The following is a 112,256-nucleotide window of genomic DNA, read 5'->3' as shown; positions in this document are numbered from 1 at the left end:
GAATATCAAAGTTTCATGATTTTCATGATTAAAGATGTATTTAGAATGCCTAGATTCTAAGTCTGAATATGAAACACGCGCGCGCATGTTTATTCAAATACTCGACTTGTTCTCTATTTAAATCATTATCCAGTTTCAGATCACAATATCAAAATTTTTCTGCTCGCGCTTTGTGCTCGCATTATTGATGTAGGAAGATTTCCTATATTACTCATCCTTTTCATGATTTACAAAACATTGATTTTGATTGATTTATATTATTTAAACACGGTAAAAAGCCCTCGATCAGCCTATGGCTGTTAAAACATGAACAGAGTGGCCCATTTTTAGGTCTAAATCTCGATTATTTTTTTTCTGCTCGCACATCGCGCTCGCATCAATTGTTGAATTATATAGCTATCCTGTTCACGATTACAAAAACTGATTAAAAATTTTTTATTCTTTCTTTAGAAATTTTCAAAATTTTTCAGCTCGCGCTTCGCGCTCGCATTTTTTAATTGTTGAAATATGTAACGCCTGGCATGGCTAAGTGCAAGCAGTCCTTAACAGGTACCTTTTCAACAGGTACCAGTTCAAAACGTGTATAAAAATTTTCTGCTCGCGCTTTGCGCTCGCATTATTAATACTCATCCTTTTCATGATTTACAAAACATGACTAGAGTGTCTCGTTCAGTAAATGTTATAGGACTAAATCTCGAAATTTTCCGCTCGCATCAATTGTCTACTTCTATACCTATTCTGCTTGAGTTACAAAAAGTGCTTAGAATTTCCATTCTTTGGTTAAAATGTCAAAAAAAAATCAGCTCGCGCTTTGCGCTCGCATTATTTGATTGTTAAATGCTAATTAACCGAACGCAGTCTTTAACATGCATCTTTTCCATCAGTTCATTTCTGCTCGCGCTTTGCGTTCGTAGTAATTATTAAGTTGCATATACATTTTTTCAGGATAACAAACATTGCCCAAAATGTTCAAATTTTAGGAAAAAATACATAAAATTTCCAAAAAATTAGCTCACGCTTCGCATCATATAAATAAGAATTATGATATGATATATGAATTTATAAGAATAAAGCTAATAAGTGACTAATGAGGACTACCCCTTCAAATAAACAAACACAAATCATCTTCGAGCTGCCGATCGGGGAAAATATGGCTAAAACGAATTTCCGCCCCCCCCCCTTACCCCCCCCCCCCTATTGGCGAAGGCTGGGTCCGCTCCTGTGTCCCCCCTACCTTTTGAGAGAGATTTCCGCCCCTGCTTTTAGTTATTCTAGTAGAGGCCAGTGGCGTAATGAGCCAAATATATTGAGGGGCCAAGGCCAATCCCCCGGCAATCCCCAAATCATGGTGAATGAAACAAAACAAAAATAATAAAAAGTTTATTTCTAAGTGTGTCAAAATCTTTTGACAAACTTTCAAACGAAAGATTAGCTTTGTGGCGTTGGCAGTGGCGTACCTAGGATTTTCCAAAGGGGGGGGGGGCAAATTCGTCCGCCAAAAAATTTGACAAGCAAAAAAAAAAGGTCTTCAACCACAAATAAAGGATTTCGTACCAGAAAAAAAAGCACGTCAGGGATCAGTTGTGACTCGTCAGGGGGGCAGGGATACGTCCCTTGCATGGGTTGTGACTCGTCAGGGGGGCAGTCTGCCCCCTCTGCCCCCCCCCCCCCCGTGGGTACGCTATGTGTGGAAATATTTCCTTTTTTTTATAAATAATGTAATATTTCATCCCCTCTTTACTTTCTGTCTTTATTTTTTTATATTTCTTGGTGGTGGAACTTTCCGGGGACATATACCCCCCCCCCCATACATGTACGCCAGACGCAAATACAAACTCGATGTTATTTCATAATTTCATCGGGCTGCATAAGACGTCGTGTAATAAAGTATTTATTTTCAAGGAAAATCGTTCATTAACCGGGCCGGTGAAGCAGCCCCCCCCCCCCATTAGCGGTGAAAAAAATAAAAATAAAGGAAGAGAAAGAGATGAAAAGGGAAGATTAAAAATAAGGAGAAAAAAAAGAAGGATCGAGGGCTGAACGTCGACCAACTTAAGCTCGCGCTCGCTTCGCGCTCTTATATTCAGGCGCGGTTCTATATATAGGGGGAGCTTTGGGGACTGAAGCCTCCCTCCCCCCCCCAAAAAAAAAAAAAAAATCTAGCACAAAAAAAAAAAAAAATACAATGTAGGCCCTCTGTCTTGAGTAATTCAGTATCCTTTTCATGTCGCCAAGTGCTCTAGAATTAAAGCTTTTGCTATTCAAATTCGAAACCTTTTTCGCTCGGTCGCTCGATCTATGCTCCCTCGCAAAATAACATCTAAATACAGAATAACATTTATCTGCGGCGAGTATAATGATTCCCGGCCTGCAATGCAAATTGACCTCCCTACTTCATACTAATGCCGTAAAATTTAAGTTTTAACTCTAGATTTTGTTTGTTTTTGTCAAAAGCGGTCTGGGGTGGTTTTTTCTGTTTCAGTTTATGGTAACTTCCGAACTCGGCCGGACAGCGTTTTGCTGGTAAACGCCAAGCTGGCATATTATATAACCTATAAAGTTAATGAAACATAATCAGTCATATTGGCTGATATTATATAGACGACAGATATCACTCTCAGGCCTTAAAGTGCATGGAGACAATGGCAGAGTTGGGATTCGAACTCACAACCTTGCGATTATGAGTCCAATGCTCTAAACACTGAACCACATTCAATCTTTACGATAAATATTTTTTTTTAACCTTTTAAATAAAATGGTTCGGTTGGCGCCATAGTACAGCGCGTCCCAAAAAAAATGTGGTAGTATTCTCAAATGATATTCCATTGATTTACAATGCTATGTATGTTTTAATTGTCACTTCCCACTCTATATTTTGGTGTTAATTGTTTCTGATGTTAGATATTTTGTATTTTGTATTTTTGATGTTGTTTGTTGTTGTTGTTCATAGTTATCTTGACATGTATTTTAAACTGCAGGGCGCCTTTGTAAAGCAGTTTTAAGAACTGAACAGGCCTACCCTGCAGTATAAAATAAATAAAACAAAATAAATAAATAAATAAATAAATGTTCATGAGTAGAAAGCTCATTTCATGATCTAACTTCTATGAAAATTTCATTGGTCGCGCTTCAACGGTTTTGAATACACACTCTTTTACGTAACAATGGTGCATTTTTGCCCAATCCAAGTTTGCAGCATTGATGCATTTCTGCATTGTCTATGGCATATTAACCCCCATTTTTACATCCAGGATCTGAGCAGGGACATTTCCCTAATCATATCCAGGCTCATCAAATCATAAACTTGGGCATGTGCAGAAGGACAAGAAACATAAAAATTAAGTTTGTTTGATGATTGATAATCAGTGCACCAACCACCAACTTGGAAAGAAAATGTGAATGATGGATGAGTAAAATAAGCTGAAAAACAAAGGGGAATCCACAAATTAATCACCCTTTGCGAAAAGGAACTTTACCAGAGCAAAATTTGACTTTTTTTTCTTTTAAAAAGTTACATTCAATTAACTTGACCACAGTAGCTTATTAGCTAAACAAAAGAAAAGTAATGCAAACAAAAATGCAGTATTAGGCATGAAACAGACATGAACTGTCAAATATTGTTTTTGCCCTTCTAAACATGCTCAAGGTTGTGATTTGATGAGCCTGGTTAGATCATGGAGATTTCCCTGGTCAGATCAGGGAATTCCTTGGTCAGAATGTCCAAAGGGGGTTGATATGCTAGAAAGTGCAGAACACACAGCAGTGCTGCATGCATGCAAACTTGGAATGGGCTGAAAAGCACCACTGTTACATAATAGACCGTGTATTCAAAACCACTGAAGCGAGACCGATGAATTTTTTTATAGAAGTTAGAACATGATATGAGCTTCCTATTTCCATACATTTCATCACGAATAATTGTTATTTTTTGAAGTAATTTAGCCGCATATCAGAGGGACATTTTTTTGGGACGCGCTGTATATTCTCCCTGACCGATGCTAAAGTTAAAAGAGAATATAGATTCAGGGGTGTCGCTCCATGTTTCGGATTAAGTTCTCAAAATTATTGGGGCCGGGCAAGTCGATGTTCCCCCCCCCAAAAAAAAAAAAAAATCATGGGCACGATCGCGCCTCCCTCCCCAGGAATATACAGGGCAACGATCAAGGGTCCTAATCTTTTCCATGTTGAGTATCACATTCAGGAGTTAAAACTAATTTGGAAATTCATAATAAGCGCGCCAAATGCTAAATTTAACTTCGAAGATTTTTATCCCCGGCCACCCCATTAAAGGGGGTTGGTACCTCTCATCAAAAATTCCATTCCCTGTCATATTCTATTATATTACGTTCTCTAATATTTAAAGGTATTGCTCTTGATTACAGTGGCGTAACAGGCGGGGGGCAGGGGGGCAAGCTGCCCCCCCCGGCCGATTTCACCGGGAAAATAAAAAAACGGAAAAAGGGAAAAGGGAAAGAAAGAAAGAAAGAAAAAGATTAAAGGGGAAAAAAGGTAGAGCGAAAGGAAAAAATTAAAAGAAAGGGAAACAAAGAACATATTCAATAGGGATAATAGAAGGAAAGAAGAACATGTGAGGAAGTACAAAATATCCTGAAATACTAATAAACATTAGCATGATTAGCAAGCAAGGGATAAAAGATATGACTCAATGGCACGTGCAAGAATGGCGGGAAAATGGGAGAAACAGGCAAATAGAAACGGGAAATGAAGGTAGAGCCAAAAGCTAAATTGAAAAATCAGAATATGAAGAAAATGGACAGGAAAAAAAAGAGAAGAACTTAATAACACGACCGGGCTGCCGAGGATTGAAAAATATAAAGAACGGGAAGAAAGGTGGATGGCGTTTATAAGCTTAATATAATAAAAAAAAAGCTTGCTATATTTTATGCAATAATGGTCGCAATCAGGACAAAAATAAAATCCTAGCTCAGCCAAAGGCTTGTCATATTCCCCTAGTATAAGTAAAACTTCACGCTGGCCCCCGTAAACATGGTAAAAGCCTCTTAAAGTTTAGTTTAGCTAAATTTCCAAAGCTACTATCACATAAGTAGAATTTAATTTAAAAATCATTTTGAAGGGATACATTTTTCTGGCTCGCTTCGCTCGTTGGCGACTTTTACAGATTTTTCCACATTTGCTATGCTGTGCTGCATCAGAACATTTCGTTTATTACCTGCAATTGCGTTGACGTTATATTTGTTGTGTATGTACCCGCAATTTGATAAAACAGTGGCCATCTGAAATGTTTAAAAATATCACAAGGTTGTGGGCGCTCAGCCACAGACCATGCAGTGGCGGCGTCAAGGGAGGAGGCACGGGGGGGGGGGGATTTGCCCCAAGTGAGTTGGCCCCACCCCCGTAAGTTTGAAGAAAAAAATTATATAGTAAATGTTGTCATAAGCATCCTACTAAAGCTCCAAAACAGCTTTTTCGTTCTTTAACTTTTGAAAATTTTCTCATCCATTCACTGTTAGCTCCCAATAATTTTTGTCACTATAACATACATCTTTTAGGTCATTACATAAAATTCAAAATTTCGTTCGCGCTACGCGCTCGCAGTAACTTTTGACTGAGATATCATAAGTAAATTATCTGTTCACATGGGGCTTAAAAATCCAATGTTCAAGTCAACATGCTTCTCGCGATGAGAGTTTTCATTATTCGTTTTAGCGAGATACACATCCTTCGTATTCATAATTTCCATTGAAATTTCAGCTCGCGCTACGCGCTTGCATCAATAGATAGCCATCCAGTTCATGCTAACAAAATGTGCTTAGAACGTCCAGTTATCATTTCAGGATATAATTTTCAGGTCGGGCTACGCGCTCGCATTATTTCTTTGGTGAAATGTCATCTTCATGACCCAATACAAACAACTAGACTTTAACAGGTCCCTTTTCAAGTCAGTAGGGTCTACATTAAAAAAAAAAACTCGCGCTTCTTGCTCGATTTTGAGAAATATGCAAAATATTTGTGTGTTGCCCCCCCCCCCCAAAAAAAATGTTATTTTGACTCCTCCGAGGTTAAAAATCCTGGTGCCGCCATTGCCCCGGACCCGATCTGCATATAGCACCGGTCCCAAAAAGTTCTACAACCGAGAACAAAAAAGAAAAAGATGAAGAAAAAAAGAAGATGTATAAGATATGATGTTATTTATTGAATACCATGTCAAAATCAATTTCAAAGTTAGATTCTCATGAAAAGGTGATTTTTTTTCTGCGCGCGCCATGCTGTGCCCCCTCTTTTTTTGTACTTGCATTGAGCTTCGCCCTAATACTCGGGGCATAATCATAAAAAATCCTGTTCATACCATGATATTATGACCGGGATATTTATGGTTCTTGCCCCCCCCCCCCCCCCCCCCCCGGCCACCGACCCCTGTTACGCCCCTGCTCTTGATAGTAGGAATTTTCGCTTGTTCACTTGGCTCAATCCAATATAATACACGCTTGGAAATAGTGGCACCGGGTAATGACAACGCAAGCTCCCTTCTAAATTCTTGCCCCCCCCCCCTTATTGTGAAGTAAAATCAAATGCCCTCATTTAACTGTACAACATCAATCGAGCCTGATGGATGTTATAAATATAGATGAATTTGTTATAAAAAACATTCGCAAGCATTTTGAAAATATGATTTTTTTTTGCTCGGCCGCTACGCTCCCTCGCATAATGTTAAAATAATTTTAAGGGCCAGGGAAGGGCCCATCTGCTTGGTCAGATCAGTATAGTCTCACACTTATGTTGCCTACGATAGGCCAATTTCATTGTATTGAATAAAACAACGTTGAAAATTCCTCAAGCCCCTTCAAAATTTTACTCTAGAATCACGTTTGCTCTTATTATAATTATATTTTAGTTAAATAGCCCTATACGCATCCTTTTCATGATTACACAAGTGCTTAGAATTTATCCGGGTTTTTTCCTTCTAAATCTCAAAAAGTTGCGCTTCGCGCTGGGATCTATTTAGGCTATTTAGTAAGATGTATATGATGTCTGTCCATGTCAAAGTCAAACAGTGATTAAAACGTTCCATTTGGGGGCCAGCCTTAATACTGTTTTGGTTACATAAGCATCTTCCTGTGAATGGAAACTCCCCCTCCCCCACCGCCTCATATTTGCAAAAGTTTAATCCACCCTCATGATTAATACCCGTATAACAGATCTTGGAACTCGGTCATCAACAAGACAAGAGACACTCAATTCTCAAGAACGAAAAGTAACTTTTAAGTTTTCCAATAATATTAATTTTGTAGGCCTATTTTTTTTTATATTGAATAATTTTTTTCCATGCAGGGTAAACGTATTATTTTTGTGGAACTTTCATAATGCACACACACACAATTTTTTTAACAAGTGCACACATAGTACTAATAATGCATATAGCATTTCCATTTATTTGAAAGCAGGATAAAAGAGCATTGCAGGTTAAATGCCTTGCTTACGGGCATAGGTGCCGCGGTGGGGGATCGAACCCCGGACTTTCCATGTATAGCCATGCAGGCGCCTTAGACCACGGCACCTCCACTATAATAATTATTCACTTCTTTGTGATAGAAAATTGATGACAATTTATTTCGCGATCGACCCTGGTCCTCCGCCACTATATCTACCCCCCCTTATAATTGTCCCTCCCTCCTTGACCCCCCCTCTCTCTCTCTCTCCATCCTCTCTTCTATTTCTCTATCAAGTCCATTATCTTTCTTTCTCTCACCTATATCTCTCACTCACTGACACACACATTTTTTTTTTTTTTTCAATCTGATCTCATTCTCTTTCTCCCTTTCTTCAATTTTCTCTAGTGCAGTCTATACCTCTATCATGTCTATCCCAACACCCGCCATGTTTCCTTCTCTTCTCATCTCTCTCTATATTCGATTCATACGATGTTTAAACAAAACTAAACAATACACTAAACACTAACATTAATAAATTATTAATCATTTCATTTTATTTAGCTGATTTTTCATGGCTTGGTCCGGGGTAGGGGCGGGCTTTGCTTTACTCGTGATGTCCAGACCTGATTTGATTTAATTTCAGTAATGGGTAGATTCTTTTACCTTTTATTCTATTTCAAATTGGCAGATACATGTAGTTTGGAGTTTTATGGAAATAATGGAAATGTTGTCTTCTCCCCTATTATACATGTATAATGTCCCGCGGGCCATCGATACTTCAGTCTGATACTATAGGTATTTTGATGGGTTTTTTTTTCTCGAATTGATAGCACGATCGATTTAATGATGGGCTGATAAATCGAAGTTTCTTATCGTTTTTCGTTGCCAATCAATAAACCTCCATTCTCTGCAAAAAAAGGAAAACAAAAGAACGAGTTAGTTACATCTGAGAATAATACTATCAACTAACATGATTGTAAACAAAGTAGATTAATATTGTTTTGGGAGTTTTAGGATCACATATTAAATTGGGCTCATACAAACATAAAAGTAATTGGCTAATATCACTTAATATTTTGAAGAGGAGTGAGAAAGTATATACGCGCATTGTGCAAAACAAATATCACTCAAAATGTTCAGATGCTGAAAATAACGTAATCAGGGGCCGCGGAACGGTTTTCAAAGTGGGGGCTGGGCCAAAAGTGGGGGGGGGGCTGACCATGCAAAAAATCACAATCCTATGGTCATTTTAAGTTTTTGTACTCGGTTTTGGAAAAAAGTGGGGGCTGAAGCCCCGCCAGCCCCCCCCCCCCCCGCTTCCACGGCCCCTGATAATGACTTAACGGTGATGTTCATCAATGTTATTATGCTATAATATTTTTTCCAACTTGTGATAAACAGTGATAAAAAAGACATTTCAAGATTTTTACCCCACGCATTGGCTGAATTTGATTTGATTTTCAATGCTGATTTGATGTACATTTTCCATGATATAAAATTCAGAGAAAAAAACATTAAACAAAAGCATTATACGTGACCAAAATGACCAACAATATTATGCTCTCTTTCAAAATTTACATTAATCTGACAATAATCTAGGGATGTTTGTATTACCATAAATGTTCATAACAGAGCGAGATACTCACAAAGTTTGAATGCTTATAGGGCATCGTCATAATATGTTAATTTCTTATGATGCCGATATCACCTAAATCATGAATGTCCAACTTTGGGCCTGCTTCGCTATAATATCCGTGTCATCGTCCTGCCCAATGCATGCCCTCCTCCTCGGTTTCATTCCCTCCCATCTGTATGTTGTTTATCCTCGATGAACTATTTCTCCTCCCATGCAGTTCCCGGTCTTCACCATTCCACCACCTTCGAGTTGTTCTTCTTCTCCTCCTCCTCCTCCCTCCTCTTCGACAACCTCCTGTTCATTGTCTTCGTCCCTTCCCTCCATCATGTATTCCCTCTTATAGTGCCAATAAGTTGAGATGCGATAAACCCGATGTTGCTGACGGCACATCGGTGATCTTGAGGCTCATTTTGTGATTACGATCGAAAGCCTCTCGATCGTGGGATAAAGTTGACGATAGTCACATCGACGTCCTCATCATTATTAATTTCCCTGTGGGCTATAATACGATAGAGTAGATGATGACTGCATGGATGCCTATCTGGAAGCCATCGTATGGAGACGTGCAATGAAGTTCTCCCCAATACTGCGTCCTCGCGAGTTGGTCTCTTCTTCCTCCTCCTCCTCCTCCTCTTCATAATCCTCCTCATCCAGTCGCCCTCCTCCTCTACCCACTTTTTGCGTTCTCGTTATCAGTGAGAGACGCTCGATGTAAGGCTTTTGATCACTGTTGACGACGCAACCAAAGTTGAATCTGTGTGGATATATTAAAAAAGGAAAGAATATTTCATTTCCTATAACCTAATTATTTGAGGGTAACTTTGCAATTTTTGTATTGACATGATGATGTTACGCTCAATTACAGAATCTTATATTCATCTACCAACCTGATATGACTACCAACCTGATATGAAATACTATATCCTCATCGTCAACCACGGTTTTGCCCTCATCGACGTCCAGTTTAGCTTTATCCTCATCATTCTATTCTTATACTCCTTTTTATGACTACGTCATGGGCGATCTTGATGATGATCTGGTGTACGCCACAGAGAACTGATAGAGAACTAGGACACCATTACTGGCTGAATGAAGACCCAGATATCACATGGATCACATACTACTACATCTTTTGACGAATGTCCATTTCAACATGTTAAACAATCGGTGATAAAGTGCCAATGGTGACGTCACTCCCTCGTCAGAGCAGCATGATTGAGGATGTGAGCAATGGCGCTTCTGTATTATGAAAAGAGTTGGTTCGAATATATTTTTTTCTAAATGAAAAAATAACTTTGAATTCTGCCGAACATTTTATTAACAGCATTATCTTTTTGAAGATTATATATAGTTTAACGAGCTAACATTGAAATTTTTCATATTAACGAAATTGAAATAATGTAATAATTATAACGATATCAGATAGGCCTATATAGCCTATGACGTAAAGTCAAATAAATTAGTGATTAGAATATTATCACTAATACTGCTTAAGATCTTTCCGTTCATAATTTTGCTTTTTGGATGATTCTTCTTTTCATTTTATGACGGCCTTTGAGAGTACGATTGTCTATTTAGCTGTTTCTCAAAAGTTACTTACCCTCGACGGTCGTCGGTGACCATAATTTTATCAACTATTCCTTCGGTTCGACATCTCCTTCTCAACCTTCTCCTCCTCCTCCTTCTTCTTCACAGCACCCAACAGCTATCCTCCTTATCCTCCTCCTTCTTATATGCCTCCTTCTCCTTCTCCATCTTCTTTCTCTCTCCAACATTCCGTCATTTTCTCTCCCATGTTCATCCCCGTTGTCGCTTTCCTCTTCTTCAGTGTCGTCATCGTCCTCCTCATCTTCACTGCCCTCCTCGTCATCTTTCTCTGTTTCCTCCGCCTCCACCTCCTGCTCCTCTTCCTCCTCCCTCTCCACCTCCCCATCCTCCCTAAACATGATATCCTGGACGAACCGGAGTCCGGTCTGGTAGACGCCATGGACTGCGTTGCGGACGTAAGCCAAGATGGAGCCAGGATATCGGTTTTGATGGCCTAATTTTTAAATGATGGGATTGTGAAAAACATTTTAATAGACTTGGAAAAAAATGGTTAGTTTTCTTTAAAAAAATAGTTTTAGTGTTATAAGATATTTCTGATCTTCCCCTTCATATGTGTATAATTTCATCTACTTCTCTCTCTCTCTCTCTCTCTCTCTCTCTCTCTCTCTCTCTCTCTCTCTCTCTTTCTTTCTTTCTTTCTTTCTTTTTCTTCTTCTTCTTCTCCTTCATCTTCTTCTTCTTCTCCTTCTCTCTCCTGCTTCTTCTCCGAGAACCCCCTCTTATTTCTTCTCATCCATTCTTGTTTAACGTCCTGCTATTTTTCTGCTTTTGAAAATGCACATCTTAAACAAACCTTGGGGAGTGCGATCTTCTGTTTCCCCATGCACGACCACGGCCGTTTCCTCTTCGACCGTCACGAGGTCGTGGATGAACTGGACACCGCGCTGGTAGATGACAGAGAACGATGAACGGATGAAGGCCCAGATTAGGAAGGTCACAAACACAGCCAGGATCTTCCCAATGAAGACATCAACCTCAAAAATTTGTGACGTCATACCATTGTCACTGGTGACGTCAAAATCCCCCTCTGAGCCAGATGGAGAGTAGATGCTATAGGTGTTCTCATCTTTTAAGAGGATGATTTTGATGCATAAAACTAAATCAATGTATATAAAACTAAACGAATCCTCTTTAAAAAAATTATGTTATCAATGTGATAATATTTATATTGGAGACAGTGCATTACAACTTGGTAATTTATTTTAACTTATTTTTTCTGAATCCCCGACCGAAGAATAGAAAACGTGAAAAAGAAGGGGGAAGTATTGAACAGTATCTTAAGAGAGTCATGGACATATCCAAAAATACTATACTGAATGGTGATCTTAGTTTAAAAAAAAATTTGGGGTTATTGAGACACCAAAAAATCTCAATTACTACATGACGCAATGTTCGAATGAATGCATAGGCCTATCATAATTTATTCTACTGTATATTCTTTAAAATATAATTAATGTAACTTTTATCTTAACTCACCCTCTTCATCCGTGATCGTTTCATCGATGACGTCAACATGATGATACTCCATGGCCATCAATGGTGTCCGGTCTGTCAGTGAGATGGTCTCATCATCACTCGACTCTGCGACGTCATCCTCGTTGTCGATCTCGGCTTCATTGTCAACAATGTACAAGTCGCCTGTTTCTCGTTAAAGAGAAATTGAGAAAAAAGTTAGAATAACTATCATAATTTTTTATTGAATGATAACATTTTCAGGGTTAAAATACCTTTTCTGAATATATATATCACATTCATGTGAGCTATATTTTTACATCTATATATTCCTATATTATTTTGTTTAGTTCCTGCAAATGCCGAACAGTTCTTCAACATTGATACTTATAGCTAAATCTATGCGGGAATTAATAGACGAATAGGAATTAGAAAAATATAGTTCTACTTCTCTGAGCTTATTCTCTCATATTTTGTTTTTCTTAAAGAGCCGTTTTCACGGGGAAGCGTAACGTATCGCGAAAGATGCAAAGTTGTAAATTTCAGAAATCCCCAATGGCTTTCATTAACTTTAATACTACGTGTTTATATTCTTTAACTAGAAATCAAACTATACATTTACATTTACGTTTAATTGTCAATTTTAATCCAACTGATGCGCTTTTTTTCCTTTGCCACTCATTTTTTATATCCGTTATTTTTTATATATTTTTTGTTGGTTGTATGTACGATTTTCAACAATTACTTGTAACTGTTATGATTTGTCTGATTACAAACATACTTTTAAAAGAATTATTAAAAATTTGTTTCGAATACTTGGGGTTAGAAAGCGTTATCGGTTACCATATGCCCTCAATACAAACATAAAAAAAAATAATAAAACCTGCCGATTTGAAAACGAACAATTGTCGACGATTCCGACCACGTATCCTGGAAAATTATGGAGCATACAATGCTAAAGTTGAATTCTCCATTATTTTAATTGATGACCCGTGAAAACCAAAACAGATTTTGTCGATCCTATTTTCTCTAAATCATTCGAATACACTTACATTCACTATCGTAATACACAAGACTAATGAGCGAGTCCGTGTTGACATCATCGTTGGATTCGATGTCGGCATCACCATCATCGTCGTTCCCTTGCTCGATGTCAGATACAACTGATTCGACATCGCTCTCCTTATCGTTGATTTATCGATCTATCGTGATAAAATAATTAAGAATGATTAAAATGATAAATGCATATTTAAATTATACAAACTTCTGCGTCATTTCCTACAACTAAATAAATATTGGCCCGTATTCTGAAGTCAAGTTTAACTTAGACCATGGTCTAACTCCAAAAGCCAATTAATTCTGCTTCTTACATTTACTATTTTGTTTCCCTTTGCTTTCATAATGAAGAAAATATTTCAGTTATCATTCTGAAACAGTTATACGTGATTTGAGTCTTATATGAGTTAATAAATAATAAGAGATCCCCCAATTGGCTTTCCATATTTAAACTACAACTTTAGACCAGGTGTCAGGGTCTAATCTAAACCCCGGAGTTCAGAATACGGGCCATCGAGTCTAGATTTATAACCCAGGCCTCTTTGACACTCTCCTCTCTTCTTTTTTTACTTTCCTCTCTTTCCTTCTCACCCCCCCCCCCCCTTCATTTGAACAAAATCTTTTTCACTACTTTAAAAAAAAATCCTATGGGGCGATGTCCCTCTGTAGCCCCCCCCCCCCCCTGACTTGAATACATCATTAGTGGTTGTATTTTCCACTTTATATCATTCTTTTCTATTCTTTTGTGCATTCATTTTCCAATAGATAATTTCATTTTTTTTCCTTCAAATATTTCTTAACACGAGAGCCTATCATGATACCTTTATCTTAGGCTAGTTTAATTAAGCATAACTATATTCTACGTATTATCCAAGAAAATTTTTGAAGAATTTTTTTTTCTTTTCTTAACAAAATATACAATTCTGCCTCTTCCAGTCACTGTCCCAAAAGAATACAAAAAGCAAGAGTACATTTTTAAGGATCGATATAAAGAATAAGGATAGATTAAAAGAAAAAGGTATTATATCCTCGAAGCAACATTTTTGTTCAACAACTTTGCAAAACGTGAACTTATTTTGAGGCAACTATGTGCACGCAACTCACGGTAGGCCAGGAAGCTTTTGGCTGACACCCTTACGTCACTAGGATTTTAGGACGTAGATGGTAGCTGGTCTTCAACCTCGCTGCTCACTGCTGGTGGCATCAAGAACTGGTGACAATCCTGACCAAGTACAGCAGGTGCAGACCAAGAATCATGAAGTGATCTTGGCTCAAGACTGGCGGCTGATCTGACCAAAGTGACCAATGACTGATGGCAGGAGTAGTTGCTGATCAGAGTGGCGTCATCGATGCCGTCACCACTGCTGATGCCATATGCCATTTGAGGCTGTGTCATCGGTTTTTGCTGCGTCAAAGTAAATCGACGGGTGAAATCTAAATTCGGGCCTACATTATACTAATTCACCCCAATCTACCTTCCATGCTTTGTTACAATCTTACAGAAACTACCTAATGTGTATTGCTCCCACATCGGCCGGATTAAGAGGTATCATAATTCTAATCTCACATCCAGAAACATGTGACACTTGCATTGTTTTAAGACCAAGAACGTCCTACCTGCTCCGAATCACAAGTTTACATATCACATTAAATCACCATCTTCATTTCCATTATCCCCCTCATAATCATCATCATCGTCATCTTCATCATCATCACATATTTTCGTCGAAGGTCATTACAATAATCATTCCATTCACCACCAACATAACCTCATCGGTGTCACGACATTTTCTCCTGCGATAATTGCTCCGGTCTTAACATCTCAGAAGGCATAGGATTAGAGTTAGGATTGAGTTTTTTGGTTCAGAATATTGTAAAGATTACGATTAGGGTTCATTTAGTTTTGGAGGTTGGGTTTTATGTTTCGCTGAATGTGTAGATATTCCATCCGAGCAATTGTCGCCGGAGCAAATGTCATGGAACCAATTCATCATCACCTCTGTCATAAATTCTTCTTTCTCTTCATCATCATCATCATCATCATCACCATCACCACCACCAACACCATCACCATGATCATAAATCACAACACCACCACAATCATCATCGTTATCATCATGAACATCACCATCACCATCAACATCATCATCACCATTAGTATCATCATAATCATCGTAGTGAAAACTATCAATACCACATCTATTATTACCATCACCTCTACACTGTAAAAAATATTGGGTAAAATTTATTACCACCACGAGGGTAATTATGTGTCCAAACTATTTGGGGTAGTATTTTGGGCAGCGGGAAGCATATTATTGTCCAGTAAGGTTAAAAAAATAAGCAACATTTACTTCATAATGGGCAGAAATTTCATCACACTGGATAAATAAAAATGCCCAAAAGAAATGCCCAATGTTGGTTGGACACACAATTACCATGAAACTTTTATCCAATATTTTTTTAGAGTGTACCATTATCACCGCAAATAGCGATAGCATTAATATCGTCCTCATCAACACAACCGCTATGATGATTATCGATCATTATCATCTGGTATGCAAAAATACTTCCCTCAATCCCTGCAAAGAATATCATACTAATTATGCAATGATGTTAGAATTCCTGATTTCATTTGCCAATCAAGAATTAAAGTATCGGGGATTTCTGGTGGGTTAATATTAATCTAACGTTATGACTAAAGAAACCGCCTTCGGCATTACTTTCGTCCATTTTGAAATATGAATAGATTTAAATTCCTTTTTACAATCAGACCATTCGTGAATTTGGTATTTTTCCTCCCCGTGTACTACCTCTTAAGTCGTTAGAAATTAATTGTTAACTCCCTTTGTTAATTAGGATTTGTATTTTTTTCACAGATCATAAAGCCAGAACAACTAAAGAAATTATGGATATCTTTACCCTCTTGCCCTTGCTGAAGGATTTCCTGATTCCTGCAAAGCAGCAGGTCTTTCTTGTCTCAGAAGAATGATCGAAATCATCTTCGTCAACTGCGGTTCGGGTTCTGGATTTAGCAGAGCCCATACTGATAATATTGCCAAAAGAATTCCGAAAGAGAAATTGCGAGAATCGCTCGAAAGCTCCCGAAATTGCAGATGCGCAAAAGATAATGAAGCATAGATTGCTAATCCATAGCATATATATCTAGTGTTAATGGTAACCAGAGCAGCGCGCATGCGCACTACTTATACTTTGCGTCTACGTCAACAATAAGAGTGCGCACGCAACCAAAACTTTATGAAATGAACAGGTGCCAGCAAGTAGCGCGTAGCGCGATAGATCTAGCATATATATATTCTCTATTTTGAAAATAAAAATCAAATAAAAAAGGGTGAAAGTGAAACTTTGTTAAGTTCTAAAAATTCAAAGAGAATGAAGCATTGTGCATCGTACTTTTTTTTTATGATAAGCAAGATAATATATAAATGATGTTCTTCTGGATGACGAAAAATGGATGTGAGCAAAACCACGTTTTGGCAGTTTAAATATACCATATCAGGGCGGTTCACGGCGGTTGGGATGTGGCAACCACCCGTAAGATTCTTGAATAAGTAGGGAAGGGGAATGCATAACGGGTAGAGGTCTTAATTATTCAACTGATAGAAAATAGTGTCACCTTTAGGTCGTTTTTACCCCTCCCCCATTAAAAACAAAATATAAATTTCATTCCGACATACATCCACTTGAAATGACTGTATACAAAGCTTGTTAATTTGACACCACCAATCACAAAGATTTTCGACATATTTGAAGGACAAAAAATAATTGTTCCATAGAAAATTCACTTTATTGGATTCAAACCAACGAATAAATCAAAGGTATGAAGTTTCCTTTATTCATTTATATTTATTAAAACAATAAAAATCCTTATTGGCACTGTTACGCATATATATTAAATTTTTCAATCAACTTTCATTTTATCATAATTACATGCAATATTATAATTTCACGAACATTATGTAAAAAAAATCCTGTTTTTGACCGTCTTTTGCGAAAGTTTTCCAAAAGATATGTTACTTTTCTTTTTTTGTCAATAGAGGTTTCCTTATCATCACTTGATATATATATTTGTATACATCATATAACTAGATAAATCTATGTCTTCACATTATTTTACCCCCAAAGTACCCTAAAATTAAAGTCCACCTTGCGATCCTGGTCTCCGTAGCACAAAGGTTTGCAGTCAATCGCTAAACACCAACGGCCAATCAAGATCATCGTTGTATGCGCACTCTGTTTAAAATATTGATAGGGAACCAATCAGTGCGGTTCTTTCATAATTGGAATTCATCGCAAACCTTTTGTTACGGAGCCCTGAATGCCATGTTATGTTTATGACTTCATATATTAATTCTGTTATCTGACTTGCTGGAAGTTTATATCCACACGAGACCCGGCTTGGTCATATCCACTTGTTAAAGTTCAATGCCAAAGGGAATCTTATGCGACGTCTTGTCTTTGACTGGTCTGCGACTCAATAACTTAATAAGTCACATGTAGTGCATTACCTCCTCCCCTTCCTCAATAGTCGTCGTTCAATCGCCGATTAGTCGCCGATTAGTCGCTCACCCGCCGCGCCGTATGTTAATGTATGAAGCAAGCTCACATGCTTATTCGGTATTATATAATTATTCATGGATGTAACTCTTAAATGGTTGGTCAAAATCTAAGGTTGGTTATGATAATCATAATCAACTGTTGGCTGTCAATATCTAACTTCGTTTATATGAAACCTGTTAAACCAACGATCGGTAATATATTTTTCCAGAGTGCACGCTTGAGTCATTAGGATTGATTTATGATATCTAAGACACTTTTGAGTTATCCAGTGAAAACAATTAAAGCTTTCGACAGATTTCAAAATGATCAAAAATGTGACAATTGATTTTCTGAAAATGTAGGACTAAAATACAAAACCACATGCCTGTATAACTGTTACGGAAAGTTAAATAAATAGATGTTATATAAATGGATGCTTGCAACAATACATCAATGAAGCTTTACAAGAAATTGAAATCTTTTCTTCCGAAGTGACAGCCTCTTCGTATAAGGTGTTTGCAACATTTTTTTTTTCTTCTTCTTTCATAGAAAGATTTTATTCAAAATCAAACACGAAATCAATTCAATTTACAGAAAAATCATGAAGCGAACATGAAGGTGTTTGCAACATACAAGAATGCATTTTTTTCTTAGAATCATAGCACTAACAGCTACATTCGTAGAAAGAGAGTTAAGCTTACTATCCATACCAGTGAGGCTAAACCAAGAAGACCGCCGAAAATTACCATGATAACACATAGGCCTATAATATTACACTTAATAATAATGAAGTTGTTAATTTTTGGCCAAAACACCAAGTTCTCTCGATTCACTTGTACCGTATATTTATTGGAAGCATCGTACGCGCTCGCCTCCCGTAGAAGCTTGATTCTGATGTCTCTTTATTATTCGATCGTGATACAGATTGCTTCAATATCATGAATATAGTGCCGAGAGAAAAGCATCCGTCTGCTTCGTGTTGCGACACATACTGCAGTCAAATAAATTGATATGAAAAACTTGAGTTGATCTAAAAAGGTTTCCGACGGCTATCATCGGTCCACTCACGTCCTTATTTATCCATGTTCCTTCAATCAGGATTTAGGTCGAACCATAGATCGAATATCCAGTTAGTTTCCCATGAGTTACCTCAGATCCATTTTAATACACTATTCCCTACACTTACATTCCACTTTGTCTTCTATAGTCTCAAAAGGGACTCAAATCGCATTTCGACTATTCCCCAGACTGTTCCATATTCTTCAGTATAATGCGTCCTCACCTAGTTCACATGAGAAACACTGCGATCGATAAGGCTATCACCTATTCATCATACAAATCCAATATTGCTTCATAGAAATATAACAAAGCGCAGATCAAATATGTGTTTTTGCGACTTAAAGAACGCGTCCGTATTTTGTTCACATCAGAAGCATTTTCGATGGACAATCCCGGCACCACTTTCATTGTATTCTTCTTTCGTAATCCACATATTGCAAAAAGTACTTAAAGAGGACAAGACCGAACCACCCATCCAGACAGAGTTCTTTCGATCCTCAGTCTCAATGATATTAACAGGGACATCAGTAGGTGCTAGTCGCTGCATCTCCTTCCCCAGTCGCGTTCCCATGCCTTCAAACATGGTGTTGCCGCCAGAGAGGACGATATTTCCGTATAATAATCTTCTGATATCGATATCACAAGCGGCGACGCTACCGTAGAGGTAGTGCTGGACGCCAACGTTCTCCATGCCGACAAGGGTAGGTCGGAATAAAGCCTCCGGACATCGGAATCTCTCGTTGCCGATGGTGACGATCTCACCGTCAGGGAGTTCATAGTGCGCCTCCTGGGATGCGTCACGCTGTGCTCGCTCCATCTCGCTGTCGAAGTCGCCGGCGACGTAGCACAGGTGCTCCTTCACCTCACGGACGATCTCCAGTTCGGCTAAGAGGGAGAGAAGGGAGAGAGAGGCAGAGAGGGAGAAATGAATTTTTCATCTACACTTACTGATAGACTGTCATGAATCGGTGAAACCCTGCGGATTTTCAAATGTGATCCACAGTCATTGAAACAAAACAGTGTACTTTCAATCAAAACAAGTACTTATAAAACGGCACATATCAGGAAAATCGGCTACAATTTGGAATTAGCTAAGTAGGTATACAAATGATGACAATAATTTATATGGGTGTAACTTGCATTTCTATGAGTAAGACTAATATTTATACCACATAAAAAGTAAACGTTAGTTGTTAATTTTCTTTAAGGTACTTATATAGCGAAATTTCCACTCATGTTGTCGGTTTCAGCCTCTTTACCTGAAGTGTTTAAAAAGTAGCCCCTCTCTGTGAGTATCGTGGCGAGGTACTTGGACAGATCCCTTCCGGCCAGTTCGAACCTCCCTACAGCATGCGGCATACAGTAACCTTCGTATACAGGTACGGTGTGGGTGACACCATCCCCCGAGTCAAAGACAACACCAGTGGTCCTTCCTGACGCGTAGAGGGACAGGACAGCTTGGATGCTGACGTAGAAAGCCGGAACATTGAACTTCTCGAACAACGTCTGAAGGGTGACGAAATGGTGACGAAATAAAGAATATAATTACAGAGAGATTTAAAGGATTGAATTCGAAACACTTAATATATATCTATTCTACGTTTTCGTAAAAAAAACACAACACCGGTGGGATGACGTTGCTTCATGAGATCAATAGGGAGGCGAAAGTGGGGAGCATGAAATTGTATATCAGGGAAAAATAATCCTTTATGCTCCACGAATAATTGTTCTCTGTCATCCCTGAGACAGAGGCAAGATGGTATGGGACACAAGTACAAGCACTAAAAGGGGTGGGAACATTGGATTTGTGAAAAACGCAAGAAGGTGACGAAACACACAAAATAACTAAAACGGATCTAGTGATTTTTTTTTCAATTGGATTCGATAAACTTTTCGAAATTTTGCCAAAACATGGTCCAAACCGATTTTCTGTATAGGGGTAAATCCTAGAGAGGAGCGAAGGAAGGAAGTGGGAAGACGGTGAAATTAAAAAATTTGATACTTGATAAGACTACTTAGTACACAACAGCACGTTCAGTCAGTCATCGTCACCCCTGATGCACAAAGAATTAGGAAAGCTTGGATACCGTCACAGAAGGTGAAAACATTTAACTTCACCTCTCGGATATGATATAGGTCGTACATGTAGGGACTAAATAATTGGGGTGACGAAAAGGGAGAAAATTCTATTCAAATTGTAAGAACCATTGATGTCGGACTATTTTCCTAACCAAGGAAGGGCCTTCTAACCCTTTTTTAAGTCTAAACTGTTAAGCTGCACTTATGGCAAGGAGAGGAACGAATCTCATTGCTTCTGGCAAATCTCGGAATCCCAATAGAAATGGTTACTAAGAACTCGTCTTCATCAAATTACTATTCGCGTTCGGAATGACCTCTGACCTAGCTCACCTGCAACATGATCTCCCTGTTGGTTTTGGGGTTAAGCGGTGCCTCTGTCATCAGGACCGGGTGATCCTCAGGTACTGCCCTGAGGTCACTGTAAAACATGTGGGACCAGATCTTCTCCATATCGTCCCAGTGGATGATGACACCGTGTTCGATCGGGTAGCGGAGCGTGAGGATGCCGCGCATGTTCTGGGCGGCGCTGCCGATGTACGACGACTTCAGCTGCGTCCCTGTCATAACATTCTGTATGGAGGAAAGGGTAATATAATTTGAATGGGCAAATCTGAAAGAAGGGTAAATTCCAACCCCCTGTCGAGTCCCATAAAAAATATATATATATATGAAGAGCCTGATGCTATTCTCATTAAAAATCATTAAATATCATTTTGTCCTCATATTGAATACACTGGCGACATCCCATATCCATGCAGAAATACACATTCATATTCATACATGACTTTGCCACTATTTGCCTTTATCACAGGCCCTCACAGGGAACATTCGAAAGGGCAGCAACGTGCAGAATATTGCCATTAAATTATGATATGTGTGCCCATGATCAGTGGAAATCTGAAGTTCGTTGAGAGCTCCTCATATTACGACAGTACATGTTTTATCTTTGCAAATTTATTTCCATTTATTTTGTTAGTCTGTAATTCAGGGCCCTGTCTTACAAGAGTGAAGAGTTACGATTGATCCAATCAATCGTAACTCTATGGAAATCTATCGGTGTCATAATTTTTTTCTACATAAGTTTTTCAAAATGTCCTTTGTAAACAAAGGTGAACACACCAAATTCTCAAGAAAACTATGAATTTATTTAATGTACGTCATATCTAGAAAATATTTTGAACAATTATGTGTTTTAGATTTTGACGTTGCTAGCCGTCTATAGTTGTGATTGATCGGATCAATCGCAACTCTTTGTAAGATGGGCCCCTGGTCTCCTTTTTCGCATCACTTCTCAGTCACAATGACGAAAGGGGAATGGGAAGACCCGGTGGGAAGACCCTTATGCCTTCTCCAAAATGCTCCCCGCGTCCAAAGTATAAATTGATCAAAATGATAGTAAGAAAATAAGGCCTAACGACCTCGGTGAGATTTATTATTTGTTTGAAATAGTAGAAAATTGAATATTTACGTTATGTCGTGGTCTTCCTACAATGGATGGGAAGGTTGATCGTGGTTCATTATCCCCGGCGAACCCTGCCTTACATATCCCAGAACCGTTGTCGATGACGATTGCTTCTACCTCTCCGAGATCCATGACTACGTCCTTGGAGTGGCTGATGTGGACTTTGATCTATTCTGCATCAGTTGGTGATGGTGAGAACAGTGGGGCTCTGGAACAAAAGGAGGAATGAAACATAATCGAACGTTACTCCCTTTTTTAAATTATATCTTATACATGTTATATATCATTCCAATGTGGCTTTACCGGTTTTAAACCTTTATCAAGACCGGCTTTAACGTACTATTTGTTCGGTGTGTTTAAGGATATTATCATGACTATGTAAATAGACAGGGTTATAGTGATACTATCATCGGATCATATCGTTACACACACAGAATACACGTTCGTCCTTATCTAGTTCAACTGGCAATATTGACACACACACAAAAAAAGAAACCAGAGGAATGTATCGACTTACCTTTAACAAGCAAATTCTCACATGTATCACACAAGAACAATATTGCGAGTTGAAGTCGACTGTGTTGGATAAGAGATTAGAAAAGTCGATTTTGTTCTGACATAAATACACACTTTACTTCATTGGCAGGTAACGTTCACATATTATGATACATTGCAGCTTAATTACATGGTCCTTCACATCTTGACTGGAGTACTACATATGTTTGCATCCAAAAATCTGTCAAACTTTTCAGCCAGTACGTTTTAGTCTAGACTCAGAACGGTATAGAAGAGACCTTGGATTGTATGATCAACAATATCACAACTGTAAAAACTCACTCAACTATATCCATGAGTTGAGGTGTGCCAATTGTCACTTTACGAGCTCTTCACGCCAAAAGCATTATTATGACTCTTCTTTTGTCGTAGTACAGCATTCGACTGAAAGGTCCCTCTCTGAAGAAAATCGAACAATATCGACACACCCCGCTATCCCCAAGCATGTGCTTGAAGCGCACCCCGCTCGCTCAAGTAATGCTTTTAAATAAAGTGTTTAGAGATTGTTAGATACGTTTGACGGGTTCTAATGTAAATATCCAGTGTTCAGAGTACAAAAATGGTTCCAGACTTTATAGAAATGCATGATTACATTTCAAAACATACCCAAAACACGCAAACCTCTATCTCCAACTTCTAAATAATGGATCACATAAAGCTTATAAGTATTGTCCTTTTCAGACGAGGGTCAATTTTTTTCTTCCTCTGGACATGCTGGCGGAATCATGAAACAAAATAATGTAGGCTATATTTATAAAATGATTGATGAACAAATTAAGGTATGTGAATTGGGATTGTACAACACTTGACATTTGGATAGGTAGGCCTATATTGCCAGAGGGAATAGCCAAATGTAGTTTCAAAGATTATGGCAACGCCCTCATTTTGTAGCACTTGAGTATAAGATGTTCGTAACCATATACGGGCTAACAAGGATAAGGTCATCACCTATACCAAAGTTTTCCCGAATAAAGAATTGGGCCTATAACACCGAGCGGGCCTTCTCCTCAGACTGAAAAAAATTATATAGCATGAAAGAAGTTGATCGTTTTTTTTTTTAATATGACGAATAAGCACCAAAGAAAAAGTTTAATTTTCTTTTGTTCTCTTGGCACCTTTTGGGTGACGATGTCTCTCTGAAATCTATTTCCAAGTTTATTAAAATGACAATATGCAGCCAGCAAACTTGATTCTAAATAATTATATGTCACTATAAAATTCAAAAGGATCAATGAGAGGCCACATTTTCAAGTTCTCGATCTCAACTTTCCTCATGGTAAAGAATCAACCTAAATCACGCTAAATCCAACCACTGCATGGTCATTATCTTGTTAAAATATAGAGTGTTCAAAGTGTTAATAAAGATTGTTTTTAGAGTGTGTTCAGTACTGAATAGAAAAAGATATATCTTTTAACTAATATTTGGCATCTTTTTAGGATTTGTTATGACTTTATATCACATACACCGTGGTATTGTGAATATTTAAAAAGATACTCAAATGAAGAACAAATTAAGTAGATAAAAGTCGGACAAATTATGTATTCTCATTTTCCCTTATTTTTTGTTTCTTCTCTTATATTTTAATCCTGCCCTACTTAAAAATATATATTTCTCACCCCCTATCATTCTACTATAGACAGGCACACCCTACAGATAATCGACTCTTCGTTGTAAATCCGAACTATTTATGGACTTTTCATGGAGGCATTGATTTCAAAAGCAATGATCTTTCGGCGTTAGTTTACTTTTAAGATTTGTTTCGGCGTGTTTAATTTTTACACAACACACTTAAGATAATCATCATACTATTCAGAGTTATTGATATACAACTTGCACAAGCTGATGCCTCACATCTACTAGCTGAAATTATGCAGTCCCTGGGAAATTTGAGTACAATTGATGCGACCCCACCTCCCCTATATAACTTTCAAGAATTGTCTGGAAATGATAACTGCAGTATTTTTCTTCGCCTTTAGAGCAAGAGAAAACGGCAGAGTGAACATTAAAAAAGCCAAGGCGGTATAATAAAACGAGTTTTGAAAGATTTGACGTAACATGATCTTTGCACAGACTATAAACAATCAGAAACTTAACGAAACTATTCACTGTATTATTTGATTTCGTTATATTCACAATCAATTATCCCAAGATCTACTTCTTCTCATTTACATTACCGTTACCAAACGACATTTTCATTTTCACCTTGCGTATACGTGTAGATGGACATACATTTTCTTTAAACTCAATATTTCTGCCATGAATTTGAAATTGAATTGGGCCTCCCCTAAATTTCCGTTGAAATTTACCCGCCAAACGTTTACAGTAAAGTGGAACAGTGATAATTGGTATTTGCATTGATAAGAAATGTTTACTAATGAAGATAACGCTTTGTGCTACCGTCGTCATGCAATATAAATGTGTTTACTTTTTGGGATGGACTTTGCCCAAATGACACATATTTCAGTTATTTGAAATAACTCTAATTGCTGTATACTTTCCAACAACTATGCTTTTGTATATGAACATTACCATTGACCTTTTTTAAAGTAAGCCCCCTTGGCCCATGGTTCATTTGAAGAAAAAATAATAACAAAACCCTTGGTCGTTACATGTATGTCGATCAAGCACATATACCTAATACTTTGAGGAAGGAATCTGTGTAAAAACATCCAATGACATGAAGCCTCTCCATAATAAAACAAAAACAAAAGAACTTACCGCCCAAAACTGTCACGGCTATCCTTCATAAACCCACTCTAGATGCATGCAGCTGGCATTTGGGTAAATAAGATACTTAATACAACAATTCTCAATATCAATGTTTACTCTAACGAAATACGGTGGTTTAAGAAAAAAATGTAGATAATATGGATTAGAATTTAAGTCGGTTTTATCATGGTTAACTTCACTCTAAAAAAATATTGGGTAAAAATGCTCCATGAGGGTAATTATGTGTCCAATCAACACTGGGCATTTCTTTTGGGCATTTTAATTGATCCAGTGTGATGAAAATTTTGCCCATTCTAAAGTAATTGCTGCTTATTTTTTAACCTTACTGGACAATATGCTTCTCGCATTGGGTAAAATACTGTCCCAAGTTGGTTGGACACGTATTTACCCTCGTGGCTCGTGCTGGTTAAAATGTTACCCAAAATATTTTTGCCCACAAATCACATTACATTATCACACATCCCTGCCCTTATATTGTAGCACACCACGGATCCATTGACAGCTGATTCCTCGTCTTGGGGGATGCAACCCCCCCCCCTCCTCAGCCCATATTCCCGCTTTCTCTCTTTTCCTCTTTAAATACAATTTTGCCCTCGTCGTTCAAAGTGAATGAAATATCTATACTGAATCGTTATAGTGTTTTATTGTAAATTACTGCGATGTGGTCAACATGGTCAAAGGGATGTCAACTGCAACAAACAAGAAGGTGCAAACCCATGGCCCTGGGAAGCAGGGGTGCTGGGGTGAAGCACCCCAAAAATTTCCTTGGGGGTGTTGTGTGTATTATTATCCATAGGCATCACCCCCAGGTATTCTGGAAGATGTGTAAAAATTGAAAATGTAACCAAAATGACCTCTATGTTTTAGTGAAAACCCCTTTTTCTTTTCAAATTTACATCAGTACCCAAGTTAAACAAAATTGTTCAAACTCCGCACTAAATGCCATTATTCGGCATGGCACCCTCCCCGTTCACTCAGATAGACATAATTATAATTTATGTGTGGTAAATGTGTGGTAAATTTGGGTTAAATTAACTTAAAATGCCAGAGCAACATTTTTTCAGCCATCTTAAGTCGACATCCAGATATGGAGCGTATATTTAAAGAATACACATTTTTGCAAAAGGCCCATTATTCTTCTGCTTAATTGGCCTTCAATTAAAAAAAAATGGATTTGGGTCTCAACAGATCATAAGTGAGTAAGCTTTGAAGCATCTATTATCCACCCACTTATTAACAAAATGAAAGTGGCTTATACAATATTTACAGCAAAGGTGCACATTATATTTGCCTACATGATCATGCTCAAACAGTCGTGAGACAGTTGTGGGTGTGGCTAAATAAAAACTCTGATTGGCTTCATACTGATCGTCTACAGTGCGCGGGCGAATCTAGACTCTCTTTCATATTTTCACTCCTATTATTCATAATCTTCTTTCTTCTCCGATCATTTTTTTAACAATATCAAATTGAAAAGGCATTATTTCTGTATTGCATTATGTCTGTCTAAATCCCAGTCTTGGTGCAGTTCAGATCTTCATAATTTTCAATCAGTTCAGATTTTCATTTTTTGTTACTATTCGTCAATATTGAGGCAAAGACATAGTAAGAAATGAACAAAACTTTTTCTAACTTAAGCCCCTTTCACAATTGACGTACGACCATTTGCGACCTTTTGGTCGTGCGACAGGCTGCAACAGGCATCAATCGCTAGTCATCTCATACGATCGCACAGAGGCTTTCACAGTTGCAACAGCTGTCGTACAACAAAAACAACCAGTAAACCCCGTTGCACGAGTAAGTCGCATATGCTCTTATTGTGCTCGTGCGATCACATGCGAGTGTTGCACGAGGGATTGCGAGTGGAACGGTCGCATACATGCGAATGAAACGGTAGTGCAATGTTGTAAGCCGTTGCGATCGGTCTTGCAACAGTCTTATGGCCCATATTATTATCGCAACCAGTCGCAAGACAGGTCTCTGTACATGTAGGTCGCTTGCACATGTGCAAGTGTTGTACGACCTCCAGTCAAGTAAATGCGACTACTTAGTTGTGCCACCTCTCGCACCAAGTCGTACAACGTTGAACAACACTCGCACGATGATCGCCCGAGCGATGGTACGACCCCGGGACGGCCTGATGCGAGTGAATCGATCGTATTTGATCGCGTTCGGATTTTGAACATGTTCAAAGTTCAGATATGACCAGTCACGACCACCTCGAGTTCGTGCGACCGTCTACAACGACTGCGAGTGCTCGCAAGACACCAAGAGATCGATCGTGCAACAACAAGAAAAAACTGTTGCAGGCGGTCGTAAACTGGTCGGACGTCAATTGTGAAAGGGGCTGAACGGTCGCATACAAGCAAATGCAACGGTAGTGGAATGTTGTAAGCCGCAATTTCGATCGATCTTGCAACAGTCTTATATTATCGCACCCAGTCGCAAGACTGGTATCTGTAGGTCTCCAGCACATGTGCAAGTGTTGTACGACCTCCAGTCGACTAAATGCGACTATACTTAGTTGTGCCATCTCTCGTACCAAGTCGTACAACGTTGAACAACACTAACACGATGGTCGCCCGACCGATGGTACGACCTGTTGCGAGTGAATCAATCGTATTTGATCGCGTTTGGATTTTGAACATGTTCAAAGTTCAGATGCGACCAGTCACGATCACCTCCGACCACCTCGAGTTTGTGCGATCGTCTACAACGACTGCGAGTGCTCGCAAGACACCAAGGGATCGATCGTGCAACAACAAGAAAAAATTGTTGCAGGTGGTCGTAAACAGGTCGTACGTCAATTGTGAAAGGGGCTTTACGAATACAGTGCACAATTATCTCCTAATCATGAAATAGGCCATCAATAGAACGATATGTGTCGGATGACATAAAGTACTTGAGTGCTTGATGTTTGCATGTGATACTACGTATTGAGCACCCTGTAATCACTCCTGTAAATATTAACAGCATGACCTGTGAGTTTTCTTGAGGGGGGGGGGGGGTGGAAAGAGAACATGAGATTTTCTGGAGTCTAAATATTTTATCTGAGTTTGTAGAAGATGAGCCCCTATTTCTTTTTTTTTCGAGGGAGGGTGGTGAAAAACCCTCCTTTATTCCTTGCTTGAAAAAATAAATAAAGAAATATTCGATAAGAGGGGTCAGTTTAATAAAGAGTGGAGAGGTATACATCTTTTAAAGCAAAACCCTCGATGAATAATATAATATTCTATCCCAAATCATTGATAACTATATGTGTCAAGGTGTGGTAGGTTTGCAAATGAAATGAAACGAGTTTCATGGCTATAGGCCTCAAACTGAATGATAATCGTTTAGTTTGGTATGATTGTCTTCTCATTCACATGTCATTTCGAATTTAACTTGAAGCAGCTGCACACATATAAAGTTTTATTTTGTTTGAAGTTGTTATATTGATCAACTTTATTCACCATCTGAAAACGAATATTACTCACCTATGATCTAGCTTGCACAAAATTAAACCTTCACAGGTTTGGTTTCACAGGTCGGACCCCAACATCAAAGTTTCGATGCAAAGTACATGCATCGTCTTGATGGTACTATCAACTTAGAATTCACGAAAACGAAATAAAAATGTTGATTTTTTTTTCTTCGAGGCAGGCCCTTTGTAGAATTCAGATTAACCGAAAGAATGAATAAATCTAGGAGAATAGACCACCTTTAGCACCGGCTTCAGCCTTCCTTGGTCTGAGGGTTTTTCTCAGTTCATAAAAGGAGTGGTTTATTCCCGGGTTTATTCTGAAGAGATAAATCAACAAGCAAACATCGATTGTGTATCCCCATTTCAAAGGCAGGATTTGATTCAGTTTCGTACATTGATTCAAACTTGTCATCTGTTCAGGATTTTAAGGGGCGGTGAACGGAGACACTACAATTCGCTGTAAATCGGTCATTCCAGCACAAAATGAAACCGGGCTTCCTTTCTTCCCATTCTTTTTTTTGCAAGGATTTCAAAAATCATTAGATTCTAATCTGGATAAGTCGTAGATGGGTGTGAATATATGGTAAGAACTTTCCGAAAGTGAAATCTATAACCCCCCCTTTTCTCCATCAAGTCTTCCCCCTACTCTTGCTGCATACCCTCATTTGCCCCGTTCTCCCATTCACACTATTTATGATATTACACAATTTATGACAGAATTAAGGATTCGTTTAAATGGGACAACACATTTCAACGCAATTTCTCGCGCATTTAGTCAATGAAGCTTTAATAAAAACCCCATGTACATGTACACGTAGAAGATTGGGTAATTAGTTATTAAAGGACAAGTCCACCCCAACAGAAAGTTGATTTGAATAAAAAGTGAAAAATCAAACAAGCATAACACTGAAAATGTCATCAAAATCGGATGTAAAATAAGAAAGTCATGACATTTTGGTGTATTTTGCTAGTTTGATTTTTCTCTATTTATTCAAATCAACATTTTTGTGGGGTGGACTTGACCTTTAAGAAATTGGGAGTAAAATCAACAAAATCCCTGATAAAGAGTCTCAAAGCCCAATTTTAATGAACAATAGTAACTGTTTAGCCTTTACGATTGCTTTAAAATATTGTAGCATCCAAAAGGGGAAAAAAATACTTGAGGAAGCAAAGCCGAGATCCAGAACATTGTACTATTTTAAACCATAAAAGAGGCAAATTTCTGGTGCATTTGTATTATTGATATTCTGATTTTTTTAAATTCCCATCTTTTCGTTTTATTTGTGCTTGTTAGAGTTCTTAAAATTATACCTTTTTGTATGCATGATCGGGATCCAGAGTTTGTAGCATTATTAAAAGTTACACATTAATTTGAAAGATATGTATACCCCTAGGGCAGTAACTTAATGGAACATAGAAAACGCAAGAGAAAAAGAAAAGGGGGAAAATTGATAAACATCATGAAATCTTTTTGGTGGGGCTTGACAGAATTATCACTATCCATTGGTCAATCCTGGAAATGTCTAAGTTCATTTCACTCTCTCCCACCCCCATCTCTTTCCCTTTCCTACTCCGTCTCTCCACATCTCTCTTCTGTAGACTTGACAGCGAATACCTTGTTCTCTTTCAAACCCTAACAAAATAGGGTTTTGCTTATCCACCTACTTACATATTCACTAAATTAATAAGAGCACTTGATACAGGTGGTCATAGTTTGCCAGCAAAATAGTTTTATTTCCGTCAGTAAGTTTCTCACTCCTTTCATGGAAAGGGATAAACGAATCCATTTACATTGTTGCCACTAAACTTAATCAGAATGAGACAAGAGAAATACAATTTTGACAGTATAACAAAATACACATACAATTTCGATGGACAGTAAAAAAAGAAAAAAGAAAAAGAGACACATCAAGGAAGAGAGGGAATATATTTTTTCTACTGAAAAGAATGATGCTTAGAATCTAGATAGACAGTGCTTTTGTGAATAAGAAATTCATCACCCTTAACAAATGGGAAAAGGTATAACTTTTCAGATTTCTTAAACTTTGCAATGATATTGGCATATTGCCAATGAGAAAGTGAGATTAACAGAATTGCAGTGTACAATCAATGTGTAAACAAATTCTTTAAACAATTAATTTCTTAAAGTGATGACATTTCTATATTGTGCACATACAAGTATGTTTGTTTATTGAATTCATGATAATAAAATAAGTGAATGCTGAGTAGCAGACATTACAATATTTATAAGGGAATATTCACTTCTTTTAAAATCATGAATCAATATATTCATCAAATTTCCAGTTGTAACTATGGAGAACTCTTTGAGATAAATGAGTAAAACAATAAGTTTTTTGAAGGCAGAGAAAATATTTGGACACATTGACACACAAGAAAAAATATGTTTGTTAAGTACCTGATAGTGTAGTATATTCCAATTGTGTTGCACAATTGCATGTATGATGTAATACAAAACCTATGATGCCACTTATTTGTTAATGACTATATAACCAATCATGCTTTTTGGGGCACACTATTAAGTTCTACAAAGGTAATACTCATCAGAACTTCAAAAGGCAAATGTAACATGATCGTAACATATAATACCATTGCAACTTTGAAGTCCCAGATCTGGGAAGCGATGAAAGTAGCCATGGACATAGCATGTTGAGATACTGGTGATGACATATCACACAATCTCATCAAAACTTCATTGTAATGTGCAAAATAGGCTCAATACCTGTTCTGTGAACACTCACATTATAATGAATATATTAACTGTTGCATAAAAGTGATTACCGTGGTTACTTAATTTGAATCCTGGCATTTGATTGGCGATTAGAGCACTTTTACCATTGTTGTGACATTAGATGCTCAACACGGTCCAAGGGCCAACTGCAGGAAATTTACCATCAAGGTTTCCATGAGAGTCATCAATAGAAAGTAACCCCCCTCCTATAGCTTAGTAATTAATAGAGATAAAAAACTGCAATCCGATGTCGCCCCCCCCCCTGTAAGTGTACAGACTTGCATTTGGCTACTTAAATTGCTTTCACTGATTTCATTCAAAAGCTGCGATCGCATCAAACGTTCGAAAATACACATGCAACCAAAATACGAAGTTGGAACACAGTCAGTGAAACTTGAGGTTTGTGGTAATCATCATGAGGCACCATAGGGTATGCAGTAGTAGTAAGGATAAAAGATGTTCTCTAAAAGTCTGTACAAGATCAGTTTATACAAAAGAAAGAGTACTTTTTAGGAGAAACAGATTGCACAGATTCAACATTTCATATCCCCAAGATTCATTCATCCGATCCAGTGATTTTTACCTTGCATAGAATATATGTTAATAAAAAAATAAGTGAATAGATTCTTAGGTAATGAATGAATGGTTTTACAAACCAGTTGGTAAAATAGCAACTGAGTCAAAGGGGGGCATGATAAGAAACTTGCAATCAATTACATGTCAATTTAGTCTCAGAATTAATTACAGGTCTTGCTGTTGATTGCAAATTTGCTATAGGTTACGGATCTGCTGGTAGACAATATACACACTAACCACTCAAAAAGTGCCTTTAGGACAAGTCCACCCCAACGAAGTGATCTGAGTAAATAGAGAAAAATCCAACAAGCATAACACTGAAACTGTCATAAAAAATGGATGAAATTAAGCAAATTTTGACATCTAAAATTTGACTTAATTTCACAAAACAGCTACGTTGTAAATGCACATCCTGGTATGTATGCAAATGAGGGGACTGATGAAGTCACCCACTCACTGCTCTTTTGTATTTTATTACATGAAATATTCTACTTTCCCCCTCATTGCCATGTGAAAGAAAGGTTTACCCCCCCCTGAACATGTGGAATTACCATTATTATAACATATTATGGTTGGTCCTTATTGTCAAATTTGTAAAAAATTAAATATTGTACAATTCAAACAATAAAAGAAATACATGCATTGAGTGACTCACATCATCGACTTTCTCATTTCCATATCACTGAGTTGTGCACATAACTGTTTTGTGAAAACCAAACAAAACTTTAAAATATCATACTTTTTTCATATTTTACATCAAATTTTGATGAAATTTTCAGCATTATGTTTATATGATTTTTCACTTTTTATTCAAATCAACATTTTTCTAGGGTGGACTCGACCTTTAAAGTACTTTAAAGTACGCCAGTCAGAATTTTCTATTGAATGAAGGTTTGACCACAGCAGTGTTAACACTGATTTGCTCATGCTGAAAGTATATAACCGGAACAAAGAAAATTTATGATGATTTGAATTAGTTTTGTAATGATACATGTATTCAGATGGTAGAAAATGTAGCAGGTGAAATGTTAGTGAATTGTAATATCGTATCTGCATCGGTATCCAAAATAAATAGCACAGACGCCCTCCAAGAAAAAAGGTCAAATTAAATCAAATATAAAATTATATACCATACAATTACATTTAAAAACAATCATTATTATGACAAATTATTTTATCCTTAGTAAATATAAATACAAGCTAAACTGAAGACACGTTTTTCTTCAATTGTAAAATCTCACATTTGGCATGATTCGGTTGATTGAATACATGTACATGTACCTTGTACATTTGAACAAATTGTAATTTCAGAATCACATCTCCCTATTGATAAATAATAACACTGATATTCAAAACATTAAATTAAGTATTCAATGCAGAGAAATAACATCGATTTGACTTATTTTAGATAATTTCAACTATGTATCCTGTATATCATTCAGTCATTTTTAGGAAATAAATTTATCTCTTATTTACTTGTACATGAAGGCCTGTGGTTTACAAATTCCTTTCATTTGTCAGCTTGCAAAAACGTGTTTGGCCAGGATTCAAGTACATAGGAGTACATAATTGATGTCAAAGCAAAGTGACACGATTTGTAGTCATCCATATGATTTGCAATGGTATATTTCTATTTCAAGGGGGTGGGGGAGGGGCAGGGGAGGATTGGGGAAGGGGAGGGGGATGTAGAGGGGTCTCAAGATGTCGATTCTGTTTTCAAACTTTAAACATTAAAAAAAAAGCTAACCTCTGGCAAGTACTAAACTCAAATACTGTTCAATCTATACATGCAAGTTTCTATTTCTGCTTTCTCTTCAAATATCACAAGTCTGAAGATAAAGTACAGAGAAAAAACAAGCGTAAACAAAGATGCACCCTAACTTCCCAAATCAAGTCACCTGGTTTAGTACTGTATAATGTTGAAAACATGGAAGCAAGAGTACAATCCATTCCATCTCTAATATTGGATAACTCCAAACTCTAAATGGTATGCAGACCTGTATGTACCTCAGAATATCAAACATCATCAGCCTTTCTTTAGAATTTGGTATACTATGAACAAAAGCCTAGAACACGGATAATTACGAAGATGGAACAATAAGGAAAAGAAAGGATGTTGATAGTCAACATCACAAAGTGGAAGAAGAAAATAGTTAAAATGCAAAATCTTACTTGTTACAATAGTCGAGTGTTGATTGCACATTGTTTGTTGATTGGCAATTTTCATCTTAATAGAAGAAAACCTTACAACAGATTTCCATTACAACTAATTATGAATAAGTGAATGTATAGAAACAAATTCAGATTTTGAAACTCACATTTCAGGGTGCAAGGTGAATTCTCACTGCACAAGCATATTCTTCAATGCATTTATCAGACTAAAGAAAAGTGCTTGCGCATGGCGCATAATGACAAATTATTTGCCCTCTTTGGTACCCTGCCAATGATGTATCTTTATCAACTGCATTGTTATATTATTTATTGTGTTACGGACAGGTGATCAGAGTGATGTGTTGAACAATTTACTTGCATCCTCTGAACATTATCTGACCAATGTGGTAATTTGTTGTACATACCACAAACAAACAGGAATTTGTGAATAAATTTGACCCTTTGTAAAACTGCCACAAACCGAGGCTTGAGTTCACAAATGCTATATAACTAGTCCCTGTGTTACAAAGGGTGTGACTGATCCAAATCAATCTCAACTATGGAAAGCCACTGACATCATAATCCCTCACCTAGACGTGTCACGTATCAGCAATGTTAAAGACAACAAACACTCATGGACATATTATCTAATTGACCATGCCTTGATTCAATACTCAGACAGTGCACATTATTTGGTACTGATAATGGCACTAATGGCATTCCATAGATGATCTTGGAGTCACATGCAACTTCAAGACAGGGACATTGTCTCTTCATTCAGCATGGAGACATGCACAGTTTCTTGTTTGTACTAAACTTATAAACATATTGGCCTGTATTCTCAAAAGAGGTTTCAATTGTACCATGGTACAAAACCATGGACTATGCAGATTTTTTTATCATAATTACGTTTATTTTGTCGCGTACACAAAGTTAAATCCAATTAAATGCGCGCTTTCGGCAAAGTGCGCTTAAAATGAAGCGCGTTAATGAAATTAATCTGCATAGTTCATGGTTTTATACCATGGTACAATTTAAACCTCTTATGAGAAAACGGGCCTTTAGAAAGTAGCAATCAGAACTTTACTCCATATCATTTTCTGTATCATAACAAAAAAAGAATTGTTAGATGTATTAATGCATGTATATGGGAAGCATAACTAGCACTTTAAAAGGAATGGGTTAAAATCAAGAATGTTCTGCAGAAAATGAAGAGTAAATACCACCATGATATAATATGTAAATGAATTAGCATATTGAGGTCTCTACAGTCCCACTTGTTGTATTTCAGAGGATGTAAGCTGAATGTAAGATTGCATTGTTTTGACACAAGAGAAAAATAAGTATTCTGGCAGAATTATGCCGGAAAAATCATGTTGTCAAAATCAAAATATCAAAGGACGTATGTTCAGTTATGTCAACATTAAGAATGGAGAGCTCTATTTTATTTTAATCCCACCAATACCATGTTCGTGTTCAATTCCGTACTCTTCTTTCAACTTGGTAATCGCAAGGGCAAGAAATTTTGACTCGTAGCCATTTAAGATAACAGATAATGCTACATTTCACATATTAAATCTGTTTGATCTTAAGTAACTACTTAAGCATGTCTCATTTATATTTTGATATTGTAATAAAAGGAAAAATGAATAATACATACTGTGACTTTGGTTTTAAAATATGAATCGAGAATAAGATTCTCATTCTTGTAGAACATTTGCAGGAGATTCCTACTGGATGAAATCACTATGTAATGTGTACGACACATGCATACATAACATAAATTTCGATCAGTAAACAACAGACACGCACAAAAATATTGTTCCCTCATAAAAGATTGAAACTGATAAAAGTCATAGAGAGGAAGATGTAATAGAGATATGAATAAGAAAGGAGTGGGCAACTTACATGAAACGGAGAGCACGACGTATACTGCTTGGCTAAAATTTTTAGAAAAAAAGTTCGTCTTTTTTTATCATTTTTTTTTGTTGTTGTCATCATCTTCATATCCTTGTAAAATTATGCCAAGATAGATAAAACACATCTGGAATTGGTACTCCAAGACATACTGTTTCTTGCTTTTGTTTTTGTCTTCATTCACAAACTGTACACATGACATAGAATAACACAATCACAAGATGGTCGGGCAGGAGACTAGCCCGACTCCCGGAGAAAAAAGAATTTCAAGCGTCAGCTTCTTGTCAGAAATTGAGAGTCAGTCACTGATCACGCGTTTCGCTGATCCCCAGCAGTGGCTTGAATAGACTGGATGGGGTATCATCACACGGGGGGTGGGTGCAGCAAATCTCAGAGCTCTCGATCTTCCAGATATCTATACTCGAACGTGAATCCTTCCTTTTTCCGCTGTCCCCATTTCTCATAGTCAAAGTAGATGTATGTTCCCTGGTAAAATGAAATAAAAAGAGAGCAAGGATTTAACTCATGTCCAAGTATCTTCTTCAAACTTTGAGTGAATCACCCCATTCCACACATATAGTCTTTATATATACAGTGCGTATCAAAGAAAGTTTACACTTTGAAAAAGCCCTGGGAATTAAAAAATATACAACATGTGGGTAATTTTTTCACATATAATCTTGGGTTTGGGTCTCATCTATCAAATGAAAGTAAAAGTTTTGACAGAATGTTACACTTGAGTGAGCACTGTCCATTTTTGTAAAGCTCACAGAAATCTGTTTGCGCAGAAATGCTCGTTTTCACATTGTGTCAAGGGGAACGGGCGAAATCAAACTTACCCTGCGAAACATTTTTCATACATCTCCTTTGCACTTTTAGTCAATTTAGATAAAACGGATTCATTCAAGCATTTTGTAACAGTTTTGCCACCCAAATTGAAATTTAAACACTTAGTAAGCACAACTTTTACCCTTTTTGTGCCTGCTGGATCTGAGGACATAACTGCATCTGAACAAAAGTTTACATCAGACATCTCCAGCAACTAAGTTTTAATCATTTAAAGTGGGTTTACATTTCATTTTTCATATAATACTTGTTTCTCCACACTGTTCCCAAGCTTGACAATGATTAACAAGATGAAAATCAAGCCTAAGCCATTTCATGTAAATCACAGCTCAGTGTAAAGCAAATATCGTCTTGATGGCCTCGGTTTGTGGGGGAGTGGGGTGGGGCGCAATGCACTCTTCGAAGTGTTTTGGGCAAGGAAACAAGTTAAAAAAGGAAAAGATATCTTCAAATCAATTGTACTAGCTAAATTCCAAATCATTTTTCACTAACTTTTCAAAAGTAAGTGGTGCTCACTCAAGCGGAAATATTTTTCGATAGTTATATCTTCATATGCTTAAATGGATCTGTACCAATGTTAAAATGTGGAAAAATCTTCAGGATATTACAAATGTATAATTTTACAGGATTTTTTCAAAGTGTAAACTTTTTTTTGATACGCACTGTATATATATATTATATATATTTTAGTTATCTATTATGAATTGTATACACAAAATATCTTATGATAATTTCTATACATGTTAATTATCATTTACATCATTGAATATAATCATAAATGTATGAAATTAATTTGTATTATACTTCATGTTCTGTTGGAATTAAAATTGAATTTTAATTTGAAATGCACATATGAAATTATCGTCTAGAATAAGCTAATAATTCATAACACAATGTTTATATTCATAGTCATGTAAAAAAAAAAAACATAACTAATGGAGAAACAGACCACAATATGATGGGTAAAATCCTTGAAAATATTTATAAGAGGATAAATGAAACCAAGAACACATGTGATAGGTTAACTAGACTCACTTGCTCGTATTCTTCAGTGATTGTCTTTGGCTCTTCATGTCGTTGAAACCACATCATGTACTTGGTATGGAATCTCCATGATTGCCTCTTCAAGGCCTTTGCAGCCAAATACTGGGCCTTTGTTCCCTGCGAAAATAAAAGAAATTCAATAGATTACAATATTCAATTTAATAAACATATTAATAATAACAAGTTCATTCAAATTCAATTGAAAGGTAGACCAACATCCTTGTTGTTCTCCACTTTTATAAGTTTATATTTAGTTGGTCCACAAGTAAATGGTTTTCTTCTCATAGGCCTGTATTCTGAAGTCAGGTTTAACTTGGACCACAGTCTAACTTTGTGCAAAAATTATGGGGAGCCAAAAATTCTGTTTATATTGTATATTTCTTATGTTTACTATTTCGTTTCCTTTTGCTTTCATAATGAAGAAAAATAATTCAGTTTTCATTCCCAGACAATTATTTGGGTGTCATTATGAGTTAATAAATTGAATGTGTACTGTTAAGGATTTGTGCCCCACTTGGCTCTCCATAGTTATACCATAACTTTAAACAAGGGTTTGATTTAAACCCGAGTTCAGAATACGGGCCATGGAGTCTAATATAACATGGGCTAAACCCGCGTGATCTACTATCAATTTGGTCTACATCACCCATTCCGTCCAATTTCTACTTTGACTTTTGTATATGTTTTCCTTTGCCAACTGAATATTTGGTTAACAAACACAAACCATGTGGATTAAAACAGTGCTAGACCAAGTGGATATTATACTAAATGGGTGCATTTATCGGAAAATTTAGACTCAATGGTAAATGGGGATAAATGACAATCAGACAAAATGATAATTAGACAGACTGATTGTAAAGGAAGTAGGATTAAACCCTGTGGGATGGGATAAAATAGAAATTCGACAAAGCATGTGTAGAACAATCGGCAATTCAGTTTTCCAATATGACAATAAATAATTTAACATTACAATTGCCTGGTTCCAAATAATTTGTTCAGTAAATACATATGGGAATTATTTGCAATTGACTGATAATCTACTTACTCATATTTTTTCATTCATCATACACATATCAATTGTTGCTACTCTTTTTTTATAATGGCATCTATGAAGTGATTTTTGGTTTTGCTTTCATATTGAGTAGCAACTATGTAAAACTTGGTTAATATGTTCAGCGGGCAAACCTGAAAAATTTGTAAGACCACAATCTTACAAATTCCCTTCAAATTGCAGAGATGCCAACCTGATCAAGAACACCAGTATTTTAAAGGCTGAAAATCAGTATTTTGGAAAAAAAAACATCCCTCGGAGAGAACCTTAAGCCGTCAGTCCTCTGGTTGCTTGCTTACAAGCATTCATGCTTTCTTAGCTATCAGGTAAAAAAAATCAGCACCACCAATATTTTCACAGAAATACCGTAGGACAACACATAAACTTTAGAAATCAGTAATTTGCATGAAACCACCATTATACTTTCTCATTTTTCAGTAATAACTACTGAAAACCAGTTCTATTTGGCAGCTCTGAAAACATATGTCACTTTCTTCCCCACCACTCATTTTTTTAATTATTATTATTAGTTGTCCAATCACATCAGTTCACAATACTGACAAATAAATTGGTGACTTACTTCTTGATAATAGAAGATGAAGAATAACGTCTCTGTTGATAATCTCATAAAGAACTCTAGTGTCCCCATTCTATGAGGCATCACCTGACAATGATACGTAGGGGTGGGGCATGGGTTCCTTGGAAGGTAGTTTCTGAAAGTATGGAAAGCCAAAATAAATTCACATTCATATAAAGTAAACAAAGGGGCAATTCCACAGTGGGATCAACTGACAATGATAACAAGGGGTGGATCATGTGATAATTGGAAGGTAGTTTAGGAAAGTATGGAAAGCTAAAATTCATTCACATTCAGATGAAGTAAACTAAGGGGCAACTCCATAGAATAGTCAGTCGTTTTGCATGTCAGACCCCAATTTCTCTTGATCTTACTTCACTTTATAAAATAACACAAACCATGATAATTTAAGTGCATGACATAAAATAGAGATAAACTATTTCACAAAGGTTCAATCTATTGAATATACACACTTTATGGAATGGCCCCAAGGACAGTGATAACACTAAGTGTAATACAGGAGTGGATGACTTAATGCTTTGAATATCATTCACTCTGTCAGCTGGAATTACAATGACTATATACACAGGTGTTGTATCACAAATTGCAAGTGATGTTAATTCAGCAAAGTGGTATAAGATAGGACTGAATCTCATTTCATGTGATAACGTCCTCTGAAAACTCATTCACACAAAGTAATCATTGATCATTTACAAAACTAGATACTCAACATTCAAAGTTTCCTTGATTGAAATATCCATTAGTTAACATAAATATAGACCACTTCACAAAACAAATAGTCAAGGATTTTTCAGACTACTAGTATTTATTATAAGTTACTGAAAGTCTTACATCCAATTTGCTCAAAGCAAAATTGGCAGTGGAAATCACTGACTACTTCTTTCATAGAACGCCCCTCTGCAAGGACAATTCCTACAAAAAAGAACTCAGTCTATACATTTGAATAATAATTTGTTTGAGCAGACACGCTACACCTACCTTAACCTCTCTGAGTCTGAGGGAAGCGGCAAGTGGTGAAAGCAGCTCTCCATGACACTCTGTTGTAGTCTCTGCTCCTTGGATAACGTGACGGGTCCGAGGGGCGCCACACCCAGTAACGGAGGGATGGTGGTCTCTTGATACTGCGGTGTGCTGTTGGCAGGCGTTGTTGACTGACCCTGGCTCTCGCTCCTGGAAGTACTGTTATAGACTGCTGACAGGATGCAAGATGAATCGGTAAACACGTTTATGGATTAACTTTTACAGGAAGAACTATCACAATCTCTTTGAACACAATGTAAGTTAACTAAAACCAGTTTGAAAAATTCTATACATATGAAATATAAGGAAAATAGTACCCCTTGCAGAAAAGTAATAATCAAACCCAACTTGAACAATCAGAAGCAGGCATCGGTGATATGGATATGATTTTCTGTTTTGCAATTCACGCAACTATCTCTGAAACAGGATCCTAGGGGCCATTGCAAGAGAATATTTTTCGATCAATTGCAAATTTACAAGTGATAGATCAATTTGAACTAAAGCAAATCCATTTATACTTGTTGATGCAAGAAAGAGACCATCAATCAAATGCATGACTTTCAATTGATTTGTGGACTTAAAATGATTTGCGCTCAAGATACGGATATCTTGCAGTGCCCCACTAGCCTAATTGTTGAACACGTATCTACAAAACAAGTGCTACAATTACTTTCTACATAAATCTTTCAAGCTAAGGTATTTCATTTGATCATAACAATACTGACTACTGACAGATTTCTTGTTTACTGTTGCCCATCCAAGAATTGGACCCTGTCTGACGAAAGAATGTGGAAATCTTTACTTTGGATAAAAATCTGTATTTTTTCACTCTGAGAGTAAGATCAGTAAATTTTCAGAGAATCGTGGAGCGTTGTGGCTCAGTGGATTAATCTTCTGACTTAGAAACAGAGGAGTGTAGGTTCAAATCCCAGCCATGGCGTAATTCCCTTCAGCAAGAAACTCATCCACATTGTGCTGCACTCAATCCAGGTGAAATGAATGGGTACCCGGTAGGAAGAAATTCCTTGAATGCTTGAGCGCCTAGGTAGCTCAGCTAAAGCCGGGGTAATAATAATAGCAGGGCCCGCTGGGAGAACAGTTTTCAGAACTGAAGTGGCTACCCTGGGTAAATATACCTATATTATTATTATTATTTATCTCCCTGACAATCACAGAGACTTTGCAGCCCTGTATTACAGTGCTTTGAGACCCCCCTCCTTGACTGACCCGTTTGCTTACCCATGTTTTCTGTTATGAGATCGGACTGGAAGTTCTCTAACCCCGAACTCATCACAACTTTCTGTGCCATTGTCTTCAGCGTTGACATTGAGCTGCTGTCATCCTGCAGTGAAGAACAGTGAATGTAACACTGGAGGATTAGGTGTAGCATGGACAACTTCAAATTTATCCAATTAACCGGATGGAGACTGAGCCTGCATGTACAGTCGAGGCCAAAAGTTTACATACAACCATGGAATGCAGTGAAATTTCTCTTGCCAAACATCGTAAAATTTACTATATCTTTAGAAATATAAATACTACCATGACGAATTTGGTATCAAATGAAAGAGCGTTTTAAGCTCTCGCATAATCGGGATGCCATTGGGAATAAAGTACATTTCAGGTGGAATTTTCTTTGAAGAAAAAAAAGTAATCTTCGTGCCAAAAGTATTATATTGTTTGTTATTACATTTTCAAACATCGTTTCATTATATGTCAAATCTATGATTTATATTACATTTTCAATCATATGTCACCACTGAACAAAAAAGTGTAATCTGAAATGTCTGTGTTGAGAAATAACTAGCACAAATATGAAATGTTTTTGTCAAGTTTTTATTTCTAATTTGTCTAAAATATGAAGATTTGGGGGGGAAAATGACATCTAAATAATTTTCAGCTCCTGATCACAAAGCAATGTGATGAAGGGGCATGACATACTCATTTGTTTGATATCAAATTCATCATGATAGCACAAATATTTTATACGATACAGTAAATTTTAAGATGTCTGGCAAGTGTCAACCTTTCTTTGAAGATCCTGGATATATGTAAACTTCTGGCCTCAACTGTATGTGGGCTTGAGTCTATGGAAAACGTGTGTTATAGCATACTTATTCAGTCTACAAGGGGTAAAGAGACCATTAACTAAGATATCTGTTATGAACTAAAAAAAAAAAAATCTTAAATAATTTTCAATATCTTCTTAAGATATGAAAATAAAGACAACTTCCTTGCTTTCTCAAATCTTTTTCTTATGGAAAAAAAGAATCGTTTAAATTAATCTTTTCAGAAATTCTGTGACCCATGTGAATCCTGTATCAACCACTCCCATCAGGGTTTGCATCAACTTTCTATTCTATCAGTATCCAAGACAACAAACTCACCTCCTTATTCTCCGGGCTTAGCGGGCCGTTGACCATAGCATCTGAACTTTTGGTCAGCATGGCTGCACTCGTGGAAAGGGCAGTGACTACTGCGTTGGTCTCCACCGTTGAGGAGGTGGGCATTACCATCGATGACGCCATGAAGGGCATTGATGACGAGGACGTGGCAGAGGATGATGATGGCACTGTGCTATGAGCCATGTGAGGGATGTGCGACGATGACGATGAGAGCGTGCTGTTGGTCGACAGGTTTGCTACGCTGCTTGTGAGGAGCTCTATGCTGTAACCTGATGTATCAAAATATGAAAATGGAGCAGAATTCTGGCTATAATACAATGCAGAGTGTTGTGGCCCAGTGGATTAGTCTTTTGAATTTGAAACAGGGGGTCGTGGGTTCGAATCCCAGCCATGGTTAATATCAATTTAAGCAATAATTTGATCCACATTCTGCTGCACTCAATCCAGGTAAGGTAAATGGGTACCTAGCAGGAATTTATTCCTTGAAATGTTTCCGCGCTGTAAAAGGCTGCAGGGCTAATGCCAGGATAATATTCAAGTCCTCTGGAAGCCTATAAGGACGGTATATGTGATATGCGCTATACAAGAAGTGTGTTATCATTATTCTCATTATGATAGATGGAGTTACCCTGACTACAACATCACTTTAAAAACATGATTCTGCATATAGCCCCCAAAACAGTTGGTACAACTCCCTCCAACCACTCGAGATATCCTGTAGTGCCCGTATCCTAAACCAATCAAGAAGGGCTTATAACTCATAACTGCTATCTCCTGCACACTCCCAACAATTGCCAAATCCACTTGGCCACTACCAAACTACCCATAGGAAACAACTGGCAATTAAAAACTATTATAATATAGTAATAAACACTTAAAAGTATCTAACAGAAATGTAGCCCAACCCCTGCTTTTTAATAAAATCATGAGTGACCAAGTGGTTTGAGTGGTAACACGACATTTGCTCTGGAGACAATTGCACCGGGTTTAATTTCGTCTAAGATATAGGGTTAGTGGTTGCAATAGGGTTTTATGTTAGGTTTAGGATAGGGTAGTGTTAAATCAAGGGTTGAAGTGGGTCATTTCATAAGTGTGTGGAATTTACAGCGCAGCAATTTTTTGCCGGATCAAATGTCATGAAACCGTTTTAGCCACAGTGGTGATGGAAAATCTGAGATATAAACCAGCTGGTCTGGGTCCTCTTTCATAAAGGCTTGTTAAAATAGCAATTTCCTATCAGCCAATCAGATTGAAGGATTTCAGTAGCTTTTAAGTGTTATTGTTAATCTGTTTTTTAAACAAGTTATATGAAACGAACCCCAGGAAATAATACAGTTCACCTTGAATCTTGCATACCTTGATGAGGGCCATTCATATCTTGTCTCGGAGTGTTGTTATGTTGAGGGTTTGATGAGGACTGCACCATGGTTGAGCTGCTTAATGACATGCTATTGGACATCATATGGGATGACACTGCTGTCGGTTGTTGCGATGTAACCCGATTTGCAGCATTTGACCCTGTAACAAATACAGAGGTATGAAATATTCGCCTTGTATAAAATTTATGTTCCCTTTATCAATCACTATCACGGTTTTGAGAGCACTTTCATACTATAACTCACGTCAACCATAAAAGGGGGCTTTAACATTCAATATATGATATATGATTAAAGATGTGTGTTGCTACATCAGTCCTGGGGGCCATTTCATAAAGCTGTTCGTAAGTTCAGGGCGGCTTTAAGAACGACTGGTGAACCTTTCTTACACGCTTAACCATTGCCAAAGAATAAACCATTTACCACAAGAAAGGATCACCAGTCGTTCTTAAAATACTCTTAAATTACAAACAGTGTTATGAAACACCCATCAGATACCGCGAAAATATGATACCTAGGGCTCTGTAACATTACGTGGTGATCAATCGCAAATTTGCGATGCCCAATAGAGAAAATTCTGTCCGTTGCTTTTCATTGAAAAGACTAACAACATATCAAATTTGCAGCTGATTGCATTTCTCTGGGATATGTTGCCCACCCAAGTCGATCTTGAGCAAGTTCCATCCATCTCCATCACCACCAAAATTTATACACCTCTGAAAAACATCATTTTACAGGCTGAAACATACCTTGTGAATTATGTGTCTGACCCCCTGCTGCTACAGCATACGCAGGCCCTGGGGGAGGTTGTGCTATTGCATGTGGTGTCGTTGCTGACGGTACACTGTAAAATATTAAGAAAGCACAACACTTGGATTAAAACAGAAATATGACAGGAGTTGACTCTCATTCAATCTAAGTCACACAAAAACTCTGATAGACGGTGTTGAAAATTTATAACATGTGTAGAAGAGTAACACAACAGAATCTGGAACAAAGGGAAAAACTGTAGCATGTGGAAAAAATTAGTCAAATAGTATTTCCATTTTCACAATCTCAAGTCACTATGCAATTAACAGGACTCCATATCAGAGAGTATGAAATAACTTAACACTTTCTGACAGTAACTGAAATCTTGTTTTTCAATCATAGAAACTCCAAATTTGGATGGTGAGGTTGCGGTAACACCATGTAAGCTAATCCTGAAAAGGACTGTTGGTTTATTATTTTTTTTAATAGCTCATACAATACATAAAATAATTCAATGATTCCTTTTGAACATGATCACACATCCGTATCATGCAGTTATACAAACACAACAGTAAAAATAATAACTCCTCATAATCCTGGTAGTGGATGTGAACTTGCGTAACCACTCACCTATTTGCTTTGCTAAGGCTGTTTTTGATGGGCGCTTGCAAGCCACTGAACGACGACGCCGAAGAGTTGGTTGTTGACGTACCCGGTGATGAAGAAACTCTGGTTATCGTTGGTCTACTCTGCTGAGTGGATGATGTAGTTGTTATGGGAATGGAATTCAACGAAGATAAGCTACTCGTACTCTTTGCTGAACCTTTCCTCGGTGATGATGATGACGATAACGACTGGAATGTGCACATATATGAGATTAGAATCAGGGTGGGAATCAAGGCATTTTTATAAAAACAAAATTCATAGGTGAGTACTGTGACTTATGTCTCATGCAAATGACTTGATGACTCATTGTGTGAACTGTTTAACTGCAAATCGATTTCCTTTCAATCAAGGAAATGTGCTAAGCTAAAACCTAAAATTAAACAGGAAACACAAATCAGAGAAACGGATTTGGTAAACGTTTGAATGTTTGAGTCATTATCTAATTGACTGAATAGTCAATAGGGTAATGATGTGGGTTACAAAGGACAACTTCCACATTGCAACTGCACACAGAGGACAACACATGATTACATCTACTATTTTCCAGAACTGACCTTCTACAGGGCTCTACACTAGCGCCGGTCAGACGGTCCCAGACCGGTAAAAATCGCTGTTGGGCCAGTAGATTTTTAGAAATAGCAAGATTTACTGGTCGGACATGACCAGTAAAAAAATGTCATTGTCGGGCCAGTAATTTTTCCAAAAATAGCAAGATTTATGGGTCCGACATGACCAGTAATAAAAACCATTGTTGGGCCAGTAACTTTTCTAGAAATGGTCAAATTCACTGGTCCAACATAAACATAAAAAATATTCCATGACTCTAATTGCAAACCATTTTCCTCCCGTTAATTTATGTCATTCACACACAGAATACACACACAATGAATCGCATGCAATGTTTACTAGGGTAACATACAGTGTACATGTAGCCAGCCACACAGCCCACATGGTATAATTTTTACTGGCTGCAAGAACGAAGCTTGGCTAACCTCTGGCAGAAATCTCTCACAGAACTGACAAAATTCACATTTCACACTCATGATCTTATAATGTCCTTATTTCCTAATAATTGGGGTAACTTTGTCATTTGTAAGCAGTAAAAGGAGAAATTTTCTGTTTTAGTTCAAACAGATCAGGTTTTGAGTGATATCGTCTGAATACATGTTATCCCCACATATGCATTTGTGTGTGTTGATACACTTGGTTTCTTTCGTAGCTAAATTTTAATTGAGCCAAAAAGAAACTGATAATTCATTTATGATAGTTTTATCTTTCTTTCCTTCTTTCTTTTCAATCTTTCTTTGTTTCTTTTCAATCTTTCTTTGTTTCTTCCCTCTCTTCTTTCATTTTTTTGTTAGTCTTTCTTTTTCAATTTTCCTTTTCTCTATTTCTTTTTCTTTCTTTAATTCTTGAGTCCATCCATCCTATATTTATCTCTTCTTTCTTTCTCTCCTTCCTTCTTTTTACCCTTTCTTTCCTTCATTCTTTGTTACTTTCTTTTTTTTCTTCCTTCCATCCATCCTTTCTTTACCCTTTCTTGTTTTTTATTTCTTCCTTTCTTCTTTCTGTCTTTTGTTCTTTTTTCCCTTTGTTCCATCTATTCTTTTACCTTTTCTTTCTTTTTTATATTGCTTGCTTGCTTCCTTCTTTTCCTTCATTCTTTTTTCCTTCTATCTATCATTTTACCTTCCTTAATTCCTTTCTTCCTTCTTTCAATCCTTCCTTTCTTTCTTTTTTCCTTCTTTCCATGTCTCATTTTACCCTTTTTTTTTTAAATTGCTTCTTTCCTTCTTTCTTTCCTTCATTACTTTTTGTCTTTTGTTCTTTCTTTCTTTATTGCTTGCTTCATTTCTTTCCTTCTTTCTTTCTTTCCTTTTTTCTTTCTTTAGTTCTTTTTTTTTTCTTCCTTCCTATCTTTCTTCCTGTCTTGCTTTCTTTCTTGATTTCCTTCAAACTCCTATTACCTAGTTTCTTCTGACCTTTATTTGAAACAAATTGTTTAATATGACCAAGAATTATCTATATATCCGATTTTTCTAATTTTCAACCTTCACCAAAATTGGCTTGACATTTCACTAGCCTATTAACATTTATGATACATTTCCTGAATTATACTAGTACTCCTAAGACAATCACAAGATGCGATATCAGAAGATAAAAGTAGCTTCCACAGAAACAAGCCACTGACATTCTATAATATAGCTTCTACTCACTGTATCATCCACCGACTTCGTTCTTGATTTCTTATCATCTTCTACCTTATCTTTGGAATGGTTTGATGAGGAGGGCAAACTACTGCTAACGATGGGTGAACTACTCAGTGGCGTGTCACTGTTCAGATGGTTTTCTTCTTCCGGTGAAGTCGCTAATAGACCAGCTGGTAAGTAGGAAAGACGGTGTACATGTATGGCATTAGGTATGATATTTCAGATAGTTAACATGTGCAGAAGGAAATAAGGTGAAAAGGTACTTCTTTTAATGATATGATAAAGAGGGATTGTTAAAATTACCAAAAAAGTAAGTTTATAATAAAACTAGAATAAAAAAAAGAATGAAATAGAAAGAAAGCATAACAAGTGGAATGCCTCTGGCTGTCGCACCTGCATCACGCGATTCAATATAGCAGCAGTGCTGACTTTGCAAACTACTGTAAAATAATTATTCACAAAAAACACCATTCATATAATGATACAATACTACGTTCATTAACATTTGACCTTGATCATGTGACCTAAAACTTGTCAGTGATACTTGATTACCCCTATATCCACATTTTATACAATTTATCTATAAACTTTGAAAGTTATGACAGCAATCTAATAATTATCTCTAAAATGGCCAAAGTTCAATGACCTTAAATGACCTTTGACTTTGGTCATGTGATCTGAAACTCGCATGAGATGTTCAGTGATACTTGATGACTCTTATATCCAAGTTTTATGAACAAGACCAATATACAGAGTTATGATGGTAATTCAACAAATACCCCCAACATGGCCAAAGTCCATGTTATTTGTACCCTCCCAACGTCCTTAATGAGATCAGTATCACAATTTCCCAAGAATAATACCAGTATTTAAGATGTATCTATCTTATCTATGTGTGTGTGCTTAAAATCGTTCATACCTTCATCATCAAGTTCTAGTTCATCATACATGAACTCATTCTCCTCAAAGTCAGGATCCTGTGAGTAGTCAATGTAGTACTCCAAATCGTCCTGTACTTTCTTGATCTATAATACAACCAAATCAGACAAACAAATTAATTTATTCTAAGAGGCTACTGCCTAAATCTGAAAACATTGGATAAGCTTGAACAATGCAGTGAATGGGAATTATTTTCCAGGCTCTTTTGAGCATGGGGGGGGGGGGGGGGGGGCAAAATCGCAGAGATGCCAACCTAAAGGGATGGTTGTCAGGAATATTTACCATATTTGTCAGGAACAAATGGGAGTTTCTCAGGAACATCCCGCGAAGTAGCATCGTTTATACGCTCAACCACCCAATCGCCATTGACATTGTGCATGCATGAACCGCGGCTTGCACTCCGCACTTCGCTGTGTATTCAGCAGCAGCGCGCGGAGGCGCTTGCAATAGAAATCTCAGTAGAGAAACTCCCGTTGGTTTACCGTTGGCCACACACACGCTGCATGCACGATACATGTATACACAATACACGCATATACATGCACAATACACAATACACGCATATATACACATGCACAGCAAAGCAATACACAATACACATGTATTGTAGTTGTTTTTTTTTTTATTGTTGCCGTAACACCGTAATTGGAGGAATAAAATCGGAACAAATACGGCGAATCCGTCATGGTTGGCATCTCTGAAATCGCCCTGAGCCCCCCCCCCATAATGTTTCCCTCAATCAACTAATTAATGATTGTTGCATCAAGGTTGCGACAAAGCCATACAAGCTATGATATTCGCAGTAAAGACAAACAACACAAAGCCTTTTTTCTTGAAGGACCAGAATACATATAAATTGATGCCTCTATATATGAGTCATTTCATCACTTTGGGACACAGTAGTGTTGACATGGATGGCACGTATAATCATAACTATGAACTTATTTTATTTAATTACCATATGTGTCATTCATATCAATGTAATGAATTATTTTGACAATATGAATTTACATGATTGAAGTTCCCCTCATGTCTGCATAAGACGACTTTCAGCAAGAAACATGGTTGACTGAAACAAAACAATTTTGATCAGACCAGGGCTTGGTAACACAGATAAGCGATCGATCCCTAAATGAACTGACCAATCAAGATCAATGTTACATGCGCACTTAGTTCAAAATACTGACCAGGAACCAATCAGAAGCGTTCTTTCATATTTGCTATTCATCGCTAAGCTTCGTGTTACAGGGCCCTGGGCTCCGTATCACAAAGGCTAGCGATTAATCGCTAAATGAAATTGGCCTATCAAGATCGACGTTGCATGCATATCTTGCTCAGTAGACTGACTAGGAACGTATAAGCATTGTTCTTTCATAATAGCGATTAATCGCTATTATGAAAGAACAATTAATTAATCGCTAACCTCTGTGTTACAGGGCCCAAACTGTGCAAAGCATGTATATTCTACCTCTTTTAGTTCTGGTAACGATCTCAAATTGATTTCGAACAGAATGTGATGAAATTACCACCAAAGTGTTTGGATGTATAAATAAAAAAAAATATGTGCCAAATAGCTCTGGAAGAAAATGCGTAATTGCTGAGAAATGAGCAAAATAATCACGGAATTCCATCAAATGTTAGTCTAACATATTTCTGTGGTTCCATGTGTTTCTTTTTTTAACAGACACACTCACCTGCAATTCTTTAATTGCCAGGTAAAAGCACAAGTTACAACATACATTACATTTTCATATTGATAAAAGCATGCATCAATTATCAACTGATCGATTCAATGGTAAAACAACCACTTAAAAATAGGAGTCAAAAAGCTAGATTACACCCAGCTAGCAACACTGACCTGATCGACCTCTATCGTGCTGTTGTCCAACATTCTCATAAGCGTCTCTAATTGCCTGATGTGGTACCGGTGATTCTCTAACCACTTTGCTAGCTCATCTAATCTTTCTTGCCTCTGTAAAAAAAACAAATGAAAAACAGACGAGGTAAAGAAATTAGAAAAGGCACATGGAAGGCAATGCAGCAAAGGAAAATGCAGGTGAAATTATTCAAACAAGTTTACTTGATTGATTATGATTCATTGCAGGTTCTTTGTTACAACAAACTGCCACCGGACAATCAAACTAATGCGAGACCGGAGTGTATAGGTGGTTGCTACTTTGCAGCCACTGTGGCTAGTCTTCAGGATCAGACGTATTGCCGACGTTTAATATAACACTATCAGACTCCTAAAAGGCAAAGGCAAAAGCTCAGCCTCGGCCTAGATATTAAGCTAGGGAAATTTCAGATGCTCTCCAGCCCTCCTCAATTAAATATTGTCAATGCTGTCAACATAGTTAAAAAGAAAATAGATTTTGCCACAAAAATCTGTTATCGGTATATACACAAGAGAGAATTCAATATCAGTCTAGTGAGCATGTATCAAGATACATAGTAAATATTCCTTGAATGCACTATGGATATATCTAACATCAGATCACTGTAACTTATGGTGGCCATAAGGGGGGGGGGGGCATTCAAAGAAAAATGAAAGCACTTTCAATAATTTATGCAATTAAAAAGATGTTTTGTTAAGTTAGTACACAAGTTATCTTTTGTTAAACATACTTAAAGGCCCCTTCCCATGTTGGAAAGAAATATACATGTAATAACACTATAAAAATCAAATTGGTCTCTTAAGATCTCTGTGAACTTTTATCGAATTACAATCTTGCCTTTAATATGTGTTTGCTCATGCTTGAGTTGACAGACCAATTTTATTTCTAAAAACAAGTTAATCAATAAGTGTAGGAATATTTCTCAAAAGTTAAAGCCTCACTAACTGTCAAGACATTGTGACTGAGGGAGTTTCCATTTTGTGTTGCTTATAGATATACCCAGAGATAAGTAGTCTACTTATAAAAATTACTCACATCCGTTGGGATTTTCCTCTTTTTTGAAGACGATGTGATGTTTTCAACCTCCATTTCAAATGAATCTATCTGCACTGTAAGCTTGTCTATGCAGCCCCTCATCCACATTGAAACATCGTCTTTCTCCTTTTGCACAGGGTCAACTTTTGCTGCTAACCCTAATCCTTCTTTCGAGTATGCTTTCGTTTTCGTTTCCCTCTCTACCACTTTAAATCTTTCCATTTGCTGAACAGAAAAAAAAACAAAGAAAAATATATTATATATTATTATTCTATTTTATATGTTACACAAAGATTTATATGTTTTAATTTTAATGAAAGAGTCCGAGGATATCACTGGATAGCTCATGTGCCACTTTTATACAAACATTTTCAACACCTTCAAGGTAGAAAAATAAACTTCTACAATTTCTAATGTTAATACACATAAAAATACACCATCTGAAAATAATGGGAGCTCATACAATGGACAACAAAAATACTTCAACAAAGATGGTGGCAAACATCTTAATGACGATAACAAATGATACAAGGTCATCTAAAAACATCTTGAATGAAAAATTTCACTGACTTTACAGCCACGCAGAACATGAATAATTATTACTAGATAATTTCCTTATATAGAGCAACAATAACAAGAATATGACAAGCCAACTGATATGCTCACCGTTTCAATCAATCTCCTGTTTTCTAATAGTGTCCTCTTGTCCTTGATCTCATTAGAAGCCGCCCATGATTTTATTTGATCTCTTAACCTCTGCAGGAAAGAAACACAAGATGGAAAAATTGATGAAATGTTTTCTAGCTAACTGGAAAATTGCCCACTAGTCCAGTATTTGACCAAGCATTAACTTTTTGAAAAAAAAGAAGAGAGTTTTATTGTACTATTAAAGGCCCTGTTACAAAAATATACAATCAATTTTGAATATCAAGTAAATATTGATTCTTCTTAAAGCTCTCCTCGAAGCATATTCACTTTTTAATGGGAATTAAAGAAATTAGGAATATCTTTCTCAATTACATGATAATCAAATGGAAATGAACAATGAACATCAAGAAAATTATGTGATTCAATTCACGCACCCGTTAGTGAAATGCGAGTCATAATCACAACACCATAAAACTTTAATACATACCAGTAATCAATACCTTACATGTATAAGGTTTTCAGAAATACCTACCTGGAGCTTCTTGATTTCCTTTTTCAAGTCTGCTTCATATTTCTCCTTCTGATTGCTATTTGTTGCATTGTGAACCTATAAAACAAGATGACCATACTACAGATCACACAGTAGCATTGTAAAAGTACCTTGACACATTGCCTCCAAGGCCTGGTTCATTTTGAACCAATAACTTCACAGTGGCTTTGAGGTCTTGGACCCTTAAAAATCCTCAAAACATTTTCTAAAGTTAAACATTTCTTTAATGACAGATGGAAATATGATTCTTACATGTATTTCAAAATGTAAATTGTGATAAAATACAAATATATAAAATGTATAACATCCTCTAAAATGAAAACTTAGTACATGTAACTGTGTAAATAAACAAAAAATCAAGCAGAAAGTATTAACAAGTGGAATGCCTCTGGCGGTCTCACCTGCATCACGCGATTCAATATAGCAGCAGTGCTGACTTTGAAAAACACCATTTAAATAATTATTCACAAAAAACACCATTCATATGATACAATACTACGTTCATTGACATTGGACCTTAATCATGTGACCTAAAACTTGTCAGTGATACTTGATTTCCCCTATATCCACATTTAATACACTATATCTAAAAACTTTGAAAGTTATGACAGCAATCTAATAATTACCTCTAAAGTTGCCAAAGTTCAATGACCTTAAATGACCTTTGACTTTGGTCATGTGACCTGAAACTCGCATGAGATGTTCAGTGATACTTGACGACTCTTATGTCCAAGTTTTATGAACTAGACCAATATACTTACAGAGTTATCATGGTAATTCAACAAATACCCCCAACATGGCCAATATCCATTGACCTTGGTCATGTGACCTGAAACTCGCACAGAATGTTCAGTGATACTTGATTACTCTTATGTCCAAGTTTCATGAGTCAGATCCATAAACTTTCAAAGTTAAGATAGTAATTCAACAGATACCCCCATTACGGCCAAAGTTCATTGACCTTTGACCTTGGTCATGTGACCTGAAATGCATACAGGATGTTCAGTGATACTTGATTACTCTTATGGCCAAGTTTTATGAACTACATGTAGACCAATATACTTTCAAAGTTATGATGGTAATTCAACAAATACCCCAAATTTAGCCAAAGTTCATTGACCCTAAATGACCGTTGACCTTAATCATGTGACCTGAAACTTGCACAGGATGTTCAGTGATACTTGATTACTATTATGTCCAAGTTTCATGAATCAGATCCATAAACTTTCAAAGTTATGATGGTAATTCAACAGATACCCCCAATTTGGCTAAAGTTCATTGACCCTAAATGACCTTTGACCTTGGTCATGTGACGTGAAACTCATGCAGGATGTTCAGTAATACTTGATTAACCTTATGTCCAAGTTTCATGAACTAGGTCCATATATTTTCAAAGTTATGATGACATTTCAAAAACTTAACCTTAGGTTAAGATTTTGATGTTGATTCCCCCAACATGGTCTAAGTTCATTGACCCTAAATGACCTTTGACCTTGGTCATGAAACTCGGGCAGGATGTTCAGTAATACTTGATTAACCTTATGGCCGAGTTTCATGAACTAGGTCCATATACTTTCTAAGTTATGCTGTCATTTCAAAAACTTAACCTTAGGTTAAGATTTGGTGTTGACGCCGCTGCCGCCGTCGGAAAAGCGGCACCTATAGTCTCACTCTGCTATGCAGGTGAGACAAAAACATGGATTATGTGCATATTCACCTACATGTACATGTATGTTTATTTGAAATAATCTATTAAACTTTGATTTATAAAGTTCTCTGAATTGCGAACGAAGTTTCATGTCAAATCAAATAATACAGGTTCTCTCCTAATCCATGTACATGTAGAACTGGTATTCGTCTTTAACTCTTTGAAAAGTCTGGTGCCAAATTAACAATCCTCATTTTTTACAATAAACAGTAACACTAGAAGCTCTTGTTGCAACATTTTATGACATTAATCTTGCCCACCTTTGAAATCAAATTTGCAACATATTAGGATATACATTTCAAAATTATGGTGTTTTTTTATACATGTAATGAAGAAAAATTCCTCCATAACTTTCATGTACTGTACAGATTTTATGCAAATCTCAAACTAATTTTCAAGCCAAAATCTTAAAATGTATGATTAATTTTGTTATTAATAAAAACCGATTTATTTCAGGCTCTGAGCTGTTTTGATGTCGCTTACAATTTTCTTTTATTAGAAATTACAATACAATGAAAGGAATGAAAAACAAGGGAACACAAAATAAATCAAAAACCAATTTTGAAGCATGTTTTAAAGTTACTAAAGAAGTATTTACAGACAAAAAATTTGCACTGTTCAATATTTATTGTGTTCTTGCGAGTCCCCCAAACCCCAACCATTTTCATGCGTAAATGAGCATAGTGGGCACAATTGAGAAAATGTCATTTCTCTGAAATAAATGATGATTTCGTCTGGGAGATTACGTCACAGGCAAAGTACTTGTGATATTCATTGCGATTGTGTGGTCAACAGGGAGTGCTGATTTGGTCTTTTTGGGCATCAAAATAACCTATCCTTCTTAGGGCTCAGAATATGTAGGCCGATCTTATAAAAAAAAGAAATGCTAGTCTCTGAGAAATTCATACCTTCTGCCAGATGTCCTCAAATGTTTCCACTCCTTCACTAACTTTCTTGAGACATCTTTCTATTTCACCTGAATGAAAAAAAAAAAATATGAAAGTCAGTAGAAAGATGTTTATTATATATGTAGCATATAGCTGCAGAAATCTTATCATATGAAGGAGAAATTGAAGTTTTGTGTGTGTGTGAATCCTGATGTCTCAATTCAATTTATTTTATTTACATTCTCAATAAAAAAACATGGAAAACATACATAAGATACATTAGTAAAACATACGATGGCCTAACAAAAAAGAGCAGATAGCCTTTAATATTGAACATCTTATCCTGTTTCTTTTTTTCAAAGGTGTTGGTCTTGATACTTATCATGATCATGGTGTTTCTATAAAATTCTCAGAATAATTGTTTTGTCCGAGGTCAGCTTAACTCATTCTGGACAATGAACAATTCAAAGCCTTGTTCGATTAGCTTATCCCTTCATCAAATTGGTAACAATGGTTATATTTTGATTGTTTTTCAACTACATATGTATGGTATACTAAACTGTTTCGTTTTACTGAAAAATGTTAATTTGTTTTTTTATAATTTTACTATTGTGTGTGTTGTAATCAAGTGATATGTAGGGGAGATTGGGGTTAGTTGGAACGCAGGGTAAGTATTGTAATCATTGTAATTTTCTTTAACGCCTTTAAATAAGTCTATGCAATACTGCCCTCAATTTATTGCTATTATCAACAGCCATCCACCATATTACAGACAACACATGTGCAACAAGCCTGGTGAAGTTGGAAAGGAATTTTTGTTTTTTCACCATCTGAGTAATTTTTTCTCTTTCAGAAATTTTATATTATCTCAGAGAAGAGATCAAGTTGGCCTGTTTGGGGGTATAATGGACACTTGTACCAAGCTACAAAATAAGGTTATTAATATGCCATGGTGAAGTCCCTTTTTTGTGCTATTAGCTTATAAATGTCAAATGGGCCTCTGGGGTTAGTTGGAACAAAATTGACGGGGCTAGCTGGAACATGTTCCAACTTACCCCAAACATAATTATGAATAAAAACGTTGGATATGAGAAAAATATGTATACAGTATTTCACACTCTTCTGAACATGTATTGTATACCATGCTTGTTTTGTTTCTCAGTTAGGTCTGAGTGTGCATTTAAGGCCTATTGAAGGCCCCTAATGCAATATTAACCCTTATCAAACTGGGGAGGGTCAATTTGAGCCCCCCAATTTCGTCACTACGCCGTCACGCAAATTTTTTTTACCCCGCCGCTCGCTGTCTTTTTACTTTCAAGTCTTGCGCATCTTTTGAGACCAAATTTGCAATGCAAAGTCAACCAAAAATCATAAATGTATCATTATTTTTACCTTAGTTTGTTCAAATGGATTTATTTTATGCTATTTATGGTCGCAAAAGAGTCCCCGACAAAGTTCATCGGAAAAAAACAATAAAAAAACAAAGGTTCGAAAAAACAAAGAAATACAAATTTAAAAAACAAAAAATATATAAGAAATTATATTTTTTGCAAGTGGAATGCCTCTGGCGATCTCACCTGCATCACGTGATTCAATATAGCAGCATTGCTGACTTTGAAAACTACTATAAAATAATTATTCACAAAAAACACCATTCATATAATGATACAATACTACGTTCATTGACATTTGACCTTGATCGTGTGACCTAAAACTTGTCAGTGATACTTGATTACCCCTATATCCACATTTTATACACTGTATCTATAAACTTTGAAAGGTCATGGAACCTGAAACTCGCACGAGATGTTCAGTGATACTCGGTTACTCTTATGTCCAATACCCTTTTTACACAGGATTTTCTTAGCCCCGGACTATCGCTAACCCCGTACTAGCCTTAACCCGTACTATTTCTTTTCCTTTTCACACATGCCAAATTGTTATTGCTAACCCCGGATAAGGAATGCTTGCTTTTCACACTCGAAACTCGCTAACCCAGGACTAGTGGTAGCTCATGAATATTCACGAGCACACTGAGGGGTCATTCGGGTCATATCCAAAATCGTGCGCGCTTTAAATACATTTGTCGATCATTCGTAGTACAAGTACTTCACTCGAAATTGTTTACTGGCTATACGATAGACCTAATTACGTTATTTGCTTGATTCTCATCACCGTGTTCGCTGTTCATGAATATTCATTATGCTTACCTCTGATTGGACAACAGGGTTGGCTCTGTTGCGGGGCATGAATGGGAGCGCTTAGCCCACTTTCGTTTTACACTAGGCGACTAGCGATCTTAACCCCGTACTATTGCTCTTAGCACCGCAATTGCTGGGATAACCCTGCTTTTTTGCAGGGCCAAATAATCCCGTACTAAAGGTGGGGTTAGCCCACTTTGCAAAAATGCTGTGTAAAAAGAAAGTGGGCTAAGCTTAACCCCATTCTATAGGTGGGGCTAAATGGCAATTTAGCCCCACCTGTAGTACGGGTTAAGGAAATTTTAGCATGTGTAAAAAGGGTACAAGTTTCATGAACTAGACCAATAAACTTTCAAAGTTATGGTGGTAATTCAACAGATTCCCCCACATGGCCAAAGTTCATTGACCTTTGACGTTGGTCATGTGACCTGAAATTCCCACAGGATGTTCAGTGATACTTGATTACTTTTATGTCCAAGTTTTATGAACTAAACCAATAAACTTTCAAAGTTATGATGGTAATTCAACAAATACCCCCCAACTTGGCCAAAGTTCATTGACCTTACATGACCTTTGACCTTGATCATGTGACCTGAAACTTGCACAGGATGTTCAGTGATACTTGATTACTCTTATGTCCAGGTTTCATGAATCAGATCCATAAACTTTCAAAGTTATGATGGTAATTCAACAGATACCCCCGATTTGGCCAAAGTTCATTGACCATAACTGACATTTGACCTTGTTCATGTGATGTGAAACTCAAGCAGGATGTTCAGTAATACTTGATTGACCTTACATGTATGTCCAAGTTTAATGAACTAGGTCCATATATTTTCTAAGTTATGATGACATTTCAAAAACTTAACAGGTTAACATTTTGATGTTGATTCCCCCAACATGGTCTAAGTTCATTGACCCTAAATGACCTTTGACCTTGGTCATGTGACGTAAAACTCAGGCAGGATGTTCAGTAATACTTGATTAACCTTATGGCCAAGTTTCATGAACTAGGTCCATATACTTTTTAAGTTATGCTGTCATTTTAAAAACTTAACCTTTGGTTACGATTTGGTGTTGATGCCGCCGCCGCCGTCAGAAAAGCGGCGCCTATAGTCTCACTCTGCTATGCAGGTGAGACAAAAATTGATGCTCTCACCAAGTATATGCATTATACTAGCTTAATAAGTACAGTTAAAGGCAAAAACATACAAAAGAACCCTCAAAATTTAAGGCAAATTTCATGTTTATTTGCATAATAAAAAAAATACAAACAATTACTTTTTGTCATGTAAATTTGATGCAGAAGTACATGAAATTGCTGATACACATAGTATTGCATGTAAAGTCAAATGCACAGAAATAAGTGTGGATACCATGCGCGACCCAAAAAACATGTAAAAAGGATGTCTTTTTCAAGATAGGACATGTTACGTACGTAACGTAATAAGGGTGTCAAAAACACTAAAATAATGAGTTAATGATAGGAAAGCTATGTTTAGGGTCAAATTTGCGAGGGTATAAAAATCAAGACTGGAATGTCTTATAAAGGATGTACTTTTTGCCCCAAGAGTCAACGATTTGCGCGAGTGGGGCTGTATACTAAACCCTATGATGAAGGTAAAACCGACGACCTCTCTCTCTCTCTTGTATCCTTCCTCCATTAAGGTCGGAGATCGCTAGTATCCGTAGAAATGAATGCAGGCACTTCCTAAGGGTTGTTAGAGCTAGAACAGTTGCTGAGGAGGTTTTGGCGGGTTGTGTGAAGATTGCGAATAAAGTATAAAATAAGTGTGTGGAGCTGGGTTTTACTGGCATTGTTGAGGTGCACAGGGGGAAGGAAGAGAATACACTCTAGAAAATGCTGTGGGTCTGTCTCAAAGAAACCTACAAATTGCCTGGTATTGTCGTTATCCTATATGCGGTTGATGAGGTCACGGCGCACAGATGCGGTCACGGACCGAAGTCCGTGACATAACAATTGAAATATCGCTGTACTTGTTTAGGGGTTCAATTCAGGAAATATTTGCCAATTATGCCAATAGTATCCTTTTTTCAATACTTGTTAAGGGTAGGGTTTCACACGCCAATAAGTGTTAAAGGGTGCATTTTCAGAGCATGGAAAATATGTGTTTAGGGTGCTTTTTGAGACCTCATGGTCGCGCATGGTATCCACTCGTCAATGAAAGGTGCCCCCCCCCCCCCCCCCGGGCAACACTTCCATCTATATCTACCTGCCATACCTTACACGGATTACATGAAATTTTTAATTTATTTAGCATATTTAGTCTCACTTGGTCTTGGACGCAACACATGAAAACTGGAAATCAAATTTTTTTAATTTTAATCTGGTCACATTTGTTTTCAGAATGCAAATTTCAAGTCAGTCTAAACATATATTTATATTTCAATCAAGTGTCACAGGTGAAATACACAAGTTTACCATTCACTTGTCTTTGGTTTGTGCTGGAAATAGACCAGACATTAATCAGTCACTCACACACAATTTTGTCTTACCAACTCAACTGCATAAACCATGTAGGCCTACCGGTATTGTAAGTTGTAACTTAAATTTTAATGTTAAGTGGCCTAGATCTATTTTAACAAAAAAGAGCTCGTGCTGCTCGCATGCAAGATAATTAAAATTAAGGTGACTAAATTCATCATATTTATCAGTGCCACTTTTCATTCTCTCTTTATGATGCCTTCAATGCTTCCCCAGAACCGTTTAGGGCAATGTAATGCAATCATGGCAATTGAACACACAATTAATTCACCACCCGACTGCATTCGCATTGCCCTCTCTGCGATTGTGAACGTCAATACAAATAGTGCCACTTGAGTTGAACAGTGATGAAAAATGGACAAGAAAAATGAAAACAAGGCTTTACATCTGCAGCTAGAAGCTCGCCCTCACCTTGTAGTTTTCGCTTGTCGCCCATTTTTAAAACTCTAAGATATATGCAAGAGTTGAGAGAGGCATAGAGGAAGAGCGGATATCCCAGGGTAGAGGAACACGGTTTTTCCAATTCTAAGTTTGCGCTCACTGGATCCCAACACAAAAAAATATAGACTTCTTCTCAATATGGCTGCTCCATTGCACTCACAACTCTTTTGTAAATGGGCTAATGCGCGATAAAATAGTTCGTAATATATTTACAATTGTTAGATATATTTCGAATATAATCTTTATAAAACCTATTAATTTTTTCGATTGTACATTTATAAGATACTTCGATGGTTAATTTACATACACAACTCAATATTTCAAAAAATATTCAAAATTTGGACAGCTTGCAGCGGATTGATACGTTTAAGTCCACAATCAACTTTCAAGAATTAAAAATTATTGCCCGATAGCGTTCCATACACAACGCATATTTGCAGATTTGTTAAAACGGGAAGAAAACATCACTTAATCAAGGCTTGTAAGCATAGTTTTAGTCATATGCGTTTGAAATGATCTATCCGTACTAAAAGAATTTATTTTCATTGAATATGATTGAGATTTCTTTTACACAGATTTGGAAGGTCATCTCGCTTGTTCGCTGTCTGTCGGTCGCGCTCTGTCTTGCTCCGACCATTGTCTGGCTCCAGCTGCCCCGCCACGGGCCGGTCGACCCCCAACCTGTACCCGCTGCGCTTCCGCTGTTCTTCCGAGATGATTTCGTTTCGACCGAAACTAGTAACTAGTAATAGTATAAACTTCACTCCTTAATAAAGTTCAGTCTCACTCAGCTCAGTTTCATCGTTTCGGCTGGACCAGTCTTTGCTTGCTTCAACACACAGACTACAAATGCATCTCACTTTGAGTTTGATTTGTTTTTGACATGTTTTCTTCATTTGTTGTTAATTTTGTTTAATTAAATAAATTAATCTAACGTTAGAAACTTATATGTGTATGGTATATCTAACCTAACTTTGTTTTTAGTTTTATGCAAAATAAATGCTTTCTCAAAGTATTAATGGCCTATATCTTACACTTTGCTGCATTTCACATTATAAATGACTGTTTCTTTTGACATTTAATAATAATATTTGTAATTTTGTACTGATTTTTAAATGAATTAAATAATGTTTTTATTTTAATTCACTCAAAGTCAAACTAAATAATTTGTAATATTAAATCTAATTCAGTCTATGCAACCAGGGCAATTTAAAAAAAAATTGAATTGGTATATTCAATCACATTATTGACCTTTACTTTATCAAACCATTCATTGTTTTCTTATATTATTTATTTTAGAGCTGTATCATATTTGTTCAATTTAGCTGTACGTGTAGATCTACATGTATGTTTGTTTCTATATTTTTATATTAAAACCGTTGAATTTTTCATTACATTTTGCCCCCATTTTGCTTAATTTCGCATAACAGTTATATGCACATACCGGTCGGTATGCAAATGAGAGAACTAATGACATCACTCACTATTTATTTTGTATTTTATTGTATGAAATATGAATTATTGTTATTTTCTTCTCAAGTTCTCATTGTCCTTTGAAACAAAGTTTTATTTCCCCAAGAACATGTGGATCTACCATTGTTTACCATTTTATGATTCAGTCAAGTTGGTCCTTATTTTCAAATTCGTAAAAATTGAAATATTGCATAATTAGTAATTACAGTAATTCAAATAATAAAACAAAAGAAATAGTGAGTGAAGGACATAATTGATTCTCTCATTTGCATACGGCTAAATTGTGCTGCATAAAACTATGTTGTGAAAACTGAAAAATAAGCGAAACTTCAATCTGTCATAACTTTCTAATTTTACATCCTATTTTGTTGAAATGTTCATGTACATGTATAATTTTATTGGGTTTATGGTCAAGAAATTACTTCAAAATCAACCAGAGTTTATGCAATTTTTTTCCCCAAAAAAATAAAGTAATGCATATTTTGTGTGTGCTATTTTTGCCTGCCTTACCATTACATGGTGGGTATAGCCTATCTGTTGTATTAATCTCATTTAAGGTTTAAAACAATTTAAAAGAAATTTTAATGAAATATTAAACCAAATAAATTAAGGTTCTTCACATATTGTAAGTCTGAATGTCTCTGACTTTATGTCATTTGACCTTTAAGATCTGTAACAAAACCAAATTTCACTTTCATCCTACAAAATAGTAGAAATCACATTTTCTGTTTTTATAAAGAAAATCTACATTGAAATTAAGAATAACTGAAGAAAATATTTGTCAATATGGAAGAATTATTGTGAAAAATGAACAATTTCGAAAATTTTTCTATTTCTTTTTCAATATTTTTACCTTGTTTTTTGTATTTACATGACAATGACATTGACAAACTTATTTTTAGATAAAAGATCAGTCATGTTTTAGCTTTAATTTGATACCAAATTTGTAGTTGGAAGTCATGTTTTCACAAAAATATTAACGTTTCCAATATAGCACAAAATATTGAAAATCCCCATTGACTTTGTACAGGTGGCACCACCCCTGGTACTCCATCTTTAAAGATGTGTTCTATTTATCCTAGAGCAATGAAACTTTCTACATTATTAGCCAATGAAGTCAGTTTTAAAATGAAACCAAACTTGTTGGCATAGCTACTTTGGTTTTGAAAATATGTAGGAATAACTCAACAAATTAACCAACATATGTAACAGCACCACCCTTTTTGATGGGCGAACTCATGACAAATGGCCTTATTAGAGTAAAATTTACCAAGCAAAATGCCGAAAATTTCATCAAATAACACAGTTATTGAATTTTAAAGCTTAGCAATATTTTGTGAAAATAGTGCACGTCATCATGAATATTCATTTGGTGGGCTGATGATGTCACATCCTCACTTTCCCTTTTCTTATGCTATTGCATGAAATCATAATTGTTTCAGTTTTCATACATGCATGAATAATGTGTCTCCTTTATTATGAAATAAGTTGCAGCAATGAACATCTAATGCAGTAAATCAGTTGTCAATCCATTTTTTTCAGTTCTTGGTAGAACAAATTTGAATAAACCTAATTTCATATAAAATACAAAAGAACAAGTGGGGATATGACATCAAGATGCTCATTGAATATTCATGAAGACATGCGTAGAACTGTTTCACCGGAATAATGCAGTAAAGAGAATCGACGTTTCGGGCAGTTTGACCGTCCGTCTTCAGAAGACTCTCTACTGCTTCTGCTCATCATCTCTACTCGCCGACTCAAGCCAGCATCTCCTCATCCATCCTACTACTCAAGCTGTTTCAACTCATCAATCTCTTTTGGTTTACAGTCCTTTTCAGGACTACATTCAAGAAAGATTACTCTACTCTCAAATTTTCACTTTCTCGCCTATCCATTTATTTTCTTCTTCTATCCACTGTTTCTATAATACTCCACATGGTGTACCGTAAACCACATCAGCGATTAAGATAATCTAGTTCTACTACAGAATTCTTTATTCCCTACTGTACGCCAATCTGAGCGAATGCATGATTGTTCATATTCTCAGGATCGCCAGTTTTACTCTGCTTGATGTATCAGTAATATACAGTAATAACTAGACTATTCTCTTCTAGCCTATTGCCAAGACCTCTTGCTGTATTGGTCTGAAGTGGAATAGGTCTTATAATGATACAACAGTACTCAAATGATCTAAGATAATAACTGATCATATGTCATTTAGATCTATTATCTTTCTCATAGTCATAATGTAATTTATATTCTCTCAGCTGTTATGGTTTATTGCCTGGTAATGGTGATAAAAATTGATTTATTTGGTTAGCCTTCTCAAAAGGCTTATCTGTTCTCCATACTTGAATATGTACTTGAATATGTAGGCCTATACTTGGTTTTGTAGATATGACCATGTAAAGTTAGAACTGTACCAAGTGAATTTAATCTTTGAAATGATTTCATTGCCATTTTTTTTCTTGAAAAATACCTGTATCTCAAAACATAGGGGGAAAATTCAGATAAGGTGTAAATATTCTTATGTTTGAATGAAATCTGTTAAACAACAACAACAACAACCCCATGTAATATGACTGGATTTTGAATTTGTGCTAGTGCTTGGATTTTATTTGGCTTTTGTTTTTAGCTTTGTGAGTTTAGTACTCTTTATTACATTGGTTATTTGTATGATCTTGTTTCATTTCTTATCCCAGCATGCACATGTAGTTTATCCAGTCATAATATTGTAATTCGCAGCTGAACACTTGGGTTTGGGTTGCCGAAGTGATAATGCGATGTGCCTTCATGCATATATATTATATGCCCCACCCCCTTCCAATTATGTTTTTTATCAGACTGTTGCATCTTCATTACACCTCATGCTTCCATATTGAGATCAGGGCCCCATCTTACAAAGAGTTACGATTGATCCGGTCACCCTCAATTATATATATATTTTTTTTAATGTCATATTTTGTATTGACAGGAAATTTGCAACATGTCCTTTGTAAACAAAGAGAAGCACACTGAATTTTTAAGGAAACAATGGATTATGAAAATATGTCATACTTAGAAACTTGGAATATAATTTGAACAAAAAAATATGCATTTATATGTTGGCCTTGCTGGCTTTCCATAGTTGCGATTGATCTGATCCTACTCTTTGTAAGACAGGGTCTGGATATTGACTGTATTCACTCTCTTTCTCAGATGTATTGTTAAACCAGGATGTCTCAAAACTTGAGCCTGAGCCTGAGCGGCTCCCAGATCTCATCCATGAAACGGTCTGGATCCGGTGGTGCCATGTCAGGAAAGTCCAGCAGTGCCAGATCCAACTCTGGTAGGCCAGGCTCTGCTGGTGGAAATAGACCAAGCTCTGGAAGGTCCAGTGCCAGATCTACAACCAGCACCACCAGAGGGAAATCACCTGGTAGAGGGGAAATGGGAGCTAATTTTGGTGGAAAGGTGGCAAATGGAAGGGTACGTTCTGGAAATGAATGCATCTCAGATGCAGAAGCTGTACAAAATCAATATATTTCATTCATTTTTTTAGAATAGGTTGATGTGATATTATATTTAAGTACCAAATGAGAAGATGCAAAGTTTTAAAAATTTCGTAGACTGATATTTAGATTCAAATAAACTCATTGAACTAATAGATTTCATGAAATTTTTATTCAGAAATATCAGCTTTTTCATTGTAAGTTAACTTTTTAATTATTTTTTAAAATCATCATATGCATCGTAATTTATTGGTCTTCAGTCCTTTGGCTTTTGAGGTGTAATTGATTTAGTCATTGTTACAACAAGAATCTGTTTACCTCTACTTGAAATCATTCAGAAAGTATGATTTATAACATTTAAGAGAGATATTTTTTCATTAATCTGAAAGTCATGATTAATTAAAAGAGTTTTAACATTTATCTTTATCTGTATCCATCATAAAAAAACTGTGGTCAGTGGTCACATCATTGGTAAATTCGATTTCAACTTCCTAGTTATGGAATGGCTTGAAGGTTTTATTTTATTGGTAAAAGTTTATTTTTGAATGACATACCCTTTATTGTGACAAAGCATAATGAAAAAAAATCACAATTGGAAAAGGCCACAGGATTTACAATTGTTGAATAAAGAAATTCAGGAAATATGGAAACTTTGAAAGACTAGGAATTTATGTACTGAAATCATTTTTAAATTAATATCTTTGACTTGTTTAGGGAAGTGGATTGACAAGGAGTTCTAGTAGCTCTGGAATGGGAAGCTCAGAATCAAGGCAAAAGAGATGTAAGTTAAAGATTTATTAAGACTGATTTTTCAGCTTGATTGTAATATCACCATATTGTCTCTTTTCATATTAAAAGAATTTATAGGGGAGATTGGGGTTAGTTGGAACATTTTTGACAAAAATGGCTGTAAAATCCAAATAGATTTTATTCGAGAAACAGTATATCAGCTTGAAGCATATATCTAAGGGCTTCAAATGTACCCCATAAAATTGTTAACTCTATTAATATGGTTACTGAAAAAATCCACCTTGAACAAGACCATCGCAAACGTTCCAACTTACCCCAATACAGGGTAAGTTGGAACATGGTATGGGGTAAGTTGGAACACTGCATGGTCAATTAAGAATTATACTAAAACTACTAATAAAACTGTAATATATTATATTACATGGTTTTAGCCTATTTGCTTTATTTTTTCAAGTTCAAAATATTTAAAGTGTGGATTTGTTGAACTTTTTGTTTTCTATTATACAGCCACTCGCGCAAGCAGACTGTGTAGTAGAATTATGCATATTTGGGTGCGTTTGATTTTACATGCAATTAAGTGTACTATCAGCAATTTCATGTACTTCTGCATCAAATTTACAAGACAAAAATTAATTGTTTATACTTTTTTCATTAATTATGCAAATAAGCATATGAAATTTGCCCTAAATTTTTTTTTGGTATGCTTTTGCCTTTTACTCTATTTATTAAGCTAGTAGAATGCTAATTTTTGGTGAGAGTATCAATTTTCACATTTATAACAAATATCCACCAAAAATTGCAAAAAATATAATTTCTTATGTATTTTTTTTATTTGTATTTCTTTGTTTTTTCGAACCTCTGTTTTTTCCGATGAACTTTGTCGGGACTCTTTTGCGATCATAAATAGCATAAAATAAATCTATTTGAACCAACAAAAGTAAAAACTAATCATACATTTATGACTTTTGGTTGAAAAACACAATTTGCATTGACCTTGTAAATGGAATCACGTTTATGAGCAATTTTGGGTCCGACATGCACATACAAAATGTTGCGCAATTTCGAAACCACGCACACAAGCATCACAAATTTGGTCTCAAATGATGCGCAAGACTTGAAAGTAAAAAGTCAGCGAGCAGTGTAGTAAAAAACATTCACGCGACGACGTAGTGACAAAATTTCTCGAGGGGGAGGGCTCAAATTGACCCCCCCCCCCCCCATTTGATAAAGGTTAATATTGCATTAGGGGCCTACAATAGGCCTTAAATGCACACTCAGACCTAACTGATTAACAAAACAAGCATGGTATACAATACATGTTCAGAAAAATGTGAAATACTTTATATATTTTTTCTCATATCCAATGTTCTTATAATTATGTTTGGGGTAAGTTGGAACATAGTTGGAACATGTTCCAACTTGCCCCTTCAATTTTGTTCCAACTAACCCCGGAGGCCCATTTGACGTTTATAAGCTTACAGCACAAAAAAGGGACTTCACCATGGCATATTAATAACCTCATTTTGTAGCTTGGTACAAGTGTCTATTATACCCCCAAACTGGCCAACTTGATCTATACACAACAAAAAAAGTAAGTCCCCCGTTAAACAAACATCAATAATTTCCGAACCAATGCGAGTTTTTAATATATTTTTACATGAGCGTGTAGGTAATTTTATAAGCTACCCTCTGAGTAAACGTTATGGACGTATTTCACGTCATGCTTCAGTGAGCACCGTCAGAAGGCAAAAATGTCACTTTTCAAAAGTCACAAGCCAAATATCATGACTTTGATTCCATTTTATTGGAACTAATTCCACATTCTCATCATAAAAAATAGTCAGAAGGCTTGTAAAAGGTACTCTCTAAAAGACGATACAACTTTTTGGCTAAAATTCACGGTTGAATAAACCTAAGTCCAAATTTGCTTTAATTGGATTTTTACACATTTATATCAATAAAAATGATAGAATATGATGACAGTTATTTTTGGAAAAGTTTCTTCAACAATATTCATCGTTTCACGGTTCAATGAACATTTATTGAAAAAAAATACGATTTCAAATATCATAGGCAAGTATTGTTTCATTTTGGGAACTGAAAATGATATTTTCTCAACTTGTTCGTTATGTTCATGACCAATTAACATGCTTCAATGATTCAAAGGCGTTTAATTAAATATCCACGCTTGAATGAACACGTGGAATGCGATTAGCTCTTTTTTACGTTATTGGAAAAAATGCAATTTGTTACTATGGATATATGTCACAAACCTCCTTGCATAGTTCATTTGATTTGATTTTTATGAAAATCCCGATGTTTAATGCATCAGTGAGCACACAATATTCGAAAATTATGCAAATGAGAAGAAAGTTTAAGGCCTTGGCCCCACTCTGTGCCGTATCGAATGGTTATTTTGGTGTGCGTGCCTTTTGGATAGTGTTACTCTGAAGCCATGTACGAAGTTTCATGAAATAACTATTGGCAGAAGTAACAAAAACCGTCCATGAAACAAACCCTCATTTCATATTTGTTAAAATTTTGACTTCGTCTCTCATAGACTTGTGTACATTATGGGTGCACATGTTTAAGAATAAGTAACCCCTTATTCAAGATGGTGGAACTTTTTTTCAAGGCTGTCCTTAGCAATGTCATTTGGCAGTAATGTTTATCAACCTATGGGCAGAATTCTGTGCAAAAATGAAATCGATTTGTTTATTTATGGATGAGTGAGCACGTATCAAAGTGGGAAAATTTGCATTTTCAATGTCACAGACTCATTTTAAAGGGTAATAAAGTGAATATTGGGGGCAAATTCGGTTTCAAATGTGACTTTAATTTCTATTGTTTTTATCATCCATCATTTCTATCACCACACACTTTCCGAACTTTAAACATTTTCATGGTTGAGCGAGCACATTCGAAAACTTAGGAATGAATACTCTTTATACTGCATAAATGTATTCTTTTCCTAACAATTTCTCATGATCAGTTTAATTTATGGACAAATCAGTGGTAGATCCAGAATTTTAAAATGGGGGAGGGGCCCATAATTGGGGGAGCCACCAACATTGTCAAATTTTAACATGATCTAACAAGTTGTAGAGGATACTACCATAAACCCCTATGATGATACGTCACAATACAGGGGCCGGGGAAGGGTTTTTAAAGTGGGGGGGGGGGGCTGACCATGCAAAAAATCACAATCGTATGGTCATTTTTACATTTTTGCATGCTTTTGGAAAAAAAGTGGGGGGGGGGCTGAAGCCCCCCCCCCCCCCCCCCCCGCTTCTGCGGCCCCTGCAATACATTGTGCTCACTCAACCATGAACATATGATATCAAAATTGTGTGTGGAGTGGCTAAATGATGGATAGTAAAACAGCATAACACCATAAAATTTACCTAAAGACAACATTTGCCAAACTTTGTATATGCACAATATAAAAAACGACTCTTGTGACTTTCAAAAATGGTCATTTTTAATTCAATCTTTAATTACTCATGCATGACTCAACCGATCAATCTTATTTTTCTCCAGAAGTTGGTTAATGAGTGTAGAAAACCACCTACGGAATATCATATCTCAAAATAATTCCGTTCAAAAGTTACAGCAATTTGATTTAGGGGGGACTTACTTTTTTTGTTGTGTATATAAACTTCTCTGAGATAATCAAACATTTCTGAAAGAGAAAAAAATTACTCAGAAGGTCAAAAAACAAAAATTCCTTTCCAACTTCACCAGGCTTGTTGCACATGTGTTGTCTGTAATATGGTGGATGGCTGTTGATAATGACAATAAATTGAGGGCAGTATTGCAGAAATTTATTTAAAGACATTAAAGAAAATGACAATGTTTCAACTTACCCCGCGTTCCAACTAACCCCGGTCTCCCCTACTTTACTTTTTAGTTATATATGCTGCTTTATGTTTAAATAGTTCTTAATTTACTTTATCAAAATGCTATACATTGCGGTCGTGTAATTAATTATATTTTACACATGTAAAAGGGAATTGACATGTAGTTCAATAGAATGACTTAGTACTGCAGTAAAGGCTACTCTTTTTCTGTTTTTCAGGATATGAAAGCTAAATATTTATAGTGGACCCTCATATGGTAGATTTACAGGTCTGCATACATCCTATAAATCATATCTATTTATATGAATATGATTTACGAAAAAAAACCAACAACAATGAATTTATGTACAGATGAGAAAGGAAATTGGAAATATTGTACCATCATCCATTTGTTTTGGATAGCCTGTATAGCTAAAAGGAAAGTGTTTCCTTTTAAAAAAGTTTTCTCATACTGTTTGGTTTAAAAACATGCTTTAATTTACAAACTTATAGGTCATATAAACAATAATGAAATTGATCGATTCATGATCTGTCATACCTTTTATTTTATTTTAAACTTACAGCAGCAGAATCTACCCATCGCAGCAACACAACAGATGATTCTGATTCCTTACTCCAAGCTATGGAAAACCCAAAGTAAGAACAGGGTAACTTTTCATAAAACAGGATATTGGTTTTAAATTTATTACAAAGAAGCCACCGACTAATATGATTCATGATATCAGGGGAGCGTTTCATGAAAGGACTTGTCGGACGTTTTATCCGGCAAGTCCCAATTGATCTTACCGTTACCATAGTAACATTGACACCGTTCTCACTACCTTCTTAAATCTAGTTTAGTGGAATCTAGTTTAACGTATAAAACCACCTCGCGATTAGTTTTCAAGATCACTTTGCCTCGTTAAACTGGTTTTAGCGTGAGGACACAACCATTCTTCAGGAAGCGATCTTCACACATTTTGAGTGCGCTACTCCACACGACAGGTGTAGAATGCCTACGCTGCAGTTTCGAATTTCACGCGAACCGTGTTACCCTACTGAGAGCATTTCCATAGCAACAAGATCGCTTTACGTGAAGTGATTTTGAAAACCACTTTCTAGTGATCAAATGGGAACGCTAGCATAGCGATCTTCTGGACTGGTTTCCTGAACCGGTTTCCAGTAAACTAGTTTTAGAAAGCGTAATGAGAACAATGTCAGTGCCTCTTAGCCAATCAGAATCAAGCAAAGATGTCAGATCTGACAACTTGTCAGACAAAAAATATTGATGAAACGGTCCCTAGGGGCTGATTAGAACCTTGTCCTGGGACCCATAACACAAAGCATAGTTAGCATAGATCGGACACTTGATTTTTACAATTGATTTGATTGTACATTGTGTTCAATGCAATCAATCGCAAATATTTGTTCTACAATCATTGCTGGCTTTGTGAGCATTTACAATACACATTGTCATTATTATACTTGCATTGTCTTAAGCAGTGTTGGAGGTCTCAAGACCAAAAGTGAATGCTTTGCCAATGTCTAAAATAAAGAAGTGAGGGGAGAGTAGTGTTATATTTGAACAGGCAACTTTGACGAAATTTGTTCCTGTAGTTCATATCTTACAGCTTCATAATTTTTACATTCCAATTTTTTTCTCAGTTCTACAGATTTTATGGCACTGTTCAACAATGATCATCAGCCTGTCATCAGAAGCAAAGCTAGTGGAACCACCAAAAAGTCAGTCACTCAGAAAAGGAGACAAGAACCGGTATATTGCTTTTACATAAAAATCTTAGTATTTGTATTGATGAGAATGTTTTCATTTTGCCCTTTTTTATTGGCTCTTTTCTTCCTTTATTTTGGTTTTGGTTCTTTATTGTTTGACATCCTGTCTTTCATTTTGTAGCTGTAATGTATTCAAAATACATTTGTATAATTCAGTGTGCTTTAATCTTCAATTGTTATATATTAAGATGATTCTTTTATAGAAAATATGAGCAGATTTCTGTGAACATTTTATATATTGGGAGTGGGGCCATTTATACAGTTTCTGTCCGGAATTATAGTTTGATCCATTTAGCTGTCTTTGTAATCCACCGATCTCATCTCCACCAAAGGAGAAATTGTGTGAACCAATTTTGCGGATACAATCAACTGAATGCCATGGGGCTTGCAATAGTAAATTTGATCATATTTTTTCTTTTCACTTGTACTCTCATCACCAGTTTTACTTGCTCTATTTTAATTCATGGTTGAATTTCAGATGTCGAGTAGAGCCTTTCAGATTCCTATCAGTGCAAGGACCAGTAGCACCTTGGATTCTTACAGATTAAACAGCTCCAGATCCCCTGCAGGAGATGCAGCCGCCTCTCCCTTTGAATCACTCACACAGCACCTTGAGAAAGACATTGATTCAAACCACATAGCAAGGAACTCCTATCAACAAGCAGAGAAGGATTACGGCAGCATGCCTCTCAGGAACGATGTTCCCGCTGTGAGTCCAAGGGGGCCGGACAAGAACCTGAGACCCCCAAGTCCGGTCAAGACCAATGAAAACGAGTTTCAGCTTGGGGAAGAGCCAACAAGGTATTGGTCTACAAGTCAGAGTGCTTATACAGGGGTACCATTGAACAGATCAGCGCATGATGCAAATGCACGACTCTTGAGAACTAGTACGTCCTCTGACCATCCTGTGGCAGAGGAATACATTGAATCGGTCAATGAGGCTGCCACCAAGATACAGAGATGGTACAGAGGGTGTGTACAGGAGAAACAGAAAGAGGGAGAGGATGAGATCAGGAAGATATTGAGTCAGAAGCGCAAGGAGCGTTCCGATCTGATCCATAGGGAACAGGATTCGGTGAGGACGAGGGAGCAGCAGGAGAAGGATCGGAAAAGATCCAGGGAGGAGAAATTACGGCAGGCAAGGCAAGCAGCAATTCAGGTATGAACGGATGTTTGAAAGTGGTTAAACCTTTGTACTTAGAGGAAAATGAAACTTTGGAACAAAATAGCTTGTGTGAAAACAGAAAATCAAAGAAACAGATCAACAAAAGTTTGAGAAATATTAATTGAATAATAACAAAGTTATGAGCATTTGAAGTTTAGATCATTATTGTAATTTAGATCCTCCTGTTGGCAATGCGACAAAAATGTGTGATGTCACATGTGAACAACTTTCCCATTTTGTGTACATTTCACATCTATCAGTAGATTATGAATTCTACTAAATAGCTTGTAATATAGATTTTCAAAGAATATATTATGGATAAAGAGGGCTTGTAATATAGATTTTCAAAGAATATATTATGGATAAAGAGTTTGTATCACCATAAGAAAGAGCAAAATGAAGCCATTATGGGGTATTCTATAGTCCATCAAAGGGAAAGTTGTTCACATGTGACATAACACATATTTGTCACATTGCCAATAGGAGGATCTCCATAGCATTAGTGATTGCAATATTCAAATGCTCATAACTTTCTCATTATTTGTCCAATTTTTCTTAAACTTTCTTTGATCTTATTCTTTTATTTTTCTCTTTCCACACAAGCCCACTTGTTCCAAGGGTTTCATTCCCCTTTGAATACATGTATCTCAATTTGTAGGAGCATAGGTTACAATTAAATCATATTTCCTATGTCCATTTATTCAATGTTTTTTGCTCTCTTTGATATGTATGTGTTTGCATGCCAGATCATATGCCCATTTACAAGAACGATCAAAATATTGGTAGAATCGACAATAATGTAGGTCATTTGAATTTGAAAAACCCACTCCCCCATAAATCTTATTCATTCTCATAATTATACATTTTTTACCTCTTTTCAAATTTTCTTGCTCTATCTCCCTGTTTTTCCTCCAGGATTTACAGCGGTCAAGAGAACAAAAGAAACAAGAAATCAAAGAAAAGGCTGAAGAAGAATTACGCTATCTCAAAGCCAGTGGGAAAGTAGGCAAGAAACCCACAACTAAGAAAGGTGCCACTAAGAAACAGTCAACAGGATCAGGTCCAAGCCCTCGGAAAAAGCTTACAGATGGGACTACAGCTAGGTCAACTGAACCAGAACTAAGTGGACAGCAGAGGCCTGGTACAGCTAGTAGTACAGGGAGAAAGGTGGACGGTATATTTGAAGTAAGCAGATTGTACATTACTTTACCAGAGTAAATTATATTTAAAAACAACTTAAAAATATGTTTTGGGCCTCTTTTCATGATTGGTATGATGCTTGTCTGCTTCCCAATTCTTGATGACCTCTTTTGAATTGAGAACAGCAACTTCACTGAATGACTTTGATACATCTTCCCTTATTTATTTTTTATAGTTGATGTGTATTGTACCATCACATGCTCATAACTGGGTAGAATATGATGATGTAACAATTTATGAAATTCTATAAAAGTTTTAATCTTTGATTACTTATGAGAAATAAACCCTAAAATCATTGCAAGTTACTTGGATATCATAGAGCTTTCAAGTCGTAATAGATATGTAGGGACAGTGATTTTCTGTTTGCCTTTAAGTTTGAATTGAAATAGAAAATCTGTTTTGTTCTTGACTATTGTGAAAAATTAATTGAATTTACCTTTGCATATCAGAATTCATATTTTTGCTGTGTACAAAATTTCCATTCTAGATCAAAGATTGCAATGGAATTTGCAGGTTTTCAGAATTGGAAAAGACCATTTTTTTGGTACAGAAAATTATTGTCCCTAAATACATGTATGTTATTTAAAGTTCCATCAGTTGTCATGTCATTAACAATTGAAATTGTTGATGCTTTTCAAAATTGTTGATTAGCCTGCAACGCTCCCACCTGTCTCTAGGCTCTAACCAGATAAGATAAGAAAACAAAACGAATGGTAATTAAATTCCTTATTAAGTTAGATTAGTTATCAGTCATATTTAAATATCATTTAGAAGATGTAAGTACCTTGACTTTCATATGCATTCACAGAGCGAACCTTCAACTCATCGTACCGGTGCGACAGAGAACGGTTACATTGGTGATACGGACAGCGAGCAACCTAATGACGCTCCAAGTCAGGCTCCAACTAAGACAACACTTACAGATCTTCTTGATACCTTGAAGCTTTTAGAAGAACCAGTCAGGGTACCTAGCCCTACAGAGAAGAAGCAGAAAGGACCTGCATGGTGTAAGTTTGCTTCGTAAAAGATATCAATAGCCAAGCATGTTGCTGTGGTTATCTTTTTTTAAGCATATATGGCTGTATTCCAATCCGGTAGTCATTTTATAAAGCGCCTTTTCCTTTAAGCTTATACAAAGCGCTGTTTAAGTGCTTCCACAGTCTGAGGTACTTTTCAATGTTTCAGCCACTTTAAGCTTTGGCTTTGGCAAAAGGAAGCAAGTTACAAAAGTATCATTTGTAAGCAATGTGTGTTCGTCTATTACCTAGGCGTCAATGCAATTTAGCAGCATATTATCTTCAGTATCTTTCCATAGAACGATAATTTCTTCACGAAATTTTGCCTGAACGTGCAACATACAAAGGGTGTTTCAGAAACAACAATAAATCAAATTTGACGGATGTGTCACTTGCTTCCTTTTGCCAAAGTTGGAGAGTATAGTGGGAATTTTGCTGAGTGTCTTGCCTAGTATCTTCCCTTGTAAAGAATTGTTCATGTATTGTACGACAGAGCCCTGCACCCAAAGTCATGATTTTTTTTGTTTTCAAAGTCAATGGGGTATGTTGCAAGCAATTGTTAGTGAGGCAAGAGACAAAGAAAACTTTGAACTTTTTTATTGAACAAGTTGGCGCAAAACAACTTGTTGAGATTAGTGCAGACGACCCCATGACATGCAACCTGACATCGTGAAATCACCATGCTTTCTCAAATTTGTATGTACACTTTTTTGGACTTGATCTCACCTTGTATGAACAATTGAAAATGTTGCTTCACCTTTGCTAAATCTGATAATTTTTCCGTTATCTTAACAAAGTGGAACTGGATTTCCAATATTTTAAACTACATTTTGACAAGTCATGACTTTTCCATTGATATTTTCATCATTAATAGGTAGAATGATCTACAAATATCAGATTTAACCGATGGAATTAAAATGATTGAAAATCTGATTTAGTGCTGCAGAACTTGTTCTAACTTGTCCCAGTTCCTAAAGTCATGTATAACTTACCTTATAGCCTCCTGGTTTAAGATTTCCCATTATGTAATCGTTCTTGATCAAATGTGGTTTTTTTTTGCCAGTGGATATATTTGATGACAAGGAAGAGGAGGAAGGGAAAGAAGTAGAGGACGAAACCAAACCAGCAAGTAGCAGGTACCTATCAGCCAGTATGACCGATGGCAAGCCTGGTGGTCCCGGGGGCAAAAGTCAAACTCAGTACCTTTCTGAGGAGAATCTCCAGGAAGCCACAAGGAGGAGTCTAGGAGGGGAGGCTACCAAACCGGTCCAGAAACCTAAGACCATGCCCTCTCCTAGCCACGCCTTGCTCACAGATGAGAAGCTCAGGTAGGGAGAATGTTTATATATCTGTCTATTTGTTCAGATCATGGGTAAATTAGTGGATGATTAGTGTGGTATGAATGTATCGAATGGTGAATTACTGTTTTATCATTTAAGCATCCTATATTACAAGACAACACAGCTCAAAATGTTTCATTATGCTGGCCAGATGTGAGTTGTTGAAGAGTAGAGGTGGCAACATTAATCCTAAAAAGACAGGGGAGCCCCCCCCCCCCCCCCCCCCCGACACCTACTTTTTCCAGTGTCGACCGCTGAATTTTTACTTTCAGGTCTCGGTAACTTTTGAGACCAAACTTGAGTCCCCCGGATACGTGCTTCAGAAATTACGCAACATTTTGTAAGTGCATGCAGACCCAAAAATGGTGAAAACGTGAATTCGTGTGAAAATGCAATACAAATAGTGTTTTGAACCAAAATTAATAAATGTATCATTATTTTTCATTTTAGTGATTAAAATCATGTTCCATTCTGATCCTTGACAAATCTTTCATGGTTCTTTTCTGCCCCAGGAACATCATGTCTTTCCTTGATGAAGTCGACCATGCCGAACAGGAGACAGTCAGTGAGTTCTCTCAGGCCTTGGATGTGGACCAAGCACCCACCACCTCCAGAACTGTCCCCGCTGTTCCTCTGGTCCCTTCTGCGGAGGAGATCCAGAAGCTGGAGGAAGCTTCTGCAGCAGCCTCAGAGGTCACCAATACTGTCCTTTCACAGAGGCTGCAGTTGGAGGAGAAGGATAGGAGTGTCAAAATGCTACAGAAGGCTCTGGTTAGTCTGTGTTAGTCTTCTTCTGCATTTTTAAGCAGGTCCAAAGACATAATTTTTTTGTTCATCTGACTCCCATTTTCTCCTTTCTATTTCTCTTTAAGAGCTGCCCAAGCCATGATAATTTGAGAACATTAACAATTTTCCATATGAGATAGAAAAATAGACAAATACTTTGAGGAAAGTCTTATATATATAAGGGGTTGGATACATTGCCCATGCAAAATTTCAGTTAAAAGGTTGTAGATGTCTATTTTATCAACATATTGGCTTTTCAAACTATGAAGAACTTTTGAGGAATAAGAAGTACAAGAGTTGTCTTAGTAGGGTCCAGAAAAAAACTAATCATAAAACCATTTGTTAAACCACATAAGCAAGCTTTTTAAAATAACCTGAAAATTATGGCACTTTTTAAACACATATGTGGTAGGAATTAATAAAGCAAATATGCATTTCTCGTATGTAAAAAAGTCTAGACCTGTAGTAGTGAAAGTAGTTTGAAAGGTTTTACTTATCTCAATACCCAGAACCAGCAGCGTGAGCTGACAGTCAGACATGCAAAGGAACAGGATAAAGAGACCAAAAGAAGACTTCACCTTCAGAAGGAAGAATATGAAGCAACTATCAAGAGACATTTATCATTCATTGATCAGGTAAAAGCCCACACAGAAGATGAAATATAAATCTTGATGAAGGAATGTTTTCTGTGAAAGGTAGATTGCTTGAAAATCACAACATGCTTCTACATAGACTAGAAATAGTGATCTGTGGTCATGTTACTTTGTCACATGAATTTGAACAATTTTTTTTTATTGTTCAGACATGATAATGTGCAGTAATTCTTTGAGTTTTATGAAATTGTTGAAAGTTTGGACCCAAAACTAAAACATCATTATGGTTGAATTACACGTAATGTATTTCATGGGCCATGTTATATGGTGTCGTGGCTTTGTTTAAACAACTATGGAAAAAAAAAAAATTGTGATAACTATTTAACTTGATTTGAATTTCCCTTTTGCAAAGTGTAAGAATGTTTTCTACCACATTTTTATGATCTTCCACAGCTTATTGATGATAAAAAGGCGTTAGGAGAGAAATATGATGGTGTGGTGACAGAACTCAAACAAGTTGATAAGAAATACCAAGGAAGAATAAAGAACATGGAAGACAGGTGAGTAAAAGTGTAGAGTGCAATATTTGAAATGGTCAAGCAAGCATTTAATACAATAAATTAATTCAACGAGAATTACCAAAAAAGGGAGCTTTATTTCTGAGGGGTATTATTCCTCTTTAATCAGAATTATGGTTATGATTTTCCTCTTTTTTCACAAGCAGGACATGGGATTTTTAATTAATTTTTACCCCATTTTTTATCATTATTTATGCCGTGGAGCAACAGTTTACAGCTGATATGTTGTAATTCTTGTACTGAAATATATTATTATTTTCGTAGTTATCACATCACAATTTGCTATGCATTTTTTTGTATGACTGCTACACAAAATTTCTTCTGTGCAGTAGTTTTTATTCATAGGACTGTACTAAAATGTGTGATAAACTTTTTCCAATCAGCTAAAACAGCTTATCAAATTTGAGTTGTAATATCAATCATTCACTGCTAACAGTCTGAAACCAGTTCCACTCAGCCTGGTAAATCAAGGAATTTAATGAAATTATCAGAGCTGTCATGGAAACGTACCCAAGATCAAAGTTTACTACCTAATTATTTTGCGATTTTACCTCTAGCGATGTAATAATATATCATTAGTTTATATTGGATTGCTCTTTTTCTTTGATGTCATCAGTCATGGGAGAGAACTGAGCAAGATCAAGGATGTACAGGCTGCAGCTGAGAAGCTGAGAAGAGAGAAATGGATTGATGAGAAAACAAAGAAAATAAAGGTAAGAACACGGGAATGTTTCATGAAACAAATGATCAGTGATTATCACTGACAATTTTGCTCTGAGCCCATCAGATGCAAGGCTTTCAGTAGCTTATAACAAATGGTCAATGAATTTCACTGCCTATTTGTTTCATGAAATTTACACTTAATGTACTTATTATCATTTTGCACGATGGTTTTATAAACAATTCATTTTATGAGTGGTGTTAGGCCAAATGGGATAGTAGGTGCACTATAGCAGGGCTGCTAAATCTCCTTGATTGTCAGGGAGACTCCCTGAAAGTTGACTGATTTTCGAGTGAAAAACTGCAGATTTTCAACATCTCCCTGATTCATACATTGATTCTTTCATTGGATCATGTGTAATTGAAAAGAATCTTCCTTAGTAAATTCCCCCTGAAAAGTAATTATCAAAGTTGGCAACTCTGCTATAGCCTAATTGGAAATTACACTAAATGGTAAAAGGGTTTGAATTGCAGTGAGACCAAATGGTTAGTAGATGAACTGCAGAAGACCAACTGTTATTAGACCATGTGAGGTGAGATCAAATGGAAAGTACACCAAGTGGCAATTTACCCTTTCGTCATCTAACAGGAAATCACTGTGAAGGGACTTGAACCCGAGATCCAGCGCCTGATTGCAAACCACAAGACCGAGATCAAGAAGCTGAAGACCATCCATGAAGCCGAGATGCTTCAGGCCGAGGAGAGGGCGGGTCAGAAGTATGTCCGTCATATAGAAGAGCTCAGGGATCAACTGGCTGATGAGAAAGAAGCTGCTTGTGCCAGAGAACGAGAACTTGCAAAGCAAAGGTGAAGTAATCATGTAGCCAAAAGAGTAGGTGACGTTACGGCACCAACTTTGCATGGAAAGGGGTAGCAGAAAAGGAGGATAGTAAGAGGAGGGGAAAAAAAGGAAGAAGACGGGAAAGAAAAGATAGAAAGAGGAGGAGGAATAAGTAGATGAGGACGGAGAGGAGGAATGAATATACGAGGATCAAGAGGCCAAGGTAGCAGAAGAGGAAAAGAAAGAAGAGGGGAAAGAAGATGAAGCAAGAAGAGGAGGAGTAAGGAGATGTTGAGAAGAAAGGAAAGAGGGAAGAAGGAGATAATGAGAAGACAGTGGGAAAATTTGGGCTAGCTATTTTTTGGCTCCATTTATTCAATTATTGATTAACTTTATATAGGCATGTTATCTTCAGCTTTCCCAGAGAGTGAATTCTGACCCCAGAATCCTTGAAGGAACTGTGTTTCAACTAAAAACAGTTTAAGGAGCTCGTTTAATTCCCTGTCCTGTCACAGATTTCCTTTCAAAATAGTGGTCAGTGAGTTTAATCTGCATTCTTCAAAATTTTGTTCAAAACTATTTATGGACCCATTTAGCTTGTCATAATCAAATCATTCATTATGTAAATTTGAGGTCAACTATATGAAACATCCCTTGGTTTTTAAATGCCTTTAATATATTGAGGTTCCTCATCTTTTCTTGTCAGATACGAGAAGCAGTTAGAGCAGGAGGAGGCTGCCTACCAGCAGCAGAGGAGGCGGATGTACTCAGAGGTTCAGGAGGAGAAGGATCGCATCAATGAACAGGCTAGGAGACAGAGACAGGAGATGGATAGACTACAGCAGACGATGGAAGCTAACAGTCACAAAGCTATCAGTGCTATGAAGGAGGAGTATGAGAAAGCTAGGGATGAACAGGAGAGAAGACACAGGGTTAGAGTCTATTGATAATTCATTACAAAGTCACAAAAGTCCAATATCATTCACATTGTTATTTACCTATTATGGATGCACAGAAACATTGCTAGCGCTAACAGAGTACTAACAGTAGGCCTAGTCACATCTTTCAGGTTGTGATGTCCAAGATGTAAACAATTTGTTGTTGTGACATTAGGCATTGTTGGGACATTGCCAGTTGTAACATGGGCCTCTGTTAGCGCTAACATCATTTCTGTATGGGTGGTACAGAGCTTTAGATGGACTAAAACACTGACTACTTACATGAATTGATGAAATGCATGAGGCCAAACAGGTAAACTCTGTGAACTTTATATTTTAAACTGAAAAAGTTTACAATTAAGGTTTTGAAATATGGAAAGTAATCCTTTTCTTCTTATGTTTACATGCAGTGTCCAGCATAATTTTCAAATGATGTTAGGTAATGGGTTGGTCATGTTAATATTTAATATTTTATAACCAAGTTACACTGACAGAATATACAAACAAATAACATCGATAAGTGCGATCATTCTATTGGTGAATAGATCTTTGTTTATTTCTTTAGATATACATCCTGTAATCTAATGAGTTGCTTAATTCATCTATGGAATGCTTAAAGCATAACCTTGAGTTTATTGCCTATACAATGAATTATATTGGCTGCTTTTGAATTTGTTTCTGGTTTGCTTGGTCTCATTATTTCAGAGCTATTAGAGATGTTTGAATCAGAAGTTGCTTCGAGAACCATCAAACCAGGGGCCCGTAACACAAAGCTTAGCAATGATCGTAGAACATTTTTCTACGATCGATTCCATTGACTACAATGTACAATCAATCGTATAAATCGAGCGTACGATTAATCGCTAACCTTTGTGTTACGGGCCCCAGATGAAGCTGTTGTTGTTTTGCATTCAGTAGATTGATTGAGTGTAAGACTTCATGTTGTGTATCATTTATTTTTAATGTGCCTCTTTGTGTATCCAGGCTGAAGTGAAAGACCTAGAAGAACGTCTTAGGATAGAGAAGCAAGCTTGGGAAGAAAACTACATGAAGAAACAGGTAGGAATCATTTCTGGTGAAGACATACAAGATTATAATATGATCAGTTAAACAATATGCTGATGAAAAATACACCATGTTTGTCAAGCGAACCAGTCAATTGGTTTGTTGTATGTTTTTATGAAAAAACATGGTTATTACGCTATCAGGTGAATTCAGATCTGCCAAATAACAAAAATTGAATCTGTCTGTGTCAAATCTCTTCAGACCAAACAACTCTGTTTATACCAGACTAAGATCTATATGCAGCAGAAGGTCAAGTAAACAAACACTGGGTTATTTTTGCCTCACTGCAACCTCCAATCTATTAGCTTTAATGCTGGTGATTATGTTAATCTGTACATAATGTGAAACAAAAATATGGGTTTGATATCATAATTCTATGTTTCCTACAACATATATATATTGTTTGTTTATTAGGAAACATGGCTGCTGTCTAAAGAGCGTGAACTGAAGGAGCAGGTTAGGAGAGACAGAGACAAGGAGATTGAGATGGTTATCACCAGACTAGAAGACGATGCTCAGTCATCTAGGGACGAACAAGAGAGGGCAGCAGAGAATAGGATCAAGTAGGTTTATATCTTCCAGTAAACCAGTAATGGATTATGTGATACATGATGCATATGTTATTTGGAAAGTATCCAAGGTGTTAATCATGAGATCTTGGGTTCAATTCCAACTGTAGCACTATTATTTCCCTTTTGCAAGACTTCAAGGTCCGAATTTATAAAGGTGGTTTTCAAAACCCACGGTTGAATTCATGGTTTATGCAGTTTTCTTGTATAAATTACGCTTAATTTAGTACGTATCGGGCGCATGTATAAAAAGTGTCCAATGCTGATGCACGCTTTTGTCACAGTGCGCCAAATTGATGCCTGTTACCATGGTTAGATACCCTATTTTATTCATGAGTCCACTGTTTGAAGAGTGGACTCCTTAATTCAAAACAGTGGACTCGTGAATAAAATAGCATGGATAACCACGGCAACAGGCGTCAATTTGGCACTCTGTGATAAAAGCGCGCATCAGCATTGGACAATTCTTAATATATGCGGTAAAATAAGTGTAATATATACAAGAAATCTGCATAAACCATGGATTCAACCGTGGGTTTTCAAAACCACCTTTGTGAATTTGGGCCCAAGAATTCATTCACCACTCTAACCAAAGGAACATTTCATGAAAATACTTGTTGGATGTTTTATCTGACATAATGTGTTATATCCCAAAGTTACCTTGGTATCAGTCAGACATCTGTTCTCAGCGAATCAAAATCAGAGAAAGTTGACAGATCTGACTACTTATCAATGGAATTCTCAGTGTGGAATGGACACTCAGTAGGATTTGAAAGTCTATGTACTTTTTTTTCCAGCATTTTGGATTCCTTGTATGGCAACTGGCTAGGTTTAGGGGGAAGGGGGAATTCCCATAGATTATCATATTGTTACTATTTGATCAAGTGTTTGAGTGAGCTGAAGAGACTGAATGAGGGTTAGCAATTTTAGAAAAGGAATACAAGACATTAAAGTTTAGTCTCATGCTAACTTACCCATTTTGGAATTGTCAATGTGTTGTTGGGCTGTTACAATCAACTTTATGAATGACCGATGGTCGTTTCTTACAAGCTTTATCAACACCAATTTTACCACCAGATGGGATCACCGGTCATTCTTAAAATAGCTCATAACACACAAGAAGCGGGTTTTTTGAAATGCTTACTGGACAGTACAAATCAAGTAGCACTGTGATTTCACTCTTATTTTAGTTTCTATTCTAGTTGTATCTTAACGTAATTGTTAACTAAAAAAATCACCTCTCTGGGATATTCTTTTTCTCCAGACGAATCCGAGACAAGTACGAGGGTGAATTGAGGGAAGTTGAGACCTCTGAGAGAAAGACCCAAGAGAGATTGAATGAAGTGAAAGCTCATCTAGCTGAGGTTGAAGGAGAGAATCTACGAATCGAGGCCCTGTTCAAACAGAAAGATCATGAGGTCTCCCAGGTCAATAAGGTCAGTCAAATTCATTTGGAAGTATGCTGTGCCTTCTTTTTTAGAAGATTTGCACGGTCACAAGATGAAGATAAAATGATTTATGTTTTATTTGATTATTTTGAAAAAAAGAAATATAACAACAACAACAACAATAATGATAATAATAACAACCTCAACCACATTTCTAATGCACACATATCCACTCCAAGGAATGCTCAAGGCACTGGTGTAAATCCGAGAGGTGAACCTATTGTTCAAGGGGGTGATATATTTTTCATCCCCCCCCCCCCCCACTTGAATAGTATGACTTCACCGATTTACGCCAATGGCTCAAGGTGCCTGACAATTCAATATCAATTCAACATAATAAAAAGTAAAATTAGAATAAAAAATATGTATACATAGAAAAGTAAATTTGCCTTAGTCAATCTATTTAGACCACAGAAATCACCATGACTTTATAGCATAAATTTGAAGTAGAGAAAAGTTTATAACACATGTTTTGCATAATCTGGCCTAAATATTGCTTCGACTCAGGCAAATGTATCACTAATGTAAGGTCGACTTATGCAAGTTTACCTGGATTTGAAAAAAGGTGTTATACTCATGCCTATTTAAACTTTAGTTAAGGTCTGATTTATTGAAAGTGATTGCAGAAAACTATTGGTTAATGTAAATTGATTGTGGTGTAAACTATGGCCATTACCAATAACAATCTTTTGCTCCCCTCTTTTGTAGGTTTGTGAAAGACTCAGCAAGGAACGTAAGAATGTTGAGGAGGTGATCAGGCAAGAGTTTGCTGATCGCTTGGTTGCCGTGGAGGATGAGAACAAGAGGGTTAAGAATGAGATCTCAGAGATGAGAGCCAGACACAAACTGGAGCTGACCCGGATTCAAGAGAGCAAGGAGGAGGAGATGGAGGAGGTCCATAAAAGGTGAGATGTCAGAGATGATAGATAAAGTTGATGATGAGGATGATGGTGATGATGATGGTGATGGTGATAATGATGGTGGTGGTGGTGATGGTGATGATGGTGGTGGTGGTGATGATGGTGATGGTGATGATGATGGTGGTGATGGTGATGATGGTGGTGATGGTGGTGATGGTGGTGATGGTGATGGTGGTGGTGGTGATGGTGATGATGGTGATGGTGGTGGTGATGGTGATAGTGGTGATGATGATGATGATGATGGTGATGATGATGATGGTGGTGGTGATGATGGTGGTGATGGTGATGGTGGTGATGATGATGGTGGTGGTGGTGGTGGTGATGGTGGTGGTGGTGGTGGTTGTGATGGTGGTGGTGGTGGTTGTGATGGTGGTGATGATGGTGGTGATGGTGGTGGTGGTGGTGATGATGGTGGCGATGGTGATGGTGGTGGTGGTGGTGATGGTGGTGGTGGTGGAGGTAGAACGCTGTTCGGAGTCAGCAGGGAAACCAAGGTATACTCTTGTCATAGGCAAATCAGTTAATTTTTATACCTACATATCTACAGATCATCACTTTTAGAAAAGCATTTTCAGTTCTTGTATAAACCAATTCACTCTTTTACTTCACCTTCCTCTGATAATCATATATGATACACTTATGAGTATTTCCATTCAATATTTTGTATTCATTTCCTTCAGGGTCAAACAAGCAATAGCCAAGAAGGAAGATGTGGTCAGTCAGTTGAGACAGCAGCATGCAGCAGCGGTCAAGCGAGCTGACCATCTTGAGTCTCTCTTAGAACAACAGAGGAAACAGCTGGTCAAGAAGAAATGATCGAACAAGTATGTGGTTCTATGGAAACGGTGATTTGTTCTCTCTACCTCTAACCCTAAGAATTCCTATAGTATCTCCTTGCTACAGGAAACATTTGGGGCCTATTTCATAAAAATTGTTGTTATAACAAATTTGCAATAACAGTAAAAGCTACTGAAATTATTCACTTTGATTGGCTGCTAATAGACCTGTTATAGAAATTAAGTGTAACAAGTCTTTATGAAACAAGATCCTGGTTGAATAGAAATGATTTAAGCAGCATTATGTATGCTATGCTTTGCCATCTGGGTTTTCTGTAAGAAGCTTACAGGTTCAAATCCAGATGAAGACTGTGGCATGCTGGGACAAAAGGGTTGACCACTGAGAACAGAATGTCAAAGTACACCATCAAAAGCAGCTCATCATGAATAAAATGTTTGCGGGAATATAGAATGGTAGTGCCATTCTTTAGACTCGGTACTATGGAGACAGTCGGCTGCATCACACACTCCATTCAACATAAAAAGTTGACCCACCCCCTTCCTGCTCTTAATGCGGTGCAATGCACACAGGTACGACAGAAAGGTTTATCAAGCTAGGCAGTTTATGAGGCAAACTCGTAGAAAAGATTATATCAGATAAATAGGCAGTTTCATGTACCATTAATATGAAAGGTTTTGTGAATTGTCTATGACTTGTGCAATGTCTCGGCTTATGTGAACTTGATTTATCCATGGTATGATACACATAAGTAATACGTTATCAAACAAAGTACCAATGAAATGTGTGTGAAATTTCTGGAGTTTGTTCTTATTATTTCTTCTCGAGAACCTAAATTAGGTTAGAATCATCCACCCTAGAATAAACAGATGTCATTTAAACTTAAATTGAAATTTAAAAAAATGTTTATTAGACATTGAGAGATAGAAACGATTGGAAGAGATGTGTTTTGGTTTGATATGAATATCAAGAAAAGAATCTAATATTTATCACGTTGATGATGTTGAATGTGTTTCAGGTCAGATTAATTTTCTTTCTTCACATATTAAAACAGTGAATATTCAATTGCAATTTTGAAAAAAAATCAAAGAGATTGAAATGCCGTCCATTAACTTTTTATCACCTTGAATTCACTCCTACGTTATTTGATTATTCTTTTAGCATTTCATTTCAATTGATTCACACTTGTCATTTTTTAATGAAATAAGATTTTCATATTTTGTGGCTCATTACCTTTTTGGAGTTTACCAAAATACAAAAAAATGAAACTTGAAATTTTATCATCAAGGTTGATACTGGATTTACTCTAAAATTTGTACATTACCTTATTTATTAACAATTCTGAAGTTGTAATTGACAGATTACCTGCCAGCCTTGTGAAACTTGGTACTTTCTGAAAGGTAACTTGTATTTTCTCTACTCACTGACCGAAAGCAAGAACATTGCAATTTTAAGCTGCCTATTAATTGATGTAAAAACCAATGAATAATTGAAAACCTTGCAAAGTATTTTACTTAAATTATTCCTGAATAAGAATGATGATGATAGATGATGATATCGATGCCCATGGCAATGACAATGATGGTGAAGATGATGATGACGATGATGATGATGATGATGATGATGATGATGATGATGATGATGATGATGAAGATGATGATGATGATGATGATGATGATGATGATGATGATGATGGTGATGATGATGATGATGATGATGATGATGATGATGATGATGATGATGATGATGGTGATGGTGATGATGATGATGATGATGATGTTGATGTTGATGATGATGATGATGTTGATGATGTTGATGATGATGTTGATGATGATGGTGAAGATGATGATGACGACGATGATGATGATGATGATGATGATGATGATGATGATGATGATGATGATGATGATGATGATGATGATGATGATGATGATGATGGTGATGATGATGATGTTGATGTTGATGATGGTGTTAGTGATGTATATAAACGTAACTTACATGTATGTAAGTAGAAAATTCCAATGGTGATAATGTTGTAATGTAATCCTGCTATTACAGAAGATCATCAGTGTATCATTTGCACAATTGAGATTTCTCTGAGGAAATGGAAATTGTTTTTTTAATATCTGGCCTCCACGAATGTTCATTTCTGCTCTAGTAGTGCGGCGATTTGTAATATATTCTGTTATCAGGTTATGTTCCTCATAAATGGCATTTAAAGTGCCGGTAAAATCCCCTTGGAAGTGAATGTGAATATTCCAATTCATTTCTAGATTATATGATGCCCTAAATCAGTGATGATGTTAAGGATATGGAATTTTTAAAATTTTGTTCCATTGGATAAAGGTTGATTTGTTACCCGACCAAACTGAAATATCTTTGTATTATTTCTTGATATTAAACTACTCAGGCATGAAATGGCCTGAAAATTTCAGTGTATAATCTGCCTGTAGATGTCATATCCAATCACTGCAATTGTAAGACAAGCTCCAAGGGCCATTTTAACAATATCCTGAGAGGGGATACTACATAACTAATAATGCAAAATTCTCATTTTCACAAAGAATCAATGGTTGAAAAAAGATTCAATGCCCACTCTATTTGTGTAGGTTTAGAATGTTAGATAATACTGAAGTATAATATAATATTAGACAGGCTTTAAAATAAAAACACCCCTGTACAAGAAAAAGAGTATTAGCCGATGTTAAGAACAGAAAACTCATTGAGATAAGTGCATAGAATTTTTAACGATTTTGCTTTGCATTTCACTTACTAGGTTATTTCAAGTGCAATTCTCTTTTAAATCTTTGAACTATCATATTCTTCCTGAATCGCAGGAAGAGATTGGGAAAGGACATTCATCTCCTTGTCTTGATAGACTAACAAGAAATGGCATCTTATTGCAGAAGTGATGCAAGTAGTGCAGTACACTACTTCGCTTAATTTTTTTTAATTAGAATTTTGACTTTAAAGGAAATATTTTCAGCATATCAATTTGCAATAATTAACACATACGATCCCTCATGCTTACAGAAAGGGTTTTTGTTAAGTGTAAAAAAAAAGGCATGCTTGGCAGAAACTAAATGTTGCCACAGTAACATGTATGTGTGTGCTTCTCCTGTTATTTGTACTAATGACATTCTTTTTCAAGTCCTTGGTATGGACAAGTGTAATGGAATGATACTGTATTTTGTATTTAGATGTGACTAACTGAAAACCTTGAATATTTATTATAAATAGATTTTGAATTAATTATTGGCATTTGTAAAGTGTTTGATGATATGTATATAATAGTTTTAGTTGGTGTATGATGGTGTAAGATAATTAGATGACAAATAATTAAACTCCAAACTTCAGAGTATTTCATTCACAAAATGTTAAGATTCTTCTGTACACTAGATCAAAGAAAAGAAAAAATAAATAGAGAAAATAATCTCAACACAAAGGAATTGATGGATGGTGAGAATGATTTGATTTTATGAGAGAGAGAGAGAAAGAGGGAGGTGGCGGGAAATGTGTGACAGGGTGAATCAGTGACAAACCATGGTAGGGGCACATCCAACTCCCCCCCCCCCCCACCCTTTCAGAGCCATAAAAAATATTTTAAAGTGGGAAAAGTCGTGCATACTGAAGTGAAGACCTTTTTTTTTTTACACAAATTGCCACTTGTTATTTTTTCTGAACAAAAATGCCCCCTCCCTGGAGTGAATAAGGAAGGGAAATGAATTGAATTTCAATGGTCAAGGATGGATGGAGAAAAACTGCATCGATGAGGGGGGGGGGGGGGGTCGTAGTAGTATTGTGAGACATATGCAGGGAAATCATTGAAAGGGCTTTGCAAGAGAGAGATGAGTATTCTGTAGATATTGTGCAATGGAGAGAGCCTTATTCGAAGTTTCTTTCCCGCGATCCTTTTCCGTTCCAACTTGCCATTTTGATTTATTCCCCATTTCTCGGTCATTTATTAGTATTTAAGGATGGTACTGTTCCTACACACATGTTCTTCTTTCCTTCTTCCCCCTCTTTCCTTCCATTTTCCCTTTCTTTTTCTTTTTACGTTGCATTTCTGTTTCCCGGCAAAATCCTGGGGGGTGGGGTTGCAAACTGCCCCCTGCCCTCGCCAGTTACGCCACTGAGAATTAATGTATTTCACCAAACAAATTATGCAAGAGCGAAGCGCGAGCTGAGATCTTATTCATAGACTGATTTGAAAAGGGGAATGTTTGTATGAATCAATGAACAGGATACGTATCTCACTAAACAAAGAATATAAACTAGGATTTTTCTATTAAATTTAAAATAGGTTATGGTTCCCGGAGCAAACACTGAAATCCACCACTCCCCCAAAGTACACTTCCATGACTACGCATCTCACTAATGGTACATGTATAAGCATGGGCGGAAATCACAGGGGACGCCCCCCCCCCCCATCCAAGGGGGGGGGGCACAATATCAAATGTCCCCCCCCCCACACACACACACACACACTATTTGTGGAAGGAGCAAAAAAAAGGGGAAGAAGAAAAAAAGAAGGGAAAAGAGAGGAGAAAAAGAAGAGGATGAAGACGAAAGAATAAAATAAGGTGAAGGCAAGACATCTTTCATGTCACTATAAAAAAATTTCGCCCACGCTTAATGCTCGCATTGCCTGTTCTATGAGATACATATCTTGTTCAATAGGCTGATATGGGGCTTAAAATATTAAGTTTTGAAGTCAATATACAAAACATTTCTCGGACATCGAGCTTTCATTATTTTGTTTGATTTACAAATAAATTTTTCTTTAAAGTGTTCTGTAAAATGTCCGTGTTATGGTCTGAATATCAACATTTTCAGTGCGCGCTAGCATTATTTGATTTGTCAAGTACCTCTTGTCTTTGTGTAGGCCCCTAGTCCCTATTCCATGAAGTTCTCAAAATATCCCTTTTCAGGTCTACTTGTCAAAAGGTATCAGCTATCGTTGCGCGCTCGCATTTTGATTTTGGGTTATGTATACTATCATATTCGTACAAACTACTTAAAATTCGTCTTTCATGACAGTTTATCAAATATTTCGGCTCTCGATTTGCGCTCGCGTCATTGTAAAAAACATATTAACCCATGCATCCTATTCATGATTACAAATTTCGCGCTCTCATTAGGCTTATTAGATCAATAAGTAAGATAATAACATTTTCTTGAACTCTCAATAATCAAAATATCCCCTTTTCAGAATAAAATATCGGCAAGTCTAATCTCGCGCTCAGGAAGACGAATAGGAAGAAATTCATCATTTTCATATGATGACGAAATGTCCTTAGAATTTCCCGGTCCTATAGTCAAAATGATACTAAAAAATATCAGCTCGCGCTTCGCACTCGCATCATTTATTTAGTGCGGTACATATCCACTTCAGAATTTTCCTACACAGTGCTTGAAATTCACCCTTTTCAGATGGGAATATCAAATATTTTCAGCTCGCGCTTCGCGCTTGCATTATTGCTTTGCGTAATTGAAAAAAACAAAAACATTTAGAATGCCCAGATTCTAGGTCTGAATCTAAGCTCGCGCATGCATGTATATTCAGATACACAGCTTGGTCTTTATTTAAATCAAGCTTAAATTAATCAGTTTCAGATCAGAATATACATTTTATTCTGCTCGCGCTTTGCGCTCCCATTATTAATGTAGGAAGATATCAAATTACCCATCCCTTACCCATTCCCGATTTACAAAACATAAATAGAGTGTCCCGTTCATAGGTTTAAATCTCAATTTTGCTTCCGCTGGCGCTTCGTGCTCGCATCGATTGTATAATTATATACCTATCCTGTTCATGATTACAAAAAGTGCTTAGAATGCAGTTTTTAGGTCGGAATGTCGAAAATATTCAGCTCGCGCTTCGCGCTCGCAATTTGATTGTTCAAATGTGTATAGTCTTCATGGGTAACTGCAAATAGTCCTCAACATGTCCCTTTTCGATCAGGCCAGAAGGTATATCAAAACTTTCTGCTGGCGCTTCGCGCTCGCAGTAATTATTTGTTATATATGCATCTTGTTCAGGATCACAAACATTGCTCAAAATATTCAATTTTTAGGACAGAATATATACATGAAATTTCTTAAAATTTTTTTTTAGCTCATTATTCGCGCTCGCTTGCACTAATTGATTATACATATACGTCGTCTTATAAGAATAAAGCGAAGAAGTGACTATATATATATATATATATATATAGAAATAGTTTGCTTCGGCATATGGAATAAAATAATCATAAATGGTTTGGTAATAGCCGTGGAAATAAAATCGTAGATTTTAAAAGGAGCATAGCTCTCAAAAATGAAAGGTAAAGTCACACTCTACTGGTGAGTGTGTGTATAAGAACAATTGAAACATCAATGTCCTTCCACCTTTTAGGGGAGATTTCCGCCCTGGGTATAGACAGAAGGCGTAGCGACCAAGTGATGAATTAATATTTTGATATTCATATTAAACACGTGACAAATCATAAAAAATGCAAGAAACGAAATCTACAATTCATGTATAGCGAAAAACAAAAGATAAGCAGGAACAGATAGAAGAAAAGGGGAAAGGGAACAAAGACCTTGTATGTATATAGCCCACCGGGATAGCCCATTATAAATAACAGCTCACCTATTCACCACCCGAGCTTCCAAACTGAGAAATCGTAATCGTAAAGATTCGGACACACCTTCAACACACCCCGTCTTGCAAATACTATAGTCTGCAATTTGAGACCATGCAAGAGAAGTAATTACTTCTCCACCACAGCCGAATATACGTGTAGTCCTCAGGATTGAGTCCCAGTTCACAGCTACCCCTCCCCCTCCGTTCCCAATTAAAGATGTAGGGCCTATATATGGTGCATCATGTTTGCTTGTTTGTTATATTCTGTTTTTTTTTTTTCATTCTTGCTGAAATTCTTGGAGAATATTTATCTATTTAGCCTGAGAGTGGAGACTGCGACCCCTGCGCGCAAGGGCGGAAATCTCTCCCCAAAGGTAGTGGGACCAGAGGCTGAAAATTTGACAAAAAAAAAAAAAAAAAACGTTATCACCCAAAAAGTTAGGTCATCTCGTCCAAAATACATGTTTTTACTTCGATTTTGAATGAAATATTTCTTTCTATCATAAAAAGACCAAAAATAATGGGGGAACATTTGATATTGTGTCCCCCCTACTGCATGTATTTTGAGTAGGGGGACGCGTCCCCCTACCCCCCCCCCCCCCCCCTGGGATTTCCGCCCATGCGTGCGCGTGCAGCGCAGTTTGTTGATCAACAAATCCATTGCCATTGAGAAAATAGGACCCGGCGGCGCGGCATATTCGATAGAACGCCAGGCCCAAGCCAAGGTTATAAGGCAGCAAGTGAGATTGAGGAACTCCGACCAAGATGTCGGCCCTATGCCCTCAAAGTAGTCATTTTCTACAAAAGTGAATAACTCCACGATGTAAATGCAACTTCTTCTTCTTTCAAAGAAATGGCATCTTTATCCCGTTTGGTAGTTTTAAAAACAAAATACATCCAGCCAATAACAGTCTTTGCCCGAAAGAATCCACTGCTAGCTAACACGATCACGTACGCCGGGCTGGGCGGGGCGGCGGAGTTCACGCAACAGGCTATCAACAGAAAATCAGGGGAACGTTTTGAGGTTCGAAGGATCTTTAATTTTGTTGTTGTTGGTGTGTGCTTCAATGGACCTGTTGGACACTTTTGGTACAGATGGCTTGACCGGTTTATACTTCCCACTGCCAAGATGGCACTGGTCAAGAAAATGTGCTTGGATCAATTCATATGCGGATCGGCTTTTGTTGCTGCCTTTTACACAGGTTCGTCCCAAACTAAGATTCCATTTTTTTTATCAACGTTTATAATTACCGTACGGTTTTTTTTATAGAAAAGTTCGTTGTAAGACCATGTCCAGGTCCAAATGAATGAGCTCTTATATCGGGAGCTAAATTGGAGAAGTAGCCTATACTGTGATGCTCACAGATCAGGAACTCATCTACTAGATCTAGTCACAAGTACCGGTATTGTCCTTGTGAACGGGGTTGTTGTGAATTTAATTCCCTTCTGAAAAAGTAATGGTACCGGTACGTACGGTATGCACTGAGTCCTGACTGAGATGAGAAGGCCCCGGAGAAGGCTGGGGCCTGGGCATTCCAATCTTTTCATTTACCTTTCAGCAACATATGGCTTCAAGAAGTTATTCTATTGAGCCACCTTATTACCAATTCATTGATTGTTGCTATGTCAGATAATCCTCTGGCATATCATTCCGATATATAATATGTGAAATATTACCTATTGGAACAGCCAAGTTTGTACGTGGGTTAGCCTTAGGCTTAGGAAGATCTCGGCCTATAAATTTATACTCTGCAATGCATCACAGTCCATGATCCGTGGCTTCGAATTCTTATGCCGATGAAGCTCCCAGTAAACTTGACAAAGAAAGCACATGGTCCTTGAGTAAAAACAATGTTAATCATACTAGCCTGTGATCAATAACGATTTATAATAGGTCTATCTTGTCTATTAGATAATTATGGCTCTGCAAGTTTTTGTATTTCTATTATCTACGATTTTTGTCAATTTGAAATTTGATTTATTTGAAAAGATAATCCGAACCTGGTATACAATATGAAATGTTGGTAGTAATAGCAGCTCTAGGCGGGCGTAATGAGTAAAAAAAAATTAGGAGGAAAGATGTGTTATTCAAAACGTAATTTTGAAAATTCAACCTTTCTGATCTTTTCCTTTTCTCCATTTTTTTCTTAGTCGTGAAAAGTATGGGGTCCCATAGCCCCTGTACGTATATTTGGCCTAATTGTTTTCCCATTGAAGTTGATAGTTATCGCAATGGTAGTTGTATATGTTATATATATATTTGCTGTTGTAGAAGTTGTCGTACTAAAATTAGTCATTATCATCGTCATCACATCAATCTAAACCAAAACAAAATTCCGATTCTAAAATTTCCGACCTTTCGTCCTATCGACGCCCCGCCCCCGATGCACGACTTTCACCGCTAAACGATTGAATGATAAGACATGCACGCACGTTCTTCCAGGGCATAATGTTTACCTGAATATAGAAATCGAAAAGAGTTTTGTCAATCACTGGTATTGTAACAACGATAATAGTCCTGGGCCCCGTCTTACAAAGAGTAACGATTGATCCGATCAATCGTCACTATGGAAATCCATCAGTGTCATAATTTTTTTTCTACGAAAAACTTGCACAATGTCCTCTGTATGCAAAGAGAAGGTTCCATGACAATTGCTCCGCCGACATTTGCTCCGCCGACAATTGCTACGCAAAATACGACAACTGCTCCGCCAACAATTGCTCCGGACAGTTGCTCCGCCGACACTTGCTCCGCCGATATTTGCTCCGTCGACACTTGCTCCGCCGATATTTGCTCCGTCGACGTTTGCTCCGCCGACAATCGCTCCGCCGATAATTGCCCCGCCGACATCTGCTCCGATTATACGACAATTGCTCCGCGACAATTGCTTCGCCGTCAATTGCTCCGCCGTCATGTGCTCAGATAACAAAATTGCACGAACATCTTACAAATTGTTTTGTTCTTATTATTCGTGAATGTTTTATTAATATTTATTTATTTCATTCTCCCCCCATCATCACAGCTTTCAAAATTTGCCGACAGTAAACATTTTGCATGACCACAGTACAGGTTTTCGACAAATAAGTTGGGGTACCGTTGAATTTCACCTGGAGCAAATATCTCCACTTCGGAGCATATTTAGCCAGAGTGATTTTGACGCTAAGAATGGGGTTTTTTGTACTGTCATAATTATTACATGAGCACGCGTATTTTTTTTTTATTTTAATCACCAGTCACGTAATAACACTTACACAAAATGCCACCCCCATCATGAATAAGAATGAAGAATATCTATCCCTCCTTTGTGCTTATCCCTCTTATTCTATTTCTTTCTATGTTATGTATCAGGGGCCGCGGAACCGGGGGCTGGAGGGCTTCAGCCCCCCACTTTTTTTTTCCAAAACCGTGTACAAAAACGTAAAAATTATCATATGATTGTGATTTTTAGCATGGTCAGCCCCCCATTTTGAAAACCGTTCCGCGGCCCCTGTGTATGTCATGCAAGCATAGTTTAAATTTACTTTGCAATATATATTATAATATACAAATTTGTAAATTGACGTCTTCAGCTTGTGCTACAATAATTATGCGCATGAAAGTACGAATGAATAAATAAATAGTCGTCGCATTATCGGAGCAATTTACGGCGGAGCCATTTTCGGCGGAGCAGATGTCGGCGGAGCAAATATTGACGGAGCAGATTTTGGCGGAGCAGATGTCGGCGGAGCAAGTGTCGGCGGAGCAGATGTCGACGGGGCAAATATCGGCGGAGCAAATGTCGACGGAGCAAATATCGGCGGAGCAAGTATCGACGGAGCAACTGTCGGCGGAGCAAATGTCCGAAGAAATATTATTGTCGGCGGAGCAGTTGTCGTATTTTGCGTAGCAATTGTCGGCGGAGCAGATGTCGGCGGAGCAATTGTCGGGTCACCAAAGAGAAGAGCAATGAATTTCCAAGAAAACAATGAATGCATGATTATACATCATAGCTAGAAAATATTTTGAATAAACATGCATAATAGATGTTGACGTGACTGGCCGTCCATAGTTACGATTGATCGGATAAATCGTAACTCTTTGCAAGACGGGTCCCTGGCTTATAATACTACAGTGTATAGGAAGGAACCTGACACAAGAGATTACAACCGGTAGCTGAAAGTAAACAATTTTTTTAGAGAGAGAGAGAGAAAGGGATAATAACGTTATCCTAAGGTAACATAAGCTCTGCTCTTTCATCCTTTTTGCTGTATACCACAATCTCATATTTTTTTAAATTTTGATCTCGTCCCGTCAGGAGCGGACGTGTTCACTGAGGCGCTCTTACAGGTCGACAAGATCGTAATTTTTTTTCGAAATAGTGTGCATATTTTGTTGTATAAACTGCTTCAAAATCCCAACGTTTAACCTCTTCGAACTATCACCACCAATAAACTGTTGCTCATCGACTTGGTTTTGATCATTTATGTGATTTACTATTGGAAGGACATAATACCGCTACCCACTAGCGTACCTACGGGGGGGGGGGGCAGGGGGGGCACTCTGCCCCCCCTGACGAGCAACAACCCATACAAAATACATATCCCTGCCCCCCCTGACGAGCTTGATGACCTTTATTGCCCCCACCCCCCTGATGAGCTTGAAGACCTTTTTTTTTTTTTTTTTTTTTTTTGCTTGTCAATTTTTTCTCTGGTACAATAACCTTTATTTTTTATTGAAGACTTTTTTTTTTTTTTTTTTTTTTTTTTTTGGCTTGTCAAATTTTTTGGCGGCCGATTTTGCCCCCCCTGTGGAAAATCCTAGGTACGCCACTGCGGCGCTACCCCGCGATGACAACTCGTAGTTAGAAGCTACAAGCCGAAGAACTCGAGAATAGTATCAAAGAGGAACTGAATAAAGCCCCGGAAAGTGATACTTTCATGAGAAAATTGGTGAGTTAACTTAAAACAACTTTGATTACTGAGATTACACCTTTAATCACTGAGAAAGTTACAGGTGGTCTATATAGACTATACGTGAGTACATTGAATTTGAAATGGAGGCAAGAGACACTCGCACCAATGCCTTCGTTGTCAGACCAACATAATGAGTCTGAACAGTACTTGCGCAGAAATTGTCTGATTTTCAACGGATTATTAGGAGGAGAACGAAAACACTGATGAAACCATCATCAAACTCTGTGCAGATAAGCTTAACGTTGAGTTAGAATCAAGAGAAATAGATAGAAGCCATCGTACAATGTACGAGACAAAGTCTACAAAAATAGGAGAAAATCGCGAAATCTACAGCAAGGATGAGGCAATATGTCTCACAAGGAAACGAACTCATCTGTTCTGGAAGGATTGTGCAAGGATTGCATTATGTACGGAGTCAATATGGACTCAAGATGGCCGCATCCTTGCCATATTCAAGCACACGAAAAAGCCAGTCACCATACGAAGCGACTTGCAGAAATTGAGAAAACTTTGAATTCTTCACCTTGGATTTGATTTATAATCTTATAAGAAAGACCCAATATCTTGTCCATTGAATTCCTCATTTTCGATTTATCTTATAAAAAAGACACAGTCTCGTGTATTAACCCTAAGTTGAGACGTAAAGAGCAACTCTTTTGTGGAATCATGCCCCTCCTCTTGTGTTCGAGGAAAACATTTCAATTGGCCCGAAGTACGCCAGTGAATATTAGAGCCCTCCCTGTAAAGACGTAATCCTTTTATTGACAGCTCAACCACTGATGCACGCACCAATGAAGAGGGAAAGCTTGACCTTTCGCTGAGCTGATGCATGTGTTAAAGGGATGTTCCGGGCTGAAAGTATTTATAGCTTAATAAATAGAGTAGAATTCACTTAGCAAAATGCCGAAAATTTCATCAAAATCGGATAACAAATAATAAAGTTATTGAAGTTTAAAATTTAGCAATATTTTGTGAAAACAGTCGTCATGAATATTCATTAGGTGGGCTGATGATGTTACATCTCCATTTTTCGTTTTCTTATGTTACTACATAAAATCATATTTTTTTCATTATTTCATACTTGTGTGAATAATATGTCTCCCTTATAATGAAATAAGTTGCAGCAATAAATATCTAATGCACTAAATCCGTTATCAATCCAATTTTTCTAGTTCTTGGAGGAACATTTTTGAATAAACCTAATTTCATATAATAAAATACATAAGAACAAGTGGGGATGTGACATCATCAGCCCACCTATAATGAATATTCATGACGACTGTTTTCACAAAATATTGCTAAACTTTAAAATTCAATAACTTTGTTATTTGTTATCCGATTTTGATAATATTTTCGGCATTTGCTCAGTGAATTCTACTATTTATTAAACTATAAATACTTTCAGCCCGGACCATCCCTTTAATACTCCATGGATGCAGCTGCACTACGTTTTAACACCAATCATGCCAATAGAGATTTTTAACCTTTTGTCGGGGCTCTCTATACTAGTATATAGAAACCCAGGATTGCTATCATATTTACACGGCTTATCATCCATCGTGCATTGCAAATAATTACAGACACTGTCTCCCGTCGGCTGTAATCTTCCCTTTACTTAACTGACTTCTGGAATATTCGAACTGATTTTTTGTTTCTTCTTTTTTTTCTTCTCTCGATCCCCAATATCATCATTTCGTCTTATAATTATGTAACTGTATCATAGGCTCCCTCGATGGAGTTTTGTACCCATGTGCATGTTGTATGAAACCAGTTAAGAACAATCAGAAGGAATTGAAGTGTACTAAATGCAACCAATGACTACATATCATTTTGTGCTGGTATTCCTGAAGGGATCTGCAATGACAAGTCAGAGAATTTTTTCGGTTGGCAATGCAACATTCGTATTTTTTAAAAGATGTTTTTATTGTATTCTCTCAAATCAAAATACACATTCACATTCCATGAACAGGTTGTACAAATTATTTGAAACATGAATATAATTTATACAATAAATCCATATCCCATATAAATATGCAAATTATACATCAAACTTCAAAGATGTATACTGGACATTATACTGATGCGTTTCAACAATTACAAAATGAAATATTAACAAGATGTATTTCATGACAAGAGAAAACAAAATGATGAAAGGTGATGTTCTACCACCCCCCCTCTATAAGTGAATCGATTCTGAGATTAATATGGTTCATATAGATCCTCCCCTACTTTGATTATGGTGATGTTGTTTACGATGCAGCCTTTAGGAAATACACAGACCGCCTTCAAAAACTATACAGGACACTGAGGACAGGCCTCATTATTTTTCAGATTAAACCCGAATCTCATCTGTTTTGGAAATGCATAATACACTTGATTGACAATTGTTGGACAAAAGAAGAAACGATCATTCCCTAACGCTCATGTATAAAATCATGAACAATCTATCCCCAAAATATTTAAGAAAGGAATTTGAGTTGTATCACATACGTATCCCTCCCGTTTTGGAACCAAATTTAAATTACCCAAACCAAGAACAAAATAATTACCTCATAAGGTCCTTCAAGTATAAAAGCGCCATGGCTTATAATTCCATTTCTCCTCATATTAAATCATCCCCTATAAATAGTATTAATGTTTTCAAATCTAAGATTGTTGATCTGTAGCACATGGACTCCGGTATATACCCACCCCACTGAACTAGAAATACGTATTTCTAGTTCAGTGACCCACCCCCTCCCCATTTCCTGTTAGGTTTACACCCCTTCATTTTTGTTTCTGGAGCTGTGTTTTATCTAAATATGTTTTCTGTTGATTAATTGTATTTTTTTATCATTTATGTTCGTTACTTTTTCCATTTATTTTCTGTACATGTTTGTTTAGAATCTGTTATTTTAATCTGGTTTTATTGTATCCAACTTAAACATATTGTTTATGTCAATGTTAAATGTTTTGGACCATACAGAAGACCAGCATGACTGTGTCAGTCAAGCTGAATATGGGCAATCCGCCCTATTTTATTGTGTATATGCTTTTAATACAGATATAATATATACTACTACGACGACGACGACATGGACGACGACGACTACATGGGGGTCGATCATTTCAATATGTTCGGCAATTCTATATGAAATAAACTTCCAAAAGACATCCGTAATAACAAGTTGTCTCACCACTTTCAAAAATTCACTGAAAACCTGGGCCCCGTCTTACAAAGAGTTACGATTGATCCAATCAATCTTAACTCTATGGAAATCCATCAGGGTCATAATTTTTTCTACAGGAAATTTGCAAAATGTCTTTTGTAAACAAAGGAGAACACACCAAATTGTCAAGAAATCAATGAATTAATGGATATACATTCATATCTAGAATTTTTTTTTGAACAAACATGCATTTCATATGATGACTTTGCTGGCTTTCCATAGTTGCGATTGATTGGATCAATCGTAACTCTTTGTAAGACGGCCCCCTGGTTGACCGTTTCATCAACATTTTTGTCCGATAATTTGTCAGATCTGACAACTTTCCTTGAACCTGATTGGCTGAGAGGTACTGTTACCATGGTAGCTGTCGGATAAAACAGGATTTGTCGGATAAAACGTCCGACAAATTCTTCATGTAACGCTCTCCAGTTTTTTTTCTTTACTGCGCCATTAGCATCTTTTTATGATAGATACCGGTGCATGATGTCCATATCATTATGTTGTTGAAATGGCTTTCTAACTAAATCATGGCCACAAAATTAACACATTTTTTTTCGACGGAGACTTTTGAAGACGAATTCATTACTAAAGAGTATAGTGGTCGATTTGTTATTATTCACCATTTCAATTTCGTCTTTAGAATCCTTTTGCAGGTTCTGGCAATGTTAGCTTTCTCGTCATTATTCAAATTCTCATTATGAAGTGATTTTAAAAGACATTTTAGCCCAATCTCGTTTCATTTTTCTTTATTCAGGTATGAGTATATTAGAAGGTAAAGATGATATATTTGAAGAGCTTCGAGCAAAGTTCCTCCCAACCTTCAAAGCAAGCTGCTGTTTCTGGAGTGTAGCTCAGGTATGCATTTATGACTGAATGTAAATCGTCTAGAAATTCAAAACATTCTGACTAATCGGCAGCGGACTTGACAGACTTGCGACAATTACTGATCGACAAAGGACTGTCCTCAGACTGCCCATATACTGATTGTTGACATATAGTAGTCGACAAATTGACTAGAGACGATAAGACTGGTCATTTTTCATATATTGATCTTGCGTAAGAAGTGTGCATGGTTAGTCTCACATTTTTTTTTGTTGTTGTTTAGGCCATTAACCTTCAAATTATTTTTAAATCTTGTTATTTGAGACTTTGCGATTTATATCGGGAGCGACTTTGAAGGACGGTAGGCACGGTAGGTATATAGGAAACAATTACTGATAAATCTTCACTATACCAAATCGAAGTAATTTTCTTCCAGGAAAAATTTGACTTGTTAAAAAAAAAAAAAAGGGTCCTCCCTTGCGTATGCATATAGCATATTCCCATAAAAAATTTGTTTTTGTGCCTCTCAAAGGGAGGGGGGGGGGGGGGGTCACCGGTCAAGGGCCGGATGTGCCCTACCCTGATCCGCCAGTGGTATAAATATTATTATAAGTACGTCCGCAACAGCACCCGCAATGTATACAGCACTCTATTGAAAATTCCTCGAGCGCTCAAAGAGCAACGAAACAAAAAAAAGGCTAAACCTGTCATGCAGTTGTTTCAGATCACAAATTGATGAACTCTGCCCGGACAACAAAGCTCACATTTAACGAGGCAAATATCGCTTACTGAGCAGTATTTATATTTACGATTTAGTCTAAAATAGCTGGTGAGTCAGAGGGAAGTGGCGCACCAGATTCTGACTCCCATTTCTATAGAATCAAGGAGCTTCCAGAATCCCGCAATTTCAAGGAATTTTTTTAAAACGTGGGTCCCTTTAGCCTTATGTCACGATCTTTAAATCATTTACAGGAGTCCTCTTAATGATGAAAAGAAACACATATCTTTACTTTGCCATTTGAGCTGGGAAAATTTCACACATGACAATGACAACTTTGAATGCTTATAAACCAACATATAATATATATATATTTCCACAAAGTGTATAGCTTTACCCGATGAAAGATGTGTTTCCATTTCGCTTTAAAACAAAGAAAAATTACCGTGTATTCAATTTTTTGTAACGAAGGTGCAATGGGAACACTGTTTTAAACAACTTTTTATGGCACATCAATATTGATCGCGGTCACCCAATACTTGTTGAATTTATCATCTAAATTGATCGTTGGAAGTTTTATTATCATGGGGAGGCGTATAGCGTTAAAATGATTAAGTCAATATTTTTTGGTTTTAGATAAGGATCATTTATCAAGATAAAATATGGATAGATAATAAAAATATAGGGGGAATCGGTGGTTGAATGTAGTATATGGGGGGAGGGACGGTAACATAATAGCCCGTGCACCAGAGATGACCCCCGCATAACATTTCATGAATTCCCAGATTTTCCAAATTCATTTTACGTTGGTATTTTGATTTTATAAAGTAATTTTCAAATTCTTTTTTTTTCTTTAGGTATTCAACTTTTATTTCCTTCCAACATCACTCCGCATTGTCTACATAGCCTCAGTTAGCTTCCTGTGGACGAATTTCTTAGCAATTATGAAAAGAAAAGTAAGGACAAATGATTTTTATCTTATCTAATCTATTCAATGTTTTTAATGATTTAATGGAATTTCCGTGTTATGTATTAAAAGTTTGTCATTATATCATGATTGAGTTTAATCAGTAAAATAAGAATTATCAATAATGAATTTTGGCTAAAATTAGCATTTTCAGTGGATTAGTTCACGAATACACGTTTTTTAGCCAGTAATTTGGGACCTGACATCCACTTACGAAATATTACGTAATTTTGGAACCGCGTGCCCGTGGGTTGCAAATTTGGTCTCAAAACACCTGTCAAATTATATATACTGGTCCTCTTTATACATAACATACAACATTGCGTCTCATTTCGTGTGTCGCAAGGGTCCATTTTGGGCCCACTATCTTTTTATTTATATATATTTTTGTTGCGTATTTGTAACTAACAATATTTAGTAACCAAACATGACGCTGACGACACTAATCTGCTTTGTAGAGGTAATAATTATCAAACAGAAGAAAAAAATATCATTTACTGTGCTAATGGTTTGAAATGAATAATATTGAATTAAGTGCAAAGGAAAAAAAATGATGATTTGGGGGAAGAAACGTAAAACTAAGAACGCGAGTATGAATATTTTATGAAAGAGAATACCTACTGATAGAATGTTACCGAGATGAAATGCAGGTGTAACCCTTGACCAATGTATAAGTTGGACACCGCATATTTTTAGTGTAACTGAAAAGATAAACTGGGCTATTACCTCCAATAGAAATACTGGAATACCTTTACCATGTCCTTACAAAACAGAGATTAGTTTTTAATGCAGACATATCGAACCTCAAAGGACATCGTTTAAAGCAATATTCAGTGGCAATATATTGAAACTAGAAATAACTACCTCTACTCTGTTTTCGTCTACAAAATACGCATTAATCTCTCACCATTATTGTTTGCATGTATATTGTCCACTCTACTAAAATAGATTAAATAGCATTTATCAGATGTATAATCCTTGGCGGAGTAAAATTAATTATGCATGGATTAAAATTTCAAAGATATTTATTTTATCACGACCAAGACAAATGCTGATTTGGTCGGAGGAAGGTCGGAGTAACTCTGTCCAGACGGGCACTACTCCGACCTTTCCTCCCACCTTCCTCCGACCAAGATATTCCTCGTTCTATACTGGTCTCCAGGAGTATCTTGGTCGGAAGAAGGTCGGAGTAACTCTTTCCAGACGGGCACTACTCCGACCTTCCTCCAACCAAGATACTCCTCGTCCTACTCGTTTCCAGGAGTATCTTGGTCGGAGGAAGGTCGGAGTAACTCTTTCCAGACGGGCACTACTCCGACCTTCCTCCGACCAAGATACTCCTCGTCCTACTCGTTTCCAGGAGTATCTTGGTCGGAGGAAGGTTATGCTTATTTCATTTTTTTCTCCTTTGATTGAAATACACATATTTATTGGATATGACCTTTATAAAAATATCAAGATTCCTATGTAAGATCAATTTATTCCGCAAGTGACTTAGAGTATTTCTGAAATGGGCGTCATACATGTCACGTTAAAAGTTCATTTCACAATCATTATCTACTTTCATATTTGTAACATTAATCCTATAACGTCGGTCTCATTTTGTTATTTGCGTGAAAAACGCAAATTAAATTGTCGGGTTTATTTTGCCTGCTATTTCTTATTTTTCATTTTATTGGAGAAAATGCAATTTCACAGCGTTCTAACTCGGCCTTTACCTTGCTTATTATAGTTGCTAAACATAAATTGAACTATTTTAAGAATCGTGTTTATTTATGTCTTCACAAAACGATAACAGGGCTTTAAATCCAATTGAGATTTAGGATTGTTGTACCCGTTTATGGGGAAGAGGTTATGTTTACTATTTGACATTACGCGATATTGCAGATATCAATAGTTCAAGATACTGTTCGATTGTTGAGTTTGTGATTAGTCTTTTTTTAACAGTGGTTTTATACCTTGACCAGATAAAATGCTGTCAAAAGTGTTTGTTTATTTAAGCAATTCACTGTACACGATATAACTATAACTTGAATTTCGGGTAATAATGAAATGTAATTTTATTCAAAGATGAACGGGAACAGGTCTTTAATCCAATGAAGAGTTAGGAATTTTGTACCTGTTTATGAGGAGAGGTCCTGTTTACTCTTCGACAAAACCCGATACGGTTCATAATTATGTCAAGAGTTCAAAATACTGTTCTTTATTTTGGGATTTTGGGTTTAGGATGGCCTTTTCAAACAGTGGTTATATAAGAATTAGATACCTTAATTCGATAAACATGGACATATTGAAGTGTACAGGCATATATATGCTATCAAAAGTTGTTGTTTATATGCTCTGTACATTACGATACACGTTGTAACTTGGAATTCGGGTTATGAAGTTTACTTCAGTATATTCAAAGATAAATGTAAGCCTATATAATATCAAATAAACATGAATCCGATTTATCCCCCTTGGAAACAAAATCTTTTATATGCATTTGATAAAAATATATTTATGCAAAAAACATTTTAATGCATTGTTGCCAACTAGCACATTACAAGACCCCCCCTCTCTATTTCAATTCCCCTTGCTTAATACTATCTCTGACTATCCTCTATGAATTTTACCAATGCCATTATACACACACACACAAAACACGGTATAAAATTGCATGATTTAAATTGGAATTGTATTAAAAAAATTGTGAAAGTTGTATAAAAAACAGTAGTTGCTTTATAACTTTGCGTTGAATAAAAAATAAATCGAACGATATATTGATAAAACCTAAAATTATACATGTATTCTCGTGTTCTTGCAAGTTGAACAAATTAGTTTGCATGCATTGGCAAACTATACTCGCTCGTCAACAGGCCATGAGCCATGACGAGGCAACGCAACAATATCGTCAAATTTCACAAAATAAAATCACAAAAATTACAGTATTCTGTTCTTGACACTTCGGTGAACACTACCATGACTACGCTCAAAGATACGGTAAACTACTCACCTTTAAACTGTCCAATGTGGTTAAATCGGTAAAATTAACAAAACGGGTTAAAATAGTATCAACCTCTTTAAACAACAATACTATAAAAATTGAAGCAATTATTGAGGTTAAAACATTCGAATTAACCAATGGTGGCCTAATATACATACAACTCATTTAACCAACTACTAAAGCTTAAAGTTTGAGCAACACAATTTTATAACACATTTATCTAACTATTGCGTAAAACATTTGCTGTTTAAACAACCTGTAGTTGGTTAAGTTTTAACCAATTATTAGCTGAGCCCCCGGATAACCAGTGGATGTATACATTTTTATACTACTTGTATAAAACAATTCTCTGTGTGTATATATTTAAGAAATGTTATGATAATTACAATGATATAATGAATGTAAATAGGCCTACTTGCAATGCAGAGGTTTTTTAAGACGCTCATGATGCAGCAAAGCAAGATGAAAGCACAACAATGATAAGATAAACAAATCAATGAGAGTAATGTTTTCGGAAAACTTGTGTGAAAAACGGTTATTTTCTTTGGAATAGACTTGAAGAACATATCTTTAATTCTGAGTCACGTTATGTGACGAAACATTTAACAAACGTTCATTCGTCATCTCTCACGAGTCCTTATTTAGATAAGTCTCCCTTCCATCTCTCGTCTGTATTTGGAATCATTCTTGAGAAGGGTAAAAAAGTAAACGCATTGTTCGATGAGAACAGCTTTAAAGGGGGTACTCCGGGCTGTAAATAATTACACCTGAATAAATAGACTAAAATTTACCAAGCAAAATGGTGAAAATTTCATCTAAATCTGTTAAGAAAATAATGAAGTTCTTGAATTGTAAAATTTAGCAATATATTGTGAAAACAGTTATCTGCACTACGTCATTAATATAGGTGGACAGTTGATGTCACGTCCGCACTTTCCTTTTTCCTTATGTTATTGTATGAGATCATAATTATTTCTTATTTCCATACAAGACTGTGTGTATGATATGTCTCCCTTTATAAAATAAGTTGCAGCAATGAAAGCCTGATGAATTTTATTATGGCGGACTCCTACATTCCTTTAAACCATCATTCTGTTTAATGAATAATAAATGTTGTTGATATTTCTTTTCATTGCTTATATTACGATTATTGTATTTTTGATTTGTTATACCTTTGTGTATTATATGATAGATGTATATTGTATACTCATTTCTGATGTGAATACAGAAATAAAATCAATTAATCAATACTTGAAAATCATGAAATGTGTTACCAAAAAGTATGTTTATAGTATGCATCCCAAATACCGAAAGAAAGAAAAATGAGTAACGATATATGGTGATTCCATAGCAATTATGATAACAACAGCAACAACAATTTTGCTACTATAAATTCTACTAAAGAAGGCAAAGAATTGTTATGTTCATAGTCCCTCTATGAAAATTATTACTATGCATATTTCATAGTTTTATATATTTATTTCATTCTTTGTTTGTAATCTTCGAATTAATATTGCTATACTTTTTTCTTTAAAATTCATGTCAACAGGACATTTGATAATGCTGGAAATCGCAGTTGCTGATGTCTTCAGGCAATATGCAACTATTACGAATAGCTCCACGATGCATGATTCCATTGGTGTATTCTTAACATGGATTCGTGAACAGGCAGAGAGAGCAGCAACCCACCACAGGAGAGGGATATATCACTATGGAGTATTCTTTCCACTCCGTTTTATTGCTACCTGATTGACCAGTGTTATATTCATCTCAACAGATGACGACATACCGTTGTCCTATCTTAATTTTGCGTATTTATTCATTTGTAAACTTTGCAAGATGCTGCCGAAATGGCCAAGTTTGGACCCGTTTTAGATCGTTCGGAAGTGTAACTTGTTGAACAACTCACAGACTCCAGGCCCGGTTAAAGGAGATGCTCACTCACAAATGAAGGGCATTTTGTTTAGTCTCCCGAAAAAGTTGACAATTAATAAAAAAATATAAAAAAATACGAATAAATGTCAACGAAAACTGGTATTTTGACTCCTCAAAAAAAGAATGACGGGGTGCGCCTTTTCAAACTATACGAGGGGGCGCCCCCGGGGGGGGGGGGCCACTTCCATTCACGAGTGGATACCATGCGCGACCATGGGGTCTCGAAAAGCACCCTAAACACGTATTTTCCATATACTGAAAATGCACCCCTTAACAAGTATTGGTGTGTAAAACCCTATCCTTAACAAGTATTGGAAACAAAACGATACTCTTGGCAAGTATTCCCTGAAATGAACCCCTAAACAAGTACAGCCATATTTTATTATGTCACGGGTCCTTCGGTTGTCCGTTTTACCTTTACACATCATTTGGTTTAGTACGACCCCACCTTCCACACCTCACGCAAATCGGACTCTAAACACGTAGTGTTGGGGCAAAAAGGACATCCTTTATAAAACATTTTAATTTTGTTTTAGAATCCCCACAAATTTTACCCTAAGCACGTAACTTTCCTAGCGAAATAGATACCCTTTTTTCATTATTTTTGTGTTTTGACACCCTTATCACGTTACGTACGTAACGTGCCCTATCTTGAAAAAGACATCATTTTTACGAGTTTTTTGGTCGCGCATGGTATCCACTCGTCAATGTAAGTGGCCCCCAGGGGGCGCCCGAACCCCCACCCCCTTCCGAAACCGTGCCTGGACTCATGGAGAGATTCAGTACGAATAAGAGAGAATCCTACTTATACCTCCATGATTCTAGAGAGTGTTCAGCCTTTTATGTCAGTCATACCAACGAAACTGACTCCAAAACGACCGATGATGATACGCCATTCAAAATACCGTAATAGTTTGATCGATCTGGAGCCAGTTTCGCTCGTGTGACATTATGTGACTCTAGGCATTTAGCACTAATACCATCGTGTGCTCATGAACATAGAACATGGACGTCTCATCTTGCCATGGGGTGTATGACAACGATTGAAATGTGGACGGAATTATTGGAAAACAATTCTCTTTCGTGTTTCCAATATGGTTGACACATTCAAGAAATAGTATTAGATGACTTGGTTCAACTTGCTGAACCCTCAACCTAACCTTGCGTACACACTCTAATCGTTTTTAATTTGCATTTATGGTCGTCGTTTTTTCAGATCTATACCCCCATCTCTGACTTCAATGATACATATCCTCCAAAACGTCATTATCAATGTCTGATTAACGGTGCCTCAGAAATATAAACGTGATATTGACTCTTTATCACGTTGTTTAAGATTATGTGTTTGCCTATTGCCTTGTAAATAACGTCTCGTGGTGTCATTTAGCCTCAATTAACATCGAAAATAGTCCAGCAGAACGAAAATACACTCGGTGCATAACAATGCATACTTGCAAAATGCGCGAATTCAGTATGTGAACAATGTATATTAACTGGTATTGTTTAATCTTTGTTTGGTGTATGAGTTAAGACACCCCGTTTAAAATCTGTTGACAAATTTTGCAATGTAAGATGTAAGATATTGATCGGGTAATCTTGATTTCACAGGCTAAATTAATATTTGTTTTGGACCAAATCCACTTCTCTAACCTATGTCTGCTCAGAATTTCTTTTCGGGGGGGGGGGGAGGCAGGAATGTGTCAAAAGGTTTAAGAATAGTTGGAAGTGTTGATGCGAAGCGATATTATGCCAGTGTGTGTGGGTGTGTGTGTTTTAAATCAAAATGTCTGGACTCTGGAGCACACCTTAGGTGGAATTATGTGATTATTTTGTACATTTTTTTCATTCTTGCCCCTCCCCGTTTCATACAGCTACCTCTCTATTACGTGCCCACTGCGTATCTGTTCGCGACAGAAATACCCAAGACTATGTGGACAAAACATGTTTTTTTTTCTTCACAACTTTATAATTATAAGGATAAAAAATTTCTCCTGATTTCATAAAATTTTAGCGGAGATATAACACAGGGTGTACTCACTTTTGTAATGGAAAATATGAAAGGGGAAGTTCACCCTGAAGTAAAGTTTGTTGTAAAAATAACATTAAAATATAATATAAATATTGGTGAATGAGGAAAATCCGTTAAAGATTAAGAAGGTTATTAGAATACTAAGTTTTGGATTTGTGACGTCATTAACGAGCAGGTGCCCCACGATATGTTATGTAATATAAAATGCCTGAAATTCATTTTTTTAAATAGTTCCTGATGACGTATGTTTTCCCTTCATGACTGGGTGTGAAGTGATTTTCTATATTGATTGGTACAGTATAACATTTTCAATTTTCTGAGAAAATTACATTTCAGTGATTTTTTACCATTTGCTATGTAGGAATGCCGCTCGCATATGACGTCACAAACCAAATAATTATAATTCTAATAACTTTTTAATTCTTTGATGGATTTATCTCAAACCTTCGGCAATATTTTTTTTTAATTTTTCAGCTATTTTAACCAAAAATCTTTTTGTCAGGGTGAACTTCCCCTTTAAGTAATTGCGCGTTTTGGTTCTGATTCAGAAGAAAAAAAAATAGACGAAGTATGATGAACTAAAATGTTTATTGTTATGAATACCGTGGACCATATGGTCCACCACATGTGGCATACATGCGGTAGACCACATGGTAACCTGTATGCAGAAATTGTTTTATATATTGTCATTCTTCGTGTAATATACTGAAGAAGAAATGTTTGCGTCCAAATTTGGCATTCATAAGAATAAACGTCTCCGTAATCGTATGACTTTTTGTACATCTTGTAACTTATATATTAGGTCTATATTTATAACATACACACACAATGACTTGTCCCTTGTGTTTTCCCACCAATTTCACCACCCACCCCCCCCCCGCCCCTCCAATGTCTCCACCACCCCTGCATGTATATGCATTCAGATATTTTTAGGCAGTATGGTTTCAGCACAAAATATCTGTTAAACAGGGGCTAGGAGACTTGCCAACTATGCAATTCGCTCCTATAGTTTTGCGCTGGCTCTAGCCCATAAATTCAGACCATTGGATGTTCATAAATTCTGACATTTAGATTCATTTTCACTGTTCCTGCAGTCAGATTTTTCTATCAAGAAAACAAATTATGCTTTTGTCCACAATGTCCACATAATTATTTTCACTAGCACATTGTGTTCTCATAGGATATTCATATTGTGACATCTGTATTTTAGCCTAAATAACGTGTGTGATTAAGTTGAAATTTGTCAAGAACAAGTTTAAAAGCAGTCATGTATACGTGTCAGTAAATAATTATTTGGTAGTTTTGCTATAAACAATTTACGGATCATTGTTGCCTAATGCATGTATATGGTTGAGGGTTGGCCTATATACATATTTTTTATTTGACGATACATATCTTTGCTATACACATTTTGTTTTACCCAACTACGATTAATTTAGGATGCTGTAAAAGTACACCGAAAAGTTATATTTGGTTGTCTAAAACCAGGGAATTACATAACACTAT

General features: G+C 36.6%; 5 protein-coding genes across 10 annotated transcripts; 2 read left to right on the top strand and 3 right to left on the bottom strand.

Moving 5' to 3' along the window:
* Positions 1-10,709: 10,709 nt before the first annotated feature.
* LOC129270516 (bromo and FHA domain-containing protein DDB_G0267958-like) lies at positions 10,710-16,209 on the bottom strand. The gene is made up of 7 exons (XM_064106098.1): positions 16,087-16,209; positions 15,162-15,386; positions 14,357-14,569; positions 13,161-13,290; positions 12,133-12,294; positions 11,450-11,722; positions 10,710-11,089 (listed from the first exon to the last, which is right to left on the bottom strand). Exons 1-7 carry the CDS (start codon positions 16,207-16,209, stop codon positions 10,710-10,712), a joined length of 1,506 nt encoding a protein of 501 aa, XP_063962168.1.
* Positions 16,210-16,947: 738 nt separating this feature from the next.
* Positions 16,948-29,489, bottom strand: LOC129269505 (uncharacterized). Of its 3 annotated transcripts, XM_054907013.2 has the most exons (6): positions 29,087-29,341; positions 22,842-22,900; positions 22,331-22,532; positions 21,193-21,432; positions 20,043-20,289; positions 16,948-19,668 (listed from the first exon to the last, which is right to left on the bottom strand). In XM_054907013.2, the coding sequence occupies exons 3-6, from the start codon at positions 22,454-22,456 to the stop codon at positions 19,151-19,153; spliced, it is 1,131 nt and encodes a 376-aa protein (XP_054762988.2). In that variant the 5' UTR covers positions 22,457-22,532; positions 22,842-22,900; positions 29,087-29,341; the 3' UTR covers positions 16,948-19,150. The 3 variants fall into 3 exon arrangements, with proteins under 3 accessions (XP_054762988.2, XP_063961941.1, XP_054762987.2); XM_064105871.1 differs by lacking the exon at positions 22,842-22,900 and having other exon boundaries at positions 29,087-29,489; XM_054907012.2 differs by lacking the exon at positions 29,087-29,341 and having other exon boundaries at positions 22,842-23,355.
* A 1,294-nt stretch (positions 29,490-30,783) lies between these two features.
* Positions 30,784-61,636, bottom strand: LOC129269504 (CCR4-NOT transcription complex subunit 3-like). Of its 3 annotated transcripts, none has more exons than XM_064105869.1 (17): positions 61,213-61,636; positions 56,116-56,183; positions 53,482-53,556; positions 52,968-53,057; positions 52,302-52,526; positions 51,230-51,343; positions 49,352-49,457; positions 48,439-48,602; positions 46,187-46,410; positions 45,556-45,650; positions 44,787-44,948; positions 43,413-43,699; positions 42,265-42,367; positions 40,984-41,194; positions 39,988-40,120; positions 38,348-38,473; positions 30,784-36,952 (listed from the first exon to the last, which is right to left on the bottom strand). In XM_064105869.1, exons 1-17 carry the CDS (start codon positions 61,235-61,237, stop codon positions 36,857-36,859), a joined length of 2,304 nt encoding a protein of 767 aa, XP_063961939.1. In that variant the 5' UTR covers positions 61,238-61,636; the 3' UTR covers positions 30,784-36,856. The 3 variants fall into 3 exon arrangements, with proteins under 3 accessions (XP_063961939.1, XP_054762986.2, XP_063961940.1); XM_054907011.2 differs by having other exon boundaries at positions 40,984-41,197; positions 61,213-61,416; XM_064105870.1 differs by having other exon boundaries at positions 53,482-54,520; positions 55,038-56,183; positions 61,213-61,383.
* On the top strand, positions 61,619-89,758 carry LOC129269503 (centrosomal protein of 131 kDa-like). 2 transcript variants are annotated; one of them, XM_064105867.1, is made up of 20 exons: positions 61,619-61,723; positions 65,917-66,186; positions 66,924-66,990; positions 71,383-71,455; positions 72,464-72,572; positions 73,068-73,748; positions 74,670-74,939; positions 75,763-75,961; positions 77,034-77,298; positions 77,823-78,081; positions 78,606-78,731; positions 79,143-79,249; positions 79,884-79,980; positions 80,577-80,794; positions 81,475-81,700; positions 82,691-82,765; positions 83,186-83,334; positions 84,605-84,776; positions 85,497-85,693; positions 86,389-89,758. In XM_064105867.1, exons 2-20 carry the CDS (start codon positions 65,935-65,937, stop codon positions 86,522-86,524), a joined length of 3,678 nt encoding a protein of 1,225 aa, XP_063961937.1. In that variant the 5' UTR covers positions 61,619-61,723; positions 65,917-65,934; the 3' UTR covers positions 86,525-89,758. The 2 variants fall into 2 exon arrangements, with proteins under 2 accessions (XP_063961937.1, XP_063961938.1); XM_064105868.1 differs by lacking the exon at positions 61,619-61,723 and adding an exon at positions 61,742-61,980.
* Positions 89,759-93,796: 4,038 nt separating this feature from the next.
* Positions 93,797-108,835, top strand: LOC135155745 (mpv17-like protein). Its single transcript, XM_064105866.1, has 4 exons — positions 93,797-94,333; positions 102,048-102,148; positions 103,691-103,789; positions 108,336-108,835. Exons 1-4 carry the CDS (start codon positions 93,985-93,987, stop codon positions 108,342-108,344), a joined length of 558 nt encoding a protein of 185 aa, XP_063961936.1. The 5' UTR covers positions 93,797-93,984; the 3' UTR covers positions 108,345-108,835.
* Positions 108,836-112,256: the final 3,421 nt, after the last annotated feature.

Source organism: Lytechinus pictus, chromosome 10, assembly GCF_037042905.1.
Source record: "Lytechinus pictus isolate F3 Inbred chromosome 10, Lp3.0, whole genome shotgun sequence".
NCBI lineage: Eukaryota > Metazoa > Echinodermata > Echinoidea > Temnopleuroida > Toxopneustidae > Lytechinus > Lytechinus pictus.
The sequence above is the reverse complement of the archived record's forward strand: the minus strand, read 5'-3'. Positions and strand labels throughout refer to the sequence as shown.

Coding starts and splice junctions, on each gene's coding strand:
- LOC129270516 (XM_064106098.1), bottom strand. CDS start 16,209: ATGGGCTCTGCTAAATCCAGAACCCGAACCGCAGTTGACGAAGATGAT. Junction 14,570..15,161: donor AAGAAGAATTTATGACAGAG/GTGATGATGAAT, acceptor ACTTTGACGCAG/CAAAAACCGATGACACAGCC. Junction 13,291..14,356: donor AGTTCTTGATGCCACCAGCA/GTGAGCAGCGAG, acceptor ATCAACGATAAG/GAGAGCGATGTCGAATCAGT.
- LOC129269504 (XM_054907011.2), bottom strand. CDS start 61,237: ATGGGCGACAAGCGAAAACTACAAG. Junction 53,557..56,115: donor TTGAGGACATCTGGCAGAAG/GTATGAATTTCT, acceptor CTTGTTTTATAG/GTTCACAATGCAACAAATAG. Junction 53,058..53,481: donor AGGAAATCAAGAAGCTCCAG/GTAGGTATTTCT, acceptor TCTTTCCTGCAG/AGGTTAAGAGATCAAATAAA.
- LOC129269503 (XM_064105867.1), top strand. CDS start 65,935: ATGTCTCAAAACTTGAGCCTGAGCCTGAGCGGCTCCCAGATCTCATCC. Junction 74,940..75,762: donor AGGTGGACGGTATATTTGAA/GTAAGCAGATTG, acceptor ATGCATTCACAG/AGCGAACCTTCAACTCATCG. Junction 85,694..86,388: donor ATGGAGGAGGTCCATAAAAG/GTGAGATGTCAG, acceptor CATTTCCTTCAG/GGTCAAACAAGCAATAGCCA.
- LOC129269505 (XM_064105871.1), bottom strand. CDS start 22,456: ATGGATCTCGGAGAGGTAGAAGCAATCGTCATCGACAACGGTTCTGGG. Junction 21,433..22,330: donor TAGGAAGACCACGACATAAC/GTAAATATTCAA, acceptor TCCTCCATACAG/AATGTTATGACAGGGACGCA. Junction 20,290..21,192: donor ACAGGGAGATCATGTTGCAG/GTGAGCTAGGTC, acceptor GTCACCCTTCAG/ACGTTGTTCGAGAAGTTCAA.
- LOC135155745 (XM_064105866.1), top strand. CDS start 93,985: ATGGCATCTTTATCCCGTTTGGTAGTTTTAAAAACAAAATACATCCAG. Junction 94,334..102,047: donor TGTTGCTGCCTTTTACACAG/GTTCGTCCCAAA, acceptor TTCTTTATTCAG/GTATGAGTATATTAGAAGGT. Junction 102,149..103,690: donor GTTTCTGGAGTGTAGCTCAG/GTATGCATTTAT, acceptor TTTTTTCTTTAG/GTATTCAACTTTTATTTCCT.